The following is a 144,179-nucleotide window of genomic DNA, read 5'->3' as shown; positions in this document are numbered from 1 at the left end:
CTAACAGCTGACAAAAACGTCACAATAATCTACAAATAATCCACACCACTCCAGTCTATCAGTTGTAGACTGTGTAGAATTATTATTATTTTTTTTAATCATCGCTTTCAGCTAAAATACGAGTCTTCTAATGATACTGCTAACTCTAGTGAAAAAGTTGCCTTGTCTGAATCAGGAAAGAAACATGCACAGATCAAACACTGTTTACAAGCAAAAACAGATTAAAAACATTTCCGAACAAATATGTCACTGTATTTTGATGTGAGAGGACAACATGGGATGGACGTTTTCACTGGAGGAAATGTTATTATGGACTCATATTTTGGCTAGAAGTGACAGTTTAAATTTAAAATGCCTTTATGATAGATTTGTTTATTATACTCACACAGCTTTTCACTTCACAAGACGATAACTTATTGACTGGAGTGGTGTGGTTTACTTTTGGATTATTGTGATGTTTTTATCAGCTGTTTGGACTCTCATTCTGACGGCACCCATTCACTGCAGAGCATCCACTGGAGAGCAAGTGATGGAATGTGAAATTCCCACAAATCTGTTATGATGAAGAAACAAACTCATCTACATCTTAAGTGGCCAGAAGTGGAAGCAATTTTTCAGAAAATGTTTCATTTTTGGGTGAACTTATTCCATTACGGAAGCAAAATGGGTTGCAAAAGTTTGACTTTTTTAATCTGTCTAAACTACTTTCTAACTGGCCTCTTCTCAACAAGCATTGTTGTCTTTTGCCATAGGAAAAAGAAGCTTATGAAATGAAATTGTATTACATACAAAACTTCATCATGCTGCAATACTGTAATCAAAACAGTTTCTCCTTCTAAAAGTTCCCAGTGGACCATCGTTAAGCATATTCCTCCTTTCTGCCCATAGATGAAGCCCTAAGGAGGCATATTATAGCATAAACTGCAGACTCAGTCCTGGGAGCCCCATCACAGATAAATTACTCCACCCACACAGATCAGCATCAGTCTCTAATCATATGAGATAAGAAATAAAACAAGCAGCATCTTTAACTCCATCATCACTATGCAGTAAGTCTGTTATTTGTAATGATGCACTTATCTCATATTATAGGAACATGCAATTCACAGTAATATTATCAGTATAGAATTTTAGAAAAATATAGCATGCCCTTCCTGTGACCAAATACTCATTCATCAGTGTGCAGGTCTGGACTGACTGTACAGGGAAAGAATCGGCCAATCAGTGAAGAGCTGTAGACGACAAGCTCGCCCGCCCCATCTGGATGACGTTCAGAGCTCTGTGTGCCAGACTCTTATACAGATACACAATGACATTAAAAGGATTAAAGGAAATTCCAGAGGGATGCTAAATGACAAGGACAATAATCCCAAATGCCAGTTTAGGATGATCACCCTAACCGTAAAACACTCACGGTCGTTTTGGCTCTGCTGTTTCTCCAGTGAAGGCAGGGCTGTTCATAAATAACAGTTTGATAGGTTCATGTTCAGAGGTCACTGAGAAGGTTCTCACAAAGAATTGAGTGCAAGGATACTTTATGACTTCACTGATTTCATCTCGAGCGTGCCAGTCACGTCTCAAATGAGATTGTTTGATTTACTGACAGTCAATAAAGAGTATAGACTCTTATATAACTGCATAGACTTCAATGCAATGTTATAGGAATAGTTTACACAAAAATGAAAATTTGCAGAACATTCACTCACCCTCAGTCCATTCAAGATGTAGATGAGTTTGTTTCTTCATCAGAACAGATTTGGAGAAATGTCGCATTCCATCACTTGCTCACCAGTGGATCCTCTGCAGTGAACAGGTGCCGTCAGAATGAGAGGCCAAACAAAAACGTCACAGTAATCCACAAGTAATCCACAACACTTCAGTCCAGTCCATCCAATGCTATCTCACAACCAATTCGTAAGTATTTTACGAGGTGGCTAATTCGTACGAATTTGTACGACATCACTTGTATGATTTTATACGATTTGTCTAAACCCCGGTGTCGGTTAAGTTTAGGGGCAGGGTTAGGTGTAGATCATTCGTACAAATTCAAACGAATTGTGCAATTCGTAAAATACTTTGGTAAAAATCGTATGAATTTGTACGAGTGTGGTTGTACGAATTCGTACGAATTAGCCACCTCGTAAAATATGTACGAATTGCCGTGAGATCGGGCTGGTCCATCAATTAATTTGTTGTCATGCGAAAGGCTGTGTGTTCGCAATAAATATATCCATCGTTGGTAACCTATAATATAGCATCTGAATGAGGAGAGAGATATACTGTACTCGTCTGAATCAGTAGAAAAATATGCACAGATAAAGCATTGTTTACAAGTGAAAACAGTCCAAAACTATAGAAATATGTTGGTGTTATGATGTGTGAGAACAACAATTTCACAGGAGGAAGCATTTTTATGGATGATGGGCTCATATTTTGGCCACAAACGATGGCTTTAAGTTAAAATGTTTTGGATGGATTTGTATCTTTCAAACACAGAGCTTTTTTAACTGATTGACTGGAGTCGTGATATGTTTGGGTGAGCTATTCTTTTAATAATCCATTTTTAGAGATTTTTGTGTTAAAAAAAAGAGTTAGAGGAAGATAGTTCAACTTATAAATAACTGATTTCTGTTCAATGACTCATGCAATAGTAAAATCTGGGAATTGTATGTTTTTGATTGATTTATGAATGCGTTCCTTTCTTTGGATTTATTCTTTATCAATGACATAAAAACTTAAGGGCCCATTCTGACGGAAAATCTGGAAAGGGTTATGGGGCAGTTTATTGACTATAGGGGTAAACCACCAACAATAAATTCTGCCAGCTGAGAGCATCATTTATTTACACATAGTGTGTTGTTTTAGCAGTAGAAGAATTCAGCAAAATAGTTAAGGGTGTAAACATTCCCAAAAATGTGCTCAATGCAAAACACCATTCTGCAGGCTGGTTCTGATGTGCACTGCTCCACCACAGCAACACAGACTCCTTAATCAGATCTTTGAAATGCCAAAAGTGTGCTCGACTACACTGCGCATCTGGATATATGCCCGATCTTCTCAATGATCATGATTTGATAAATTACAGCTGCCATGATCATTAGAAAAATATACGTAAACATCTCTTTTAAATAAGATTACAATTAAATAGAAATTGAATTGAATAAATCTTAAGGCAAATATAATACAAGGCAAATATCACAGGGTTTTGTGAAAATAGTGCATTCTAAAATAAGCATAGAAAAGGCATGATTATGCAGAGAAATGACAATTTAAGTATTCAAACGTTTCAGCTTCCATTTACCATATTTGATGTGCATTAAACAATGTTTATATGTGAATAAAGCCAGTAACACTTTACAGACCGATTCTTACTATTAACCATGACTGTTGCCTCAATAAGGTAAGGTAGGGTAGATTAGGATAAAAGAATCTAAAATAGTGTCATGCAGAATAAGGCATTAATATGTGCTTTATAAGTACTAATAAACAGACAATTTGTAATAAGCATTTTAATAAACAACTAGTTAAAAGTAATAATTGGTCCCTAAACTAAATTGTTATACAAAGGGCTTCTAAAGCATTTATTAATCTTAGTTAATGTTATTTTCATCATTTACTAATGCATTACCTGTTCTGTGCCTGTTAATCTTATTTAATGAACCTGAGCTATGTTAGTTAATGCATTAATTAATGATAACTAATGTCACCTTATCGTAAAGTGCTAACTGGCCTAAATTAAATCTGCTCCTCATATTAAACGATAGTGTCTCTTCAGAAAACTTGGATTAAAAGTGCAGTAAGCGATTTCTGAGAAACGCTGTTGAAAGTCGATTGGACCGAGCACCAAAACACACCTGTAGCCAATCACAAGTTGGTGGAGCGGACATTCAGTTGCGAGACAGGTTTCATTAAAAATACTATCATGTGTTTCAAAGATAAACAAAAAAATGTACAACATGAGGGTGAGTAAATTAATTTTTGAGTAAACTATCCTTTTAAAACGAAGCATTTTTCCCTTTATAGTATTTAATACTTCAGAGCTGCATATTATGAGCGCAGAAACCTTATTTCATAGCACTTTTCCCATTTTTCTTTTATGATACATTCTTAGCAAACTTCTAAGCAATTGTAAATGCAACTAACTTAGAAAGTCTCGCACTAAAACTGCAGCAATATTAGCAAACAATGTGCCGACAGCATTGCGGTGCGAATTAAGCACTTATGTAAGTCAAATCTATGAGTGTACCATTAGGTCTGAAATTACATAGCGCTGAAAAACAGTGCTGACTATTACTGCAGCCATGAAAAAAAAATAACGTTAGTTACGGATGCAGGACTGGTCATGGAAACGAGATGTTGTTTTCCACAACGTTTAATGATCTGCTTTGATTAAGCTCATCTAATATAATAAAACCGGCCACAGCCTGAGAGACTTGATTTGAGAGCATGGCCTATTTAATAGCTTATCTGTGCTCCCCGACAAAAATCCTCTCCCCAAACCGTAATCTGCTCACATGCCCTGAGTACCGTCTTGGGAAAGAAAAAGATATTGAGGTAGCTAGCGTAGGACGCCCACGGAAAGCCACGTAATTGCTTGTGAGCAATGCCTATGTCTCCTTGCACGCATTTTTCCCTTTAAACAAACCTCACTAAGGCAAACATAGTGGCAGATTTTCCCCTCCACAGTTTAAAAACGCTGGCACAGCAACTTTGCCATATTACACGAAGTCATAACACTCATCTTCAAATCGCAGGACCTGTAAACGGCCTGGAATAGAAAGGAATCCAGCGCTTTAAACAGATGGACGTAATGCATTTTCATGTAAAGTGCAATCAAATGTAAAGTGCTGTACTTGTGATAAGGACAGGATGTAATGAGTCTCGCAGCTGCAAACCCATCCGGCAAGGCCGCAGTTTGGGAGGAGATGATTAGGCAGTTGTGCGACTCCTCAGCATGTTCTGGGAGCAGAGGATCCGGCTGAGTGAGGTGTAGCTTAATGTTCCATGCGCCTCATTTTCACCCGCAGCTGAATGGAAATTTCAAACAGTGCATCTGTGAGAGTGAACCTGTTAGCGCTGACAGAAAATTCAATCGGAGAAGCTCGACTATGCTTTTTCATTATTTCATTCAACACTTGCTGTAACATTTTCATAACGGAGAATTAAGGAAAAATATTTGGTTCTTGAAGCGCCGTGCTATTATCTGCAGACTTCCAAAGACACGCGCGTTTATTGATGTGAATTGCAGCAATTTGTTTTCGAGTTATGGCAACAAAACAAGGATAACATTTTCAGTAATTTGAAGGTCACATATCTCATGTGTCTTGTAAAGGTTTTTAGATCTGTCTTTATGAAGGATGCAGCTCGGATCAATATTAGCTTTTATTACTATCTAAGGTCTTATTGTGTGGCTTCGCTCTCTCAGTGGGTTTTACTGCGTCTCACCCAGAAACATAAGGTGAATTACAAATGACCTTAACATACAGAAGCTTTACCTTTCAACAACACCTCAGACTGCCGCAAACTCTCAAAGAAAAAAAAAAGATATTTATATTGGGATCAGTAAGACTTTCATGTTTTTTAAAGAAGTCTCTTATGCTTAACAAGGCTTCATTTATCTGATCAAAAATACAGAAAAACAGTAATATTGGGAAATATTGTTGCAATTTAAAATATTTTAATATACTTTAAAATATAATTTATTCCAGTGATGCAAAGCCGTTTGCATAAGCCAGATGCCAATGTCACATGCCACATTCTAATATGCTGAATACCAGAAAATGTAATGTGATCCTATAAATAATACATTTCCATATAAGGGAAACTATTGACTGTATTTTTCAGTATGCTGCAATATATATGCATGGACAATGTTTGGTTATATATTGATTTAATACATATAAAAATATAGCAATGAAGAAAAAACAACTATATTTTTAGATGTAATAGCTGTATTGAAAACTCAATTCATTTCTCTTGCATTTGTTAACAAAGGTTTACATAAAACTGAAAACTTAATGCACTTTATTGTTTGCATAGTTGCACATTTCAAATGTGAAAATATGTGTGATGGTATATAAGAAAAATGCTTGTTTGTTTGTTTTCATTTTAGATAATTGAATGTCTTGTTAAAAGCATGGCAATATAGGTGGAAAATATATTTATATCACAATATATATTTTGCTGATAATTATGCACATACTGTATATTGCATATATATGTTCTCATATAAATATGAATAGTACATATATATGCAGATATTTATATATACTGTACACAGAATTTTGTTTACTTGTTAATACAGTTATTAATCTGCTTATCTGTTTGAGTGTGCACATTTAATCATAAATAATGCAATATCTTTTAATAAAACCTTTGCAATGATTCCAAAGCCAAATGATATATAAAATGAGTTATTTCACTGAGCATAAGAGACGTTAATGGTAAAAAAAAAAAGCAACTGTAATTTGTCATGTCCTTTGATCAAAGCTTTATGCGAGAACTACAGTAATGACTTAAGAAGGTCATTGCTTTTCATTTGGTCTGCCACATGCCATTTCTCCCTCAAGGTAGCAGATTATATAAAGATGACTGATGGTCCCACCACAATATTACATAATGACGAATAAGCAGTCTTGTCACTAATCGCTCATCTTTAGATGTCACAACAACGCTGCTGAATATCAAGAATGCGTCTGAGCGCATACATTTGCATAGCTAATTTGCATGATAATCTAAATATTACGTGTCACATCAAGTCAGGTGAAAGTGTTTGGACCGGTTGGACTTCAGAACTAACTGACATAAGCAGAGGAATCTTCTTCTAGTAGACGTCGCAAGATTGTGCTTTTGAGAAAGGAAATGAATCATTGTGTGAGTCCTGGAGCACCAGCAGGGGAAATAAAAGAAGAAGGGAAAAAAGCCATCGCTCCAGGGTGTTGGTGAGAAGAGGAAAGTGCCACCACTGTCACCTCTAAACAGCTCCTGGAAGCTATTTCCCGGATTTGATTTGCCTCACTTTCAGGGAAGTCTTGGCCCCGCATTCACAAAGACATCACTTTACATCCTGTCAGCGCTGCGATTCATGGCAGCTCTCACTTCCCCCGCTGCTGCTGTTATGGATCTTATTACCTTCTCCATCCCACCGGAAAGAGATGCAGGGAGCTTAAGAACAATGATTTAATGATGCTACTGTATGCTTGCGCGCATTTGACCAGATTAATGCTGAAGTGTCATTTTTTTCACAACTATAGTGGCATCAAACCGAACTGCAAAAATAATGACTGTGTTCAAACAGGTCCTGAACATTGATGCCATCTGCCGTGAAATGCAACAGTCAGGTACCAGAAGTAAAAACGCTATTCATTTTCTCCATAGGGAAACTGACTTTTAACAAAAACTTATAAAGCTTTAAAGACAGACCTTTTGGGAACTCAGAGGTTGTTAATCAGTAGTATTTGCCATCTTTTCACATTATTTCAACATATTTTTAAAATAATTGTGGAATTCATGGTGAAAAATTACATTACAAATGATTCTGTACAGAAGATTCCAACAATCAGAGAGTTGCAGCTAGCAAAGCTCTTTAGCTCCGCCCACTTCCATGAAGCATTGTGACGTAATTGCATCCCTGTGCTCTTAAAATAATTAAATATGCTTATATATGTGCATATTTTGCAATAAACTTGAAATAGATTGTTTCAGCAGATGATCAACAACTTTAAACGAATAGTTTTATCTTTATTCATTGTTTTTAACTCAATGCTTCATGGGACTGTAGTTCTTTCCCTCATTAAAGCCATTAAGTACACAGTCTTGTCCGATTTTCAAATTCTTTTTTGCTTCAAATCAAAGTTTGTTGTGTTGTGGTTCACCATGTAGCAGGTTGGTTTGGTTCATGGCTTATAACTCTTAAACAAATACTTTTTTTTAAATACTATTGGAATCAAGGCTGTTGAAAAAGTCGAAAGGCATGTTGCACTTTTGTTTTAAAAATGGATAAACCTACCCCAAACTGACTGGCTAGTACACTTAAAAAATGTTTAATACTGCTACAAAGTTAAGACACTATAACATTGGCAAACCTACAGGCTAAGAAGGACAATTATCCATTATCAATAGTGTAGCAGTGCGTGAAACGCCACTTACTCAGAGGTCATTTCCAAACGAAACAGCTTTATAATGGTCAACGCAGTGAATTTGCATGTTCAATGTTTAACAAACTTCAATCACATGCAAAATCTGCTTCAAGAAATGGTAGATTGATATGGCAGTTGTCTTATATATTGACACCTAGTGGTGTGGATGCACCATCACGCAAAAATTTCAATCACTGATATTCACAGTCAGCCATTGTTCATTAATTCATGCTACACACATTTTTAATGTTTAATTTCTTCTTAAACGTATCCCCGACAGCTCTGAAAATAAATCTGTTGGCTTATCATAGTGAATCAACAAGAATGAGGTTTTGAACTACAACTGAAATTTCTGTAAAAGTGCAATTTGTTGGCAGACAAGTTGATTCTAAGGGTTCAGACTGCTTTAATCTGTGGCAGAAATCAGGCATAGATAACATGCTACAGCTGTAGATCTGTTAACAGGAAACTCCTAGTCGTGAGTTGTGAGCTTAGCCCAACTTTACTGACTTAAAGGCCAAGAAAGTGGAACAGAATAATAGAAGCATATATCACTGTCACCACTTCACGGTCTCGTGATTGATGACACCAAGCACTGGAGATCCTAACTTACAGCTCACTAATGTCCTGATTATGCCCGCTACTCCATGTGACTGAACTCTGCTTCACTTTAGATTATTCAAATATCAACAAGCCTGCTCTCAACCTCCAATAACCATTGAGTTCTCCTTAAGATGGTGTTAATGAAAGACCGGATGAGATTTTACCCATGCGGAGCCGGCTTTCATACAATCCATATGCTGTCACCACTAGCAGGAAATAAGAGCTGTCAAGTCCATTCACGTCCGTGTCAGAACTCTATCATTGCATACGGGTGCCATGCATTAATTCTGTGAGATTTAGCTCTCAGTGTGGGAGACAAATGGTTCAAGAAGGGCCTAATATCATCTGATGTCTTTGTAGGTCACTGAAAGGCAAGGAAGGAAGCCAATGAATGTTACTTAACAGTGTTTAGACTCGAGCTCAATGTGAATATCAGATAAGAGCTTCCTGTGACTTACTAAGCAATGTCTTCTAGTGGACAATTAATTATGTGAATTGTTTCCCACAATATTTTAAAGTGAACTGGACAAAATCAAAAACAGATTGGCGGAAAAGCAGCATAAATCATGTGGAAACATTACAAATGAAACTTAAGACATGCAACAGCGAACACTATGTGACGAGGTAATTTGGCAATAATGATCAGCTGGCTCTGCTTACCAATAAATAAATACCTGGATATGAAATATTGATTTGAGTTGATTACTTGATACTTGTAGATGATCTTATAACTTGTTTTACCAGGGTTGCATGTATGTGATCAAAAATACAGTAAAATAGAGTAATATTGTGAAATATTTTTACAATTTAAAGTAACTGCTTTCTATTTTAATATATTTCAAAATGTAATTTATTCCTGTGATGGTAAAGTTGATTTTTCAGCAACATTACTCCACTCTTCAGTGTCACATGATCTTTCAGAAATCATTCTAATATGCAGATTTGTGCTTATGCAGTTGTACTGCTTCATATTTTTGCTGAAACTGATACCCCCTACAGGATTCTTTGATGAATATGAAAGTTAAAAAGAACAGCATTTATTTGACACAAAAATATTTTTATAACATTATAAATTGTCATTTTTGATCAATTTAATGCATCCTCACTGAAAAGTATCAATTTCTTTCATAAACAAATCTTACTTAGTCCTTCTATTTTTAAGTTCCCTCCCATCCAGCATTTTTTGTGTATGTTTTTGTATACTGTACATATACAGTTTAAAGGTCAATTTACCAAAAATATTTGACTATACACCACATTTAATAACTAACATACCTTTATTGCAGTATGAAAAGTTTCTGGTGCCTTTTCAATCCTAATGACATTAAATTTTATTAGTATTCTGTATAACGACATTCATCTCTTTATGTGTGGGAAGACTTACAATTATGATTAATGACTGCACACTGATATTACTGTGTAAATTATAGAGCCAGGAAGATATTGAGTGGGAGAAAGAGAAGGAAGACAGTGCATAAAAATGACTCCTTACTCATAAGTCACAAAATCTGACCCCAATGAAAGAGAAGTCGGCCCATTGCTACAGACAGCTGGTTAAAATGCAGTCTGTGCTCCTCCTCTTGTTGTGCATCGCTGAATGGAGTATTATTAGTATTCAGACAAATAGTCTCAAAAACGCTTGGTAATATTCATGAAACATGTTAAACACAGATGCTGGTATTCATTCTAGTTCCATTCAAAAGCAGTGTGTGAAATTATAAAGCCTCCTCAGAGTAATCTTCAACGTTTGGGTAAAAAAAAAAAAAAAAAAAGTTACAATGATAAGGCAAATGAAGGGTTATTGAAGCATTTTCAGTCCAGACGAGTTAGTCCTGGAGGTAAAACTCATAGTTAATTTAACTGTACCCCACAGATAATGCATAATATAAGCTAATGGCATATTAATGATAATAGAAATGAAGCTGATTATAGATAAGACACACAGAAATCCAGTATAGAGAGGATTTGAAGCTATACAGCATACAGTTCTGGAGCTGAACTCAAAGTCTCATTGTCCAGGGTTAGGTGCAGATGTTTTTTTTGTTGTTGTTGTTTGTTTGTTTGTTTTTTTTGTTTATTTACTAAAATGCTCTGTATTCAATTCACATCCTCGGTTCCATTAGATGGTATAAACACTCATTAAATTCACTGAGCTGTAACTACAGTCAACTCACTTTTAAATTAATTCTCCCTCTGCATAAACATGTTTGCCCTTGACTTATCAGTTGCTCTTGAAATGAATGAGAATGGGCAGCTATCTGATGTATGGGGATGGAAGGACTAGATTTTAATTTAGGCATGGCCAAGGAAAGTGTCCCTAGAGGACTTTCACTGAATGCTATCAAAGAAATTGTGTTCAGAGCATGCCCGTGTTTCTCTCCCCCTCTGTGTGTGTGTGGACTGGTGGATGGTGGTCGATATGTATGTGTAATTGGGAATGTGTGAAAGGAGATGGAGTCTATTTGGATAAACTGGAATATGCTAATTTGTTTTTATTTTATTTTATCGAAAAATTCATGTACATTTGGCCTCATGTACGTAAACAGAAGTAATTGAGAAGGCTGAATATCATGGTATTTTACATTGTATTTGTGTATAGTTTGTATAGTGTATAGTTTGTGTATGTGTGTGTATAGTTTTGCATTTTCTTGGCATTCATTGTGAACAGCAAAGTAAGAATTTCATTGCTCAGGGAAACTTGTTTTCCTCACTGGGTATATGACAATAAATGCTTTGAATCCTTTGAATCCTTCATTGGCCGTTCTGGTAGACTGCTTTAACTGCATTTTTCTCCTTTTGAAATATGTGAAGTATGGGTGAATTCAAAATAAGTTTTTTTGTTTTGTTTTTTTGTTTTTGTTTTTAACACTATACAGTTATGGTTCAGGTAATGGGCTCAAAAACATTTGTTTCCAGAATTGAGCATCAGTGAGTTTTAAGAAGCCAAATTTCAAATTGCCTCTAGGAGTCCCATATGGACATTTTTTTTTTTTTTGTCCAAAATGCATTTCAAATATAGTCTAAATAGAAGTCGTAAATAGTGTAGCTTGAGATGCGAGTGTGTGTGTGTGTGTGTGTGTGTGTGTGTGTGTGCTATTTTCCTGCTGTGTGTGTGTGTGTGTGTGTGTGTGTGTGTGTGTGTGTGTGTGTTCTTTAGAACTTCAAATGGCAAAATATTTTACAAAATGTACATCTAGGGGCTAGAAGATACATTTACCATATTAAAATACATTTTAGGTAAATTAATAGAGAAATGCATAATAAATATATTTTAAAATCTATATTAGCAATATATTTTTGTAATGTATATTTTTTAAATATATTTTTAAAACAAGTATATAAAAATATTTTTCCATTTGGGGTCATGCACCATCTGAGTAAGTGCAACCGAGAATAATTACATGAACAGAAAACTTTTTTCTGCTTGAAAATATAAATAAATAAAAAACAGACACCTGATAAGGTGAGTTTGCTTAAACAAACATGTCTTCTCATCCCAGTGAAAACAGTGTTGATAAAATGTGTACTTTCACCAAAAAAAGGTCTAGAAACAATTTTCATTAATTATTTGTTACACTGAAAATAAAGGCGTAGAAACTTTCATTAATTATTTGTTACACTGAACAAATGTTGCAGAAAAACGGAAACAGTATTTTTGAAAATCATACTCCAATAATATATATATATATATATATATATGTATATATCTAATATATTTATTTATTTATATACACACAAAATCTAGCTGTAGCATATATTATTTGACATGCATTGTTACCATTTCAACATTCATGTTTGGATCAAGCGTTTAATGATTGTAAAACTTTGTTCTGCTCGGCTCAAAGCCAGAACCTCACAGATGGCTCACAGTCATCTCCTCTCACATCTTACCTTTTTCATGGATGGAGAGAACACTTATGGTTGGAATGTGATTTAATTTTAATGTCTCTTAACCCAAATCATCTGTTTGAAAGCAGGTCTTCTGAACTGGTTGCTAAAATCCTACTGTAAGTGCAGCATATGCAGCAATATCCATTTTAGTCCTTCACAAATACACCTTCCTGTCCATTTTCCTTTTACTCTCCATCCATAATTCACAAGAAACTGTAGTGAAACTTCAGCGGTTTCAGACTGACAGCATCATGAGAGGATATGATGTGTGGCATGGTGATCAGTGATGTGGTGAGTTCACCAGGGCAAACAGCAGGGGAGGCAGAGAGACAGAGCTGTCACATGAAGGAAAAATACTCTGCTTTAAAGAATGGATGGAGTTGTACTGGGACCTCGACTCATCCTTTTCAAACAGCTCCCACTATGAAAGCATATACGTTATGTGGGAGTGAGATGGTGGGAGAAAAACAAAACAGATACAAATAATTTCGCCTTGTGGTGCTGCAGACAAGAAAAATGAAGAAGGGAGCACTACATCGGCATATATGTCTTATCAGACAGCATCTTATTGCATATTTTCCACCTGTAAATGACACATTTATAAATGGTTGCATTGTGTTGTTTATCTTGTGGATGCTTGAACTGATAGAAGAGAGCCGTATTGGCTCTGTACCAAAACCTCGTGAGCTGTCTTGCTGTCTGCTGCCTACACGAGCAGCTGGGTGTTCACGACAACAAAGTGACCAGAAGCCATTAGTTTTCAATGACATTTAGTGTTTTCTGGAAACATCAGCAGCATTTTTTGTTGTAGTAGATAATCTTTTTGTGAATGTGAGGGTGTCATGTTATAGAACATGTTTTTGCAGTTGAGTAGTAGTGCTGCTGCAAACACAGGATTTGTAGTTTTACTGTAATTACTAGAAGGCAACCTAGACTTCTTATTGCCGTTTACATCCTCAGATTCAGAATTATACATTTCTGTGGCAAAGCTATTAACGCTAAAATGAATGTGTGTGCTTTGAGTAATCAATAGGCAAAGCCACAATACAAGAAGTAACAGTTGTTATGCAGATGCACTATTAAATCTATAAATATACACAGGCATCTAAATTATCAAAATAATATGTTGCTGAAAAACCTGTTTTACACTGCACTACATGCCTTGCCATCTGTTTGATAGTTAAGAAAGTTCTTTTGGTATGATTGCAAAAACATTCTTTTCAGGACATGTATTTTTGCTCTAAAATCTCTACTGATTGTTATAAGAATAACCTCTCTATTGTTAGTACAAATTGTTCAAGATGAACACTTACTGAAGCAGTTTTGCTTTACTTGATTATTCATACATCAGTGAGTATCAAATATGCAGGCTTTCGAAGGAACATTTATTTGTTCACCACTTAATCATCATCATAAAAAAACTACAGAGATTTGATAATAAAACTGAGAATTTTAATATCATCTTACTAAGACATTATATTGGGAAATACTGAGTGACAACTGTTATTTATATGCATCTTATGTAAGTAAGATGCAATACTGTAATAAAAATCTCATTAATATACATTATCAGAATGTCACTTTTTGGCCATATAAATATCAGCTACAGCACCAAATTTTATATTTTTGCACAGTTTGAGCCTCTGAATAAAACTGCAGCATTTTTCCTCCTCAATTATGGGCACCACATTCTCCTATATCATAGTTTATGAGGCATAGAGAGAGAGAGAGAGAGAGAGAGAGAGAGAGAGAGAGAGAGAGAGAGAGAGAGAGAGAGAGAGAGAGACTAAAATTATTAAATGTTTCAAATATATATGGTAGGATTAGGTATATATAATATGGTCATGCAGAATATGTGCTTTATAAGCACTAATAAACACCCAATATATATATATATATATAATAGGCATGCTAATAATCAACTAGTTGAATAGTTGGTCATTGTACTTAAGTGTTACCATATATATGGTACGAAAACATTTTGACAAGACCTGAAGACCCCAGGGGTATGACTTTTATGTTAGTATATTGCTAAGCTAACAATGTGATACACTTAAGCTTCTTTACACTGCACTGCCAGAAACTGACCAATGACAACAGAGACGATGTGGGGTTATTGTGTTATCATCGCCGTTGGTCGCCTTCTGTTGCAGTGTGAATTAGCACAATACACAGCACACATAAAGTAAGTTAAATAATCCTAATCACTTAACATCTCTCACTACAGCTGTGCCCACTGTTTTGAACAGAGCATGCTGCAGTGCATTCTGGGATTTGCTTCTGCAGGGTATATTTGAGTTTGACCCAAAAAGAGCATAATTATAAAGAAAGTGTTTTTTTAAATGCAGTTTAAGCAGTGTGTAAGCAACTATCTTGTACTGCCTAAGTAAGCAGTACACTAGGAACAAAGTGATTATGTCTAAAAGCAGAGGTGTGCATTAAAATGTAATATTATAAAGATAATTACGTGTTCTTTAACTGCACACTGAACAAGTCTAAAGACTGGATATCTCAAATAATGAAGGACACCCTGTCCAAGTTCACTCTGATAGGAAATATTATGAACTTCTTTCATAACTCCTTTAAGTTCTAGGCCTCTATAATTAGCTTTTACCTTTTTATCTTTCAATTTCCACTCTGCTGCCTCTTGGACGCGTTCCATATGCACCAAAGGTAGTGTGCATTCAGCGTGAAACAGTGAGAGAGATTCACACTCGAGTGAAGTGTTATCAGTGAATACAGTGAGACAGAGCTGGCTCTCATTAGTCTCTCGGACAGCCAGACACTCGCTACTGTATGTGAGCTCTTTAAATCATATTAGGGTTATTACAGTTTTGAAAAGTTCACTAGTTTTTATCTTTATCTCGTTTAATATTTTCCTTTTCAGTGTGTGGTTTTATAGCTATTTATATAATTGGATAGTTTATTTTTGACAGATGGTTACTGATAGGCTTTAGAGGTTAATTACTCATCATCCATTGATTATATAAAAACTATTTCCTTTAAATTGTTTCTGATTAAGGAGTTAATACTTGTGTTATAGTCATTATTAAAGTTTAAAATGAGCTTTTATTTTTATATTTCCATTTTAATTAAAGTTTTAGTTGTTTGTGTTGCGCTGCCCTTGTTTTTGAAATTAGCTTTTAAATAAGCTTTTATTTAAATTTAATTGTTTGCTTTATTTTTATTTCAGTTTTAGTAATTTTAGTAATTAAATTTTGTATTTTTACTACTTCGGCTTTAGTTTCATTTAAGTTTAAGCTCAAGTTTTTGATCTAATATTCATTATTTATACCTTTCTTACAATTTACGAATTGAAAACAATTTATAATAGCTTTAGATTTGTTAACAATAACAACACTGTACAATTTATAGTAAAAACTCACCAGCTGTGGTTGCCAGAACTTTCCCGTAAAATTACAATAGCAATGTTTTAGGTTTTACATTTTGAACAACAAATTTTATTTTTGCATTAACTGATATAATATTAATATACCTACCTCTTATAGTATACTAAAATCTGTTTCGTACCCCTATAATCCATTGCCAAGATAATTGATACTTTTATTTAGCAAGGACACATTATATTACAGTAAAAAAATACAGTAAAATGTAAACAAAATGTTTGTGGGTTTTTTTTTTTATTCATCAAAGAATTCAAAAAAATAAAATGTAACACAGTGTCCACAAAAATATTAAGCTGCACAACTGTTTTCAACACTGATAATAAGAAATATTTCTTGAGCAGCAAATCAACATTTTCTGAAGGATCATGTGACACTGAAGACTGGAGCAATGCTGCTGAAAATTCAGCTTTGATCACAGGAATAAATTACATTTTAAAATATATTACTGTTTTTACTATATTCTTGTCTTTTAGAGCCTAAGAGACTTCTTTGAAAAAGATTCTAAAGTCTTTGCTCCATATGCTGAACTTTATTACAACTACATAATTTAAATGTGTGTACAGTCAGACCATCCAGAAAAAAAGCATTGAAATAGACTGTTTTGAAAAAACTATTTCTCTGTCTGTATGCTTGAATGGCTCTCATGCCCTCTTTCACAGCTACACGATTCGCTGTGTTCAACACGCTGTACATCAAGCTGCACGACTCAAATCACTGGTGATCACAATGTCAAAACATTACAGGCACACACAGATATAGCACAGCACATAGCTTATGTTCCGGTGGCTGGTTCAGGGCTGTTTTTCAGCCATGTGCCGCCTGCGGCAGTACTGTCGTGTCAAAGAGACTGCAATCTGCTCTCCACGCAGGAGCTGAAGCGCTGATACAGACTGCAAATGCACCTGTATCACATCGCTCTCTCTGAAGGGGTAGAGGCAGGTCAGGATTCATGGATTTAACACAGCTGTGTGGAGCCAGCAAAGCCATCGGAGCCCTTCAGAGAACCGCAGGTCTGCTGTTGAGATGAAACCCTGGGTGGCTGTGCCACAGAGAACATTCATCTACAAGGGTATTGAAGGTCAGGTTGGGGTGCTTCATCTCCCACACTTCTTCATGAATGAGTGTACAATCATTCAGCAATTCTGCATGGCTCAACGCTTAGCATATTACACTTGTTGACTGCTACAGCATCTGCCATGACACGAATATGAAATATTCAAATGATACACAAACAAATTCTGCACTAATTTGGCATTTAACTTCACAACTGTGACACGAAAAGCGGCAAACAGTCCATTTAAGTCCATTTAACCCTTTCAAGAGTTCTCCACTGCCACTAACATACTGAAATATTTACAATGTGGCTTGGAATAAAATTATATTTCATTTGTTTAGAATAGATTTGTTTGTCATTTTTTTTGTGTTATTTTTTTGTTTTTATTGTTTTTTTTAATATATTTGAATTGCCTTTTCGATATTTATATTTATTTTGATTTTTCATGCATTATTTGTTTTTTTTTTATCTTTTTTTATTTAATTTAGTATTTTTTTAATTTCTTAAAATCTGCTTTTGTAGCTGTGGTTGCTTATGTAGCTGTGGTTGCCAGAACTTTACTGTTATAAGCTACAATTTAGCATTTACATGCTAAACTTAAATGTAAAGTAAAATAATAAATAAATAAATAGCTAAATAAAGTAAGTAAGTATAGGGAGTTCTGGGAATGTCAGTTCAGTTTTTCACTGTAAATGATGAGATGACTCATTCTTTTTTACTCTCAAAAATTGTAAATTTAAATCTAATGTTACTTTGGCAAACTGTGGCATTAGTTTTATTACAGTTTTTCACTGTAGGGAACTTAGCACTAACCAATTAACAGGTTTTTAATGTAGCTTTTTTTTATTGTTTTTTTTTTTAACAGTATAAATTACATATATACTTTTTATTACTATCTACCAGCAGAAGCTAACATGACCATGCTATTCTGCTAAACACTGATGTCTTGTGATGTGTTTGATAATATGGCATTGCATCTCAAACTTACACTGAACACTGACACCCAGTGGTGTGGATGTAGAATCATCCAAAGACAACAGTTTATGTTCACTGCTGCTATTGACGATCAAATACACTATTAGTAGTCAGCCTTAATTAATGCTTCCCATGAACCAAAATAATTTTCCAAAATATTTATTTCCTAAATAATTTTATTACATAAAATGAGAACTATTCGGTTAAGGCACCCTGCTTCTATTCGGTTATTAGGTTACTGAAGTGTACTGACTTCATGTATCAAAAATATAGCTTTACAGGTTACTGATATGACTGGAGTGTACATGACTTCAAAAATGTATCAAAAGTGCTATTTATTTCTTTACAGTACAGTAAAAGATGAACTCACGATTTGACTTTAGACGTGACTAATGAGTCATATTTTTATGATATGTCATTTGTGTGATGATATGTAATGTACTGAAGAACAAGACTGGTGATCTCCAGCCTTGTGATTAAGATCAGTGCAGACAGGAACGAATCATTTATTCAGCACTTGTTTCTTAAAAGATCCCCAAATGATATCATGTCATCGAGAGTCTCAGAATCTTTCCATCCTACTTTTGGGTTCTATTTTTGGCTCTCTTTCCGACAGTGGCATATTTTCAACAAAACAATGTAATTTCCCAACACAAAGAGCTGCAATCCATCAAAAACCCGAGAGAAGCAAGTAAGTTCTGTGCTCTCACTGGAGAGTTTCCTCCTCATTCTGACAATGAAATATGCGTTTAAAGGAATCGTTCACCCAAAAATGAGAATTCTGCCATTATTTACGCACACAAGTTGTTCCAAACTCCTATGAATTTCTTTCTTCTGTTGTGCACAAAAGAAGATATTTAGAAGAATGTCGGTATCCAATGAGTTGACTGTAGCCATTGCCTTTCATAGTGAGACTTCTATAATTTCTTATTTTGAAGTAATAATGTTTGGTTTGGATGTATATTCATAATTGGTTATTTTTTATTTTATAAATATATTATTTTTTATTCAGTTTTTTAACAATTTGAGGGTTTAGTAACTGATGAGAGAATTTTCATTTTTGGATGAACTATCGCTTTAATGGCCTATTGTACTTACATTTTAGTCTAGAATGACGAAATTGACACCTTCGCAACCACAGAAACATGTCAATACACATTGTTCAAATTCAAGTCAACCAACATTAAACCACTCTCCTGTCTGGTTTGTTGATTCTGCGTTATGATTGGTCAGAACACCTGTCAATCAAACTCCCAGCGAAGGTCAATTGATGACTACTCATCAAGAAGAAAAAACATCTTAAGAACAAAAAGGATGTCCCTACAGTGTCCCCACAAACATACATTTTGCTTGCATGGGGCAAATTCATTAAACAGTAGAAATAAATTATAATCATTTAAAGGTTTTTGCTGAAGACAAATATTAGACGATTCCCTTCACATATATTATCTGGTCATATTATGTTAGCGAGTGCACAGCGCATGAACAGAAAATGGAGGACATCTTTCAGAATCCCTCTGTATTCCGCCCAGAGATGGCGAGATAGAGAGAGAAAGAAAGGAATATCGGGACCGCAGCCAAGTGTGACAGTGGTGTTCACATTTCTCCAGAAGCCTCTGCGGGCTGAAGATCTGAGCTGAATGCTGAACACCTCTGTGCCGCACTGCCGCTCCACCCCGCCAAGATAATAAAAAGCAACCTCCAAGCTGAGGACAACGCAATGGCCTCCACCATGCAGAATTAACGGCACCCCTTTAAAACTGGGTGGAAGATGCTGGTGGATCCACAGCTGCGAGTTCTTCAGTGATTCTACACTCTAATTGCTGTCTTTACCCTCAGTGCCTATGAAAAATGATTTGTAAACAATATGACCTTTTCGGAAATCCCATCCTTCACTCTGAGCGTGGGCTCAGTCTAATAACAGTCATGTAAAGAGAGGTTTATGAACCGTAATGATAAATACATTGAATTATAAATTACCAAAAGTCAGTTTTTTTACGTACATGATAAAGTAGAGTAGGATCAATCGCATGACTGGATCTTCTACATGGTCCAAAAATACATCAAAATGCAATTTATACATTTAGTAACTTGAACACACATCTTGAAGATGTTTTTAATTTCACAGTAAACATAAATTTTGATCATCTATGATGATACATTTTGAAGTCAATAAATAAGGGCCACAGAACTGTCCTGATATTATAATGAAGAAAAAGAAAAAAAGAAAAGAAAAACTTAAATAGTTTTGAAATAAATAATATTGTTTTATAATAAGAAGAAAATGGCTTTACTTTTTCAATATAAAAAATAAATAAAGAAATAAATAAAAATAAAACCAAAGTTATGTGGTACAGGAAATAATGTTATATAGAGGACACCCGCAGTCCCTCATGACATTCAATAAGTCTCTTAAATATTAAAATATGGAAAATTGTATTTATTTAATTAAGGCTTGATCTATTTAAACTATATTATTTAAGGTTAAAAATTGCCCACATGTGGTGTGATTAACTAAAAGCTTTGATATATGATATGATATTTGTGCAAAAATAATTCTTTCTTTCTTTCTTTAATTGTATTTTTAGTATTTTTTATTATGTTTAAAATTAATTTAATAATTTAGTTTCATATAATTTCATAATTATTTAAATTAATTTTACCTTGAAAAATATATATTTTAAATATATTTAATAATGAAATTAATATATATTTAAAAAAAAAAAAAAAAAACAGAATAAAAGTTTTTTGCAACCAACATGAATACAAAGAAAATACTTCTGAAATCTCATCACATGTGTTTTAAATGACATTTCTACTTGTTTTTTAATCGTCATTGACTCAGTATGTCCTTAAGAAACCCCAAAAACATAACAGGGCTCCACCCACAAATGATGATGCCATGTTAGGTTACTCTGGACTCTCTCAAATATTTTTCCCTGTATAGTTATGTACTGAAATATTTTCTCCTCATCTTTCTGATTTCTGTCTTCATTTAGGGTGCATTGTGATACTGCACCTCTGTGTAGCATTAAAACACAATATTATTTTTCACTTTGATGCAGCTTTTATGCAGAGTAAAATCATTCTGGATAGGCTAATTTAACCATAACATAATTGGCTCATAACGCTGTGAGGGGACCTTGCTTATTGGCGGTGTGGGTGTCCCGTGTGCCTGTGCACAGCCTCATAAATACACTGTACATAATGCATGTATTATATTGTATGGTGCATACGTTTGGATATTAGTTCAGGACTCAGAGATGTAGCTCACAGGGGGAAGTGTTATCTAATATAGAGAGAAAGATTGGATTTTCCCCGAGCCTCAGGTGTCAGATTATAGCTTCAGTCAAATCTCACATGGTTTTCCCAGATCAGCAATGACTGAATAATTATCTTAACAATGGAACTGAGACACTGTACTGATAAATAACAGAAGACTATTTTCACCTCACAAAATACACAGAAATCTAAAGAAGCCCATCTCTGCCAATGAATACATTTTTTAAAAAAGGCAATTGTGAGTTTTTATCTCACAATTCTAAAGCTGCGAGTTTACATCTCACAATTCTGATTTTTTTCCCTTGCAATTGCAAGTTTATATCTCACAATTGTAAACTCACATTTGCAAGAAATAAATCAAATAAACTTGCAATTCTGACTTTTTTCCTCGCAATACTGACAATACTAATTGAGTTAGAAAGTCAGAATTGCAAAAAAAGTCAAACATAATGTTGCAATTGTGAGAAAAAAAGTCAGAATTGTGAGAAATAAATTTGCAATTCGGACTTTATTCACAATTTTTTTTCTCACAATTCAGACTTTTTTCCTTGCAATTGCGAGTTTATACCTCACAATTGCAATAAATACTATAAAGTTAAATAAACTTGCAATTCTGACTTTTTTCCTTGCAATTCTAAGTTCTTGAATTCCTATCTCAGAATTGCAAAAAAAGTCAGAATATAAACTTGCAATTGCAAGAAATAAAAGTCTGAATTGTGAGATAAATTATTTTTTTGAATTTCTATCTTTTTTTTGATTATTTTTTTCTTACAATTCTTTTTTTTTCTGCAACTGAAAGTTTAAATCATGCAATTCAGACTTTATAACTCACAATTATGAGTTTATACTTTATGTCATGCTATTCTGAGAAAAAAAAGAGTAAGAATTGTGAAATAAAAAGACTCAATTACCTTTTTTTTATTCAGTGGTGGAAATGGCTTCCATAGAAATCTTTTCTTTGTTCAGCTTAAAACTCTGAATGAAATTATTTCTCCTTCTCTGCTCTTGTAAATATTCAATGCAAATAATGATGTACGAGCAAATGGTGTTCGGTCCAGTTGTGATGTGCACCGTGTTTTATGATGTGTACCATTTTGCATATTTCATTAGATTCTCAGGCCATAACGGAATAGCTGGAGGCCAACTGCAGTCCTGACACAGACCATTAAAATGCAAATCAAGCCTCTTAATATAAAACTGAGATCTATATTGCCATAGACCCTTGGAGGTGAACATTCAACAAATCACCTCTAGGCTCATTTAGCCTTATGCTATTCAGTAATGTTATCCTATTCATTGCTTCACCCAGAAAACCTGTAGGGCCGTGAGTTCAGCTTTATCTACCTACAACTAAGACTGGACTGAGGTGTTTCACAACATCAGTGTGTGCTAACTGTGCTTAGTGCTGAGCTAATAAGATGTAGCATATTTTGCTAAGGCCTGATTCTGTTCTTTTGGGAAATCTGTCAGTTTATATACAGACTGCCGTTCTGAAGCAGGTGGAAGAGATTGTAGTGTGTGATGCACAAAGGCTCTTAATAGGTGACAATTTAAAAGAGGAGCAAAGTGACAGGAAGTGTTCATAGCAGGAAATTAGGCTAATGGGTTATCAGCTCTTGGTTCTCCTCCCAGTACAATACATGACTTGCTTCTACAAACACCCAGCCATGTTGGTTCAGTTTTTACACAGACCGCATGGATAGTTCACCCAAACGTCTTCACCCTCATGTTGTCCCACAGGTGAACTTTTTAAAGAATATATTCAATGTAAAAAAGTAAATGAGGTCTGGGCTTATAAGATAAGGCACATATTTTCCAGGATTTCTGAAACCACACAAGCTTTCTCCAAAAAAAAGAAAAGAAATAGTCATTATCCACTGAACATCTTGTCATCCACCCTTTGCATGTTCATCAGAGTTCAGGAGAGAATATGTATTTATTTATAGATATTTATAGAGGTATTTATTAATATTTTGAATATACTTTCAGTTATAATTTTTTTTTTTCAAGTTTAAGTTTTAGTCATCTTCTTCATGATTTTTATTAGTTCTTTTTTTCAGTTTTAATTTTAGGAATTTTAGTACTTAAAACTTATTTCAGTAACTTGCCATAGCAATATTTATTTTCTTTCTTTTTTTCAGTACAGTTCAGTTTTTCATCTAATATTTTTATTTTGTTTAATTTGTGCTTTAGGCTAGTTCAATGAATAAAAACTGTTATTTTTTTGTACATAACTGTATTAAATAGTTTGGTAACACTTTAGATAGGAAACATGTATGTTATTTTTTTGTACATAACTGTATTAAATAGTTTGGTAACACTTTAGATAGGAAACATATTTTAAAACACATATTCTTTATTCTACATGACCTGTTATTTTTTTGTACATAACTGTATTAAATAGTTTGGTAACACTTTAGATAGGAAACATATTTTAGATCTCTTGGAGCTTATTAAGGGGATACTCAGTTAGAATATGTGTTCTCTAATCTAAAGTGTTTTTAATAATATTAGTTAACAATATGACTCGATCATGAATTTGACTGATCTGATCGTTGAGTTCAACTCACTAATTCATTTATCCGGTCACTTCACAAGAACATCAGTGAATACTGACATTTGGTTCATTCTTAAAAAACTATATGACATCAGAAGACTTGTAATATAGTGAAGTAATTATGATCCTTTTATTTCCCATTGAATCTTCAAACTTTTTCATGGAAATTACACAGAAAAGTGCAACCAGTACATTACTTAAAATGTCTAAGTAAAGATCAAAAGACAGAAAGACATGCAAGTTCCGAAAGGCATGAGAGTAAGTAAGTGATGACAGAACTATCATTTTGTATAATCGATTCCTTTAAGATTGGCCTGTGTATGATTTTGTACTTCATACTTCTGTCAGCTACAGTACACCTCAGTAAAACTGCAGACAACAGATTTTAAAGTCCTTACATAAAGTTTTCAATTAAGATTAATACTGAGTGACGTTCGTTAGCTGGTCCAGACAGCTGGTCAGGCTGTGAATGGGTTTGTGAGGGGATATATGGTGTGTCTGCGTCCAATGAGACACTTCATAAATTAGTGAGGAATTAACTGGACATCATGAGCAGGTTTTGGTCAAGCCTCCAGACCTCTGTCTGTGGTTTATGAGGCCTGGGGTCATTACGGGTGCTAGAATGGCACACTCTCTCTGTGCAAATAAATAGAGGGCAGGACTGTGGAACTGCTGTTTGAGGCTAGATGTGCTGCATACATCATTGTGTGTCTTTTTATGAGCATGTATAAATCTGTAGAACTCTGTGGGGTGAATTCACTAAACACCACTTCTGCGCACAGTACTGTAATTCAGTGCAAAAAAACAAAACCTACAGTAGTACTGAGATCCAGCCTGAAACACGGGAAAATGAAAGTTACAAAAAACATGCATTTGTGGGGTATTTTTGCGATATAGTAAATGAATTACTATAGTAAGTAGAATTTGCTCACTTGGGTACTACCCCAAAAAAAATTTCTCATTACGCTATATTACCACAAATACTGGGTTCAATCTTTTTATCGACTTCTTTTCTTTTAATCAGCATGAGTTTTGTATTTATTTTTGGAACTGACTGATTGTAGGCCTCATTTATCTGAGCTTATGCACATCAGTGTTTGAGTGAACATTGCCAAAATTACCCACAAAAATACTTTTTCACTTAAAAACTGAGATGCATAAGCTCAGATCAATGAGGCATACGATCAATAAGTTCCAAAAATAAATACAAAGAAAATACAAAAATACAAAGCTGACAAAAAGATTGAATCCAAGATTTGATGCTAATATAGCATAATAAGAGATTTACAAGCAGTTTTTAAAAGACCAGTCACTTTTGGTCGGTAACACCGAAGTATTTTCAGCACAGCATGATATAGTTGACATTAGGCTTGCATAGTTCCAGTATTTCTTAATTTCTTAATTTAATACACACAAAAAATGTGAATATCATTTCAAAAGTCTTGTTAATAAAACAGTTTTTTATTAAGTTACAGGCAGTCAGATGTAATTATGGCATGAAAGATCATTAAAATTTAATTCAGGATGCATTGGGGAAATTCTTATTATTTTATGACTTTCTTTTGACTATTAGCTTACCACTGAAATATCAGAGACAGTTCCATTTTTACCCCAAAGCATCATGAGAGAGCTCTAATCCTGCTGTGCAACGGACTTTTGACATAAATGTATTATGAAGACCCTCGAACTGAGCTGGAGTTGGAACAAACAGGCTTTGGCCAACTCTCACTTAAAACATTTGAAAACACTATCATTTTTTTTTTTTTGTCACCTGTTCATGTCTTTAAAATTCTGTCTGATTTAATAGCACAGATGGGTCATCGATCAGGTGTTTTATTATTGGCTTCATTTAAACAGGACTCTAGTATGTTAAGTCTGTCCCATCATGTAAAATAAGCCATTCTTTTGTGTGAGAGGTGCAAACACAACTACAGGTGAAGTTGTAGTAATTTGGCTGTGTGAAGCTGTTTTCATTGATTAACTCGTTTGTGTAATGAATCCTGTCCGTGGTCTTCCGTCTGCTCTCCATCAGCAGTTGCCTTTGCATTATATTGACTCTCACACCACACAGACTGTTGAAAGTCAACCTGGACTACATTTCCCATGTTCCATTGCACTGATTAAGCACTCACCTGCAGCCAAACACACACACTTTAAATACGAGGCCCTAACCACTGATCAGGACTGAGTATTGTTTGCACTTATCTATCTGTCAGTGATGGCAACTTTACGGAGTCAATTCCCTGTCCTAGTTTTCTAGTTCCTAGTCCTAGTCTAGTTGTGTCTTGGTTTTGCCTGGTAGCCTGTTTCCTGATCACCTGCCTGTCTTGGATATCCTTTTGTCTTGCCAATTCAGACTCTGTTTGCCCCTCATCTGGACTATAGTCTGTCTATTGGATTACCCATTTGCCCCGCTCTTTGGATTTCATTCGCCGTCGACTGACCCACGCCTGTTTACCAGACTGCTCTTTTGTCTTGTCTTCAATATATCTGTTTGCCATTGTCTGACCCATTCCTGTTTTTGACCATGTTTGAGAATAAAGCTTTGCAGATGGATCCGCACGCCTCTCATCTCATTCGCTCCATGACAGCTTGTTTGCTCTAGAGTAATCTGTCATCTGGGTTAACACTGAAGTATTATTGTTATTTCTTGCTTTTACAGATGATGCACTTCATACAGCATATAGTGGTTTATTTCTGTACACTGTCTGCATTGCTTTATCACCTATGGAAGCCTGTTTCCACCTCTAAATAAAAAAAAAAAAAATCACAGTTCTAACTTTTTTCTTGCAATTGTGTGATATAAGCTCGCGACTGTGAGTTATAAAGTCAGAATTACAAGATATAAAGTCAGAATTGTGTGATATAAACTTTTTTCTTGCAATACTTATGTACTTGAGAGTTTATATCTCGCAATTCTGACTTTTCTCAGAATTATGAGATATAAACTTGTAATTGTGAGTTGTAAAATCCTATTTGGGTGGGAAAACAGACTATTTTCGTATGTTTTTAAGTTTATATCTCACAATTCTGACTTTATAACTTGCAATCTCTCGCAATTCTGACTGTATTTCTCAGAATTACATAAAGTCATTTTGTGATATAAACTTTTTTCTTGCAATACTTTTTTATGTACTTGAGAGTTTATATCTCACAATTCTGAAAAAAAAAGTAAGTTTTTTTATTATTTGTTTTATGAAAAAAAAATAAAAAAAAAATGAAACAAAAAATAAAAATAAAAAAATCCATGAAGTATTTTAAATAAAGCAGCAAGTTTGGAAGCAACTACCTGATGTTTTAACCACCAAACAAGCTAGAATCTGATGAACTGAATTGTCTGCCGACTTTCTCAAATGTTCACAAACGTCATTGCAAATTTACTGACAGATCAAAGTAAAAGACAAACAAGCAGGTTGTTTGATCTACCGTAGTGGGGAAACTGCATATACATGGTACAGATGTAAAATTCATGACATTATAGCTAGCATCAGTCGCTGTACAAATAATGTAGAGCAAACTGTGAGATTTATTGAAATGAGCAGGGGACATACGCTGTCCTTTCAACAGGCATATATTATGCATGCTCACACGTACATAGATAAAAATTAAGCCTGCTTAAAGGGATTCAAAAAGTAGTGTCAAAACTGATTTGATCAGAAAAAAATTAGCAAAATCCACCACCCATGGGCCAAATCAGGCAAATTTACTGTGGCAGGGAGTGTGGATTAGATGTGACTATAAATAATAAGGTATTGTTCTGCCCTCCTGGTCAGGGCAAACTGGCTGATGGCAAAGAGATGGACTTTAGGGTGGGCTGCAGGAGTCAATGCCAAAACACTCCTAACATCATGCATTAACTCTGACACACAGTTGCATATGCCAATGGCAGCAGTGGCCTTGTAATACGTTTCATAAACGATTAATGGAACCCGTGGTTGTGTCATTTATAATAAAAGTGACATATTGCTTTTTGTGTGTGGAAAGCAATGGTCACTGAGTTGGTCACTGAGTGTCTGTGTATGGGCTGCATAACAGGTCTGTGTGTTCTGCATCACATGAAAAATAAACTCAAACTGACTGTGACAGAGCAACCGTCAGCAGCTGTGTCCGAAACTGAAGACAGCTGCCTCGCTGTCCACTTATTCAGCGACTGAGACAGGATTTGTGTATGAAGATTCCTCTGAGAGAAGTGTCCGACAGGCTTTCAAGGCACCAAAACATCATGTCAACAAATTCAAGTAAGTGTTAGACATAACAGGGACAATCCATTTAACACTGTTACTGTTAACAGGAACCAAAACTATTAGAAATCTTTTTGGCAATATATCATATACTCAAAATATAAATAATATCAGCAGTAGATGAAAAATGTAAATTATGTTTTAACTCATGTATAACCTTACAGTACTAAAACCAGTAAATTTAAAATGAAAATTAAAGTTATATATTTTAGATATATATATTAGATATTTTAGATATATATACCAACAACTTAATGAAATAGAAATCAAATAAAATTACTATGACAAAAGAACATAAAAATGACAAAAATGTAAACTAAAATTAATTAGCTTGATATTGATAATAGCAATATTTATACCTAATGTTGATATATCTAATGTTGATTATTTCAATAAAATTAATATCAGTATTAATATCTAATATTGATATCTAATATTGTTTAATAATATAAGAATATATAGAATATAGAATTTAGAATAAGCTTAAGGTGAAGTGCTAAAATTTAAATTAAAGAACAAAAATGAAATAAAAAATATTTATAATATCAATATCTAATACTGACATTTCTAATAGTGATTAACAATATCATACAATATCAATATCAAATATAAAATTTTAAAAGAATCAGAAGTTTAACTCATTTAAATAAATTATCTTAAGATGAAGTACTTAAATTTACTCAAATTCAAAGCTTTACATAAATAGAAAAAGCCAAAAAACGAAATGAAATAAAACATCAAATCAAAAATAAAAATACTTAAATTAAAACTTAAATTAAAATGAAAACTGAATTATAAAATAAGTTAAAATATCAATACATTAAAAATATTAATAAATTCTATAATACCACATAATAATAGCAAAAGTAAAAATACTAAACAATTTAGTAAATAATACTAAAATAACACAATTTTTAATTTTCAACAGAAAACAATTTAAAAAAACTAATTAATTTAATCCTACTGTTCTATTCAATGTTATCTCTATTCTTCCCAACAACTAGATGAAAGCATCTTAATAGACAGGATGATATAATGTTGAATTGGCATGTGCTTTGATGCAGCAGCAGTCATGTGAGTAACTGAAGAGTGATGTCTACATCTGATGTTCATCAAGGACAAAAGGTACACGGCATCTCAGTCTGGTGGGACCTGCCATCCCTCGAGGGTTTTGTTCGCGAGACATCCCTGAGTTTTCTTTCTTTGGGGTCACAAGAGCCTCAGGAGTGAAAGAACATCCCACACTCCTCAGTAGTTGAGCGTTTATTTCACTCCACCTACTTCATGTCTGGATTCTCATTTAAGCAGTTTCTGCCGTTTTCTGGGCCAATACAGTGTGTCACTTATAGAAAGTGACCAAGTTACCAGGTCAGCTGAAGACTGCCAGTCAAGATTACAACAACAATCTCGTCAAAAAGGGCGCTGAATGCACTGAGGGGATTCACAGCAAAGGCTTCTCCTCGTAATCGAGTTCAGTTTTACCCTACAGGAATGGTATCAAATAAGGGACTCTAGCAACTGGCCAGTCTTAGAGATGTAATTTTGTGCTCGTATAACCATGGACCAATGGATAGTGAAAGATTATGACAGCAACCCAAAGGGAAAATGCTGGTTCCTTGCCTTCCAGGATCCTCACTTCATCGTGAAAGATTAGACAGCCAAGGGAAAAGCTGATAGGTTGTGTTAAATGCATCTCCACTGCTCTCTGTTGAGTGTTTTCCCACATAACTTTATACGTGTTTCCTTTGCACAAACAAAACCGCTTTGAATTTGAAGCGCATTACGTGTTATGCACTCACAAGTCCATTCATTTACATAATGTTCTTTTCCAATATAACTTGACCATGGGTTCAACAAAAGGATTTATTTCTGCATAGAATACCATTACTTACTCGAGCAGGTGCAAATCCTAAATTCAAAGCACATTCAGGACGGTGAACACTAGCAGGAGTCTAGGAGACAGAGGTCAGCAAATGTCCCAGCTGGTTACACACTTCACATTTAATTACTGGACATTTAAACCATTCCTGCTCAATTACTGTACATCTGTTTTGGCTCAGGAACTGAGCACAAGTGACCACTGCTATCACAATGTTAAAAGAGTCAAAAGAATCTGTGAATCTCTGACTCTTTTATTCTGTTTGTCAGCCTGATGGTGCTGCTTTACAAATGTAGTACACTTGAGATCATGGCCACAGTCCTTACTCAAGGAAATGTTTTCAACACCAGTGAACAGCAAGGCCTTAGTTGGCGTCATCTGTCTTGAAGAATACTGCAAAATACAATCAAAGTCAGCATCCGCATCTGCCAAAAAAGTAGGAAATATTGCTTCCAATCAGATTGGCAAAGCTTAACAACTGTGGATTGAATCACACACTGGATCCTACAGGAAAGAAAAACCACAAATGAGATTCTTTGATGTTTTCTTTCCTAGACTGAAATAATTTTATATAGGGAGTAAGTGGAGGCTTTTGAGCTGAATTATGTGAGCTTTGCTATCTACTTTACGTTAGTAGTTATTAACCAAGGGGCTTCAGAGTGACTTAAAATAATAATTTTTTATTTATTATTATTAAAAAAAAAAAACAAACTGTAATATAAAATGCTACAAAAGTGTATCAATATAAGTTTAAAAATACAGCAAAGAAACCATTGTATACTGCATGGGGGACGGGGATGTTTTGTTCAAAAATGTAGTATTTTTTTTCTTTTACTATATGCCAATGATTGAAGGGGGAAAAAAACTGAGAAAATGAATATTTTGAACAAAACTAAGACCTCCATTATGTCTCCCATGAAAGAGCATGATGTTCAACAATAATTTCCTTGGGTTGCAATACTGGTTTATGCTAGTCTAAAATAATAAGAGCCCAGCTAACAGGAAACATTTTCAGATCTTTGGTTAATGCTCTGGCGGGGTTTTCTCAAAGATAGGAAGTAAACAAACGTTCATCCAGTTCTGTCAGTAACATGCAGTCATAGTCATCTGGAGTCTCATTTATAAAACTCGGCGTAGGCTCAAAAGCTGCATTTTGTGTACACACAAAAGTTTTTAGATTTACAAAACCATGCGTACACCGGAACTTGTGCAAAAATCCCTTTATAAACCCCGTTCAGGGAAAGATCGTGCGTACGTGCATCTCCACGCCGATTCCTCCCCGAAATAACCATATATGGAGCTTACAACGCTATTTTTACTATGCATAACCTCATCTGCATATAATTTCTATGCATATTCCCATCCTCATTCTTTTCCACTGGCCAAATAGTATTTCAACTGTTTTAAACAATTCAAATAAAATTTAATTTATGCAGTTTTGCTGATAAGGTGAACATTTTTTTTAGCTATTTTTAGCCTATATTTATTGCAGTGTAAATAGAATTGTCTGACTCTGCGCTCCTCGCTGTCATTAAAACAGCATGCTACAGTTAAGAGCTAAGAGGATTTATGAAAATATTTACTAATTCTGAATGAACACATGAAAGTCCATTTGTTATTTCACATTGGGACTTCACAGACAATGATGGATGGTTTATTGATCAGAATCAGCATTTTTGAGCACTGATGTCATGCAAAGAGTGAAATATGCTTTGAAGTAGGTTTGCATATGACCCTATAGTGCACTCTGGGAGTGCTCTGGCCTAATGGAGGAGATTTACATTACATTTAAATGTATGTCTCTGTGCCTGTATGTGTTTGTGTTTAGAAGGAGCGTGGGGAGGGACACATCTCAGCTTTAAATAAATCTAATTAAATCTCTCTCTGGCATTTGTCTATTGAGTGTCGAGGCTTTTTTAAGCCACTGCCTCCCTCTCCTGATCTAATGAGGAGTTAGTTCCAGAGTCAACTGTAAAACATTGGACGGACTGAATCATCCATACATCCATCCATCCATTAGCCTCAAGTGAAATTCTGTAAATTAGTGTCCGTCGTACTGTTTAGTCAAAGGGTGTCCACAGTTTCAAGCTTCAGTCTTTTTCAAGGACAAATGGATAATATTAATGGATAATTAAGAAATTAAAAATAAAAATAGAAAAAAAAAAAAATTAAGCATATTACAAAACCTTTTATTTATGACATTTTTACTAATGATGACCATTTATAATAATAAATAGGCCTATAAGCCTAAGCAAATACACATTTTCAGAGTCTTTTTTTTTTCTTTTTTCTTTTTTAGAGAATAAGTCTATTTTTATTTATTGTGTATTGTTCTGAAACCACTCACAAAAGTTTTTCTTGTTTAAAGTCTAATTCGAACAAAACTCAACATTTAAAATTATGTGGCATTTATGCTTCTACTTCGGAAACAAAATAATGTTTTTTTATTTTTTTTTTTTTTTTTGGGGGGGGGGTAAACTTTTACATATTGTGACATTTTGCTTATCAAGTAAAACCTATCTTCTTGTACATATTTAGCTGTATATTGTTTTTTTTTTTACTGGAAAACAAGACAAAAATACTATTTTTAAGCCAGACTCTATGCCATATAGTTCCAATTGAGTAGAGGCTCTTCATGTAATATGATGATGATCCACTCTGTGTGCCACTTATATCGATCCTGAGAAATGTCAAGTCTGTGAGGATGCAGTGAGAGAAGTAAAGAGTATTAGAAGATCAGCTGACATTTTGCTAATGGAACATACAAGTCACTTTACACAAAGTGCTCTTCTCTGAGAAGAAAACAAGCGGATCCTTGTCAGCTTTAGACACTTCACTCAAGACTGCTCACTCATTATGCATTATGAAGAGTAGTAAGTTATTAGTATTCATGCCAGTCACCTTATAGCCATCTGTGTAGAGCCCAGAGCAGATAAGAACATTCCCCGGCACAATACAGATAAAGAAGTGGCTCCTGTCCCCGCTTATCAATAAAACTGCAATGTACTTCCTGTGACTGTGTGAGCAAATTAGATTTTAAGAAAGTGTCATTTTTCAATGCTGCTGAGATACTGTTTTATTATGGGACAGTCACCCTTAAAATGATTAATAAACTGGCATTTCAGGTTCTTTACATATTCATGACCTTAAAGTCAACATGAAATTTACTTTAAACTTTATTTTTGCATGTAAACAGTCTAATTATAAACAATTTATTAGTTCATGTTATTCAAGAATAAATATAACACAATTTAAAATCAAAATTTAGTGACGTGTATGCTTTCATTTTAAAAAAACTAAAACATTGCTAATGGGGTAAAATTTACGAGATGATGACATTTTCTTGGTTCTATGTGCATTTAGATCCTTTTAACTGGAAAACAAGACAAAAATAAGAAAATGTCCCATTCATTTTTCACTCAGTATTCTCCTTCATTCAATATTCTGCTTCACTCAGAAATATGTCAGATTAGTAAAGCAACAATGCTGTTTTATGTGGAATTTTAATGTGCACTTGCAGGACCATGCCACATCAGTTTTCATTATAAAAACCACTGGAGATGACAGCAAATGTTTATCTTGGGCAACTATTTTAATAGCTGGAGACATCAGGCATTAAAACAAGAATCCATTTTGACTAATATTCACAAGTATTGACTCAAGAAAAACTTCAAATGATCCCAACAAGGGCCTGTTATAAGAAAACATGCCTACAAATAATGTTGCAGACACTTCATCTTACAGACTCGAGATCAGCCCAAAAGCTCTGTTGTGGTTCATTAATGGTTTTAGGACATTAAACTAAATCAATGGCTAAGAACAACCTCAATTTCAGCACACAGCAGCGTGCCATGAACCCATGTGAGACTGCTGCAACAGTTTTATGCCTTTAACTGACCTTGGAGTGGGAGCTTTGTTAAATTACGAAGAGATTGATTTTATTAATGCATTCTGCTTGTGCATCTCATTAACGTCCCATTAAAGTTAATTTATGTGACGGTAAAAACCACTTTGCAATCAAAACTTTTTTTGTGGGGTTCTGTCTTCGCCTCATGCTCAGGTGCATTATGCTGTATTTTTGTTCGACCTGATTGCATTTTTATTCTTTTTAAGCTTGCACATTAAAGGTGAAGTGTGTAATTTTTCAGTATTAAAACACCTCCCATCCCAGCTTAATGAGCAGAGAAAACTATAAGCACAATTTGTAGGCTAATTTCACAGTAGTTTGTAAACACTGGGGCTATAACATTGATATCATTGGGTGGTCCACAAACATATTCTTGTACTGTACAACCAGGACTTGTTATTAATCATCATGTCTCAATAGCGCATTGCTAGTAATATAGCATTGCATTAGTGTAGAGTTAAGCAACATGGTGTCCAAAATGAGTGCAATATGAGGAACATAAACAAATTCATATGCACTTTTGAAAATGTCACCATATTGCTAATATGTTTACTGTACGTGCTGCATTCATCTTCTTGATCCATCAGTCAAATCTACTGAACAGTTGAGCTCTGATCATTTGATGATAAACGAGAAAACCTCACCAGTTACTCAGGAACAGCTGCTACAAGGCCAGTCCAACTCGCAAATAAATCATTCAATCTTTGCCAGCCGGTGTCCTGACATTTTATCCTAGCCATCAGATTGTGCTACCAGGGTTTACTGCACATGTGCACATCAATATTATGCCCCTTTTCTCACGCTGATGTACCTGTAAGGGTAGGTTTAGGGTTGGGGTAGGTGTAGACTTTAATAAAACACAATCTAATAGGTAGAAAAAAAAAATTATTGTTGGTTTCCTGTAGCTGTATCCCTTCTAGCCACAACTGCAAATATAACACATAATTACTATATTTGCATTATTGTAATTGTAGGTTTAGGTTTGGGGCAGCACTGATAGCACAAATACATCATCTGTAGCCAATACTGTAGTTATATTCATGCTTTACAATAGAATTCAAGACAATGTAAAAATGTTGCACCCAAAGTCACTGGACTTGAACTTTGGTGTGGTTTGGTCTTTGACTTTTGTACTTGAAGGGGTCATGGTGAAAAATTTGCACATCTGAAGTGAGCTATCTTTTTTTTTTTACTTTGAGGTGAGGTATTTCTGCACAGAAATATTGAGGGGAGACTGACAGTAAAATGCCACCACATGGGCAATGCACCTGAGAATGGGTGATTTATTGCTCCGTTCTGCTAAAGCCTGCACTGCCTTTAATTAGAAAATACTGAGGAGGCAGCCGAGTGCTTAAGCATCACTTAGATCTCCACCGCCGTTGATGTGCACTGCAGCATCTTCTCTATAATATGTGAACATAAAGATGTAGCGTCAGCCTCCAGCATAAATTTCCATGTGTTAATCAGTCACGCTCCTGGTGAGTGAACAGCGTCTCTCATTCACGTGACGGTGTCATAATCAATGAGCCGTGCTGTTTGCAGGTTTATCTTCTGCCACCTCATCGGCAGTTTGTGCCTCTCAACTATCAAATATCCTCAAAGCAATATAGAAACCATTTTAGAATGAAAGGGGAATGGGTTACAAACAGTGTTTTGTGACACATATATTTGTGTGGCTTCAGGCCTCAGAGAGAGTTTCATTGTAAATAAAGTCAACATAAAATATTGAAAAGGGAGAAATAAAAAGTCCATGTGATATAATGCAAGAATTGAGCTAAAAATAAATCAAACTTTTTTTTTCTTTTTTTTTTTGGATGGGAAACAAACTAAAGAGGGGGAAAAACAGAAAGAAACTAGTTAATTTAACGAAAGACTGTGTTTTTCTGCTGTTTGTTCTGCTGCATATAATAATAATATTAAAGTCTAATTTGTAATCATATAACGAAACAACGAAACAGCATTGCTAGAAATTATTCTGTAAGGTTATATTGTATTACATTTGCCCTGATAAATTACTTTTTACTGAACCATTGTAATGCATCACTATTAGATTTCATTTCCCCAGTGTATATCATGGAATTTGTTTATGCATCATGATAGGGAATTGTACATGTAAAAAATCCTGTACTACTTAGCAACGATATTTTATTTACATATCTGAGTGTATATTATGCAAATGCTTGCAAAACATTTCATGAAAAAGAGCAAAATAAATGAATCCATGAATAAATAATTCAGAAGCGTCACATGAAACGTCGGTGGCACAGAGACATGGCTTAGATATAAGCAAAATATGTAACGTGTTTACATGATGTGCAGACATTCAGAATCATCTTACAGCATATATGATGTTTTATTTATGCCAGCAGCCAGAAGATATATATGAGGAGAGTGAAATTGTTGCATAACTTTTGTTTACTGTCAGATTAAGTAAAGATATTCTGCAATAAAAGGATAATCTGGACCTGCATGATGCATGGTGTGTATGACAGTTTATTGTGTTTGTGTATGCAGTACAGTGTGTGAGGGCAAAAGTGAGCTCAGTGTGTGTAAAAAAGTCTGGCTAGAGGGTAAATGTTTAAATTCTCAAATAAATCTAGATGACTTTAGTGGGGATATTTTATTTTGTCTTGCAATACTACTGTTATATTTAGCTTCCCCAGGAAAGAAATGCTCTTGAGGTCACACGTATTTGCACATCCTCATAAAACTGACTTACTTTACCCAATAAAAGCGAGGCATTTTTGTGATTCAAGTTTAATACACCAAGAAGAAGAAAAACTTTCAGTGCAGACCGCTTTAAAAGGCTTGTTTCTTTTCGTGATTGAATGGGGAATTGAGTTAGGGAATTGAACACAGGGCTGAAATTGTTCTTTGATCAAAAAGGAATCCACTGGACTAGCTGTACTACAAATATTTGATTGATATAAACATAATTACTTAAACCATCGACCTCTGCTGGATGAAGACTAAGCTGTGCAAATAACTAATTGTTATTCTCTGACCCAAATGCTTTAGAAATGTTCCTGCACAATTAGATTTAGCAGCTTTGCTTATTCATTAATGTTTTAAATACACGTCCTGTCCAGTATGGTAAGTGTTTTTTTTTTCCATACTTCAACCCAAGGGCATTGGTTTTATTTTTTACACTGGACATTTTAAAGTTAAAGTACATATTTTGCATGCACAGTGAAACTGTCTGTTTCAGATGATGTTTAAATCTATAAATAATACACCAGACTGGAGTTTAATGGTTTTATTTAAAAACCCATCAGGTTCCTGTACGGCTCTTGCTTATTTTTATATACAGTAGTGTCATAAAATGTTACAATTACAGTTTGATTAAAAATGATTTTAAATAAAGCTCTAAAATATAAACTGTTGAAAACAAATGCAGTTTAGTAGTTTTCAGAAGCCTCTTAAAGGAATAGTTCACACAATAATGAAAATCTGTTGAAAATGTACTCACCCTCAAGCCATCCAAGATGAAGATGAGTTTGTTTCTTCATAAGAACAGATTTGGAGAAATGTAGTATTACATCACTTGCTCAGCAATGGATCCTCTGCAGTGAATGGGTGCCGTCAGAATGAGAGTCCAAACAGCTGATAAAAGCATCACAATAATCCACAAGTAATCCACACCACTCCAGTCCATCGATTAATATCTTATGATGTGAAAAGCTGCATGTTTGTAATAAAATTTTAGCTTCAAACTGTTACTAATCCTATTTCAATAATATTGCTTTCTCTAGTGAAAAAAAAGTCATTTGGTCTGAATCAGAAGAGAAATATGCATGGAATAAGTGCCATTTAGAAGTAGTTAGTTTTATAATTTATATGGTTTTTACGGCACCCATTCACTGCAGAGGATCCATTGGTGAGCAAGTGATGGAATGCTACATTTCTCCAAATCTGATCTGATGAAGAAACAAACTCATCTTCATCTTGAGGGTGATCTCTCTGCCATTTTTGGCAGTTTGAGGGTACAGTACATTTCTGAAAAGTCTCATCCCAATTTTGTGTTTGGTATAAATATTTATTTACAGTACTCTTTTTCAAAAACACTGAATCAAAGTTTCCTCCCAAGGCACGTAAAAGTTTGTACAGTACATTCAAAAACACTGAAAGTTTCATTGTCACATGCCGCCATTTGAGAATATTTGTGGTAGTGCAGGTCAGTTTTTTTGTATTTGTGCACAGGAGTTTGGCATCATTTACAGCAAATTACAGAGCAGATAGAATAAGGTGGCAGAAGTCTAAGGTAGCTGGTTGCCATGGTTCCAGTATTTTGAGTTGTTTAGTACTTCTGAAGCAAAATGCAAAACAACTCTGACGACTCTTTAGCGGACAACATGAGACTTTGACATCATTTAGCATACACAAGGCATCCCAGCCAGCTTCACAAGTGGCTCGGCAGCCTTTAAAACAGAATTTCCCTCCAAAATAAACACCCATTAAATGTCAGTTGGGTTTATTCCTATTAGCTGCCTCAGTGGTAGGCCAACACTGGCACTGTAGATGTTTGTGCCCATGGCAGTTTATAGTCGAGGTCTGCAGTGGGGATTTCTCTTTTAGATCTCCGTTTCGATTTATCTCTATTAAAACTGTGCTTTGATGTGCTCTAAGAAATATTACAGTCTCGATGATCTTAGCCGAGGTACTAAACAACCATTTGTCATATTCAGAGAATCAATTTGAATTACAGCTCCGTGGCATTCGCACAAATGTGTGATGCCACGTTGAAAGAGAGACCTAGAGACCAGGACTTTGATTGAGTGGCATGACACTGAAGGCACCATTAGCTCTGAGTGAACCAAATGAGCAAGCGTGTGTTGAGCAAATGCAGCTCTAGACTAATGATGATGAGCTTTTTTCAAGGGCACAATGTGACTTGGAATTAAATGCTGAGAAACAACAGACTGGGCAGCCGTGGAAACATTAGGTTTAGTGCAAAGAAAGCACAAGATGTGACTTCCTTTCTATTGAAATTTGCTATTGTTAACTTATGAAGAACGCTTTTTATTTTAGCATTCAAATGAATCTTCCATGCCCTCTTTCTGTTGCGAAGGTTATTATCTAGATTCATTATATTAGACAGAATAACGATTAGGAAAGAGCTAAGTGAGAGTTGGCCTCGTAGGAGAAAGGGAAGAGAGAAAAATGGGAATCGGAGAGATAAAATAGCAGGGGAGCGGGTTTTGCACGAGTTCTTTTCACAATCGTGGAAAGATGCTTAGCACACACTGAGTTTAACTGAAAGGAACTACATTTACACAGATAAAGTTAGTAGACAATGAAGGCTGGATCAAAAATAAGGCAACTTAAGCAACTTTATATTGATCAAAAAATTAGGAAACATTGTACATTGCAGAGAATGCACTATATAATAGGGTGACCAAACGTGTCATTTTCCCAGGACACGTTCTGGCCAGGATTTCTATATTGCCTAAAATATCCAGGTTTTGGCTTTGGTTTCCTGTTTTCATACTTAATGAGGGTAATGATCGTTTGACCAATAACATGCAGACATTGTACTTAATCGACCAATCGTGGTGTGTGAGAAGGTGGGATCTACAGAGAACACTCAAATCGATGCAAATATGTGTATATATTAGTGTTGGACTTGAAGCAGCACTGAGCATAACGATCGGTGTATGACATCACAGTACCATGAGAACGATTCAAAAGCACAAGAAGCCGTCTGCTCTCTAGAGCTCTCACGGGACTTTGTCATACAACAATTTGTCTGCGCAGCGCAAACAAAGCCAAAACGTGGATATTTTAGGCAATATAGAAATCTTGGCCAGGACGTGTCCTGGGAAAAATGGCACGTTTGGTCACCCTATTATATAATGCACTGCAACAAGTGGGATAAATAAAATTGTATTTATTTATTTATTTTTTTTAAAAAAAAGGTACACTACTGTTTGAAACTTTGGGATAAATAAGATATTTATTTATTTGTTTGTTTATTCAGCAAGGAAGCATTCAATCTTTGAACTTTCTATTCATCAAAGAATCCTGAAAAAATATATATATATTCATGATAATAGGAAGTGATTGGCAAATCAGCATATTAGACTGATTTCTGAAGGATCATGTGACACTGACGACTGGAATTTTAATTAATAATCTAATTAAAAACATAATATTTTACCCAGCATTTGTGTGTGCCATGTATATTTATGCTTATTGAAGTATTGTGTCATTCCTCTTGTCATATGCAGAGCGCTGTTTATTTGACACATGGAGGACTTGCATACTTTATGTAGTATGTAGTCACTTCAGTCCGGATGCTGTCGTAGTAGACAGCAGGCAGCCCACTGGGCTCAAGGTTAGACATATGTAGAGAGGACTGCTTTTTAAAAATGGGATTCATTTAGAGGTTTCATCTTTGCATATCATGTCAGCTGCAACATAAATCTCATCTGTAATACTGTACTTCCTACTATAAAAATGATAATAAGCGACATCTAAGCCTTCTGGCCTTCCAATCCACTTCCCCTTCTCAGTCCTCCTCACAGTCTGTGGCTGTTGAAGCATCCAAAGAGCACAATGGCATGAATATCTACAGGCGACATTGTGCAAACAGCTGAATCATGCAGAATGCCGTGCTTTGATTGTACAGTGTGCCGAGGGCTTCCAGTGGCTTTGCTGTGAGCTGCAAAGCTAGTAATTTACTGGAGTCGTCTCCACTGTAAGACCTCTTTCCCACTGCTGTGATGACATTGCGCAGACTCTTTTTTTTTTACCATAGGACAGTCCTCGTTCTCCACGGGGCAGTTTTGGTTGTGCAGGACTGCAGCTGGTCACATGAGTGGTCAACTGACAGATGCAGTGCATGACTGGAAGAGATGGCCAACCCTTAGCACAAATTAGCCAGTCTAGTCTCATGGCAGGCGACGTATAAGACGATCTGTCGCTTGTTCATTAGTGGAGTAATTAACTGTTGCTCCTCCCTGGCACATGCACAGCAGCAGCTGTATGGACAGCCCCCCTCCACTCTCATTTGTTTAGCATTAGATGGATCGTGAAATCGGCACGTAATGGTACTGGTGACGGAGCAAATGCCGGTGTAGTGCAAGATTCGATCTTCTTGTGGAATGTGATGGCATTTGGACCTGAAAGGGTAGCGGTCTGTAATGTCTTATCAGAAATATCATCAGCACTTTCTGTCTGCTTATGTAAATACTGTCATAATTAGTCAGTACCAAACAATATAAAAGGGTGTTTAAAAAAAAAACTGTTAAAAGGGATTTAATGGGATTTAGCTAAGGTTTAGCGGTTCTCTCAAGTTCTCCAAACCCTTTAAAAAGCAGAAAGCCAGACCAGCCTAGGAAACCAGCATAACAGTCTGGGCTGGTTTGTGCTGTTTGTTGTTGTAGCAGGAATAGTAAGTTTATATTTTTGCCATATTTTTTGGATAATATATTATTATTATTATTATTATTATTATTATTATTAAAACAACATTAGTGCTTGTGCAAGCTGTATGTGTGTGCATCTGTAATGTACATAATAAAATGTTATTTTGTAGCAAAACATGGAAATGATCTGTTGTTTTTATCCTATTGATTACTATATTTATTTGTTTGGCAAGTGGCACTGTGGGTTTTGGTTATGTTGCTGTTGTAAGACCTTTGAAATAACTGAAATTATTTGGCGAAGTGATATGGACATGTAATGTGGTCAAGAGCTGAATGGAACTACGTTCACTGTGTGTTTTCCTGAAAATAATTGCACACCTTAAAACGTTTGTCAACCAATCAGATTCAAGCATTCGACGGCCCCGTAGTATAAAAAGCAATATATACTGGTTCGCTTAGTATGCTAAATGATAACATGCTAACCGTAGCAAATGAATGATAGAATGTTTAGCAATAACATGCTAACTTATAAATATCTGACCATGTGTTGCTTCAGTAATATGTCTCATATATGATCTTGATGTATTTTCACTTAAGACTGTGTTTATCATCAAGTGAGGTTGTCGGCTTTCCGAACAGGCATGAATAGAATACCCAAAAACCTCAACCAATGGTATTGCTTTGGGGTCCTGTGGGGGGCCTGAATCTCGCTCGGCAGCAACAGAGGGGTGAATTTTTCTGTGTTCAGCTCTGGCGAGGAAAAAGTAGAGCAGCGCTAGAGGCAATAAATCATTCCCCATCTCTGAGTTTGTGCTTTGTTGTGCTTTTCCCTCTCAGCAGGGCCCGTGATAAATAACTGTCCTCAGAGAGAGAAGCATATAAAAACAGGAAAATGAAAGTGATAAAATAAAACAATCCTGGCGTTCCGGCACAACGAGAGCTTTGGCCGAATGCTGGCAGGACGAGATATCGCTCTTCAGCGTCATAGAACAAAGCCAATGGGAAATTCAGCCGGCCTGCAAGTTTATGAGCCATTAAGTGTTTTAATGCAGCTAAAGTAGTGCTGACTCAAGTCGTATTGGGGAGACCTGAGCCATCTCATTCATTCATCACTCACCCTCAGGGCTTTCCAGGGCACATTCCAATTAAAAGCCCTCGGCTTAATGCTGGGAATAGCCGTATCGCTCCCCTCCTTATATACTCTCTCTCTCTTTATCTGTATCATGTGTCTGAGCGTGCTGTCACACTGAACCGAACTCGCCTCCAGGAGCGCTCCAGCAAGAGTAATGTATTCCTGTGCTGTCACCGACAGATTCAGAGGAAAAATCGCCAATGTTAACGACTGGCTTGTTGCATCTAAATGTATGCCCAGTCACTCTGAAACAAATGAATCAGGGATATCACCACCCTGGCCAGATGGTGCATCGTATTTGCGTCCGTATTTGTATTTGTGCTCTTTGCTTGAAGCTTTTTTTTTTTTTCATGGCCTGGCACTAGAGGCTGAGACTGCACACATGACACGCTGGATAAACATTCGGATATGTAAACACTCGGATATGTAAAGCCTGTGAACGGGATGCTGACTAAATAGAGTTATGACTAATAGCACACAGTCTTTCTCTCTTTAAGGGCTGCAATGACGGTCAGAGTTATAATGCACGGGGCAAAGTCGTATACATGGTGGTCATGAAAAATGACTTTTCCTGGTTTTACCTGGCCTTTACGATTAGCATAATGACATGCGGCGTGAGTTATCACCGGTTTGTTTTATGGCGAGTGGAGCGGCTCCGCCGTCGGAGCTTCTGCAGCTGAAACATTCCCATTCTATGATGAAGTCATTAAAAATGCTCGGCTGCTGCCAGATGGTTTGTTATTGAGCAGGACGGGGAGGGAAGCCTGCTGCAGCTGAGACCTTGGTGCCGTGGTAGTTTAGTGGCTTCTATGAAAGCAATGCTAGGGAGATTAGAAACACCAGATCAAGGAAACCTGATGTATCTGGAAGCTCCTCTTTGCTCCATTTTCTTCATTAGTTCATTCATATGGGAGAGCACAGCAAGCCGCTTCTGGGCCAGAAGCAAGATATCACAAAATGCACATGGGAAAACCATGCATGCTCCTGAATGCGCATAGACAGGCTTTTGTCTTTCCAATTTTTTATATTATTGTGGTATGTGTGAGAAAACAGGGTTTTTATTGGTCATTTGAAAAAAAAAAAATCTTTATGTATTTCATTCACTTCCAGGCATGCGCATACAAATGCTGCAAATGGGAAACACAAACTCATCTTACGTTTCGCAGCATTGTAAAGTTCATGTTTGGTGAACTTTGAGCTTTAGATTCATATCAGATTGATGCATCTTAACGTGACCCTTTATAGCTGAATTAAATGAACACAATCTTTAAAGTTGCAGGTTTGCAACATTGGTAGATTTTTTTAAATCTTAAATTGTTAAGTAAATTAATGTATAGGCGTGAAAATAACTGCAATGCACGCAAACAAAAGTCCATTTCTCAGACAACATGTGATTATGAATTCAGTTTTCTTCATGGCTTATTGTGATTGAATGGTCAGACACACAAAATTTTTTTTGATTGAAAGTGTCATAAAAATTGGGAAAAATGTGTATCAAAAAATTATGTCATAAATTGTGAATGTTCTGAATGATTGTTATCATGAAATAAAATGACTCCTATTGTGAAATAAGATTTTGGTTACATTGCCTACAACTATTCTGTCATCATTTACTTTCACTCACGTCGTTCCAAATTCACGTCTTCTGTGGAACACAAAAGAACATATCTTGAAAAAATGTCTCAGTGTTTGGAACAATTAAAGTCAGTGGGGTTCACAGCTGTTTTAGTTGAACTATCCCTTTAATTCTGAGGATCATAGAGTGAAAAACTGTCATGTAAAACTAAATGACTGTTTCTTATGTTAAAAATGGCTGCAAAAATGCTACAAAACTGTAGAAATTATTGCTTTGAGATATGAAAAGCGAACTCAGACCTACATTCCTGCATTAAGTCAAGAAGACAAGCAGAACAGTTGGTTATGACATGTGGTGTATCTCCTGAGATGCTGGGAAACTCGCCTTAATAAATGTCAGTTAAATGTCAACCCGTTTGACCAGACTTCACCAGCTATTATCAAGTGAGCTCTACTTTGTACCAAATCACTGCGCAGCCATTAGCGGCACCATTAGTAACGCTTGAATGGCCCACTGTAAAATGAAAATAATGGAGTGCTGTAACCTGTTAGTAAAAAATCTATTTTTTATATTTAATTTGCAATCTCAGATCAAGGCTGGTTAGTGAAGTCAAATGACGAATGGAAAGATTTAAGGGGTCTATATCAAAAATGTCTCAATAGATGCCCAATTTCAGATTTAAATGCACAGATGAATGGAAGCGAACTGTAATCCCTTCTCCAAACAGCTCTGAATGTGTCTATGATGCTTCTCTTCTTTATCTATTCTGCTGAGTTTGCTACGCTGACTCTTTTCTGACTGAATGCCTGTCGAGACTTTCACTTTCCTTTATTTATCTCCATTTGAGGCCTAAATCTCCCATTCAGCATTGTATTCCCACATATTTATACATGTAAAGCAAGGTGTAAATCCTACAAATCCTAAGGTCTGTGAAATTCAAATCTCAAGCAATTCCCATTCTGGCACAGAGCAGAAAAATCAGCACTTTTGTCCAACGCTAAAAGAGGGATTCTGCCACTATCGAATTCTGATACATTATCCTGGCCTGAGCTTGAGGGAGAAACGGTGATTTCATCTGGATTAGAGCTACTACATTTAGCACCTTGTACTGAGCTTGTTTGATTGTAGCACTCGGAGACTAATGCTACGCTCTGTTCTCGATGTTTCTCACCCGATTGCTGGTATGCAAGGTTAAACAAGGCCGCTTAGTTCCTGTAAATGGAGCTGCACTAAGGTGTCTACAGCTGAGATCTTCTCTTTATGTCAGATCTGCTCTGACCTTTTGACTCGTGAGCGTTCCAGTGAAGCGTGCTGATTGGACAATGACTGCGGGAAAGCAAGTGAGCCCAGGATAAGCCGAGCTCTGCTACAGTGAAAGAATAAAAATAAAGCAATGGAAACTAGAGCAAACGGTTCAGGTCTTCTGGGAGGGACAACCAGTACTTAACCTTCACTTAATTTGACCCCTATCTGTGCAAAAGCAGCGGTTTGTCTACTTTCCTAAATACCTGTTTTTCACTGTGGACTCATGAGGTCATCACATGCAATGATAGTCGATTTGAGGTCATTAATCATTTTTACAATGTTGAATCATCTAAAACTGTTTTTTTTTTTAAGGGTCAAAATTGGTTATTTTAATGTTTATATATATATATATATATATATATATATATATATATATATATATATATATATATACTTTTTTATGTTTTTGGTCAAATAAATGTCAAACAGTAAAACTGTGAAATACGGTTAAAGTTTAAAATAACTATTCTATTTGAATGTATTTTAAAATGCCGTTTATTTCTGTAAAAGCAAATATGAATTTTCAGCAGCCATATTTAATTTGCTGATTTGCTACTCAATGCATTATAATCAATGTTAAAAACAGTTGTGCTACTATTTACTTTATTGATTTATTTATTTTGTGGAAACCGTGGTACATTGTTTTATTTATCTGATAATTGGATTTTGAATTTCCTTAGAAAGAAAGTTTAAAAAAACAGCATGTGTCTTGCCTTTATATATTTTATATGACTTTTGATAATCTTCAAAAATTGTGTTGCTCAATCCATATTCATAAAAACAAAGTATAGTTTTGATCTTTATTCACTCTGGAACTAGAAATAGGTGCACGTTACATTAAGGGCGCCATAAGGTCCCCATCAAATTGTGTAATATATGCATTTATTAACATTGCCAGTACAAAATCACTCTATTATACGAACAAATCAAATAAGTTGCCATATACTATTCTCCATTATTTCTGGATAGAAAAATGTTTTTGAATTGCTGTACAAGTGTGTGTCTGACAAATGCTCTCAAAATATGGATTAAAATTGAATTCCTTTCAATTTCAAAGGTTTCAAGGTCTATTCCCCCTGAGGAATAACATCTCAGTAGCCCAGCGTCATAATGAGAGACATTCTTCAAGTCAAATACGACCTACAATGTGACAACACCCTGGTCTGCATGTCCTATACACTGGAATGACAGCTACCGAATGAAGCTGTCACCGAAACCTCACACTTATGCCAGGACAAATTAAAAATGTGTGCCGGCTTCGCTCCCTTCTTGGAGCCTGTACAGCAGCGTTACGCAGAAGCATTGTGCAGCTGAAGGTTTCATAACCCTAAGTGCGTGTATATATGTGAAATAGAAAGAAAATGACGAAAAGAGATGGGACAGTGAGAGAGGGAGGGAGGGAGGGAGAGAGATTGGCCAGCAGAGCGACTGAATTAGCAACTTACTCCAGGCGCATTGTCAAAACTGCTGCATGAGGACATGACCTCCATCGCCACCAGAATCTGTGGCTGCCATGCTGGGCGGAGAAGGTAATTCCTCATGCACTGCCAGAGTACAGAGGCCTCTGAGCGCACATGCCACACAAAATCCAGCGCCATTCCCCTTGAGACTGCTTTGAATGTATATAATTACACCCAGCGCTGAGCTTTGGCCAGTATCTATTGTGCACGGCCAGTGCGGTGCTGTGTCTGAGCCAGCAATCCCTGCTGTAGATATGCCTTTAAAATGCACATGCAGTGAATAACAAGCCTGGCTTTTGACAGAATGATTAATTACCTGCAAAGGTGCTGCAAAATCTTGCCATCGATGGAATGATTAATAAACCGCGGTGTTCTGAATCCGACGGAAATGTACGAATTTGGCTCAATCTTGAAGCCAATTGTGCATCTTTCTGTTTTGAGCGTGGCTGTATTTGGGGTTTATGAATGTGTGGGGTGTTTATGTAAGTGACGGACAGAAAGAGAGAGAGAGAGAGAGCAGAGGTGCATGTGTGTAAAGGGAGAAGAGAGTGGTTGTGTTGTGGAGGTTTGTGGTGGGAAGAGTGAAAGAGCGCTAAATGAGACCACAGAGAGTCCAGAAAAAGACCTGGTATGAAAGCTCTTCTTACAAGGAACACCACCATGCAGAGCTTAAAGACCCCCTGTGGAGGAAATCAGGTTTTTATTGTTGTTTACATGTCTGTCTGGTGTTTTTCATATGCTTTCAGACAAAGCATGTGCAGATTCATCAGTCAACACCATTGCTGAGCATTTTCTCTTTAAAACTGCAGTGAACCAAAGACAGTCTCAATAATGTGGTTTGAAACAGCCTGTTTAAACTATCAGCCAATCCTGTCAGTTTAAGGGGCAGGGCTTTTCATATCATTAGCAAAGCGTTTCTACCTAAAGCCGTGGTCACACTAGACTTTTTGTTCCACTGACTTCAGTTAATACACATGCTCAAAGTCTAGTGTGACCACGGCTTTAAAGGGATACTACACCCCAAAATGAAAATTTTGTCATTAATCACTCACCCCCATGTCATTCCAAACCCGTGAAAGTTCTGTTCATCTTCGGAAAACAATTGAAGATATTTTGGATAAAAACCTGGAGGCTTGAGACTGTCCTATAGACTGCTGAATAAATAACAGTGTCAAGGTGTCAGTGTCAGAATACTCCATCTGCCATCAGACGTGCAATCTGGGTTATATGAAGTGACAGGAACACTTTTTGTAAGCGGTGAAAACTAAAATAATGACTTTTTTCAACAATTCCTTTCTCAACAGTCTCCTCTGTGTCTCTCCATATCACCCTTATGCTGCATATGCTCTTCTGTATCATCCACGCCACAAGGATGTGCTGTTTCTATGTGTATTTAGCTTTGATTTGAAATAAAACAGCGCATCCTTGTGGCGCGGATGATACAGAAGAGCATACACAGCATCTTAGGTTTCTTGCCCTTTTTAATCTTCTGATATTATGTCTCTTTGTGGGTAAATGAGAGCTGGAGTTGAAGCTGCTTCATCGAGGCCCTCATCAGTGGACAGCAAGCCAAATAAGTTTAAACATAATTTCCAAACGATTATATGGGTAAATGAACTTGTTAATTCAAGGAAATAAACTTTAAAGGAAGTGACTTTGATCATTATTAAAGATGAGTTTTAAGGAAAAAATGAGTGACTGCAGGGAGACTTGGATGAACATGCAGGATTATTGATGTTTTTTGCTTGACCTGTCTGTTTTTATGGACAAATTCCAAATGATTTTTTTCCTCGTCCTTGAAGGTCACTGCCAGAAAGGGATGTTTTTTGTTTTTGTTTTTTTGTTTTTTTGGCTTGATCCAAACATAAATGAGCTGAATTGCTTCATTAAGGGCCCTGAGGTAATTTAAGCCTAATAAAGCTCTTACCTTAGATTTTTGTCTTTTATTGTGATAGGACAGTAAAAGCATTGACAAGAAAGGAGAGAAGGGAATGTGATTTGGCTGGAAGTCACCTGAGATTTTAAAACCAAAAACTCAATTGTTCTCTTGCACTTAAAGATTTTCATTGGATCGTATTCTTTAAACCAAAAGTATACATCACTTTTGACGCAAACACTTAGTGTAGCCTACTAGCCTTTCACAGGTCCTCAACATATGGACACTAGAAAGTTTCTTCCTTGTCTGCCGTATTCAGAACTTGTGTACAAAAAAAAAAAAAAAAAAAAAATATTGTACTCATTTACACTAGAATTGCAGGTGTCTCTTAACCCCTTACACAAGAGTTTATTGTTGTTGCTTTATTGATCTGGCTCATCCATTTCTATTTGAAAAAAAAAAAAAAAAATGAAAAATTGGGCTGCATGTGTGTGTACTACACTGATAATGATATTTACTCCACATACACTATATGTATAGCTTAGCATTAATATAAAAACTTAAGTATACTTTCAGCTTTAGATATTTACATCATTTTATGTTTATTTGTTTTACTAAAGGCTACATGGAGAGAAATTGTGCTGGTTGAACATTCTTAATTAAATGCACAAATGTATTCTCTAATATATTTTTTCTCATCAAAATAAAAAAATCACTTTAATTTCATTTAAAAGTCTTATCTCTAGCTGTTTTTTACACATCTAAGCTTTAATGCAGGATATATGAATATTTGATTATTACCTTTCCATGCCTTATAAATGTGTTTTCCACCTTTCATTAAACAGACTCTCGTTCTATTTAGATATTACCAAGATCTAATGGCAGCCAGTACCAATTTACTTTATTGATTTTAAAGGGTTTTAGCCACCCAACTGAAGTCAGCACTAAAGCAAGTTCATCTGCATACTAATTAAAGTCCTTAATCAGACATTTTTGGAAAAGATGGGGAATTCATTTCTGCACCCTCAGATTTCTAACTCCCACTAAATTGCTGTGCATTTTACTGTACTATTTACACATTGTAGAGAGCTGTTAGCTTGAGAGAGGTCCACTCTTATGACAAATACACATGATGAATTTGATTATGCCACATCTAACTGAAAAATAAAGTGAGTTACACAGTCCCAGGTGGCGGTCTAATTAAGTTATCAGGCACCTTTAGGGCATGTGGTCTGGTTGTGAGCCAACAGATGCATCTAGTCTAAATGACGACTGTTTGTCGCTTTCCTGGACATCAACAGACTGTCAGACTTGTGATGAAAACTGAATGGCATTATGGCTTATATCTGCTCTGTATTGTGCATTTTAAGATCTTTTATGCAGTTATACTTGTAACAATGTTTTTACCTTTATTAAATAATCATACAAAGGGAATGAGTAGTATGATTTATGTGCAAATGACTCTTATAAGCTGATTCTGTTTAGCTAAAAGAGTCAAAATAAGAGTATGTGAATCAGAAACGAGTGCAAGTGAAATATTGTATTGACTGCAGTTATACAACAAGACTGGACTAGTAAAGTTGACAAGTGTCTCTTATGAGCGTGAATCAGATTTCAGTGAATTTCAAAACAATGGAGTCAATACAATGGAGACTTGGGTGGTATAATTCACAAACAAGTGACTCTTTTTAGTGAATTAGATTTTAGTGCATTTTACAATCAAATCAAATGATGTTGAGATGAAAGCATTTGGATCAGATACAGATTAATTAGGAAGCTTGTCTGTGTTCATCCAGGTAGTTGTATAATGGCAAATTGATTTGGTAACTGGACATATTGTTGAGGATATTTAGCCAGTCATACTTGTTGCCGAATCATAATATATACTGTATGTATGTATGTATGTGTATATATATATATATATATATATATATATATATATATATATATATATATATATATATCTATATATATATATATATATATATATATATATACATATATATATACTTGCTTACACAAATTATTAATGAAAGTGACTTGTTAACACATGACTTTTATTAATAACATCCATTGGTTTTCATGTAAACATTGAACTATATTGATTGTTTGTTAACCTAGCTAGTGTCCATGACACTGAATTATTTAATAGGGCTGCACTACATGAATGCATTTGCCACAGTGCTCAGTGTCAGTCCTGCTCTATTATTTTGGAAATCACAGCTTCAGCCGTAAACACTGTGAGATGCCAGTGTGAGTCTGAAAAACAAGCGAGCCCAGAGGAAAGGCCAGGCAGTACCTGCAAAACCCCTTACAGACATTCATGGAATCTGTCTCTGTAGCAAATAATTCAAAATGCTGTTTTGTCTGTTTGTCTCAAGGCTTCATGTTTTCATGCTCACAGTATGTCCTCAGACAGGCACTCCCCTACTTCAGCAAACAGACCGTCCATGAACATCTGCCATATTATGTTCAGACAGCCTTAAACTGGCAATGTAATGTTCAAAGCGTGACTAAAGACTACTGAAGCTGCTACACACTCATATTGTGTAAAACAAATGGCTGAAACATTCCTGAAATGAGCAAACAATCTTCATGTGTCTGTGTGTAGTTATCAGAACTGCAGGTGGGAAGATTAAAGTATGTTTTACCTGTTTCTGTGAGGCATGCGTGATCAGTATTCAAGAAGTATATTCATCGGTAACTACAGGTTTCAAAGCCTTAGAAACAAAAGAGCAGCTCTTTACAAAGGTTCATTTTTTCAGAGGCTGTTCTTTGTTCCCAAACAAGATCCAAACAGAAAAAGTGAAAGCTATTTTTTATTCTCTTTCTTTAAAAAAAAAAAAAAAAAAGACTTTTGGAAACTTGTTCTGTTCGAACAAACCTACATTTGGAAAAGAAGGACACTCAAGTGCTTACTTGCTTTGCTTTAAAAAATTAAATATCACTCTAGTATATATCAACTAGCCTCACGGTATTTTCTATAATTAACTAGATGAATCACAACATTCACCAAAAATGAGTTGTCACTTATTTGCACATACTGTCTGTGTTGTTTAAGTACCCAATTCACTAAAGGAATTATGCAAATAATCTAACTGTGCAAATATTCCCCCCCAAAAAACCCTCTGTTCAATACAATTTACATGCCGCAATTCCCCCAGCTTACAAACTCGTTCTGAGTGCTCAGTTGTGGAGGATGAAGCAGACTAAAATGCATGCAATATCTTCTAAATAAAATACTGTTTACCAGCAGTCTAGCTAACACAACATATTATTTTTCCAACATTACATTTTGGTTGCAGTGCAATGTTTCAAAAGTGTTCAAGAAACCAGTTTTGTGATTAAAAAAAAAGTGTGATGATACGCAGAATTACCAGAAATATACAGTATTACACTTCAATTTTGTAACATTATAGCCACAAATATAAAATGTAGCATTACTACACTAGCATTACTAACAACGGACCTCTGGAATGAATGAGTGCCATCAGAATGAAAGTCCAAACATCTGATAAAAGCACTACAGTAATCTATCATTAAGGCATTTTAACTTTAAAGCATTGCTTCTAAGTCCATAACAAATAATAATGCTTCCTGCAGTGAAAAAGTTCATCTCCTGTTGTCCTCTCACCCACCCACATATTTGTTTAGAACTGTTTTCACTTGTACATAGTGCTTGATCTGTGCTTATTTCTCTCCAGATTCAGACCAGATGCATTTTTCACTAGAGAAACTAATTTTATGGATAGAGAACTTATTTTTTAGTTGAAAACAATGGTTAAAGTTAAAAACAGGTTGATTGGATTTATTACAAACACGCAGATTTTTTCATTCTTAAATGATGGACTGGAGTGTTGTGGATTACTTGTGGATTATTGTGATGTTTTTATCAGCTGATTGGACTCTCATTCTGACGGCACCCATTCACTGCAGAGCATCCATTGTTGAGCAAGTGATGGAATGGCCTGAGGGTGAGTAAATGTTCTGCAAATTGTAATTTTTGTGATGAACTATTCCTTTAATTAGACTCAAAATGTCAGTATAAAATTTAACTACAGCAATAAAGCTAGACCAAGCTACAATATTTGTGTGAAGTTTTAAAATGATTTAACTGAGACATTTAAAAAATGTAGTGAAAAAGCTTTTACATTATTAAAGAAAAATGCATGTTGAGAAAAGGTTGAGGTAACATTTTGTCCTAGGCACCAAATACAACAAATATCTGGGCTATTTTAACATGATAAATATGTATTTTCACAATGTTGCAGAAACATTGTTATGAGGCATGCATGTCCCCCTGGTCTTATTAGTCCTGGGCAAAAGTAACACAAATAGTGAATTCGCCCCACAGTCTTGTAGGAAGAATGGGTGAGCTGAATGTGGCCGACTCAGGCAGTATTTCCAGAATGTGCATTTGGGGAATAGGGAACACGCTGACAGATTGACATCAAGTAAAAAAGTTTCCAAATGAAGTATATTCGTGCAGCAGCATGTTCAGCAGTGAATCTGATGGCAATAAACCTGAATGGAGGCAGGAGCCTGTGACAGTCACAGCACATAGAATGTAAATTTAGCTGCAGTACAGACCTACATAGATTGAATGCAGCAGTGCAGCGATCGGGACGGGCGGGGGAATAGGGGCGGGGGGCAGCTCGCTCTCCAATATGTCCTCAGACCTTTATTTACAACATCTCTGTAGTTAGCGCTCAGAATTTGCAGTCTCTCACTCCGACAGCCTTGGCCACCAAACTAATGTGAGCAAAGATGTTGAATAATTTGGAGTGAGTCCTTGGTATCGATAACAGGGTCACCAGAAAAGCTGTTCGGTGAATTGCATTCATCTTGGCCTGCCGTATACCACAATTCATCATGATGCGAGGCAGGATATGGCTTGCAACTGAAGCCTGTCCCAGACCAAATGAAGTCATAAAATACACACCTCGGTGTTGAGGAAGCACCCTCCATTTTTCTTCTTCCTGGAAGCACTGCCTTGTGAGGAAACACGTTCTTTCCTCCCCCATTCTGTCTCCTTCCGTTCTCAATAGAGCACAGCAAGACCTACAGTATCAGCATGGTTTTTATGAGTTCACAATGTGGTCATACATCCAGAAATATAAATTCATAAAAGATACATGGGAGAATTTACTCGAAATGACTAGTGTTGTGTGTGTGTTGTTGTTGTTGTTTTAACTCCCAATTCACTAAAGGAATTATGCAAATCAGGCAAACATGCACGTAGAATTAGTGCTGAATGTAATTTGAAAGGTGTAGTTCTCCATCTTTTTGGTCTGTTCTGAGTACTGGAGTAGGAGGTGAAGAATGCAGTAGACTTGCATGATCTGCCTTGCTTTTCTAGGACTGTACAGCATTGCTCCGCAGCAATTCAGACACCTGAATCAGCTGTTTGAAATGCCAAAAGTTCATGTATTTATATGACTGTTACAGTGCTTTTCTCCATCATTTGATTTCTTTAAATGCAATACTTTGTATACAACAGTTAGTTACAGTTAGTTATAATTCCAGTCCTCAAATTTGATTGGCTTATTTGATATTGGGACTTTTAGGTCTGTGAATTAGTGATGGGAATATTTATTTATTTTTATTTTTTTTATTATTATCTTTTTTTTTTTTTTTTTACAGAATTAAGCCAGTAGGTGGCGACAGCTGATTGTCTTTTATGAATGAATCATTGACTCAATTAATTAGTTCAAAAACAGACTAGATTCAGAAACAAATGATGAGTTTTTGAGACAGTCACTGAATTATTCACTCAATCCATTTGTTCAAAAATACTGATTCATTCACAAACACCTGTGTATTGCTTGATTGGACTATACTTTAGCGTTCTAAGTACATTATTTGTTATACTGTGTTTATTTATTTACTTATTTAGAATCAAATTAATACTTTAACTGGTCATGGACAAAATGTGACAGTAAAGACATTTATATTTACTGTACATTGTTACAAAATATTTATATTTCAAATAAACACTGTTCCTTCAAATTTTCAATTCATCAGAATCCTGAAAAAAATAAAAATTAACACTGTTTCCACAAAAAATATTAAATTGCACAACTGTTTTCAACAGTGATAATGTTTCTTAAGCAGCATTTAAGCATTTTTGATCAAATAAATGCAGCCTTAGTGAAAATAGAATTTTAAAACATAAAAAAAATCTTACAGACACCAAACTTTTAATAATAATCAGCGTTGTTTATGTTTAGGGGGCAAAGCGTGCGTATGCATTGTGATATTCTCCAAAATGGCAGAAGACAGTAACTCAGAGGAGAAGAATTGTTGAATAAAGTCATTATTTTTGTTTTCTTTGCACACAAAAATGATTTTTGTAGCATCGCAAAATTGAAGTTGAGCCACTGATGTCACATGGACTGTTTTACCAATGTCCTTACTACATGTCTGGACCTGGGCACATTACAGTCGCGTTCCTGTTTATGGGAGGGTCAGAGAGCTCTAAGATTCCATCAAAATTCCGGCTGAAGATGTACAAAGGTCTTACGGGTTTGGAGCGACATGAGTAATTATGACAGAATTTTATTTTGGGCTGAACTAACCCTTTAAGATGCATTTGTTTGCCACAAACCCCACACTTTTTGGGGAAATTCTCAGCAAACATTTTTATTTGCCACTGTGTAAGTCACGGGAAATGTCTCAAAGGGAATTCTCCACTAAACTAACTAGGACATCATCTTACTTGTGCAGGATTACTCATTATGACTGCATGCCTGTGAGTATTATAGCTCTGACATGTTGGGGGATACTAGTGATTCCTTCTGAGCGAGTAACACAGAGTCACGAACAGACTTTGCATCCCAGATTCAACTGTATTACGCTTCCTATGTCTGACCTTCCACATGCATCTCGTGACCAAAAGACATGCAGAATTTCTAATCAAGAGGCAGCTTGTATTCATCCATCATTCTCAAACTGCTATTGATGTGTATGTCAAGACCAGTGAGAGACCATCACAGAGAGCAGAACTGCAGATCGCACAACAAAGCACTCAGTGTAATTAGAAGCAGGGCCCTTGCCTCCATCCTATGAAATCACGCTGACGAAACCAGGAGTGACGGTGCAGTGAATCTGAAGCACGACCGAGCTGAGACTCGTTTCATGTTGTAATAGTACCGCAGTCCGAACACTGATCAAACACAAACTGGGTTATAATCTCAACAAGGGAACTTGTTAGTAATGTTTACTGTTTGGCCATCTGGGAAGATTTTTTCACTGAAGTCCACTAATTTCATTATTCTTTTATATACGCGAAGCAATAGATCTTAGTCAGAGTAGATGCCATATGTAATTTCATGTGAATAAGAACAAGGCTGCAGAGATTTGCAGTCTTTTCAGTAGCTTGTATTGTAGAAGCAAGTTTGATTTTCACAACCCATGAGGTTTACTTGAGAGTTTTTTTATTTTTGCTTATTAAGACAGAATGATATGTAGAGAATGAAAATAAAAGGTAATTGTATTTAATTAAGCTTAAGGCAAGGCAGTTTTTTTCATGCATTTGTTTGGACTATTTGGCTCTTCATAAGTTGTTTCAGACTAGTGGAAAGAAAACATCCAAAGTATACTTTTAAGTGTTCATTTTATTGCACTTTATCTGTTTGCATCTGTTCAAATATAATTTCCCTGATTTTATACGACATTTTATTCCTAAAAACATAAAACGAAATGGCAAAATCCCCTGTATTAGACATCTTATATGTCAACAAAATGAAAAAAGGGTTTTGAACTTGGCTTTATCCAATGTTCTGATTTCTGTTTTAAAAATGTATAAAAAATGAGTGCATATCTAATGCATCATTTGCATATCCACACATAATATTTATGAAAACTTTTAATGCCAAAAATCTGTGCAATTCATAAATGTAACAAAACAAAAAGGAAGGATGGTGATATCTAAGTTCCCTTTTGTCCGCTATTCACCTGTGGTGTCTCAACTTAAAATGAGAAACGTCACATTGCAGGCATTTGCAAAATATAATGCCATAATTGTTAAATATGAAGTCACAATTATGAGAAAATGGAACATCAGGCATATCGTGCATATGTGTGTGTGTGTATATGAGGTTATACATGTATATGAAAACTTGAGGCGATACGTTTTTTTAAAACTTTAGATGCAAAACGTCTAAGTCTGTTCACAAGCTGCACATGCGATAAACAGCTGCTTTGTCATTGATTAACTAGACGATTTGCAAGTTTTGTTTCCCACAATGGATAGTAGGTTAATATCCGCCTCATCCAGCACTCTTTTTGTTTCCATTCTTAGAAAATATCTCGTTACTATTCCAGTGTGAAAAACCACTGCAAATGATTCAGTGCGTGAGTGAACTGTACAAATGAATCAAACTGAATTGCGAACAATTTCTGACCTTTTTCAAACCCGTTTGACCGATTGAATCAAAAGAGTGAATGATTCACAAATCTGGCATCGCTAGTTCTCATTCTAAACAGCTTATAGAAAATGTGCATGACTTGAATATTATCAGAGAAATTGATTTTCAGGTCAGTATATTGTACGTAAATCCCATTGACACACAAGGATTTATCAGTGAAATGACTGGGACTCATGCCCCAAAAAGGGTCTCACGATGCCCATGCGTTTAGCTAGTCTATTTAAGCAGCTTCAAGTCAATCAGAAATGTTATACTTCAGCTCTCCGTCAAACAAAACCCACTGCTAATCGCTTGTTCATATATGCCTTTAATTAAAAGCTCAAGTATACAGGACTGCGTTTGCACAGAGAACTCTACATGTTGCCTATCCTGTCATATGACTCATCAAGTGCTGTTTGATGCTTCCGACTTGATTTTGCGGCACACAGCTTTTGCTCATTCCGACTTCCTGCGTGCTGCATCTGCTTGTAATGCCCTCTGGGAATACAGCTGGGCTGTGGCCTACATGAAACAATACTATTAAAAGCAGCAAGGAAATATTCTAAACGCCTGGCTAGTTGTATTCTTCTATTTATTTTGGGAGCCAGTTGCAATTTCATGTTTGCTTCCATTCTATTTAGACTAATTGTATAATCACCAATCATGCACAACATGTAATCGGTGTGCTTTCGTAAACAGCACTCGGTAGGTAAATGAGAGGCTCGTCGTCTAAGCAATCAGAGCCCTCAGAAATACTCATTTGTTTCTTATGTATGAGACACCTGGGATGTCGAATGCAGTTGTTGTACTGCAAATTCGTTCTCCACAGGAAGATGTGGACAAGACAGTCGATGATTCAGAGTTGTCTCGGCTCCCCAGATCCCTTGGCTGGCTGACTCTTCTCTCTCGGGCAAGTCAGATCTGTTTGATAGCATTTAGCAGGACAAGCAGATGTCAACCGCTGCTGACCTTGCCAATTATTACCCCAACAGAAAGCTAATGACAGCATTTCTATTCACTGCTGGGGAACCTGAAAGCTGCCATTATGCTCCTTTAATCTATGAAGAAATTTGCATGTATTCTAATGTCTAAAGACCTGATAAAAAAGGCCGTATTTATTGCATGAATGACTCGGTTTCTGACGGATTCTTCAGACTGACAACTGGATTATGCAAACTGTCTTTCTTTGAAGCATCTAGGGAGACTGATTTCAACAGCCTCTTTGGCAGTGGTCAGCACAGGGGCGTTTGCTGATCAATGATGTTAATGCAGAAGATGCACAATGCTTGATCTCAGCAGACGGTCAGGTTCATCGATCGGTAGATCGCTCACATGCTCGGTGTCCTGAATCACTGAATCTCTTCACGTAGCAAGAGAGCTATCGAGAGCCGGTGAAATCAAAACCGGACTTTTCTGGCTTTTGGTTCATGCAGGCTTTGAGGTTATCCATAAAATATATGCTTTCGGCTAATGGGCCAATGGCTTTTGATAGGGTTTAAACAACAGGGGAAAAACAATATTAAATGCAGATAATAAAATAATTGAAATGAATACTGTAGTTAGGATATGAATAAATAGTCTTATCTTTTAAAAAAAAAAGGAGTAGAAGACATTATCCTTCAAAGGATGGGCTTTAAATCAAACGATGTGGTGCAAATTTGTCTGTCATTTGATAGTAGCAGTCAAACGAGGTAGATGCCAACATGGACAGCCTTGATCCTCTAAGATGAAGAACAAAGCTAAAACGCAAAAGATAATACAAACCAAACTAGATTAAATATAGGTTCACTTGCAGAGAATGTAAACAAGATTTGTGCCAACCAAAATGTTTTGTGCTGCTGAGAGCATGAAACCATCAGAATCAGAAAGAGCTTTATTGCGCATACAAGGAATTTGTTTTAGTGACATAAGCTTCCAGTACACAGAGACAACAATTAGAATGAGAAAGAGATATACAAAACATAAAAGAAAATTTATGTAATATTTTATTTTTATAGACAAATATTGAAAAATAAATTGAAAAATAAATAAACTGTATGAATAGCTGTGCTATAGATGATAATGGAATAGAATAGATTACATACAGGGATGTACTGTGATGGAGGTGGTAACAAATAAATATAAGGTTATTGCATCATTTCAAGACATTAACAAAAACAATTTTATAATATTGAATATATGCAATTCATGAAAATAAACACATTTTTAAAAAAAATTATACTGTTTTAAGTCATCACTTGATTTCAGGTTGATAAAACCTTCATGATATCTTTCAACTGGATATGCAACACTTCCAATGTCAATGCTTGGCAGGTCAATCCTGAAGTATAATTTTGATTTTAGGCTTACGCTAGTATTAGTATAGTGTGCTTGGTGTAAAGGCACACAGTATTTCTATGTGCATACTGTTTGATGTTTTTTTGGTTTTTATTGGTGTCTGTGGAGGTTTGAGAGTATTTTAAAGTGTAGTTGAGTGTGTATGGGTGTGTTTGGAATGGTTAGTAATGATGCTTTTTTTATACTCTACCAGACATCAGAAGGATGTAGGGCTGGGCAACAATGTTTCACGTTTTCATGTTAAATTTCACGTAAACAAAACTCTGGCTCTTAATCACTGTTTTCTTTATTCAAAGTTGATTTATACAAGTACATGGAAATTATCCAATGCTTTGTTAATCCTCTGAAGTCCCCATCTGAATCAAATGATTCGCAATACACGCTCCGAAGTCCCAATTTGAATCAAATGATGCATGATACATGCTCCGAAGTCCCGATCTGAATCAAACGATTTGTGATACGTGCTCCGAAGTCCTGATCTGAAAAAAAATTATTCATAATACACGCTCTGAACTCCCAATCTGAATCAAATGATTTGCGATACGCGATCTGAAGTCTCGCTCTAAATCAAATGATTAATGATACGCACTCTGACGTCCCGATCTGAATAAAATGATTCATAATACGCAGTCTGAAGTCCCGGTCTGAATCAAAAGATTTGTGAAACCCTTTCTGAGATCTACTATAAATAAGATTATTTGCAATCCGCTTTCCAAAGTCCTGATTTGGATCAAATGTTTTGTGATACGTGCTCTGTCTAAATCAAATGATTCATGAACTCACTCTGAAATCTCGATCTGAATCAAATGATTCGTACGACACTGTCAATTCTACTATTGGCTTAGCTCACTAGTTTTATGACATTAACTTAAATAAGCGAAATAAGTATAATGTTTAGGTTACAAATGACTTGTGTTTAATTATTTTTTTAGTGGTTAGAGAGTTTGACTCCTAACCCTAAGGTTGTGGGATTGAGTCTCGGGCCGGCAATACCATGACTATGGTGCCCTTGAGCAAGGCACCGAACCCCCAACTGCTCCCCGGGCGCCGCAGCATAAATGGCTGCCTAATTTTATTTTTGTGTGTTCACGGTGTGTGTTCACTGCTGTGTTTGTGCACTTTGGATGGGTTAAATGCAGAGCACGAATTCTGAGTATGGGTCACCATACTTGGCAGTATGTCACTTCACTTCACTTTTAATAAAATATCCATATTTCTATTACAAAAATAACATATAACACAAATCAACGAACATATTCAGGTGAGGTAACCAGTTTACTGCTAACTAGTAAAACACTACTTTAATTTGACAAGCTGCACCTTAAAATGCATGTTAGATAGAAACATTATGTGCATTATGATCGAGTTTCTAGCTTAATACACTATATTTATAGTTGGACCACTGCAATTCAATTGATAACAGTCAATAAGAAATAAGCTGCAAGCATCTAGTCATCTCATACCACCGAAGGGATTGTTCAATTTTTCAGTATACATTGTAACAGATGTTTGAGAAATTACTGTTGTTATACAATTGTATCTGATGTCTATATAGAGTGATAGTCAATGTAAAAAAGCATGGTTTTCTAGCATATTTACCTGAACTTCTCAGGTAATGTCAATGGTATGACCTATTTCAGATGTGCCTGAAATTACAACAACATTGTTTACATACACATATTAAATCAATTGTTTGATCAAAATTATTGCTAGGGACAATTTAGTCATTGGATATTGTATGTACATCAACTAGTCAGTAAAGTCAGTGTTTTTCTGTGTTGTCATGATGTGCTGCTAGCAATGCAAAGCCCATTTGAAAGGCCTGCATAGCAATGCAAACCAGTCTTTTACAACCATGATTTCATTAGCTTTGGATTTATGCACTAAAAATCCACCATATATATATATATATACATATATATATATATATATATATATATATATATATATATATATATATATATATATATATATATATATATATATATATATATATATATATATATATATATATACATATATATATATAGTCTTTTAAAACAACTTTCTGATCTCAGCTGAACAGTTACAGTATGTCTCTTTTTCACTCAGGACACTTCACTCTTCACACATGAACCCTTCCTTTACACTAACTTTAGTTTAGTTCCCGAGGGACGTGTAATTGCATTCGTCTCAGACCAACAGTACAAGCAGACAAGACTTATGCATTATTCATCTGCATTCCCTTTGCTGTAGTTCAAATTAGAGGTCATCGTCTAGCAGTGGACGGGGTGATATTACACTAGCCCACTGGAAATAAACTCCTACTGTGGTGGGAAGGAGAACCATAAAACTTTCATTGTATTTACAAGTACCACCATGTGGTTTAGGTATACCTTACAAGGTGTTTTCTGTCCAGCTCTCTCTCTCTCTTAACTGTCATAATCTCCCCACCTTGGCACTCTGCAGGAGCTCTCCCTAATCACTGATTCTGCTGAAGAGGTAGAGTGCTCAATAACTCAGCAGGCTCACCCTAACACCTTAAGAGCGCAATTAACGACAGAGACACTCTCATTTCTCTTCTCTAGAATAAAATTGATCATTGACATTCATACGCTGGGTAGTGAAGGCACGGGTATTATCAGTACAAACACATAGTGGTGTATTACAAATCTGTTGGGCTCTTCATAAACGCACCAAAAAGAAGTGTTGTTATTTGGCCTTTTCAGTGTTTTGCTATATATATATATGTATGTGTGTGTGTGTGTGTGTGTGTGTGTGTGTATATATATATAATATATATATATATATATATATATATATATATATATATATATATATATATATATATATATATATATATATATATATATTTCCAGATCCTTATCATTTAGAGAAGGGGGTTTCAAACTTTTGGGTCATAAAGGGATGCAAGCCATATATGCAATATTTATTATATTTTTAAAACTTTTGGGTCATAAAAGTTTGGGGTCAGTAAATTCAGGATTGATTTTTTTTTTTATTACGTTTGTTTTAAAGAAAGCGTTTATGCTCACAAAGGCTGCATTTATTTGATCAGAATCACAAAACAGTAATATTGTGAAATATTATTACAATTTAAAATGACTGTTTTCTGCTTGAATATGTTTTAAAATGTATTTCATTCCTTCATTCCTTCAGCATTATTACTTCAGAGTCACATGATCCCGTGAATTATGTTGACCTTAATATCAATGTTGAAAACTTAATAATTAAATAAAATAATAATTAAGTAAATTAGCAATTTACTTTGGTGCTATGCCAATTATTTAATTTTGTTGTCAATGTAATATCACACTTTATATCTTAGCTGCCTTTATAATTTAAGAAAGGGATCTTTTGCAAACAGATCATCATATCTGGGGGTCACAACATCATTTATTACAATTAATTCATTCTAAAGCCTTTGCATCACAGGAAAACAGTTAATGCAGCAAATCTAACCGGAAATATCATTGACTATTAATGACATCAGTTGGGTCCTCATGATAAAGGTGCCCCACGCGGCCCCTGCCTCAGATTTTCAGATTCCAATGATCACCCCAAGCGATCCTATTCATAGGTCTTTGCAACCTCAAGACATGCATCACTTGTATTATTTCTGAAATAGGACAGTGCTCATTTCAAGGGCAGTCAATGCTGGGATGTAACACGCTGTGGCAGTAAAGCCCTAGCCCTGTGATTTATCAGTCTGGCTAAATTAAGGAGAAAATGTGGTTCCCTGTGTGAATATGAACAAATGCGGCTTTTAATGTGATTGCTGGAGGCGGTTGTGCCATCAGTCAAGGTTAGGGCTGGTTGTGGTCAAGGGAACGGTTTCATAGCCGTCTTAAGCGTGGGACAACAGTACATGTGGATGCTTTGAAATAGCACCTGTTAAAATTAATGAGCCAGCTCTCCTCCCTTCATATGCATGAGATACTTCTGAAGACATGATGGCACCGCTGCTTCGGATTACATGACGCACGCTCTCACGTCCGATACAGAAAGCGGTAATTTACTCTGGCAAGTTGGTAGAATCATTCATAAGCCACTCGGTTAACACATAAACGAATTTGTCAGAACAGACAAATAATCTCGCATCGGCTTCTCTCGATTTGTCACACGGCATCAGCGACACGCGCTCCCTCTGATCATTTTGAGCCTGGATGAGAACCAGAGGATGTGCTCTTTCACTCCAGAGACAGGTGGATTTATCATCCCCATAACAAATGCTAGACACATAATTCCCCTAAAACTGAAGCCAGATGGAGGAAGGAATCATAACTAGCAAATCGACTCGGCTCCATTTCTGCAGCAAGGTGTTCCTTCTAAAGATGCAGCAGCAAGGGTTGAAAAATCGCTGACAGTTTTCAGAATTGGCATGTGTGATCTGCGAACATTGGCTCTCTAGTGTGTCCTTGCTCCTGGACGCACGATCCCGAGCACAGGTGTGCCCATTCAGCATGAATGATCAACGTTATGTGCCATGCTGTTGTATACAGAGATGGAATGTGTTTCCCAGTTGCTAAAATGGGTGTGTTTTAATGTGATCAGGATAGACAGAAAGCAAGGCAACCTCAGTCACACTTGAGCAAAATGACATCTCCGTTTCCCTGATGGATAGATATTTCCTGCTCATTTTCAATTGATATAAATATGTACACTTAAAAATAAAGGTTGTTATTGGTATTGATAGTTCCATGAAGAACATTTAACATTCATGGAACCGTTCCACTGAATAAAAGTTTCTTTATAGTGGAAGGCTATTTTGGAAGTTTTATTTTTATAGGAATAATTCACCCAGAAATTAACATTTGCTTGTACTTATTGGTATGTATATAAAAATCTTGCAAAAAAGTTCCCAGAGGTACGTTTTTGTCATGAGACCAGGTAGTGATTACTTGTGGATTATTGTGATGTTTTTATCAGCTATTTGGACTCTCATTCTGATGGCACCCATCCACTGCATAGGATCCATTGGTGAGCAAGTGATGTAATACTACATTTCTCCAAATCTGTTCTGATAAAGAAACAAGCTCATCTACATCTTGGATTGCCTGAGAGTGAGTACATTTTCAGCAAATATTTATTGGGTTAACTGTTCCTTTAAGAGTCAATATGTCCGTCTGACACCAGCTGTAAAGAATAGCACACCGCCAAAGGTCAGCAAGTCACATTACTCTCTTCATATTATTTACCAGTTTAATTTATCAGCTGTAAATGCAAGCAGAAGATGTTTTATTGTGCATTTCTATTGCTGCTGAACCACATGTATAGAGATGATTACCAGCAAGCTGTTTCATCAAGAGAGAGATAATATGAGCACGCTACATTGAACTTATGAGTTTGTGCAGCCTTTGTGTCTCCTACTGAAAAAGCTTTTAGTTTATGATGAAGCATACAACACATTTTCATCTTTTAATTTCATGGCCTTTCCAGAGGAAACACATCCTTGATTACACTGAGAATATTCCCCATGTTCGCTACGTAAATCTGTATTGGGCTGTGTAAGGCTCAGGACCGTCGTAAGTCATTTTGATTAAGTCATAGTGATGTGCTGGCTGCTACAGAAGCCCACTTTTCATTTAGGTAGAGAGGTGGGCTTGGGCTTATGGAAATGCCTTTCACAAAAACAATATTCACAAAACAGCAGCCTGACTAATTCATCAGCAATAGTAGATACTATATCTGCATTGATACATGCATACAGAATTTTTAATAATAAATAAATAAATAAATAAATAATTCAATAAGACCATCTATCTATTTACATGGCTGATAATGAAGATATATTTAAATTAAAAAATTAATTTTTTGCAAATTATGCATTTAGCAGACGCTTTTATCCAAAGCAACTTATTCAGGCTATCAATTTTTACCACTTGAGCTACAGGAACACTATTTATATTGAGATGTAGAGAATATGTATTCAGATTTGCATTTAAATATTTAGGATATATTCAGAATTATAACTTTACTCAAGATTTATAAATATACATTTTATCTCTATATTCCAAGAGTTATAACTATACTCATGTTTTACATTTACTATTCACTGTATATATTCATAATTAGAACTACATACTCACTATACTACATATATATTATATATTAAGATTTATACATCAGACTTATGAGTTCTAACAATATATTCTGATTTACTTCTATATTCAGACTTATAACTACATATTCAGATTAGCTTCTGGATATTCAGATTTTACATTTATATTTTAAGATTTGTATTTATAAATTCAGACTTATCTATATTCCAGTTTTCATTTATATATTCAGGCATTTTATATATACATTCAGATTTACATATATGCATACGTCTGTGGGTGTATTTAAAAATTATACAGGCTTATGATCACTACTGACGCAGGTAGCGTTGTTGAAAGTTCATTTCTAGTGTAAAGTAATCTCATACTGTATGCCTACCCAGTTACATTACATAAGAGAGACATTCAAAAGAAATACAGTATGTGTTGGGGTAATTGGGAAATACTGATCTAGATGATTCAGTCAGCTCATTCACCTCCCACTGATGGAGATATGAGATGAAAGTACGAGCTCTCTGTGCCTGAACAATAAGGGACGGTGTTTGCATAGCACCATTGAAAATCAACATTTGTCACACTGATTATATGAAACCAACTGGATAAAATTAGAAGCATTTTCTCATTAGATAACAATTAGATATGTTAATTCAGTGCTTAGTTACAGTATATTTTAGACATTTAGTCACTGGTCTCCGACTAATGTGTTTTTATGATTTCTTTTACTGATAGATCAATGCGGGAAAGGGGAAAAAAAGTGCAAGAATCTGTTTTATTATTATATATAAAATGATCTGGCTCTCCGGTGCTGCACAACACAGACATGTGAATGGAAATAAACATTTAAAGCTGTGGTTTTTTTTTTTTGTTTGTTTGTTTTGTTTTTTGATTAATTCTGTCATTCTGTCAGCTTGTTCAGCATGTAATGCTTGCGTTAGCAATTTTACATGGTAGTAAATAAGTAAACAACTTTTTAATCTCAACCTCCTATTCAAAGTTTTTAATATAGTACATATATTCAAAGCAGCCTGAACTGGCATTATTCAATTCTGTCAGTGTTTTGGCCCACTTACAACAATGGCAGTGGGAACAATGCAGAACGGGCGAATCTACCTCCACTCTCAGCCGCTGAGTTGTTGATGTCTTTAATCACTTCTTTCTGTTTTGTTTGTGTTGTCACGGATAACAAAATTTAACTGAATTTCTAGGCTCTTTATTCATCATGAAATATTACAGCTGTCAAGGTGTTATAGAGTTTGACAAGAGATATACAGAGCATATATGAGTAAAAACAAACACAAGTCTGTAATTGATCACAGATCCAAACTGATCCAGTGAACACTTGCTTAAACAACACTTAGATATTATATATATATATATATATATATATATATATATATATATATATATATATATATATATATATATATACATATATATATATATATATATATACAGTACAGGTCAAAAGTTTGGAAACTTTACTATTTTTAATGTTTTTTGAAAGAAGTTTCTTCTGCTCATTAAGCCTGCATTTATTTGATCAAAAATACAGAAAAAAAATGTAATATTGTGATATATTATTACAATTTAAAATAATTGTTTTTAAATTTATTATACTTTAAATTATCATTTATTTCTGTGATGCAAAGCTGAATTTTTAGGATCATTATCACATGATCCTTTAGAAATCATTCTAATATGATGATTCATTATCAAAGTTGGAAACAGATCTGCTGCTTAATATTTTTTCAGAACATGTGATACTTTTTTAGGATACTTTTGATGAATAAAAAGTAAAAAAAAGAAGAAAAAAAAAAGCTATGTTTTTAAAATATAAATATTTTGTAATAACAATATACACTACTGGTCAGTAATTTGGGGTCAGTAATTTTTTTTTCTTTCTTTTTTTTTAAATAAAATCAATACTTTTATTCAGCAAGGATGTGTTAAATTGATAAAAAGTGATAGTAAATTGGGGTCAGTAATTAGAATATATATTATTAGAAATTTTTTTTTTTTTTTTTTTTGAATAAATGCAGTTCTTTTTAAACCTTTTTATTCATCAAATATATTAGACAGCAGAACTGTTTCCAACACTCATAATAAATCAGAATATTAGAATGATTTCTAAATGATCATGTGATAGACTGGATGTTACATGTGACACTGAAGGCTGGAGTAATGATGCTGAAAATTCAGCTTTGCATCACAGGAATAAATTTTTTTTTAAAAGTATATTCAAATAGAAAACTATTATTTTAAGTTGTAATAATATTTCACAATATTACTGTTTTTTCTGTATTTTTGATCAAATAAATGCAGGCTTGATGAGCAGAAGAGACTTCTTTCAAAAACATTAAAAATAGTAATGTTTCCAAACTTTTGACCTGTACTGTATATATATATATATATATAAATATATAACAGATATATAATATTCAGCATTTAATAAACCAAGTCCAACTATACTTTTTATTAAAATAAGAGGCTATGGCTTTTTCAGGTATCGTATTCATTAGTAGAAAGACAGTGATGTTGACTGTATTACACTGTGACAGTGTTTATTCGAAACACGTTTGATATGATTACGTCATGTTTGTTTTTACAGCAGCTTTGTGCTGGCAAACATCATGCTTGTTATTATGCCTGCAGTGACGTGACATTGAGCTGCAGTGAACTTCACTCCTGATGTGTGTTCAGCGGAGGCTGGGGCTAATTGTCACATGGGATATATCTCAGTAACTACAATTTTGACTCATGTCCAATTACACCAATGTATGTTTTTTCAAGTGAAGGGTTTGTGATTTTGTTATAAATGTCTAGTTCAAAACACTTTGAAATTAGATTTTTGTGAATTCTGTCTTTTAGATTAGAATTATGAAGCATTTGTATGCTTCGTTTGTCAAGTTATAATTCATTTTAATCATAAATACGGAATCTATGTTGTCTTTTTTTTTATTTTTTTATTTTTTACGTGATATATGTCATTATTCAGTGTATTGAAAATGGGCAGTTTCATACACTGCTTCCAGATAACCTACCTGTTCAAATTCACATGCAATTTTTAAACTCTTGGAATGTTCTGTTAACATTCTGTTAACATTTTAATGTTTTTGGAACATTCCATGATCCTAGAATGATGTGACGTAATAGATTTAGCTGGAAAGAACATTGCAGGAACATCACACTAACATAACGTTCTACCAACATAACTGATTTTTGGCTTTAGTTATCGAGTTAACTGGCGAACTTAAACACACAATATCAGACTATAGTTGAAAGCATAAGTTTGTTCAGAGCAAGTTATTACACGTGTTTATTTTATCCCTCAGTTTTATTAGGCCTACTTGTTTTTGTTTCAGAATTGCTGTAATGTTTATATTTTGCTGAAAAGGATATGGATGATTTCAGTGTACCCTGTTGACATGCCATAAGAAAAGGTGCATGAATAAAAATGGTTAAAAAATTGTTGTTGATTATACTTTTGTTGCCAAGGTTTTTGTGTTGAGTAAAAATAAACAAACAAAAACTCCTTCATCGTAACTGGTGGGTCAGAAATGCCCCAGTGGCGCGTGCGAACAGAGTTATAGGCACTGCATCTCTCTGTCATCCGATGTGTTTTTGTATTATGTTTCCCAAAACTGCCATATTTAAATACATACACTGCCCCAAAACAGCGTAGCCCTCGAAGTGCAACATATGGCAGTGCGCATCTCCAATCCGAGGAGGAGGCATTTGTCTGGAGTGCCATTCAGACCAATGACAGCAGCATGTGGGCGTGTGTTGAGAGTGTGTGAGGTGCTTCTGGAGTTTAGTAAATGACTGCAGCAAGAAACACTGTGCGGCTGAGGGGCTTACGAGCGATGGAACAGGCTCCGTGTGCCGAAATATCAACGTTTGGGCTTTTCTGACGAGGATTCGAGAAAAACGTTAAAACCCAAAATGAGCAGCGTCTCCTAACTGGACCAGACAATGGAAGTAGCTTCCTGCAGCACTAACAATTCACCCCTGGGAAACAAGTACGTACTAAATCAGACTACCTCAGCCAGAGGTAGCTAAACTCACGCGCGGCTCGAAAGCGGCACATTTCTTTATTGGGATGCGCGTAAAGAGGAGCGCGGAGGAAAAGAGCAGACGCGTATGTATAGATGCCACTGAATGACTTTGGAGGCATTCCGAGGAGATACAGTGCATAGTTTCGGTTGTCTTAAATATTTGCGATGGAGCGTCTTTGAATATTCTTGCATCTAATACTGCTATGGATCGTCCGGAATGAACGTCTGAATATACCTCATCGAGTTTTTTTTTTTTCGCAGCGCTGTTTCTTCCACCTGCGATTCCGCAACCCTCGTGAAACAGGAGCTCCGCTTCACCTAACGTTACACAGCCTCTATCGGGAAGATGACCAGCTCGTCTGCATGCTCGTGAGATCTGTTTGGCCTTTTTTTGGGAATCCGAAACGAGCAAAGGACGAATCGTTCACCTCGGAAGTGAGAGAAGAAGGAATTGTAGCGTGCACTGAGCTGTAGCGAACTACATCCACTCACCTCCAACCTGACACAATGTTCGCACTCGGGATTTATTTGTGGGAAACTATTGTATTCTTCAGGTACGTTTTGATGCGAGAGTGTTTGCTTCTTTTTTACTCTAGCATGCTATTTGTTCTCTTGTTTAGTGTGGATATACTTTTGCTGAGAATGTTGTATTTAGGGAAATAGGTACGATCGTTTAAAGTAGTAACGTTAGTAATGATTGCCTAGTTGGCCTGCTAATTCATCTACTGTAATCTCATGTCTGCTAATTAAATACAAAGTCATAATTCTGTGTCATTCTGCTATCCGAGTCAGAAATGGCAAGGATTCCCTTTAAAACAGGCTAAACAGCGAGCACTTGTGGCGATTCGACGAATAGCAAGTTATCAACAGGCTTATAAAGGCGACTGTAATGAATGGAGCGGTGTTATTAAAAAGTTTAATTCAGCGGAATTATGTACAGATTTATTTTTAATAAATATTAATTTCTGTCAATGATGCTCTGATTGTAATCGTTTAGGATTCGCCTTGCGCTGCTCGAATGGTGTTTTTGTCAACACTATCGCAACTGTCTCGACGACAAAACAGAACACTAACATTATTTATGTTTTGCCTTTTTTTGTTCGTTTGGTTTTTTTTTTTACAATTTATAATATTTTTTGTTATCGTAAAATTGTATTTATTTATTTGTAAGTGTTGGCATCTTTTAATCTTACATCATGTTTGTGCAGATTTATTCATTATTACAGTTTTAATTAAAAAGGAACACTTGATTTGATAGATGCTATTTCAGGCTCTAGGTTAATGGTCCACATATGGATTATTCTATCATAATGCTGATTATCTCACATGTATGAATCCTTTAACAATAACTGTATCACAAAAGGACTCGCCTTATCTAGCCGGTGGTTTGCAGTAATTATTTTGCGTTCTATGGCCAGGGTTTAGTTAATGAACTAGAATCAGGATATTGCAGGCTCAGCTCTTGCTGCTGAACTTTGCAGAGCCTGTTAATTGATATCTCTTTCCCCGTCTCAGCCTACACCCCAAGCTCATTTCACATGCAGACTTATTATAGACATTGATCACTCTGTCAGTGCTAATGCCACTGACGAATACAAATTGTACACAAACATAATTTGCTCTATGAATTGCATCTCTCTAATTGATTTCCATATTAGCCTGCACATTTTCCATGCAGGAATTGTCACGTGAGAGGCTGACGTGTGCATGTCACTGAGGCATAGCTATTAAAATACAGCACATGAATAAAGCAGACAGGATGTTATGTCATCAGGCTAAAATATGCAGGTAAAGCCATGAATGGCTAATCCAATTAACGGCAGAGGCAGCGGTGTGCATGTAGTTTATATATGCACCTCTTGTGGTAACATCTATATTAATTGGTTTAAGACAAAAACATTATTTAACATGACTAAATAATCCCCAATTTAGCCTAACGAAAGCAACATATCACAAAATAGTTTCATAAAATATTACAAGATATTAGTACGTTTTCTCAAATCTTCTTATAACACAAAATACTCTAAAATATTTAGTTTTATTTAATTTTATAATTTAATAATATATAATAATATTATATTTAGTAACAAAATATAATCTTAAAAATATTCTAAAATATAATAGTTAAATATTTACAATTAAAAATATATTACAATATTTAATATTCTAAAATGACTAAAGAAACTGTAATTTCAGGACAAAATAAACAGTAAGTAAAAGATGTATGTTATCAGATTCCATTAAAATAAAGAATTAATAAATAAATAAATGCTTGGTTTGTAGGTTATGTTCAAGCTGAGTCAGAAAAAATATAAAATGAACCCAAGCAAGGACTTGTCTTTGTAGTGTTGTGCCAATGACGCTCTGTTCCCTGTGTCATTTTTTATTTATTTATTTTTTATTTATTTTTACAGTGTCATCTCCTCTGGTTTGCATGAAGACCCAGATGTGCCCTGCACTCACTTTGAAAGTGTAGTTGCATTGTTTTGGGGCAATACTGCATATTCTTTTTCTGTTAAATTGCTGCTAAAAGCTCAGCGATTAAAAATTGCACTTGCCTCAAGGGTTAATATCTGCTAATAGAGATTAGTATCAGAGTTTAGTTTTGGTCTCTCTGGTAATTATATATGCACAGGTAGTGACAGCATTGAAACAAGCAGATTCATATATGCTCTCAATTTTATGCTCTTCTTTACAGCTTTTTACAGATTTTCCCATTAAAAGTAAATGAGGGGAACGATGACTAACTCAGTATCTGAAGATAAAGCCTACAAGCAGTCATCTTTGTAAACATTATTTTTACTCATAATGCATCATTGATAATCAAAGACAAGATCGTGCCATAAATAGCACTGACATGCCACTAGTCATATGCATTTTTGGTTTTGAATCCACCACCTTTAATTTTTGTATTTTTTTTGTATTTTTGTCTGTTGTATACGTGCAAAATATTTGAAGATCAGGTACTTTTGGGCTTATTGTGATATGTTCTCTTCTGTCTTTCAGTTCTGTAACCACACTGACAAATTTAGAGCGGCTTGAAGAAATGGCATTTTGGTGCCAGAGAGGCCTTTGATATCTTGAGTGTTACAAGATCAATACGGATTGTGTTCATCAGTGGTCCTAAGAACATAATGAGCTACACTTAGAGCTAATGATTGGATGCTCACATTAAAGTATGCAGGTCTCTGGGTTGTTTGCATATATTATCTGGCAGGATGCTCTGCTTTGGTTCCTGCTGCATCAGCAGAAGGATCAGGCTCTCCACTGCCATGACCAGCATCGATCAAGGTTCATTTGCTCAGCGCTGCCTTGATTAGTGAAACCATTAATTACTAAAGACGCAGACTAAAACCCACATTACGTATCCAGCTTACTCCGTCCTTTGGCAGCTATGGTTGCGATGAGTTGGATATGCAGGGAAGCAAAACTAATAGAGACTGTATCCTCAGATTTCACACTGTCACAAAGATTTTTTCAATGGCGCGTTCATGTAAAGAGTCTATAGTGACAGAGAATGGCTCTGGGAGAGACTCTATAATCTGGCACGCTGTGACTAATCTTATTATGTTTGCATTGCAACATTTTACAGTAAACACAAAAGAATGTGTTTCTCACAATGAGCAAATTCACATTTTATTTATATTATATATATATATGTAAACATTTGACTTCAGTACAAAAAGTACATTGGGTCTGCTGTCTCCTTTTTTGTTTTGGGTAAAATAGCTTTGGATTTTAAAAACAGAAATACTGTAAAATATTATTACAATTTAAAATAACTTTTCTATTAGACTGTATTTTAAAATGTAATTTATTCCTGTGATACAAAGCCTTTACTCTAGTATTCAGTGTCACATGAGCCTTCAGAAATCATTCTAATATGCTGATTTGCTGCTCAAGAAGCATTTATTATTGACCCCCCTATTGCAGGGTTTCTAAATAGGCGGCCTGTGAGTGAAAAAATGTTTGGCCCACGCTAATTTCAAACAATGTTGCATGAAAATTCAAATGCAGCATCAGAAAGTGACATTAAAGTATTGTGTCTACACCGGACGTGAGTGGCGCGGCGCGACGCAACAAAATACAATAGAACCCATTGTAATCAGTGATGCTGTTTACACTGGATGCAGTGCGGCGTGAGTCGCGCGACACGAGAAATCATAGACTGCTGACTCGTTCTATTTAAAACATACTGACACAAAGTTCACATGATTTGCAATGCTTTGTCGCATCCAGTGTAGATACGATGTGACAGCAAAAACATTGCGGAAAATAGATGATTCAAATGTGAATGGACTGAACCGGTTTGAGCGAGTAAGTGACTGATACCATCTTTGTTATGGAGTACACGTGTTGGTTCGCAGTGAGTTCACAGTTTTACCGTAAAAGTTTGCTTTAATTTCTTTTCGAGATCTGAGGTTAAATATCTATTGTTGCTTTCACTATGGCTATAAAGATCACGTAAAATAATATTCATACTCACATTAGGCACTTTTAACATTAAATAAAGCATATAATCATTACCTGAGATTATTACTTTCATATTTTGTACGTTGTTCCTGCTGCGACATCACAAATAAACATTTCTAAAATAGAATCTCGTTTCGCTTCTCACAGGTGGTTAAAACAAAAACTACATGGAAAAGATACTTTTTATCATGTCGCGTCGATATTTGAGGAACCCTGCCTTATTGTAATTGTTAGGATTTTTATTATTATTATTATTATTATTATAAAACCGAGAGCTGAAACTTGGTCAGATCGTAGTAGTCTGGCCCTTTTCTCATATCCAAAGACTCGATTTTTCGCTAGATTGGAACCAGACCAGTGCAGAAATATTCTCTGGACAGTGATTATCAATAATTATCAAAAAAAAAAAAGTAAAAATTTCGACTCACCATCGCAAAGGGGCATCAAAACGTTCGAAAGAGGTAGAACAACTTTTACTAAAATGGGTATAACTCTTGAACGCAATGAGATATCTTCACCAAACTTGGTACACATGTGTACGAGCTCAGTCTTTGGTCAAATAAAAATATTGAACAGCTTAGCCACTTGGTGGCGCTATAAGAAGGTAAAAAAAAAAACATAAAAATAGTTATAACTACGCAACCGTTAGTCCAATCGACTTGAAACTTGGTATGCAGTGTCCATGTGCCACAAGTGTCTATAAGGACATTTGCGTATCTCAAAAAACAATGAATTTTAAGCACCTATTAGACAAGGTTAACAGAGGCTGATCAGAACGAAACTTGGTGGGCATGTTTGACCCATGGGCCTAAAGGTCTGTAACAATTTTGAAACATCCACACAATATGCATACTGTATCATTCGATAGATCTCCTCATAATGTGCAACTTTGCCTCAAGAACCACTGCTGTCAATCATTAAATATTCTCAATTATGTTAAAAACTTTCTTTTGCACACTAGTCTTAGGTTCTCAATCTCTATCAAACTACTACAGCGCAAAAACTTTACGAAACTTGTGTCCGATGACTTTTAATAAGCATACAAAGTTTCATGGTGATCGGACCTTCGGTGGCGCTATAACAGTTAAAAAGCCCTCAAAAACACAATATTTCTATAATAAATGACCTCAAAATTGCAAAAAAATAAAATAAAATTCAAATGTTTACACAAACACTAAATCTTCATATCATAGGATATATCTCCTCATTCTGAACAACTTTGCCTCTAGGACCACTGCTGTCAAACAAAATGTTCTTTTCATATTTGAGATTATTTGAAAAATCTACTTTTGTGAACTATTCCTAGGTTTTGAACACAAAATCAAAGTTAAAAAGTTGAAAACACTACATATCCATGCTGTATTCCCTGGAAGTGTAAATACAACCACTAGATGGCAGCAAAGGGTCACTCATTGACTCATTCTATCACTTATATAGTTATTTTCTCAGGTTTTACTTGGGTACTGACATTCAGATAAAATCATTATTATTACATTTAAAACCACATTTATTCAGACTTTACCACTTCATTTATACACACATATCAGTTTGACAATTGACAAAACCTGATGCTGAAATATTATAAACAGGACACTTCCAGTAAACATTTTATAACATGTAAGTTATTTCAAATATTTATATCTACAATGTAATGTGTGTCTGTCTCTGTGTGAGGATGCTAAGTCTGTATTAAGTGATAGAATGTGTGTTAAGTAATATAGTACAACCTTTTCATTACTGTGTGTGAGTTGAGCTGATGGATTTTTTCTGTTGGCGGGTTATTATAGTTAACTAAAACTAAAACCATAAAAAAATAGTTACTTGAAAAAAAAAAATAATAATAATTAAAAAAAATTAAATATCATTAATTTGCTTCATTGCAGCTAGTTGACAAGGCAACATTTCTCGTTTTCTTTTAGTTCAACTCAATGTACTAAAATAAGTGAAAAAAGATTGAATAAAAACAAAATGGTCATTTTAAACACAAAAACTAATAAAAATGACAAAAAACAAAACATTATTGAACATTTACCTCGAAATATCATGAAAGCAAAAGAATATATAAAAATATCTATTTCTAAATAATAAAAACTGTAATAGTTTCTCATTGATACTAAAATGGCACTGCTTTATTGCCGCTTTTATTTGATAAACAGCATAAGAAAAAACAGTATGTGTTAAAATGAAAGAGTTTGATTAAAATTTTGATTAACGTGTTTATTGTTTAGGTGTTGTAAGGACAAATCACACATTTTTACCTCTAAAAGAGAAATGTGGAGCAGGACTTCCCAGATAAATTTTTCCTGTGATGTATCCGCATTTAAATGCCAAACACTTCTCCAATTTAATAGTTACCCGGCACCAGTAAATGTTAATGAGCAGAAAGAGTAATGATGTGCAAGAACAGAAAAAGCCTGACTATTGGTTACTTCGAAAACAAAGGATAGCTGGTGACGCAGAATGTCAATGGCTATGAAAGAATAATGGATATGCTGCCAAAACAGTTAGACGGGATTCAGTGGCTGGTTAAGAAAATCGAGCAATTCCCCACAAAGAAGGACCCATGAAATTGGCAAGAAGAGGACCATGTCTCAAGGACTTAGATGAAATCAATATACCACAGGCTATTTTATGATTATTATACTCCTTTTTTGTCAGACGCACTGATGCTGTAGATTACAAAAAATGTCCATTGTTCCTGCGAGTCTTCAGCCGTGTGTGGGAGGACCTGAATAAGTCGATACATATTAAAGTCCATCATGTAGGGCAGATAAAGAGCCCTATGGAAGCACTTAAAAATGCAACTAATCTGCACTAAAAGTGCTCATAGGCTAAAAAGCCCGTGGGATATGTTATCATGTGATTCACAGGCCGGTTAGTGACCTGACATTTAGTGTGAACTCAGGTTACACTGCAACAGACATGCACCCTATTATCACTAATTAAGTTCTAATAGCTTCCAATGCTAATGAAGACTAGTGTATGATGAGGTCTTGATTAATTTCCATTTTCACATAGCTCTTTCATGGATTCTTCTTTGCACCAGAGTGAATGAACTTTAAATCCAAAGCTAATTTTTTTATCAATTCTTTGGTATTGAAAATGACAGCATATATTTACATAACTTTTACATTTAATCACATAGCAGACGCATTTATCCAAAGCGACTTACAAATGAGGACAATAGAAGCAATCAAACCAACAAAAGAGCAATAATATGTAAGTCCCAGTTAGTCTAATGCAGTACACATAGCAAGGTTATTTATTAAATAAAAATAATGAAAAGTAGATAGGATAGAATAGAAATAGAATAGAGCTAGTGTTTGAAGGGGGTTTGGGGCCCTGGAGAAGTTTCGACATGCCCTGACATTTGTGCTTTTTTCAGTTTCTTAAAAAAGTGGCAAAAGTCTAATTACACTGTAATCAGCACAAACTAGGCTACAATAATATTTAAGCAAACATGTATGTACAAATTTGTATTTCTGAGAAAATAAAGTTTATGCATGGTTAGTGAAAATAAAATAAAACAGGAGAAATAAAACAGAGAGTGCAGGTGTTAGAGGGTCAAGGTTTTTAAATATATAATAAATAAAACAAAACAAAAAAGTAGATATAGAATAGAGTGCACATTTTAGAGGGTCATTTTTTATAATAAAGAAAACAAGCAGATTGAATAGAAATAGAATTAAGAGTGCAAGTATTAGAAGGTCAAGTTGTTTAATAAATTAAAAAAACAAGTATATAGAACTGAAACATAATAGATAGTGCAAGTGTTAGAGGATCAAGTTTTTAATAAAATAAAATTAGATAATATAAATAGAACAGAGAGTGCAAGTGTTAGAGGGTCAGACTTTTTATATACAATAAATAAAAGAAAACAAGTAGATATCATAGAAATAGAATTGAGTGCCTGTGTTAGAGGGTCAAGTTTCTTAATAAAAAGAAAAGTGGATAGAATAGAGATAGAGTGCAAGTGTTAGAGGGTCAATTTTTAATAAATAAAAAGAAAAGTAGATAGAATAGAAATAGAATAGAGAGCCTGTATTAGAGGGTCATTTTTTAAATTTAATTTAAATTAATTTATGCATTTAGCATAAATTATTTTTATAAAATAAAAGTAGATAGAATAGAAATAAAATAGAGAGTGCAACTGTTAGAGGGTCAAGCATTTTTATACACAATAAATAAAAGAAAACAAGTAGATATAATTGAAATAGAATAGAGTCCCACTGATAGAGGGTCATGTTTTTTAATTAAGGAAAAGTAGATAGAATAGAAATAGAATAGATTGCAAGTGGTAGATGGTCAATTTTTAATAAATAAAAAGAAAAGTAGATAGAATAGAAATGGAATAAAGTGCAAGTGTTAGAGGGTCAATTATCTTAATAAATAAAAAGAAATGTAGATAGAATAGAAATAGAATAGAGAGTGCAAGTGTTAGAGGGTCAGGTGTAGATGGAAGAGATGTCACCACCGATTAAATTGGTAGTTTTAGAGAAATGTAGATAGAATAGAAATTGTGAATAGAAACATTTTGTTTCCCAAAATGTACACAACTTTTAAAAAAAATCTGTAAATAAATTGTCACAGAATAAGAATAATTTTGACAAAAATGTCGGACAGAACCTTATAATTCCTTATGATTCTTGAAGATGGCTAAAGTCTCGGCTGCTTGGATTGAGCTGGGCAGGTCATTCCACCAGCAGGGAACAGTTGAGGTATGATGATGAGCATATAATGTAACGTCAGCTTGAAATGAAAAAGTGACTTGAGACAGAGATATCCGTTTGCCTCAGGGCAGAGAATGTAATAATTAAAAAAAATCTCATAATGCATAAAGCTTGTCTTCCTCTGTTCTTTAACGCACCTGTCTTTGTCCCAATCCACAGCTTGGCAGCGTCCCAACAAGCAGCAGCTCGGAAAGCTGCCACCCCAATGCCTCCGTCAGAATTCCTGGACAAGCTTATGGGAAAAGTGTCCGGTTATGATGCAAGAATCAGACCTAATTTCAAAGGTAGGTGCATCCACCAAGACACTGCTGGAATATCACAGGAATGTAACCAAGCACTAGAAGCAATTTCAGCACAAAAATATATACAATAAGTACATATATATAGATGATTGATTATTTGTCAATAAAAAGAAACAAGTGATATATTGTTATAATAATCCAACATGTTTCTACTAACATTTTAAAATTCTGATTCCAAATAACATGCAATTCAAAGCTGCTCCCAAAATGTAATTATTAACTTCAAAGGTTATAGTTATTAAAGAACAGCAGCCTGCTGGATACCTCAGTGCATAACACACAATAATACAGTTTTCCTGATTTACTAAGGATAAATTGTACAGTCGTTATATTAAGAAACCTGTTCCCAAGCTGGCTACATTCCTGTTTAAGGTCCATGATCTTGAATCATTATACTGAGTGAATGTCTATGGTGGTACTCGGTATCTTATATATTATAGTGTGTGATGTGTGCTGACAATGTTAGAAATAGCCACTGCAATATATTAAAGGCAATCATTGCACATTATAGTCTGCCTGTTCTTGTTGTTGTTGGAAATTTTTTTTTTTTTTGGAAGGTAATTTTTTTTTGAATGATTTGTTTTTTTTTAATATAGATATTAATTTGTATGTAAACATTAATAATATAATAATAATAAATTTTAAAAACACTATTTTGGAGATTGTGTACATAATATAAATGCCTTGCAAAATTAAATAGTAGTTTTTTTCTCTCTTTTTTTCAGTGTTGTGTCAAAAATTGTATATGTTCACTGCTAATGTATTATGTTTGTGTATATTGTATATATTCAATTCAGTTTGAATATTGACCCCCCTCCAAAAATAATGTTTGAATCTGTATTGTTTATTAGAGCCGAATGTTTTAGATGTTTGATATATCGCATGCCAGTTGACCCGTAACACTTTATAATAAACTTAGCAAGCAACATTATATTATATTATATAGTGCTTAACAAATCATTATTGTGCATTGAAATATGAACTACTGATTTGTCAAGCTTTATATAAAGGTTGAATTATTGATTCATGAAAATTATTATAAAGTGTTCCCTTTGACCAAGATATGTTTAATGTAATGCAGACGCTTACACTAAGTAAAAAATCTGAAAATGTGTACAGTTTATATGTGTACAGTCTCACTCTTCCTTTGAAACTGTAGGTAGGTAAAAGCATTACTGAATGATAGAAATATTACAGTAATGTATCCTGAGACTTTGTCCAGACTGTTAAACCTGCTTGAATGCTTAAATGGCAGAGGGCCCCTGTCTGATTTTGTGGCCTTGCATCTTAACCTTGCTCGTGGCAACGGATTTATTTCTTTTCTTTATTTATTTCTGTTGATAGTCAGTGCTGCGATATGGTGAATGAATTCTGACATCTGAATTTTTGCTGTTTGCTGAGTTTTGCTGCAACCTTGTTTATGGTGAATGGCGTTATATTGCAGAGTTGGCTGATTGTTTTCTCACTTAAATTTACCCTGAAGTAGCAGATATTCTCAACATCACAAACTCCGCATTGCCTTTATGCTTTCGATATGTAATTCAGTCCCTAGTTACCAGAAATCTAAATGATTCATTCTTATATTAACATATATAAACAAACAAAAGGAATCAATAGCCGCTATCTGAATAAACACTGGCCCCCCTGTGAACTCATTATGTAATCCATTCAGTTCATTTCATGAAGGCACATGGGTCCTGTGGTCACATGACCAGACCAGACATTATGAAATACAAAAGTTCGTCACGGCTGTCAGGTCAAGCGTGTAACTGCACTCTGAGCCGGAAGCCCACGCGTCATCGGACAGCTTTCTCTGCTCCGCTATAGACAGCATCCCTAAAAATCATGCAGCAAGCGGCCTGACAGCATCTTTCCATAAATTCCGGAGGAAAAAGCAGAAAGAGAACATTTATAGGATCCTACGCTCCTGCATAAATGGCATTTTTTCCAGCTCATTATGAAGAGGAGTTCACCTCCTCTGATTACTCGGCCTCTCCTGCAAATTTGGTCGTACAGTGAAAAAAGGGAGTGAAAAAGATAAGAATTGCCTGAAGCAACGAATGTGCTGGCACGAGAAGAAATTACACTGATCATGACTGGGGCTCACTGTGGGAAATCCTTCCAGCTGATTTAGTTGGGACCATTTGAAATTGAAAGCCCATATCCTGGCATATTTGGGGCACCCCATGCAGCAAGAGCCGGGAGAGATATATTTTCAGATCTTTCACGTGTATCTTTTCAGTCAATGAATTATGCAAGATTGTATTTTAAGGCTAAAGTGTGTAATTTCTACATTTGGTAACACTTAACAGTAAGGTTTAATTCATTAATATTATTTAACGCATTAGTTATCATGAACTAACAATAAACAAAACAGGATTTATTAATCCAGGTTTATGTTGATTTCTATATACATGTTTAAGAAGTTGTATAAATGAACATTATTATGAATAAATATGAATTAACAATGATTGTTAGTACAGTATATTTGCACATACAAAACATGTAAAAGTAGTTGTTTTTATTTTTTTTGAAAGAATTCACTTATGCTCACCAAGACTGCCCTAAAAATACAGTAAAACTGTAATATTGTGAACTATTATTATAATTAAAGTTATCTATTTACATATATTGTAAAATGTAATTTATTCCTGTGATCAAAGCTGAATTTTCAGCATTATTACTCCAGTCTTCAGTGTCACATGATCCTTCAGAAATCATTTTAATATGCTGATTTGCTGCTCAAGAAACATTTCTGATTATTAATGTTGAAAACATTTGTGCTTCCTAATACTGGATGGAAATAGTCAGGAGAAATATTTACTTTGTAACACGGATTTACTGTCACTTTTTCTAAATGTAATATTCCCTTGCTAAATATAAGTATTTATTTTATTATAACTACTAATTTAAAAGTAAATAAATAAAATTTACATAATAATAATAAATCTTACTGAACCCATACTTTTAAATGGTAGTGCATATTTCAGTTATTATATTTTTAAAAAAGTTTGCTATAGTTGTTTCATTACACCTGATACAATAACAATGTTTACAAATTTAACCTTGCTGATAAGTATTACCATACTTTCTCCTATACCAGTTTCATATGCATTTCCCCCTAAAATATCAGTATTGTATGCATATATAAAATATGCATCCTGACCAGCTCAACATAGGGCTGTGAATTGGTGGTTTGGACTATCTGTCTGTTCGATTGATAGCGAACTGGAGGGAAACCTGTTTGAAAACAGATTTATTTTTTCAGATTCCATTTGGTACCACAGATATTACACATTTTAGCTTTAACCATAAGTTTTTAAAATCATCTTCCCTTGAACAGACCATTTGGTAGTGCACGCTGACAGATCAAAGTGCTGCGTTAAACAAATTGGGGACGTGTGAACCTGAGAGGAGCGGGACTGTTCGTCCGCAGACAGGCCGCTAGCTTGAGCTGTAATGAATGGTTTGGAGCGCAGCTGCGCCTCCCGTACCCACGTTAACCTTGTCCCTTCTCATCAGTCACAGCGAGGAGCTATGAGGCCGACAGCCACGAGGTGCTACAGATTCTGCCCAAATCACATAATCATCGCTGCTTGCGGTTTCTCATAGACCGGCCGTCTCCCTCCCGCCCCATTTCCAATGAGCTGCCACCACGCATTACAGTCGTGATCAGTGTAATGCTTTCTGATTACTATGTCACTTTGCTTCTGAATGGGTTCGATGAGACAAGTGTACATTTGTAAATATACAATCTGCTGCCGTATATTTACTGATTGCTTTTTTCTTTTCTTTTTGGATGTCCTGTATGTCTGTTACCTCTTTGCATCTCCTCCTCATTCATGTAAAGTGCAGAAGCGAAGCCTTATTAGCTGGTGGAGCTTGACGTTAATTCGGTGCTATCAGCACATGCTTAATGGGACTTTAATATAGGATTAATGGGAATTCTCTAATGAGTCGGGATGCAGCGTTCACATACAAACGGCAATGGTGAACCTACTGATGCTTCTCACTTGGTTTAAATGATGACAGATGACTGAAATCCTGATCAGGAGTGTTTCTTATGCCATGTCTGGATAACTTATCTGCCGTCTTCAGAGAGCAGCAGAATATATGTTCCTGCCACAATCTGCTTTAAGAGGCCGCTATAAACGATTTTGTAAGCTTTCAGAGATGCTATGAACTGTATTTCCACCATGGGGGTAACGAAGCATCTCAGGATTGCGCTAGATAATTGCGTTTTTATCTCATGGGTAGAGAGAGAAGGCAGTGTGTCGATGTGAGTCTCGAGAAACATCACAACAGAACAATCAAATGACACCGAGATGAAGCAAGGTTAGATGTGATTTTAATTTTTCATACACGTTTTAGCTCATCGCCTACAAATTGTTCCAATTCTCACAGGGCCGCAGAGACGATCATCCATGGAAATGTAATTTTAAAACTTCTGTTATTCGCATTTGAACTTGAGGGTGCAACTCCAGAGTGATTTGTCACTGTCTGCACACTGAAAAAAAAAAAAAAGCATTTACTTTGAAACAATTTTCACTCAGAAATTGCTTATACATTTGACAAATAATTGCAAAGCAACAGCAAGTTGCACAGTGAATTAAATGTGGAGTTTTAAAGCCTAAAATAGTACTTTGGTATAAAACATACTGACATAACAGTTTTGTTTTATATACAATTTTTACAGGATTCAATTGAGATTGGCTTTAGATGATTGTAAATATTTAGTTATCAGTGCGCTTAATCGATTTATTGTTTCATTTCCAAATTGGTTTTCAATTAAAAGTGTGAATAGAAGACTGAAATAGTATTTTCTTTTAAAACATACTCCAATAATCTTTTTTTTTTATATACAGTTTTTACAGTGCAAGAGGTTTCATTTGAGATTGGCTTTAGATAATCATTAGTAATCAGTGCACTTGTTTCATTTCCAGATTGCATTTCAGTGAAAAGGAAAAAATGTGTTGTTGTTGTTTTTCAAGCCATTTAATATGCCTTTTTCTTCTCTGACCTCTCTCAATATTAGCTGTGTATGACTGGTGATGGAAATGCACCGACAGAAGTGTGATTCTCTAAAATATTTGCCGCTATTGTCATTTATCTAAGAGCTTTAGATGGGATAATCAATGCCGGGTCATGGGGACTGAGAACTGAATGGTTAACGTAGCTTTTTTCCACAAAGGATAAGTCTCTTGGGAAGTTCTGGATTATGCGTAATTGGTGAACATGCAGTTGGGCTGAAGAAGAACGGCCTGATTTTGAACTCTACTTTCATGTTTGTGTATGTTAAATAGGATCTATTGGATGAGTGATTTCTGTTTAGGGTAACACACAAATGACAGCCACCCGCAGCGCTGTTGCCTCATCAGAATAGACTGAAATGCATTCGCTGTGGTGCATTACTGTACACAATATCTGTGGTCACATTTGTGCATGGTAGTGTTTTATAAGGAGCATCTTTATCCTTGTGATTACCATGCAGAGCTGCACAAGAGATGCACTGTTGCTGTAGCTTCTGTATGGTTATGATGAACATCACAAGAGAAAACTGACTGGAATATAGTGCACTGTGACCTGCCGTATGTTTTCTAGATTGGACATTAGGGAAAATGCCCCAAATTGGTTCTCTTTGTAAAAGCGGGAGCTGTTTTGTGGTTCCCAAAGTAAGTTCCCATTCCTTTTGTATTGCACAATCCTGCAACCCAATGCCAGGCAAATCAATTCGATCTACTAAATTACAAAAAAGATGTTTTTACAGTTTGTGCAAAACTCAAAGTGAAGCCAGTTTGACATGTAGTCTTTGCATTTTCCCTCTTTCTAGTGTATTGCATCTATTAGTGCATTTTGCCTCCCGTGACCAGATATGCATTGCAACCCCCATCCTTTCTTTCATTTCAGTGCTTTGCCTCTTGTCCTGCCCGCTCTGAAGTTTTGGACGAATAAGTGCATCCCTCCTTACCTGCTCTTGCCCTTAGTATGCCCTTAGCACCCAGTATTCCCTGCCACACACTTCAAGTGTTGGCAAGTGTAAAATAGAATAAGTGAGCCATGCTGCTTATGTTTTTTTTTCTGTTGTTGGTTCCGCAAAGAAAAAAAAAAAAAAAAAAGGCTAAACATCTTGCTGTTAGAATATCATGTTATTAATCCTGATCTTTTTTTCATTAGACCCACAAGGCTCCAAATCGGATGGTACTCACAAGAAAGGTACTTTCTTTTTATTTATCCGGGTGATTTCTCATCTGAGAAACGACTAAATGATATAATGAGTTAAACATGTCTGTGTGTTTTGTTAATAATTGAGAGAAACCTAACTAATGCAAATGACATCAGTCATGCATCTGTTCTTTTTTTATAAATGGCATGCTAATTACGCCAAATATTTATATGGGCATAGTGGTTTTAGTTTACTTTGTGGTATAATTGGATATCATTGCTTGACCTTTATTTAGCGGTGGGAGGATCAGAGTAATAGGGCTTCAAGCGGGACATTTGCAAAAAAAAGCATGCATTTAATTATTAATTAGCTTCTTTTTGATTTCGCTGTGGAAATGAGTATTTATTCAATTTCGGATGTAGCCTCCAGTTGTTGGTTTAGGTTTGGAGCTTGTTGACTGCCACCATTTAGTGCCAATGTATCCCTTTGTGAAGCCAGGCATGGTTTTTATCTGTGCACTATTGATCTTGGCTTAAATTATAATGAAACTGTGAGAGCAAATGAATTTTTACACCTGACTGAGCAAAAAAAAAAAACCTGTTGACACGTCTAATCTCTAATCTAAAATTGTGTTGCTTTAGATAACAATCCATGCTTTCAGATATTGCATTTAAATAATATCAGATTTGATTCTGATGTACAATCGCTCCCATACTGCATGTAATGTTGTTTTTGTGAGTTTTGAGGCTGCAGAGATGCAGTTTTAGTCCTGTGGGCCGCACGCTGCTGCTGGATTCTTATTACAGCCCTGTTATTTAGCTTTATTAAAGGCATTATATACACAGCTCCCTCCCTTTATTTAGACTAATGTGACGTCTCCTGGATGTTTGTCATGGCTCCTGTGTTCTCAAATGAATGATCATAGGAGGAGTATCCACAAATCATATTATTACAGTATTATATTGCATTTATCACACAATGTTTAATCATCGTGCATCCCAGCTGAGATTACTTCTAGCTATTGGTTGTCTGTAAAATGTTTGAAGTGTGTTTAATGTGTATTGTATGCATATATTAACAGTGCATTAAGAGCCATGTTCGTAACGTCATGTAATTAATCATGTTTCTTTTTGTTTACCTTGAACATAACTCGGTATGACCCATGCAAAGGTTGCTGCTTGAAGCATCGGGTTGTAAACGTCTTTAAATATGATTTTTAATTTGTTGGGATGCAATGGTTCTAGGTTTGTTTTTATTGCACACATTTTATTTCTACGTTATTTACACAGCCAATATATAGCTCAAAAGGAAATATGACTTTGCAACATTTAGTTTCCATATAGTTTTTACTTTGCTTAGGTTTTTTTTTTTTTTTTTCGTAATAACCATGCATGACTTTGTTAGAGAACCCATTTCTAGCTAATAACTTATTATTACTATTATTATTTTAACAAGATAATCACAATTGAATGTTAAAATCAAGCTATATTCTTTAGGAAGAAGATGCAAACAAAAAGAGTTAAAAGAGCAGTATTAACAATTAGTGACAGCATTAAACCGTATCAAATATATATATCAACAATGTATAAACTGAAACGAAAATGGTTAAATATGTTTTCAGTATTTAGCCTTTTTTTTACTACAAAGAGGATATAAAATGCCTGGAAAATGAATGATGATTGAAATAAACTATTTTTTCCCAGGTTTATTGAAATAAATAGTCCAAACAGACTTGCTAAAAAGATTTAACTTTATTAGAAAGCGAAAGATATTTCTAGCAGCGCATATTTGTTCATAAAAACAGACATAGGTAGCATTTTGTCAACTACACAGTTTGAAGAAGTGCTTGTTAATGGAAAATGACACGGTTTTAACAATGAAATGTTAAATATTAAAAAAAGTGCTTAAGTTAGTATTGTCGCTACTTCTGGGTAGTTATTCCCAACACTTGTAGGACTGTAGTGTGAGTACTAAATGATGATTTAGTTATGAATCTACACAGACAGATTACTAAATATCTGGATATCTAAAATATTTAAATAACCCTACCAGCATTTCAATATAATGACCAATGAAATCTGAATTGGATGGTGAAGAAGTAGCCCAGCCGAGATTTTGGGCAGTTTAATAGAAACTCGTCACATAATCTAATTTTCTTCTTATCTCTAATCGTATTATTTCATACGCATAGCTGCTCTGCATAATGAAACAACTGACACAGTCTCTCATATCATTAAAACCATCAGTTAACCTCAGTGTGAATCAATTTTGCTGCGATATTGACCGTTTTATCTCATGACTTGTGCGGCCGCAGCTACCAGGTAATCCAGTGTAATCAAACTGTAGTCGACTCATTCTCTATTCTGGACTCGGAGACTCAGCCCTCCTATTGATTTATGTCTCTCTCCAGCCTCTCTCCTCCAAGGCTGTCATGTTTCCCCTATCAGTGATGCTAGCCTCAGGGGCAGGAAGAGATCCTGGTAATTTAGCAGTGTGTCATTACTTATAGGCATGTGACAATGCTATCTCAGACACTCTCTCTGAAACTAGCTGTCACTGCACGGGCATCTCTTCCCGTCTGAGCCGCTGCTGTCCGACTCTTATGAATTTTAATACAATCCCCTTAATGGTTAGGGTCGCCTCTAGCTGAACCGAACCTGGAGTGATGGATGGCTGTGACTCCTGCTCAATCTGGATTTGGTTTTGTTGGAATGTGTTGTTTTAAGTAGAGAACACATAGAATATAGAATGTTTCAGGCTGGGATCCATATAGCTGCTCTGTATATTCATTAGCCAGACTATAAAATGCTGTTTTGTTCGTTTAATGTTTTGTTTCAGTGCTTTGCTAGCACATTTCAGGGCCTGTTGGGCTAAATTGCATTTTTTCCCCCAATGCATGGAATATTTTGTTTGTTTTTGAATATAGTAATCTAGTAGAGTGTTCAGATTTTTTTTTACTACTCTATATTATATTGTTTTTGTTCTTTGTTTTGTTGGTTTGGAATTCTAAAAAAAGAAGATTTTCTTTTTTGTTCTATTTTATACTATATTCTCTTTTAGTAGCATTTCTAGTTTAGCATTCTGTTTTTTTGTGTACTATTTTATACCATATTCTGGTTTTAGCTTTCTTTTTTTACTATTCTGTACTATAATTCCACTTTTAATGGTTGTGTATTATAGTGTTCTTTTTTTCTGTACTATATTATGTTTTTGTAGTATTCTACTCTAGCATTGTTATTGTATTTTATTGTAGCGTTTGTAGTATTCTAGTGTAGTAATGTTTTTGTACTATTATACTATATTCTGATTTGTAGTGTTTTAGTGTAGTAATGTTTTGTACTGTTGTACTATATTATGTTTTTGTAGTATTCTAATATTGTAGTATTCTGCTTTACTATTCTATATTATGTTCTATTTTTTGTAGTATTCTAAAGTAGCATTTTGTTTTTGTAATATTCTACACCACACTGTTGTTTGTTTAACTGTAGTCTTGTATATTATTCTGTTTTTGCTATTCTATATTATATTCACTTTTTTGTAGTATTCTAAAATAGTATTTTGTATTATTTTATACTATATTGTTGTTTTTGTTTAATAATTATAGTTTAATGTAGAATTTTGTTTTTGTGTATTATTCAATAACCATATTCTTTTTTAGTATTCTGTTTCATTTACTATTCTGTGCTAGATTCTATTTTTATGTTGTTGTTTTTGTAGTATTTTGTTTTTCTGTATTATTCAATAACTATATTTTTACTATTTGTAGTATTATTCTATTGTAGTTTTTACTATTGTGTCCATTCTGTTGTTCTATTGTTAATAATTCTTTTTGTACTATCAAATTAGTATTTTGTTGGTTATTTTGTTTTTACTATAATCTTTTTTTTTTTTTTTTTTTTTTTTTTTTTTTTTTTTTTTTTGTTTTTTTTTTTTTTTTTTTTTTTTTTAGTTTTTAGTAGAGGTATAAAATTGTTCTATATTACTATTGTTTTTGTTTTGTAGTATTCTAGTATAGTATTGTATTTTTGGTTTTTTTTTTAAATTTTTTACACATTTATAATCTTTTTTTTTTTTTTTTTTTTTTTTTTTGAAGTTGCAATGTTTTACACAATTTTCAAATATATATATATATATATATATTCGCTTTTTGTATTATTCTATACTTCAGTTATACTATATACTTCCATGTACTATAAATCTACTCTATTATATTCTTTATACTATAAATGCTTTTGTGTGTGTTATTTTTGTTGTAGGTAAATCTCTTTACACATGAAGATATAAACCGCTGATGCCATCATCACTTCAAACAACAAAATCTCAACAGAAATGGATTTTGGATTATGTAGCTACATGATGTATTTGTTTTTCCCCGTTTCACTCTTTCTAAAGAAGCTCAGCTCCTTCACTGAAGCTTAACACCTTTTTTTACCATGTCAGTGTAACTAGAGCAGTGCAAATTGAAAATTGCCCCGTGCTAATAGATTTACTCAGCATCAGCCTGTATGTCAGCGTATGAGGAGTAAGAGGAAGCCCTTGACTTTGCCCCAGCGTTGATTCAGTGAGGTGTGATGAAAATGGTGTGCTAACATGGAAAAGCCGGTAGGGCACTTTGCTGTCCCTTTGTTACCAGTAGATCTCACACTGCCTTGCCAAGACCTTATAGGTACTGCCGAAGCCATATAAATATTTAATGCCTCTGTGCCATTGTATTTCTGCTGAGAGCAGCTCGATTTTTAACATGAGCAATATCATTAAGCTTTCTTTATTTATATCAGACACTTTCATTTGTGGTGGTCCACTTACCTGGGAGGCATCTTAAGTGCCCATTGTTAGTAATAAATCTGTTTTGCTTCCGCATTCAGAGTGTCCTCCGGGTACAACATCTCGTACGCCATTTTCCCACCAGCTAACCGGCGTAAAACAGACTAATGGCTTTATCGTTCTCCAGTCACTGCTAGGAAAAGAGATGGAATCTGCTATTGATCAGTTCAGACATGGACCTTGTTAATGAATGACTATAAACCGGTAACTGTAAAAATGAGTTGTTGTTGTTGGTTTATGAAGAAGTAATTGGTCTCTCGGCTCACTGATTTTTTGTGTTCTGTGTAATTTATGGGTGTTCTAAAGAGGTTATACTTACCCAAGGGACTTTTGATTGATGATTGTTCTGTTTATGCATGAAAATTCATCACTGTGATTGTTTTTTTTTTGTTTGTATGTGTTTAATTGTTTAATGTCAATACAGTAACGAAAAACGCTCGTCCCTCACTTTCTCTCTGGGAAAGACCAGGCTGATCTTTGCAACTCACATGTCCTATTTGTGTCTGTGTAATAAAGAGAAGCGCAGTGAAACGTGTGAGGCTTCTGGGTGGAGGCATGGCTCAGAAATTAAGGTCTGATTCGCTGGGAAAGACAGCCGAGTAAAAATGAATAAATAACCCGAACGTCCCTTCACTGGCGGTTGCTTCATTCTGCAGTGAGCGGCTCTTAGGAGAGCAAAAACATGGCAAAGCGAATCATTCTTGGCGATGACTCACGCTTTCCTGACAGTTAACGAGCTCTGACTTTCTCTCTCTTCTCTCCTTATTGGAGGCTGGGCTCGCAAATGAACTGCAGTGGGGGTGAGGACATTAGATTTCCTCTGCGCTGCGTCACACACGGCAAGGAAAGCCACGAACAGACAAATGATAACAGCCGGTGTAATACCCAGTGGAAGAAATAAGCCAAGAGCAAGAAACTATGGGGCCTGACACTGTAGAGAGGCTCAAACAGGAACTTCCCGATGATGTGCTACAATTTGAGCCAGTTCCAAAACTAGTTAGTTGCCTGCAAAGGCTGGTTCAGTTGGCGCTGTCTTTAAAATAAAGGTTCTTTTTCGGAATCTTCTGTTCCGTGAAGAACCTTTAACATCCATAGAACTGTTCCAGGTTCTTTATAGTAGAAAAAGGCTCTTTTAAGAACTGGTTGCTGAAACGTTCTTTGGGAAAAACCAAAAGTGTTCTTCTTAAAAACACTTTATTTAAAATAAAATCTTTATTTTAATAGATTAGTTGTTGTACGTTTCTGAGAAGCGAGAATGGAAGTGTTATTATTGTAATATTATGCGCTTTGTACTGTAAGGTTTTCTCCCTGGAGAATGCGACATGAGGTAATCTGGCAGTGTTGCATTCAATCTTCCACCAACGCCATTTCTCATCGTGTCACTGGTTAGCCTCTGCTCTGCCTGTGTGCAGTCATGTGTTTTGGAGGAGGCGTGGCTTTGGAGAGTGATTTGCAGGGAGGGCGGGATCTTATGCTTTCAAAGCTAGCTTGCTATTGCAGCCTCTCCAAAATCGCCTACCCTACCTACCCTACCCTTAGAATCACATGTGACCTTCAACGTAAATGCACTACAGTGAGTGAAAAAGTCATCCAAGATGTCTGACAAAGCAATGTTTATTTATAAATAATACTATATTAGTACTGAAAAAATATTAAAAATAAACTGGCATATTACATTGCATAAAACCTTTAATACTACTGAACTACTTGTTTGTTAGAGAATTGTTGTTAGCTTAACAAAATCAATTGCGAGTTGAGTCTTCATGAAGAATGCTAATCATATGGTACCTATATTGGTACAAAATTGGTTTGATTATGTATAGGATGCTCCCTTAGAAGGTAGCTGCCTTTGTAGTTAGTAGGCAATGAAGCTGCTCACTAGGTTTTGAAACAGAACTGTTTTAAACATTAAGCCCTTATGAAAATTAACCATGGATTTACTACAGATAAAACCAAAAAGCATGGTTATTGTAGTTACACTATAGTAACCACAAATTAAACGTTATCTGTAGTAAAACTGTGGCCATACAAATGGTACTCAATCTGCCAAAAAAAAACAAAAAAAAAAACATGGGTACTACACTTTTAACTATAATAAAACCATGGCTAATTTTCCTAAGGGAGATTTAACTCTTAGTCAGGCTATGCGCCATATTGAATTTAACTCAGATGAAAACGATGCTGTGAAGGGTTGGATTACAGTCTTCGCAATTTCACGCACTGTCTTAGATCACTGCTTCACAACTCACAATTTTCTAAACTGTTTTATAAAGGTTTTTTTTTTCAGAAGGACGTTTCATCAACAACAATCTATAAACAACCATACAATCCATTGAATGCACTGTACTTCTACCCCTCACAGACTCATTTTCACTCTTGTCAAAAAGTAAATATGCCACTACCCCAAGGACTATTCCTCAATTAAAACATGTCTTATGGCACAATGCTATGCACTGTAAAATTGTCAAATCATGCAAGGTGGATTTATTTCCAGGTAATAGTTTTCTTGTGGATTACACTTCAGGAAGAAATTGCAGCCTTTATAGAATGACTAATGAATTTTGTCAGACTTTGCAGATTGCAATATGTTTCTTTGCAGTAATCTACTCATTCAGCACCTTAGGATGCTGCATGTGGCTCGTCAGCAAGCAGAGAAATGGGGTTCAGGGTTTCTCCATGCTGTTCTGCAGCTCTGTATCTAACTTAATCAGAAGTCTGGAGAAGCCTGACAGGGTCTTTACGAGGCCATGAGTGCCGTGTCATTCAGAATATCCCTCTTTCTGTGTTTACAGAGCCATATGTGATGAAACAGCAGAAGTATGGTTTCTAGCATCTCTATGACTGCAGGTTTTCATTTGTGTGCAAGCATAAGAGATTTACATATAATATTTCTAAAACAGAAATGGTTGGAACAATGGCTTGCCTTTGAGGGTTTGTTCTGTCCTGATAATAAAACTACTGTCTATTGTCTATTTTATTTTGTCTATTGTCCTTGTCTATTTTAATATCTTTGTTTTGTGAGATGATGCATATCTTAAAAATCTTATTTACATGCTTTGTCAATGACAATGTGCATATTTAGCAGTAAGCAGGTAAGTTTTGGTTAGTATTGGTAGTTGTTTCTTAATAAAGAATATGTTTTGGTAAGTTTAAAATTTAGAGGATAACTTGCTTAATTTTCTCAGTAGCCGTTAACTTATTTGTTGTTGTTTTTTGTTGTTTTTCTTTTTCCACAGGTCCACCTGTGAACGTAACATGCAACATTTTTATTAACAGTTTTGGATCCATTGCTGAAACAACAATGGTGAGTATATTAATTAAAGTGATGCACATGATATGTAACCCTATATTTTCTTTGTGAAAAAAAATATGATAAATGGGCTCCAAATTTATGAGAAATATTATTCTATTGTGCATTTTTCATTTTTTCAGTACAAATGATTAAGTTGATGTGTTTGAGAAGTTGAACTGAACAAATTACATAAATTTAAATATGCTTCTTTGTTTTTTATAACTTTTTTTTTCATCTGTTCTGTTTATTTCAAGGTTTAAATATTTTGAATCCAGATTTTAATTGAGTTATCAATGCATTCCCATAGCATATTCCCATATACTTCCCTAGTGAAAAAGAAATATACTAAAATAAATTTGACATACATTTCATGCTAAGCATACTACAAATACTTTTACATATTTATGTGCTTAATAAAAATCCTCTGCAGTTGTGCTTTTGCTTTACTAAACTGGTAAACTTAAAGTCTGCAAAATTGGAATAACTAATTTTGTGCTTAATGCACTTAAATTGTGCAAAAGTAGTGCTGAGGTCCAACTAAAGGCATACTTAAGTATATTTGATTGTGCTAAAGTGAAACTATTGCAAGTATACTTCAGGTACGATTTTAAATACCTTGCATTTGAAGTCTGATATTATTCAAAGATCATACAATCCTCATCAATAGGACACATTTTTGGCATAATATTAAGAAATGTGCATTGTGCAATAAAGAAACACTCCAAATAAAATTTCATTATAATTTTATATCAGTAAGTCTTGAGTGATATGTCAATAGATGTATTAATGGATTTGAAGAATGCTTAGCATGAATTAAATGCATTTTAAATAAATGGTAGCATAGTTTTTTTTTTTTTTTTTTTTTTTTTTTTTTTTTTAGTAGGGTAACTGAAGTGATAATGACGCAGAGGAACATTATTGTTGAAATCACTTTCAAAATGTTTTTTTTTTAACTGATGAAACATTTTGATTGATTGATTGATTGATTGATTGATTGATTGATTGATTGATTGATTGATTGAAAGAGCTCAAGCATTTAAAGCGGCAGACGACAGAACTGCAGCAAAAGCTTATAATAAACAGACCATTATCATTTGATGGTGTGGAGGCTAATAAAAATATAATTCTTAATATAAATATATATATATCATTCTTGGGGGGAAATGGTGAATTGAAGATGTGAACCCATTGATCATATATCGATTACATGCCCATAAGTACCTCTTGGGCCATGTTATTTTTAAAGTGCTTTCAATGTCAGTGCATTTCTAGAAACATTGATCTGGTGAAGGTCATACTTTTTCTGGAGCCTTTATGAGCACAAAAATAAGTAACGCCAAGATTTCCTGTTTGGCACCAGCTGAGCAGCTCCAAAACTTCAGCGGCTTGCAGAAGCCCCTCAAGCAGAACAAATGCAGTGCTTTCTACTTTTTTTTTTTTCTTTTTTTTTTTCCTTGTTTTTTTTTTTCTTTCTCCATATCCAGCGGAATCGATCTGAGTTGCTCATGCTCGTGTTCACACTGCGAGGTAGCAGGGCAGGAGCAGGTAATGCCAGCCGTATCGATAAATCTTTGGTGCTTATAGGGCAGCCGAGAACAATGTTTCATCCAGTAATGATCTGAGCGACTCCGGCCACTACTGAGACCACCGTTCCCCCCAGCCTTTCACTGTCCTAATTGTTTACCCTTTTTGTAAGGCACGGGCCCACAGGAGAGGCAAGTGGCTATTTAATTAGCTCGCTGGCTCTTTCATTTTCTTGAAGAAGCACGAACGTGTAAATTTCAACGTCCGTCATTTGTTAGCAGAGTTGGGCGCGTGAGAGTCGTGCAAACTTTTTCTAATATGTCACCGTCAGGATAGGATCTGGCCTTGGGCTTGAATCGCATTATGAGTGGGTTGTTGCCATAAATCACTCTCCTTAGCCTAGAGAAATCAAATCAGAAAAAAAGCTGATGAATGTGCGCCCACTCCTCGCTTGTATGCAAAATCATTCTGTCGGAAACTAGCTGTAAGTTTGACTGCGGGCGTCCTGTTGGGTTGTAGTAACGGATGTCGGATAATCGCAGTAGACAAAAGCGAAAGGTTTTACTAATTTTGTTATATACATATATTCGTGGCGTTAAATGTTTGTCATTTGCGTTTGCTGAGAAGAACAGATGTGTTTACATAACACCTGAGAAAATGCTACCGGTAATGAAGTATCGCTCTCGCTCTGTTGTTTTTGCAGGGTTCATTTTGCGTCCGTGGGCTGTTTATCATAAAGGAGAAATATTGACAAAGTAAAATCGATGGGACTTGTTCTTTTCCCATGCTATGGTGGCTGCGCTCTCCGAGAGGCAAATCTAATAACCTGAGACAGATGATTCTCCTCCATCAAAATATTTCGCAATTCTTGGGATGAACCGGTCACCTTACATTAGAATAATTGCCCTGAAATGTCCTTGCATGTTGAAGCTGATTGCCATTGCAAAGGTCATCCACTATATTTTGTGCCATGCCGATCACCCCAAGTCACCCCAAGGTACATTAGTGCCCAGACAGTTTAATGGTCTCCCTGAAATGATATAACTGCATGCCTGTTTTGGAGAAGAATTGACAATTATGGCAGTGTGTTGGGGCCAAATGCCACTGCTTTACGGTGTCTGCTTTTACGGTGTCCATCTCACCACTCTGCCTGCACGGATAACAATTATCTCAGGCAAAATATATACTGAGACGACACCAAATTTACCTAGTCTAAGATTAGACATACTAGCAAAAAAAAAAAAAACCTGATAAAAATGTGCTGGTCTCGCTTCCTCACCTCTGATCTGTTGACATGGCTGTCTTTGTGCGCCCAACAGGATTACAGAGTGAACATTTTCCTGAGACAGCAGTGGAACGACCCTCGGCTGGCCTACAGCGAGTATCCCGATGACTCCCTTGACCTTGATCCCTCCATGTTGGACTCCATTTGGAAACCCGATCTGTTCTTTGCCAATGAAAAGGGAGCCAATTTCCACGAGGTTACTACTGACAACAAGCTTTTGAGGATCTCCAAAAACGGGAATGTTTTGTACAGTATAAGGTGAGAGGACAATATATAAGCTAATTCTGACAATATATAATCTAAATACTGTGTGTTCGCACACTTGTAAGGGAGAGTGGGGCTTGTTGTCACAGCAGTGTTTACTGCTGTCTGTATTTTTCAGGGTGGGTTTATTTCTGTGCCCTTTTTATTTCTGTGCCCATTAAACACACGTTGACCTTTTGGATAACATGGCTTGGTAGAGGGTCATGTTGTCACACTATATGGTGTAAGTTGTTGCAGTGGAGCATGCCATTAAACACATATTACCGAATTTTCAGCAAAAAAAAATAAAATAAAATTATTATTAATCAGCAAAAATGTAAAAGGTAAAATTGAAAATCTAACAAATATTGTAGTTAATAATTTATATAAAATTATAAAACATAACAATTTGCTTGTCTCTTTTAATGTAAAAGATTGTGCTACAATTTTAGTACTTTACATTATGTTAAGAATTTTTTTTAATTGTTACATTTATTCAGCAAGGATGCATTAAATTAATTAATCCGCCGGTTACATAATCAGAAATCCTTCTTGAGGAGCAAATCAGCATATTAAAATGATTCCCGAAAGATCACGTGACATTGAAGATTGAAGGAGTAATGATGCTGAAAATTCAGCTTTGCACCACAAAAATAAATAACATTTTACAATGTATTCAAACCAAAAAAATGTTATTTGAAATTGTAATAATATTTCACAATTTTACTCTTTTTACTGAATTTTTGATCAAATAAATGCAGTCTTGGTGAGCATAAGAGACTTCTTGCAAACCCCAGACTTTGGAATGGTTCTGAATCTTGTTGAAATCTTAAACTGTTTAAACTGCACAGCATGTTTGCTTAACTGTGCAGTGTATTTTAAAATTATTGTATTATTATAAAAATGAAATGGCTTAAAGCCTAAAAGGTATGAGTATCCTTCTAAGCATGTTTCCAATTTCTAAATTCACTTTATGTCTTCTCGTTGTATCATTAAAGAGGACTGGGGATGTAGTGAATAGCCGTGTGGATTGGGAAACCTCATCTCTTAACTTGACACTATCAAATGAACCTTTCAGATCACTTTGGTCTTAGCTGTGAACTCCCTCTAAATTGCAGCAGCCACAGCACACAGTTAAATTGAAGATTGCAGGTAAATAACCACTATCCTGTGATAGTGACGTGATTACAGCCTTGAGTGAGTTTCAGATCAGAGCTCGGCACTGGGCTATTTATTTATCTAGCTTTCGAATCGTATGAGACAGAGTTAATAAGCATAGATTTCATACATTTTGGTTGCATTTCTTAAATGTATAGCCACCTAAATATGACAAATTTCTCATTATTTGCATATCTTCATGTTGGTCCAGTCTTATATGCTGTTATTTCCATGATAGTAATTCATAGTGACTACAAGCTGACAAAAGGCACCACAGAAATGGTCTGTATAGCTTCAGCACTATATTTTTATCCATCTGAAGTGAAGAACAGAATGATGTTTAAGCTATTCACTAATAATCCTACACTCCTCTGCAGCTCTCAAATCAAATTTGGCATCTATTTTCCAGGTTGGACATCAATAATATCAAAAATTATTGGTTCTCCAGTGTCTCATAACCAGGTGTCTCATAAAGCCAATACGGCTTTCGCCATATTTGATTCAAGAGCTGTAGTGGAAGTGGAAATTATTAGTGAAAAACAACTGATGACTGAATTGTAAGTATAGTTGCAGTGCTGATATTTTTAATCAAAACTAAAACCATTAAAAGATTTTGTAGTTATTTGAAGTAAAGTTGAAATCTAATAAAATAAAAGTAATATTCAGCTGCATCCTAACCAGATGTAGCGGTAAAAGGTATTCTTTCCTTGTTAATTTGAGTTTTTATTTAGTTTTTGTCCTAACTAGCGGCAATGGCAAAATGTGACGAATGACTGCTGATTCAATTTTAGAAACTATTTCTATTTCTGTAACATCACAGTAGGAACAACAACAACACACAGACTTTGACAGTAATAATCTCAGGTTCTGATTATGTGCTTATTTAATGTTAAAATGGTCAAATGATAGTTTGTGTGACCTTTATAGCCATACTGCAAGCAACAATGGATAATTCAACTCAGATCTTGACAATAAATAAAAGGAAACATAAACATTAAAACTGAACTCAGATGCATATGTTAAATAATATGATCATCAAGCCTTAAACGGCATATAATTCAAAACTACCAAACGTGATAGCGATTGAAATGTCAATCCAGAAAGTGGTTTAGGACTGTGAAGCTTTGAAAGGGGTTGATAAAAGCGATGTACTCTGTGTTTTGATCATCATTCTCAATCTGGTCCAGAACAAAAACATGGTTCTCTCAGCTTTTTGAACAAAATGTTGCTTTTTTTTTCTTTTACGAAACTCCCTCACTTTCAAGTGTTTACAAAATGCATGCATGAATAAAACAGGTTTGTTTGTTGATTTAAAAGCAGAAGCTCTGTTCTTTCTTGTAACATATTACATGTTCAGATATTAATACAACAAATATTCTGGGCGCCATTAATATTTTGTGAAAATGATTAAAAATGTTGTTGGTGGCTGGCAACTTAATAAAAAATGCTGGTGAGGAAAGAGTTAAGTATTAAAATCACTAAAACAAATTATTAATAACATTAATACAAATTATAAATGCAATTACTAAAATCACAAAGAAAACTAAAAAATGATGGCTAATTCAAAAGCTTAGTAAATACCATAATGTTATATAATAATACTAAAACTAAAATACTGATTGGGTGAAGTTTTCCTTTAAATTTGAACGGTTTAACCAGTGAAAAAGGAGGAAAGTAAGAGCTGTCTAATTTGATCTGTGGTGGAGTTTGTTGCTGACGGCGGTTCTGTTGTTGTTCTCAGAATAACACTGATTCTGGCCTGCCCCATGGACCTGAAGAATTTCCCTATGGATGTGCAGACCTGTATAATGCAGCTGGAGAGCTGTAAGTATGCCCTGATCCTTTCAGCCAGATGGAGAGGATTTATTCAGTGGTGCAGTGATGGATGTTGTACTGGCTGGCACCAGCAGATGAAGAGCGTAGTGATTTAAGACCGCCTTCAAGTAGATTCAGCAGTCAGCAGAGAGACGCTTCCAGCACAAGCCAGCGCTGGCCCTTCCTGCCTTTACAGTTCTCTGTTATTTACTATTGATTCTCAAATTTGCCAAATTATAGCGTGTTTCTGGAGGGGAAACTTTGTTTGATTGAAGCTTTTAGAAAATTGTGATTACCAGGAGTGACATGACAGATGTGGCAGGGTTTTTTGTTGAGAGGGAAAGAATTTTGGAGTGGGTTATGTAATATTTCAACAAATTTCTCCCATTAAAATGTTTTCTACATGTCAAGCTGGCAAATGCACTAGATTTGATTATGGTCTGTGCGATTTATTTTTCACATTTTGCTGTTAAATGTTGATTTTTCATCATTGCTGGGTAGTGTAATCTGGATTAGGTAGTCAGATTTCAAAAATGAACAACTTGTAATTAGTGTATATGCGACCCTGGACCACAAAACCAGTTTTGTTTTTAAATTTTTCGAAATTGAGATTTATACATCATCTGAAAGCTGAATAAATAAGCCTTCTATTGATGTATGGTTTGTTAGGATAGGACAATATTTGGCCGAGATGCAATTATTTGAAAATCTGGAATCTGAGGAAACAAAAAAATCAAAATACTGAGAAAATCACCTTTAAAGTTGTCCAAATGAAGTTCTTAGCAATGCATATTACTAATCAGAAATTAAGTTGTAATATATTTACGGTAGGAAATTTACGAAAATATCTTCATGGAACATGATCTTTACTTAATATCCTAATGATTTTTGGCATAAAAGAAAAATCGATAATTTTGACCCATCCAATGTTTTTTTGGCTATTGCTACAAATATATCCCAGCGACTTAAAACTGGTTTTGTGCTCCAGGGTCACATATTACATTTTAAAATGCTCATAATCAAATTACAGTTGCTTCTTTATAGATTACATGCCTACATATTCACACAATGGTCATAAATTATTTCTAATTTATAGATTCTACCTATTTCTTGTTTTTATATAAAAATTTTCCTTTATAAAATTCTTACTGTCATCTACTCTTATGTACATGTACACCTGCTGTTATGTACTGTAAATAAATATGCGAACCAAGCTTCTGAATTAGAGGGAAAAGCACCTCTTAAGCAATTAGGCCATGTATGAAACAAATATTTATGCAAGTCACTAAACACTGATTATGTATAGATTAGACTTGTGCCGGTATTCAGTAATGCCATATATCGCGGTAATGAATATGCACGATATTGTTATCGTGGGCACTTCTAAATACCGAGAATAATTATATATTACAAATTATTCAGAATTTGGGATGCATTTTAAGAATACTTTTCCCATCAACTGGTCAAAATGCACAACACCGCTGTATGCTGCTTTAAAGAGCGTGTGAGCTCTGATGTAAACAAGCACGCATGAGAAGCACATGGAGGAACACGTGATAGGGGATATTTTTTTTTTCACATTAAGTGTTTGAAATGAGATGGCGCTAAACTGCAGAAAATGCAGCCCTTACCCTGGAAACCCCCATAAATAAAAGCCGCTGCTACTTTCTAAACGTTTAAATAATATAAAATAATATTTATATATTTCCATAAAGTTTTTCCATTTTAATCTGTACTACAACATGCCCTAGATATTGTCTGAAAGTGTTTTGATTCTTTATTGTTCATTAACACTTTACATTAGGGCTTCATTAGTTAACAAAGTGCCAGTGAAAAATTCTTCTGAACATTCATTAATCTTAGGTATTCCAATATTTAATAACACATTGTTAAAATCGAAAGTTGCAACTGTGTTATTTAATGAGCTAACATGAGCTAAGACTTGTATTTTTTAACAAAGATTAGTAACTTCTGTAGCAAATGTAGCTGTTGCTCTTTGTGAATGTTAATGCATTAACTAAGGTTAACTAATGAGATTTTATTGTAAAATGATACCTATGGGTCTTTAAAGTTCTTTTGCACTTTAATCGGTGTAAAACTTTTAACTTTAAATATATTTTTTGTATTGCTTTATTGTATTAAAATACAGTTATTTTTGTTATAAGAAAAAAGTTATTCAACCTGTTATACTGTATTATGACCACTTTTTTTAAACTTAATTTCAATACCGTGATAATACATTATCAATTAATCGCAACAGGAAAATTTGATACCGGCATATCCCTAGTATAGATCTATGCATAGAACTTGGAAGGCTTTGTGCGTGTAATGTTTTCAAGTGTGTTAATGTTTGTTCATATAATGCAGGGATTCCCAAATGTTTTTTAGCCAAACCCCTTAAAATAAAATATTTACTTGTATTTTAATTTTTTTATTTATTTAATTTAATATTTGATTTTTTTGTTTTCATTTTTTTGGTTGTTGGTTAATTTTAAATTTAGGTAAACAAATAAAATATTAATATTTTTAGTGTTCAAATGTTTAAATGATTTTTATTGTACATTTTTTTTTTTTTTTTTTAATTATTAGCTTTTATCAATTCTCAAAAAATAGAATTCATTGTCTTTATTTTTTTATATCAATATGGTAGGTTTAGTGAGACATTTATAATAAATTAGATAAGTAGTTGATAGAGTAGTTAGTAAGAACATTTTGATATTGTTGTATGTTGTAATTAGTGGAGTACTACAATTTGTAAGTAATCTACCCAGCTGTCTGTGTGTTTAGATCATTTCTCTCAATGTTTGGGGATCCACTAAAATAGATGCAGAATCCATTTTTAGACCTGCACAAATGAAGCTCTTGTTTTACTTATCCATTGTTTCATTGTTCCTCCACTAGTTGGCTACACGATGAACGATCTTATATTCGAGTGGGACGAGAAGGGAGCCGTGCAGGTAGCAGACGGACTGACTTTACCTCAGTTTATATTGAAGGAAGAGAAGGATCTGCGCTACTGCACCAAGCACTACAACACAGGTGAGTGTGATTCATCTGCATGTGAAGCTGTAGTGTTTGTTCAGTTAAATGTGGCCGGACACAAATGCTAATCACTGTTGTTGGATGTATTGTTACAAAGCACTTGGTACCCAAGCAGGTTCAATGAAAGGTTGTGGACCACAGCTCTGCTTCGAATCTTCTTCATGAACTTTCATTTGGGTTAAATACCATCTGTTCAGCCAGTGTTGACTGTCAGGATTTGTTACACTCCAGATAAACTGGAAAATTGCTGAAGGCTGGACTAGTTCAGATCGAAAATAGAAGCAAGCCAAAACAGCAGGGACAGTAAGAGCAGACTGCCAGACTGTCTTTTTATCTTGAATTATTATCATTGGGATAATGAGAGATTGTGTTTTTGTTTGTTCGATAAAGTTTCATTGAATATACTTTCGTCTTATAACATTAGGCTATTTTTAAAGTAGGTCACATTTATCTGAAATCATGATAAACGGGCTTACGAAGCAACAGAACTTGTAAGGGTTAAAAAGGTTACTGTATTATGTTACAATTACATTAAGCATTATTAGATTAATGTTGCATTTAGTAAAAAGTATGTATAGATAAAAAATAATTGTACTATCCCAAATATTCATAGCATTGATGCTCAGTCATAAAACACAAGCAGAATGAAATTTAAATATTTAAATATAAATGACCTCTTTAAATTGAATTCTCTCAAGAACTAAACAATTACATATTTTACGACGTGTATAGCAAGCAATTACAGACAACCTGAGATATTAAATAAATCATGAAAGATATTTCATAATGGAGGAAAATATATGTTAATATAGATTTCATCTCCCTATTTTTTGGGTTTGTATGTTTGTTTATTTTTCATCCTTTTTGTTTTTGTTTCTTTAAAAATATGTATGGGAAAAAATTATAAACTTGAATATCAATTTGAATAGGAACTTCCTAATGAAACAATTAAAATAAAAAAAAATTGATTAAAATTTTAAAGAGTTACTTGAAATCATTTGAATAGACTCTTGCTAATTAAAAATGTTAACACTTTACAATTTGCATTTATTAATCTTAACTGTTAATTTTATCATTACTAATACATTATTAAAATCAAACGTTGTATCTGTTAATATTATTGAATGGACCTGAGCTGACATGAAAAAATTATGAATAGTTGTATTTTTATTAACTAACATTAACAAAGATTCATAAATATTGTAACAAATGTATTGCTCATTGTTTGCTAATGTTAGTTAATGCATTTTCTAATGTTCATGAATAGGACCTTATTGTAAAGCATTACCATACATTTAAAGTTTAAAAATGAAATGTAAAAACGATTTATTTATAAAAAGAAAATGATTTGAAATTGTTTGAGGTTCTTGCTAATAAACAAAATTTTTAAAAATTCTGCTATAAATCACTTTGCTCTTGTCTGTATTTGTATATATGACCATGAGGTAATCCAGAACAAAGGAATACCAGTCAGAATTCATTACTTTAATAAGGCTCAATATTTGCACAATTTTTTCTCTCTCTCTTTCTCTCACTCTTGTCTGAGCTGCATCTCATATGCAGAAACAGGTCATATTTCTTTGGTTTGCACTTCACCTATCACCTTGGTGTTTGTGCTCATCAAAGTCCATGGAAGACCCTGAAGATGCCCTGATGCTCTGATCATCCCTCACTGTCTCCATCTCTCTCTCTCTCTCTCTCTCTCTCTCTCTCTCTCTCTGAATAGTCGTGGCTCTGGACAGTCGGCCTGTGCTGTACATGTGCTCTGCTGCTCCCCAGTCAAGCATTAACCAGAAATTAAAGTGTCGTTTTTCTCAGATTTATTAATGGCAATCTATTTTGATTTGCAGAGCAGGCCTAAGCTCTGCAGTCCAGCCTCCTCTCAGTTTGTCTTCCTCATTCGATTGCATCCTCCAAGCCCCTTGGGAGAAATAGATACTGATGTGCTTTTAATTTTAGAGCTGCTCAGTTGCATCTCTCCTGTTTCTCACTTGGCTGTTAACGATCAACAAAGATCGCAGTCCAAATGAAGTGTTTGCTCTCTGTGTTTGAGCTTCTGTTTGAGTCAATACCTCTGTTTGCTTTTTATACTAGCATTTTTCTTTGTCTTTATTTATATTCATAAATGCAACAGTGTAGTCAATACATAATATTCCCAGGGGTAAGGGAATGATCTAGAGGTTTATGCTGCATCAGCTCAATAACAACTGTGAAAGCTCAACAATCCCAGTTCAGCTGAGTAAATGCTGGAAGTTAAATGAACCTTGGCCTTGACATTTTCAGCTCAGCTGTCTAGTTATAATGTGGGAACATGGAAGCGTCATGGTCCTTCGAAACTAAGAAAGGGATTTGACAATTTTGGTTACAGTTCCTGTTCCTTATAGCAGTTCTGGATCCTTAATGGATCCATTTTTGAGGACTTTGACAATTCTGGTTCCATTTCCGATTCTTGGTTAGCAGATCCTAAATAGTTCCTACTTTTTTGTAAATTGGAATTGCATTGCAATTGTAATCATATTTTGCATTTGTAAATTTCAGTTCTATTGCTGCATGGTTAGATAATTCTAATAATAAATACATTTTTAACTGTTCTTCCAAAATTTGTTTACATAGACTTTTTTTTACTGATTTTTGCAGGTTTGTTTATTTATTGGTTTATTTTTTAGGTGGCATAAATACTAAAGCAATACTAAACAAACCAAAATGTCATGTTTAATTTATTTATTTTTATGTTTCCAATTCCTGGTTAGCAGTTCCTGTTCCTTAATAGTTCATGTTCTTGAATATTAAAGGAAGAAATACAATTCTAATTCCAAATAATTAGATCATTTTAGTAATAAATATTTTAAACAATTCTTCCAAAATGAGTTTACAAAGACTTTTAATGACTTTGATGATTTTTAATGACTTTTTAATGATTGATTAATGTGGCATAAATGCTAAACATCCAATACTAATCCAAAATGTAAAAACATTTAATTAATTTATTTTTACGTGTTGTTTTTGTTATGTAAATTTGATGTTTATTTGAATGTTTTTTGTGTCTTTAGATGCTTTTAATGTGTGAGCTGGGCCATGTCTGTAAGCTGTATATATTTGATTCACAAAATACTTGATTCACAAGAGTCATTTGTTTAGGAATAAGACTGCTCTAGTTGCCAAGTATACATTCAATTTTCTAAGTCATTCGTTCTGTAATTGGACTTTACTAGTCTTGCTCTCTGATTTGCTTTATAGATTCAGTATCTGTATTTTAGTTTGGGAAACAGTTAATAGAATCAAACATCATTTGATTTTCATCATTTGGTATTTGGGAATCATTTCTGAAAAAGAACCACTTCTCGCTTCCCAGTCCTATTTAAAGCCTGTTTTAAACCTGCAGTGACAAAACTCTAGAGGATCAAATGAAACATGAGTTGACAATAAAATCTGCATGCTGTTTGTGTTTCAGGGAAGTTCACCTGCATAGAGGCTCGTTTCCACCTGGAGAGACAGATGGGCTATTATCTGATCCAGATGTACATTCCCAGTCTCCTGATCGTCATTTTGTCTTGGGTGTCCTTCTGGATCAACATGGACGCTGCCCCTGCCCGTGTAGGCTTGGGCATCACTACTGTGCTGACCATGACCACCCAGAGCTCAGGATCTAGAGCTTCTCTTCCCAAGGTCAGTTGGGTATCTGTCATGCTCATCCCAACAATAAAAATCCCTGATGGTGTAGCATTCACTCAACATGTTACGAAACATATTATTGATTATATTACTGCAGTGTGTCAAGGGCTTTACTAGACTTAGTCACTGTCTACATAAACATCATCCTGACCATGCTGGAACCTCAGATAGTTTTAAGACATGAGATGCTCTTAATTTGTAGCAGCTTTGTTAACAGTCACACATGTGCTAGAAAGTGGCAGTGTCACAAGCATCTTTGTATCTGCCCACACGGATCTGGATAAGTAGGGCTGCACTATTAATTGAAATAAAACTGAACATGGCTTAGTGCGATTATCAAATCATGAAGGCTAGTTAAATAAATATATGCACTGCAGAGTCTGTTTTTTTTTCAGTAAATGCTGCTCCACACAAACTCCATCTCTGTATCTGCTCTGCGTTAGGGTCATTTTAATGTGCATTTGCAACATGTGCCAAGCGTCTTCACTTGTAATAAGAAGCACTAATCTAGAGACCTGCGCAGGACGGATTTTTCAGTCCGACATTTATGTTTTGTCCCACTCCGGCCAGCAAAAGCCGCATAAAAGTAATCTATATAGATTTTTTTAAATATATCGAATAAATTTACATTAAGTGGTTCTGTAGAATCTCCTAAGCACCACACCACATCCCAGCATAAACGCTTCCGATAAAATATTTGTTATAACATCAACGTTCACAAACCACTGTTAACAGAAAAGCAAGCATGGGCTGCTGCATGCATTGTTTGGAATGGCAGACTGCCAGCAAACAGCACTCCCTTTTTTATCACTAAAAGCTCACATGTCAGTTCATCACGATCTTATAAAACTGTTATAACACAACGAACATATGCACAATGAATCTTTCACAATGTCTACACTTTGTGTGTTAAAATGAGAGGATTCGTGACCACGCTAATTTCCACACTGCTGTGAGTGGATTCTAACTTAATCACCTGTGATTGGCCATTGTGTTCCAGAAATCAATAGCTATGCCTGTGATTGGCTACATTGTGCAACACTTTAAATACATGTTATAAATAGAAACTCTGCCTAGCTTGCGCATATTAATCATTTTAATGTTAATATTATTTGTTCTTTTTGCTTTACCGCAACAGCTAAATTACAATTTGTGCAATGTACAAACAAGCACAGAAAATCTAGATAAAAAAAAAAACAAAAAAAAAAACAGGCATTTTAAATCGATCACATTTTTTATCAGGGGAAAAAAAACACAATTTGTTTTTTTTTTGTTTTTTTTTTGGTCCTTATTTTATGTTTTATGTCATGACCTTGATGCTCAAATATGATGTCGAGGTGAACTTGGTTTTGATAGACAGCCATTCAATTTATAATTTATAAACATATTTTGTTATACATTTTTTTTTTTTACAAGGCTACTGCAGAATTCCCACTGTAGGATTGAATTTGTTGTAAATAATGTTTATTACAAGATGTGCAGTACCAAAGGGCTGTTTGTTAGAGACATGCCTCTAAAAATAAAAAATCCTTGCCATTCATGAAGAATAATCAAGTCCGTTTTGTACCTATTTAGCCTGCGGCACTGGGATGGCCAGCACGTGGCTGTACAGCTGATTGTTTATTCATTAATGCTTTGCACTGATAGCTGTTTGTGTTGATGATTTTTCAATGACCTGCTATTATTGGCCATTTATTTATTTAAATACAGCTTATTTCATAATTTAATTCTGAAAGGGTTCTGTGTTTGGTGTGGCTGTTGACAAATAATTACTTTCTAACAGAATAGAAATTGTCCATCATTTCCAAATCTCTCTTTGTGACCTTGAATGCACTTCTTCAGCCTGCTGTAGTACATTGTACACAAGGATTTTCAGATCCTACATGCTGCGTTATGATGAGACAGGATAGTGCTGTAGTTTGACATGTTGATCATCATTTACAAACATCATGATTTGGCACATACACTGTTCAGGTTAAAATAGGTTGTCATGCCTTACATAAAATTTTCTAGCATGGATTTATTAAAATAAAAGAGGATTGTATAAGTATGTCCTGCAATATTATTCCCAGTTTTGATATTCGGCAGGTGGTTTTTGAGTCAGACATGCTTCTTGTTGCAACAGGGGTGGACGATATTGTGATCGATCTTTAAGATGTCCATGATCTACTTTTCAAGCAACTTGTGGAGTTTGTGATCTTTTATATCCTGTAATAATGTTTAAAATTGTGGAGTTTGTGATCTTTTATATCCTGTAATAATGTTAAAAAAAGCTTCACCTAGTAGCAGAGAGTAAATTTAAGGGTGATGCATTTGAAAAACAAAATCAGCATAAGCTAGCAGTATGGCTGTGCGATGGATCAGAATTTAGTTTGTTTCGATTTTGATAGAACAATTATTCTGCTGCAACCAATTCCTTTCATTAAAACCAGTGCTCCTCTTCTTAAAAGCCTAAACGTAACGTCAAAATCGGTCAAATCATATAACGTGACTGTTATTAAAAGCACGTTATTATTACTTTCCTACAATGCCTGTGATTAAAGCGCCGTTTGTGTACAGGTGTTAACGGGGAACCAATATATTTCTGCCATTCCACAAGCTTCACCTAGTAGCAGAGAATATTTTTGCATTTTCAAAAGCTTCACCTAGTAGCAGAGAGTAAATTTAAGTGATGTTTTTACGCAGCAAATACACAGAGTTGTAAATGTGAAAGAAGCTAATGTGCCTTCTAAAAATCGAAACAATTAAAGGGATAGTTCACCTGCCAAAAATGAAAATTACCCCATAATTTACTCACCCTCAAGGGTGTATATGACTTTCTTCTTTCAGAGAAATCCAATCGGAGTCATATTTTAAAATGTCCTGGCTCTTCCATGCTTTATAATAGGAATAAAGGCCTCCTGTAGTGAATTGATGCATTTTTATAAGAAAAATATACACGTGTTCACAATAAAATGCTGTTTCGGTGGATGACATAAGACGTCGACGTACCACCTCTTGGAATATTTTTTTCTATTTTTGTTTTGAAAATATTTTTGATTGACATTTTGACTCCTATCTAATCTTCTGTTTTTATTTTTTTAGGTAGTTAAATTAATTTTGGGATACCAAAATCTGAAGACTGCCTGTCCGAAGGACTACCTGGGATTTTGAAATATTTTGCGCCCTGGTTTTAAAGTTTTTTTTTCATTACAATTTTGACAACTTATTGTTTAATGCAATACTGTGTTGTGTGTAAATTGTACAAACAGATACTTCCATATCCCATCTGGATATTCCCAATAGATCTCAAAATTGGGAAGATCGCGATTCAGATCGTGATTTTGTGTTGTAAGATTGTGATATGATATTTTTGGCAGATCGTCTACCGCTATGTTGCAGTAATGATTATGCATGTTTTTAATGTCAACACTCAACCCATGTCATTGTATTTCTGTACCTGCCCTATATCCAGCTACATTTATCTACACAGCTTTGTCTTTTGGCTAAGACTCAAAAGACTATTAGGTTTTGATAGTAGGTGTTATTGATGGAAATATTTCCAAAGGTTTCAATTAAGGCAGGAGAAATGTTTCAGTAGGAGCATCTGAGATTAGCGGTGAGGATCAGAGTGGAGTATTTCATCAGCGCTGTCTCAGCCCAGCGCGCCCCCAACAATGCTTTGTGAACCATGCGCTCTGTAATGCCACCTAAACTCCACAACCTCTTTGGTCACTGGCTTGTCAAATAAAGCGAGTCTCAGCCAAGCAGTCGGGCCGGCAGCCGAGCTCTTTTCCAGGCCAAAGCAGCAGCTCTCAGCGCGCACTTCAATCGGGCCACATTCTGACGCCGATCACACTCTGAAAAAAACCTGCATAGAGACTCAGCTGCTGTGCTGCTGAGCCAAAATTATTAAAATTGACATATTTTATTCATTAACACTTTGATCCCCAGTCTCAGACTGGGTAGAATAGTCCTTTTAGCTCTCTGGATTTCAGATGAAAGGTATTCTTCCCTATAATGGGCATATTTTACGACTTTCTCAACTGGAAAGTTTTGAGCACTTGAGCTAAGCGAGTGAGCTTTCAGCCAGGCGGTGATTCAGAGTTGTTCTTCGTTGCTCGTCGCCAATCCTGTTGCTTTCGTCTCGCTGCAGGTCTCGTATGTGAAAGCCATTGACATTTGGATGGCAGTGTGCCTTCTTTTTGTCTTCTCTGCTCTGCTGGAGTATGCGGCCGTCAACTTCATTGCACGCCAACACAAGGAGCTGCTGCGCTTCCAGAGGAGGAGAAGGCATCTTAAGGTGAGCCCTACAGTCCAAACACACTTCATCTATAAGCCCTGACCCACTGTGATGAATATTCACCGTGCTGGGGATTCAAACCTTCAATGTTCTCATGGTTGCATTCGGAGGTACAGAATACAGTAAATATTTCATCAGGGCATCGAAGAGCAGAGTCTGATGAAAAATAGCATGGTGCCACATTCAGGGCTTTCAAAACTTGGCCTTCAACAATGCGTTATTGCAGACAAAAATAAAAATCACACCCTGGATTTACTAGTGTACCAATCAAACTAGTGTCCTTAAGAGGGATGCTTCGGAGTCTGCAGAAAAGTATGGAGAATAAAACAAATATGACAAATATTATTCCTAACCTATTTATTAAATATGTTTAACACATTTAATGAATTTGATAAATATTGCTGAAAATAAATATGAAAATGTTTTTTTTTATATCATTTAATGAATTTGATAAATATTGCTGAAAATAAATATGAAAATGTTTTTTTTTATATAATTTGCCTTAATAAAAATAATAATATAAAGTACTATTTATTTTCAGAAAAACATTGTCTTTTTAATGCTTATTTAGTGATTAAAATTTTTGTAAATAGTGGTTATATTGTGAAATATTATTACTGTTTAAAATAAATGTTTTCCTTTTGAATATTACAAAATGTCATTTTTTTCCTATGATGCAAAGCTGAATCTTCAGTGTCACATGATCCGTCAGAAATCATTCAGATATGCTGATTTGCTGCTCAAGAAACATTTCTTATTATTATTAATGCTAAAAACTTGCTAAATAGAAAGTTACAGGATTTTTTGTAACATTATAAATGCATTTACTGTCACTTTTGATCGGTTTATGCATCTTTTTTTCATTTATATAAAATGAAATCTTACTAAGCCCAAACTTTTGAATGGTAGTATATAGCCATTATGTTTTAATAAACCGCTCTTCCATAAGAGTGTCATCATATTTGGAGGTTCTGGTTTGATCTTCTCTCCTGACTTTAGCATGCTAAGACTGAAACCAGTAATGCGAGTTGAAACATCAGTGCTCCTTCCATTCATAGAGTAATGTGAGTTGGCATGGAGAAATCTTTCAAGTGGCTGAGAAAGCTCAGAATAAATCCCGAATCCCACTGTTGTAATCCTCACTTTGCCTCTGGGCTGCATGTAATAGGTACAGTGAGATTAGTCTCTGGTTCTCTTAGCCCCATACAGGTAAATCCACAGAGACAGTCTACACAGCCCTCACTGATAGCAGTCCTTCCACCATCCAGACGCCAAGGGCAAATAGTGTAAACTGCAAATCCAGCTGTTCAGTATAAATACCACAGATTCCCATCCAACAGATGCCCAACCCAAGCAGCTAGTGTTTGGATGGTTAGTGTGGTGCATTTAGCTTCTGCTGATGGGGACAAAAATCATCTTTGTCCATTGACATAATTGTGAAATAGCTGTTTATTCAGGCAAAATATACATTCCTAAACCGCATATACTAGCGTTAAAAAGTTTGAGGTCAAAATACTTAACAGTAATATTGTGAAATATTATAACCATTTAAAATAAATGATTTCTATTTGAATATATTGTAAAATGTAATTTATTCCTGTGATGCAAAGCTGAATTTTTGAATTGAATGGCAGTGTATATTGCAACAATTTTATTGTTATATATTTATTCTCCATTTCAAGCTCTTGAGAACAAAAATAATGACAGACTATTTCTCCATTTTGTGTTTGACATCATGGCTTTGGATAGTCGCTAAAGGGAACGCTCGCATGACCATGACTGCATGCTTAAATATTAGTGTGTATATGCAGTGTTTTCATTTGAGCAGGCGCAGCACAGCAGTAGGTTTGCTGCATTATCATTATCACCCCCTGGTTAATGAAACTCCCCGGCCACAGTGATCCACGGCTGGGGTTCAGCCCTTCATTCTGCCTCACTGGGGCTATCAGTCAGTGCCTGCTCTCTGCACTGCAGCCCGGAGCTGTCACCTCCCTGCACTACACAATAAAACAACTCCCCGGCATTACCACAGGAGCTTATCGACCTCCCCCTCCTCCTCCTCCTGCATGTGCCTCTGAGAGGCGGCAGCTGGCATCCCCCTGCTGGACAGCACAGAGATGTGTGCTCTTCAGTGAAGGGACTGGTCCCAGAGGAAGCTTGTGTTAAACATACCTGAATATTTATATATATATATATATATATATATATATATATATATATATATATATATATATATATATATATATATATTTGTGTTAAACATACCTGTTGTTGAAACTGATATAGAAATGAAATATAGAGTCCGTGAAGGTAGTGCACATTGGGCATAGTAAAGTGTCCGTAGAGTGCAATAGTTGGGTTCTGGATATAAAAAATCCCATTCATTTTCTCTATAGAGGAATTGATTTTAACGTTAACTTGTAAACCATCAAAGACAGACCTACTGTGAGCTACAAGCTTTTTAATCAATGGTATATGCTTTTGTTGAAGCCATCAGTCTGCATTATTTCAACGTTTTTTAAATAATAATGTTCAACCATAGAATTTTTGGTAAAAAAATTTAATTATCCGTGATAATTTCACCAAACAGAGAATAGCAAAACAAGCAAAAAAAAAAAACACCCGCCGACTTCTGGCACTCAAAATGCTTAAATATTTGTGTACATGCATATTTTGCAATAAATGTAAAATATGTTGTTTCTTTATATATAGCCAACATCTTAAAATACATTTTTAAAAATCAATTTATATTCATCCATTGTTTTTAACTCAATTATTCACAGTGATTCATGGGATTGTAGTTCTTTCCCTCATTGTATTTTTGTCCGATTTTCAAATGCAGTTTTACTTCAAATCAAATGTTTCTCTTCGTAGCTAGTTTGTTGATTCATGGCTTATAACTCTATTTTTTATTATTTTTTTAATCCTAATGTAAAAAATGGATGTGAAAGAAATTTCCGAAACCAAAGCCACTGAAAAATTGGACGGACACTGTTACACTTTATTGGATGTGCAGTTCAGAGTCTTTCTGGGAGCAGAAGGTCATTTGAGTAGTTTTAGCCTACCGTTTTATGTGAATTTGAAATTATTACTTTTTTCAGTTATTCATTTTCACCTGCTATATTGAAGAGAAGTATATATATTTGTATGGAGCCTTAGTGTGACTGGAAAATAAACCCTGGGTGCTCTTACTCCCAGAAGTCAGCTAATCAGGTTTTACCTCTGAATAACTTCAGCCAATCAGAGCGAATTATGCTAGATCAAGAATAAATAATTCAGAATAATAGCATAGTAGCACATAAAGAAATGACAGAAATAGGAATGGTGTGCTTCTACAAATTTAACTGATGTTCCAGTTTTGTGTGCGAAATGCATCAGTCAATGAACAAAGCCAAAACTGAATTAAAAATGCAAATATAATTTATTATTCTTGCATGCAGAACCTTTAGGGTTCAAATGAAAAAGCAAGCTCACTTCCCAGTGTTTAATCTTAAAAATGTATTACTCAGGAACAAGTTCATTTGCATAAATAGACTGTAATTTAGCTCTCATTCTTTAATAAAAATGTACTTTTATGCTGTTTGACTAATAGATTATTTGCTGGAACCTGTCCAGTTTATTGCTTCACCGCGTGGCACTGTACCAGACTGCATGGCCTGGCAGAGCTGTGTTAATAACTGGGTGAAGCAATGCGACCTCTGGACTGCAGATGTCTTTGCTTTGCCTAACAATGACAAGAGCGTATTAGTGAGCAGCCTATTGATGGAGAGTAATCACCTCGTTAGGGCTGATTGTGATGCAGGGTGGATCACTAAGAGAACTGAACGCTGCAGCTGCTGTTCATACGAGGGGAGATTGTCTATGCAAATAAGCACGAGCAGAAGTAAACCACTGTCACTCGTCTGGCTGGGATGTTAAAGGTGCAGAGTGAGGCTGATTTGTCTTGTGTTATTCGGTTTGGTGCAGCCTGAATTATAGTGCAGCTCAGTGTGCTGGAGTGTTTAATAGAGCCAGAGGTGTTGAGTGGACTTGGCACTGGACTGTAGTGTGCTGCAAAGTACTGCAGTCTTCTGTTGTTGCTTATTACGCCACTCTCTGGAATACTTGATTACTATTGGTCAGTCAGATAATACAAAAGTCAGGCTTTTTTGAATAATGTTTGTTGACCAGGGCAACTTTGTAAAACTGATTGCTCTTTGTATAACTAAATTGTAGTCTGTTACTGATTACAAGTTCCAAGATGAGGGTTGTGGTCTGTAATATAATCTAGATTACTAATTCTAGGGAATGCACTCTGACTACTTTTTGGATTTACTTTTAGATTACTTTTTCACATTGCATTACTCCAGGGTTTCCCAGACTGGGGTAAATGCAAGAACTGCAGGGGTTTTATGTGGTGATGAGCTATGAATTAATTTAAAATGTCGAATTAAATGTAATTTTTACATTGGAAATATTTTATTACCATTAACCAGACTAAATCAGAGTTTAGTAGTGTTTGTCTCAATTATACATGTAGAATTGACTGAGAGGTGCTTTCATTCCCAAATTCAGGAGTATGGATCGTAAATTAATTTATAATTACAATTGCATGGCCTTTCTATATTGTGAATATTCAAAGCTAAATATGACACAAAGTAGAATTTTTTTTAGAAAGGAAAATTTAAAAGGGGGAAAAGGAATAAGGAAGCTTAAAATTATGAATAATTTACTGCCATTTTGTGAATCACTTGTAATGATGTAATCCATAAAAAAGTAACTGTCATCTGATTATGAGAATTTTAAAATGTAACAATCTAATAACAAGTGCTACATTTTTGGAATCTGATTACATAAACCAGAATACATATAATCGGTTACTATCCAACACTGTTTGCTAAAAACAGTAGCTGTGCTTTTGTTCTTTCCCTCAACAGTCGCAATATTAAATATCAATATTTCATGTTTATTTATAGTGATACTGATTGTTAGCCTTGAAAACAGTATTCAAATTAAGTGTAGCATGTCCCATTCTGCTTGTGCTGCAGACATGAGTGACATCTCAATTCATGTGGGCTGTTCAGGAGAGGATTACTTTTCTAAAACGGGTTGAAAAAAATCCCATAGTTACATTAAAGGAGAGACCTGAATCATTTATAAAGACAAAAATAGCACTTTTGGATGATATCTTTTGACTTGTCAGAAAGCAACCGCTCAGAAGAGCCTAAAAACTGTGCAGTCCCATTTAGCCAACTGCTGACAACCATCTTATTGCATTTTTGTAAGAACTCTCTTATCATGTCCGAAATAATTGATGTATTTTATGTGGTAGAATAAAACATGAAAATATCTTGAGCTTGTGTTAACCTCTTATTTGAGGCATTTAACCAAAAACCCATTCAGTAAGATCCATTGATTTTGGATTTTGGGCTCATTCCTGTAGCAACCTCTGATGGGGTAGTAACTTTTGCATGGGCAAGCATCTGCATTTTTTGTTTTGCTTTGTGATAATAAAATGCACAAGGCTAAATGCATAGCTCTATTAATACAAAAGGAAAGTGTTAATTTAGTAAGCATATTTAGAATCAGTGCTTGGCCTGAAATGTCGCTCTTGAGCCAGCAGTTCTCATTATACTCTGGACGTCACTGCACAGGGCGACAGGAATAGAGATTTTCAGATGCGGTTGGACCGATCCAGCTGATGTCAGTGACTTTTTCGAAACAGGCTTGAAATGATGGCCATTAAAGAAACCTGAAAGGCATAATATGTTGCATGATATACACCAAGCAAATGCTATTTGTCGGCTTCTCATTTAAATTCCCAGCATTTATGAGGGCGCAGATGTTTATTGGAGAAAAATCACATTTTTGTAAACATATATTCATTCAAGATTCATAACCATTGGGCAGATCAGCATAATGCCTGAATCTGTTTCACACGCAGCTCGTAAAATATTCATTCCAACTCACCCATAGGTGATAAAACAACAGACATATGTAAATGCAATGCATTGTAATGTCCTACACAGATAAATGCAGTACACCATCCCACTCTCAACGTGTATGATAGAGGTGACTTTCACTTTAATATATGCTTTATATAAAATCATCAATGTCCAGGACATCTGATGCTGAATATTTTGAATATATGTGTGTATATATATATGATAAAGGCATGAGGCTGCTACCTTACAGCTATTTCGGTTTCTGTGGTTTATCGCAACATCCCAATAAAAGAAATCAAAACATCCGTCACATCTACGGGCTTTGATTGATGAAGGAGCCGAGAGGTCTTGTATATAGCGGTGGAAGCCACACCCCTGATTTGCAAACGCTGGCGTGAGCTGCACTTTGACGTGCGGCCGTAATTTCGCACTCCTCTGTAAACCTCGAGGATGCGGGTGAGCATTCTGCTTATTGTTTTTTTCCCTCCCCTCTAACAGTCGGACTGGGAACGCGGCTGGCACGTCTAATGCAGTAATGGCGGCGTTTTAATTAGGAAGGGAGGGTAATGAATCTGGCAGGGGCCGGGCCGGGAGGGAAAGTGACGCAGGACACAGCGGTGCTGCAGCCCGGCTCCTCTTTACAGCTCCACGTCACGTCTCAGAGCCACCACATTAATCATATGGCAGCAGAAATAAAGCCAAGCATCCGTAATACTTACAAATGGTGAGCCAGTGCAACTGAAGGACAAGGAAAGGTTGTAGCACCCCGGCATCAAAGATAGCGTTGTATACAAAAACAAAGGGGCAGTGGAATAACATCACCCCTCACACACACACATCATGGTGTGATCTTCCATTTACCCCGGCACACATTAACAGTTATAAATGGGATGGCTGAAAGACAAGGACAGAAAGAGGACGAAGTGTCTAAAAATGGAGTCCTGCCTAGAAAATGGCTGATCTTTCAGTAAAAGTGAGAAGGAGAGTTCCCAGCGCTAGATGTTTGCACCTGCAAATTGAAAACATGCATTACGAACATAATGATCCTATTTCCCATCCACGCTTTGTGTTTAAACAGGCGCAATCACAGTGAAATATCTGTGCGCGCGCTGAAATGTAATTAACTGGGTGGTTATTTTGGTTCTGTTTTCATTAACGTTACGATGGAGTCCATCTGCTGAATCTCAAATAAGAGCGTGTGGAGGTGGAGAGCAGGGCAAGGTCAGTCCATTAACTTTTGTGAGATATTGTGCCTTCTGAATACACCTTGTGCCATCTAGCTGACATATGTCCATAGTTAATACTCATAAAAATATGTAATCCACCCAAGAGGACTGGTGGATTTAAAGGGATAAGGAATTCTCTCACCCTCATGCCATCCCAGATGAATATGAGTTTCTTTCATCAGATGGACACAAATGTTTTTTTTTTTTTTTTTCATGGACAGTAACCCAAAAGTTGATGCCTCGAAGATCACACAAAATGAGTGTGAGGGTGACGTGACATACAGCCAAGTATGGTGACCCATACTCAGAATTCGTGCTCTGCATTTAACCCATCCAAAGTGCACACACATTTTGTTAAACACACACCCAAATATGGTGATATTTGTGTGGGGAAAAATAATAGTATTTTAAACCTCTTTAGCTATAAACAATGTGCTTATGTCAAGTTTCACAGTGCGGATGTTTTTGGTGAGTTTAAACTAATGAACCCATGTATGACAGTTGGCCTGAAGAGAGCGCCAACCCAAATTAAATACACATGAGCTAAAGTTATCAAGGTCTTCAGACTCATGAGAAACTTCCAGGCCTTTGTGTTGGAACTAGAGGTCTGAACAGGCTTTAAACTGAAGCCCAAACCTGGCCTGTACCCGAGATCGTTTGACCCGACTTAAGGCCCGTTCACACCAAGCACGATAACTATGAAGATAACGATAAAGATATAGTTCTAAAAATCGTTCTCAATATTAAAGAATAGCAGAGTCCACACTAAAACTATAACAGTAAAGGCACAGAGAAACGATATCATTGGAATCATTTTCAAAACTATTTTTTTTCCAGCCGATGAACAATACAAACATTGACAGCCAGTCAGAATCCATCCTGCTGTACCGAGCTCAAGAATTTAAAGGGATACTCCACCTCAAAATGAAAATTTTGTCATTAATCACTTACCCCCATGTCGTTCCAAACCCATAAAAGCTTTGTTCGTCTTCGGAACACAATTTAAGGTATTTTGGATGAAAACCGGGAGGTCTGTGACTGTCCCATAGACTGCCAAATAAATAATAGTGTCAAGGTCCATAAAAGGTATGAAAGTCATTGTCAGAATACTCCATCTGCCATCAGACGTGCAATCTGGGTTATATAAAGCAACGGAAACACTTTTTGTAAGCGAAGAAAACAAAAATAATGACTTTAACAATTTCTTTGTCAGCAGTCTCCTCTGTGTCTCTCCATATCACCGTATGCTGCGTATGCTCTTCTGTATCATCCGTGCCACAAGGATGCGCTGTTTTCTTTTAAGTTGTATCTTATTTTTTTTTGAATATGAGCATCCTTGTGGCACGGATGATACAGAAGAGCATACGCAGCATACGGTGAAATGGAGAGACAAAATTTTCATTTTGGGGTGGAGTATCCCTTTAAAGCGGCAGACGCACAGCTTGGAATAAACAGACGATATCATTTGCTGGTGTGCACGCTAATATTGTTATTTTTATAGTTATCGTTCTTGGTGTGAACAGGGCTTTAACCTGAATGGTACTGTTAAATTTAGAGCCCAAACCCACCAGGAACCCGAAATCAGTTGCTCACAACAAAGAGACAATTTTTTTAAATATACTGTATTTCTGGATTACATGCAACAGTCAATAAACAAATATGTGTAAGGAAACAGAAATGGAAAAAGTGCGAGTTAAGGACAGCAAGTGCAAAAAAAGTTTCATTTTAAATACATACAGCAAACGGCATACACACATTATATCCGGGGGGGGGGGGATTGAGACTTCAAAATTGAGGGTTACATCCACTTGTTTTTCTACAAATCTGAATTTGTGTTTATCTGAGGAAAGAAAACCATATACATCTGGGATGACATGAGGGTGAGCAAATGATTTTTCACTTTAAAGCCACTGTGTGTAGTTGTATATTTTTGCGATTTTAGAGCCCTCTACGGTTAAGTGAGTGGAATTTGTAAAAATGTTGCTGTCATATTTACAGTGGATTGCACTGTGGTTTTGTTATCATCATAAACCAATCAGCCCTTTTCGCTGAATTTCATAATCAATAAATCATAAGCTCAATAAATGTACTCCCAGGTTGGGAGTATCACCAAGTCAGTGCATCACCAGAATGATTTTGAAACTGATATTTTTAGGTGAAAAAAAACCTTTAATAAAAGGTGCATTAAGTTAGACGCAGGGCAAGCAATTTTGGAGAGGCAAGCTAGCTTTGAAAGCATAAGATCCCGCCCTCCCTGCAAATCACTCTCCAAAGCCACGCCTCCTCCAAAACACATGACTGCATACAGGCAGAGCAGAGGCTAACCAGCGACACGATGAGAGACTGCGTCAACACTGTCAGATCACCTCATGTCACATTCACCAGTGAGAAAACATTACAGCACAAAGTACATAATATTACAATAATAATGACTTCCATCCTCGCTCGGTCTGCAATAGCATAACGTAACTCAGTGATGATGTGTTCTGCCTCAACAGGGTGCACACATACATTGACAGGCAAGCAGGACAGCCTATCATAATCCTCGGACCGAAGGATATGATTGGACAAACATTTTTAAAAATGTCTCTGAACCAAATCACCTACGCTGACTTTAAGACTGAAGCGTAATAGTTAATTGATAGTATATTTTATTTAATGTTTTTTTATAAATTGTTGATTCATTTGATTCAAGGGCTATTTTTTATTACTAATGTCAAATTCAGTGCTCACATATGTGCTCTGTAAACTGGTTTACTCCTCACCAATGAAGACACTGGGTTACACTGTATATTACTCGTTTAAGGGTTAGTGTTTGACTAATGGGTTTCCTGACCGGTTGACAGGAGGACGAGGCGGGAGACGGCCGGTTCAGCTTCGCCGCCTACGGCATGGGTCCGGCGTGCCTCCAGGCCAAAGACGGCATGGCCATCAAGGGCAACAACAACAACGCACCCACCTCCGCCAACCCCCCTGAGAAGAGTGTGGAAGAAATGCGCAAGCTCTTCATCAGCCGCGCCAAACGGATCGACACGGTGTCGCGCGTGGCCTTTCCGCTGGTCTTCCTCATTTTTAACATTTTCTACTGGATCATTTACAAGATCATACGCAGCGAGGATGTTCACAGTATGAAGTAAAGAGATGCGAATCCATCCGCCTCCACGTCCCACCGTGCCCGCCTTCCTCTCACTGCAGCGCTCTCACTCGCTTACGGTGATGACGAGTCCCCGGCAGAGGTATTTATTCCTTTTTTCATCTCTTTCTCTCCTGTCCTCCTGAATAATCCGGACCTGTGCAATAGCAATGCAGTAAAATGCATGATATATGAATGTGGCAATATATTTACTAAAAAAATGAAAATGACTAAAAGTAAATATTCAACTTAAGAACTTCTGAACGGATGACTGGCAATCCAAGAGGAAAACTTGTAAAACTTTTTTTTGCAACTTGAAGACGTACTGTATTGCGAGAATACGGAAAAACATTACTGCTGTAATATATCCTATATTTAAATGATAATACTTCAGTCATTGAAAAGGAACCATTTTTGGTCATCTCGAGGCAGTTTGGGGCTTCCATGAATACACAATGAAAATGTTGCCGGTCCCAGAGACCGAGATTTGCTTTGGGACACGTGTCCTGGGGTCTCACGATGTTTCATTCTGATATCGATTATTAATGGGTCTTGATGAGTGCTAGTGAAAAATATATATTTATTCAAGCTATGATCAATGTGTTCCTCTATCTGTGCTCATTTTCCGGTTTCGTTTTGTTTAAAACATCAGATTATGTTCTGCTCATGTGCCAAACATCATCCTTTAGGTTGACCAAAAAAATGACTCCACGATTTCATTTATTTATTCATGTGTTCACCTTTTGGATATATAAGCTGAATGAACGAACTCTAAAATAAATTAAATAGTAGTATATGTAAAATAAAATATACTTTTAACTAGGGCTGTCAAATGATTAATCATGATTAATCACATCCAAAATAAAAGTTTTGTTTACATAATATATGTATGTGTACAGGGTATATTTATTATGTATATATAAATACACACACATAAATTATATATTTAGAAAATATTTACATGTGTATATACATTTATATATTTATATTCTTATATTTTTTATATTATATATAAATATATTTAATATATAAACATAACATATTCTTCTTAAATATATACATGCATGTGTGTGTATTTATATATACATAATAAATATACACAGTATGCACACATATATTATGTAAACAAAACTTTTATTTTGGATGTGATTAATCGTGATTAATCATTTGACAGCCCTACTTTTAACTCTTTGCATTCCTTGGTTTTGGCATTTTCATCATTTCAGAATATGTCAGAAACGAGCAGAAAGAAAAGCAAAGGGATCTTTCATAACTCATGTTTCATACAGTGTTAGTTTTCGTACAGCCAGGGCCATGATAATAGATCTATATTTCCAACCAAATGTATATTACAGTGATTTTTCAGTCTATATGTATAAACACTGCATTGTGCAACAGAATAAACAATGCACAAAGGTTTAGTTTATGATATTTAGGATGCATCTTCATCTGGCTTCTCTATGCAATAATCGGATATGCAATTATTTTCAGTGTTCATCATGTTGAATATGGCCATTTTATTCTGAAGGCCCGCCCCCCAAAAAATGCTAATTCATACATGTAAAATGTTCTCTTCCAGTCATGCTCATTTGCTGTCGATGCATGGCTAGGGTTTTTTGTGGTGCAGATGATATAGATGTCATTTTTCACTTTTGTAATGTTTTGTTTGACTGCCGAACTGAAGAGAAACAGCATTATATAAAGTGAGCATGTGTCAGGCTGTGTGATAGATGCTCTGTGCAAGATTTTGCCATGCGTTACATACTTTGTGTGTGTGTGTAACACTTTGTTTGTTTAAAACCAAAGAGCAGTTTTGTTACTATGTTTTCATTGCCTTTCAGGTTTTCATATTTGACCTCGTTTTTTTGTTTTCATTTCATCCTGTTTGATGTGACATTGACCAATTTTGTAAGGCCTGTAACATTTGTAATTTATTCTGTTTTTCACACACGTATTCAAGAAAACCTACAAGCGTATGTCTTTATACACTGCAACTAGTTAGACATTTTGTGATGGTAAAATATTACCAAGAAATACAAACTTCCATTTTGGTCTAAATAATGGTATCATAATGTTTTGATGTATATGTAGAATTTTGGTTAAGAGTGAAGCTTGAAGTTAATAGTTAATTAATGGCACATTTTATTTATTTAAGAATTATTTGTTACATTTTTATTTGAAAATTTGAAAATTAAAAAAAAAAAAAAATTAATATAAATGATTTATTAATTTAAGAATTTAAATGACCAGGCACCATGGTAAATTTGAAGGGCTATTTTTGATTATTAATGTCAAATCTTCTCCCTCAAATGAATTGGCTTGTGATGCAGTGCTCTGAAAACTGGTTTACACCTCACCAATGAAGACACTGGGTTTTCCACAATATATTAGACCTCGCTGTATGATGCATTAAGCAGAAACTGAATTCTACTCCAGTTGCTCACCAGAAATTCAAGGAGGAAAACATTGTAATGTGAAACGCTCTCCACACGCTTACCTCCACGGGCAGCCCAATGTAGCAGGAAGGCATTTCGCACATCATTTGAATGTTCACACATGATGAATTGTGCTGAAAGGAGTGTTCACGAGTGGATCTGTAACACTGCAAACAATATTAATCATTGTTATTTCAAACGAGTCAATCTTCCGGCGGTTACACTTCATCTGTGAGACAGATAATATACATCACAGTGTACAGTGTGGAAAGTGATAAAGTTGCGTTATACACTCGATGTGCTCATTCTCGACTCAAATATGTAGTCAAAAACGCATTTGTAGAAATATGTTGCTGTTAATGACCGATTTCTTTATTAATGAACCCTGCTTAAGGCTACTCACGACGTCGCTGGACTGTCCCGTGTGTAAATGACAGCAGTGATGCCCCGGGCCCTCACACACTCCACATGCTAAACACAATATACAAGACAACTTATAACAAATAATAATACTGGCTCGGGAACACAAGGACAGTGTGATGTAAAAATATGTGCTTTATGAAAATACGATTTGTTCTTTGGCTTAATAATCATGAAAATATCAATTCAATGTCCTGATGGTTTTAATTCACTTGTTGTTTTATTTAATGATTTAAGAGCAACTGCCCAGGAAAGGTTGATCTCTGAGCGACGACAGATATGGTGATCATGTGTAACCTGTATGCAAAACTGTGGGTACATTTTTATTTTTGCACAAGTTGGTATGGCCTTAATTTTGGGGGTTTTTTGCTTCTATTGTGTATTGGCACAAAGTGCATCTCTTCATTCGCTTCTCGTCATAATCCGAATGCACTTCCAAGCAGTGAAAAGAACAGCAAATTATTATTTTTATGTTCCAATACTAAAACATGGAATTTTGCATGAATAGAATTAAATGGCAGATATTTTTGGCTTGTACAGAAATGTGAGCAATTTGAAGAAAAAAGGAATGTACCATTTCTGCTATATCTGTATATAACACGATATTTATTGAAATATGTCATAATGCTAAATCTAATTCTACTATTAAAGGTTTTCTGAACTAAAACATCTGAAGAGTTTGTGAGGATTGTGATGTTTGTATGAATCACCGTGTCCTGTGGGTAAATGACGTGTGTGTGTGTGTGTGTGTGTGTGTTTGTGTGTGTGTGTGTGTGTGTTTCTTGAATTTCATTTATTCCAAGAAAAACATTCCATACCAATGACTTGAATACACCTCTTCTATGAGGAACATGTTTTCAACTTCTGAATTAAAATTATTTTTTATACTTTTGTGGGGAATACATTTAAAAAATGACAGGGTTGCTGTAATGACGAAGAAGTGTGGTGAAATTCTTCCCAATATTTTATTTTTTTCTAAAGAGCAGTATGTGAAGCAGTGATGTTACTGCTTCTGCTGTTACTCATAATATATGACAAAAAATATGGTCATAAAATGGACTGCCAAGTCTAAGTCAGTATGATATTACATATGTATATTACATGCAGGAAGCTATAGTTCATGTCAAAGTCATAGTTGTAACAAAAATCATATATAAACAAAGTGATATCAGAGAAGATACAAGGTCTGTTTGCATTATTGGTCACTAAAGTGCTCAGTAATATTACTGTTAAACAGGAATAACTCTTGTATTACAGTTCTCCCTCTTTCAGAATTGAAAAGTCAAAAGTCATGTTGAATGTTTGAATTATTTTTAATATTCTTATTTTGAAGCATTTGTTTGTTCGGAGCTTTATATACCCCAACCAATTTTTAGAGGAAACTCAATTATTCAGATTCAGGCAGTGGAAAGTACACTTTGCACAAATTTCCCAGAGGCCCCGTATGGCTGCATTTGAATCCATCCGTACTCGGCCTTATGGTCATCCTCGCTTAGGCTTTTAAATTATGCGAGTGGATTATGAACCACAAAAGCTCAGTCAATTTTTCCCCTCGCCTGAGTAATCTCCAGACCACCCGGCCCCTCTGACTGCCCGGCTCACGCTTTACAGTGGGACTGGAATTACATTACAGCTGACACTGAAAACCGCCGCGGGGCCTGAAGCCAGTGAAACATGAAGGCTTTGACAGGACGTTTCTTCCCCTCAATATATGAGAAATGAATATTTTCAGTCAGAGCTGGGAATTTTCAGCATTTTGTTTTATTTACAACTTTGCAATAAAATAAAAACTCTGGAGGTGAAAGGTTTTGAAAGGGATAGTTCACTCAAAAATGGAATGAAATCTGTCATTATTTACTCACCATTATGTTGATCCAAGTTTGCATAAATTTATTTTGTGGAACACAAATGGATACATAATGAAGAATGTGCAGGTCACTCTTTTCCATGCAAATATTATAAATTAAGCTCTTAAAAGTACCAGATACGATAGTTTTGTAAAACTTTGTAAAAGTGAAATCTTTTGAATGAAATGGTTTAGACACTTTAAGGACTTAATTATTCAAAAAATGATGAATTTTTTGTGAATGTGTTCTCATTTATAGGCCATCACCAATGGATGCTCTGCAGTGAATGGGTGCCGTCAGTGTGAGTCCAAACAGCTGATAAAAACATCACAATAATCCACAAGTAATCCACAGCACTCCAGTCCATCAATTAGTAAATTTAATTACAATTTATAATTGTGTTGATTCATATTTATATTGTTAGGAAAATACTTTTCAAAAAAAATTGAAAGTACACAAACTCTACAATAATTTTGTTGTGCAATAGCTTGCACGCAGCTCAGGAAACTGATTTCAAATTATGAAATGAATTTATTTTAATTAAAAAAGACAAGTAAACAGTCCAGTCATAAAATAAGAACAAATATATTAATTACAAGCAATAGCACAAATAAATACAATAATAAGATTGTTTTAGGTTTTTCAGGTCTAGGTCTAACAGTAGGCTAATATCCAGACACTGAATTACTACAAATATTGAATAACTTATTCAACTGTATAATAACACTTGATAGTAACTGTATGGGCACTTCACTGTATGAATATTGATAACACAGCAGCAGGTTTATTTAGGCAGCTGTCTCTTTAAGATCTCACGCAATCTACATGGGTTTTGTTTTTCAGTTGTTTACATTCATTTAATAGCCAGTATATGGACTGTTTATATAAACCGACTGTGTTTATCTGAATACTTGCCAAGATGGTCATTTTGGCATAACTTTGTATGTATCAGGAAACAAACACATCTACATCTTGGATCATCTTGGATGCCCTGAAGGTGAGTACATTTTCAACAAATTTTCATTTTTGAAATTAAATGAACTATTAACTATTAAACTATTTTATAACCGTGGCATGCACAGATATCCGGAAGGGCTGGGATAAAAATGAAAGATTTGCTAATTTCTGTCTGTTACTCACACAAATGATGCATAAGACTTGTATAATGTAGTATAAGTCATTCTTTTTTTTGGCATAAAAGTAACGGCAACCATGAGGACTAATTGCAAGTACAAAGCAACCAATACAGTTCTTCAAAATGTCATTTTAAGTTAGAAAATTTGGAACAACTTGAGGGTGAGTAAATAACGACAGTTTTTATTTTGGGTGAACTAACCCAAAAAAAATAGCTGTGCGGAGCCCAAGGCTTTGTGAGGGTCCAGCTGGGGGGCCGTATGTTTGCTGGGTTTGGCCAGCTGTATGAGGACATCTTGAGCTCATGTGGGTCATGGGGGGTGTAGGGCTTCAGAAGCTGCACTTTCTCTCTCATGAATACTAATGCTGGGCCACCCGCTGGTCAACACACCCAACATCACAGCTACAGCTAATCATACTCACTGTTAATCCAGTTTAGAAGGTGCTACAGTTGTGAGTTTTAGTCTGATGCAAGCACATGAATTCATAATAAGGCCCAGTCATCTCAGTAATGCAATCACACTGAGAAAACAGGAATATGATTGGCCGGCGTGTGCCTCAGGATGAGGTATCTGTAAAGAACACTGCTGGGGCAATATAACATATTGATATTTGTTGAGAGTGGCAGCACAATATTGCAAAATCTCATCATTTTGGTGGCGGGGTGATGGATGTCTATAGGTGCAAAATTGACTTTTCTGTTATGACCAGCACTACCCGGCAGTAATGGAAGAAAGATTGAGCCGATGCTATGAGGATCTTCAGGTGCTGGAGCCTTTAGAAATTAGATTTGCATATATTCTCTCACACACAAACATTATATATATATATATATAGATATAGATATAGATATATATATATATATATATATATATATATATATATATATACACACACACACATATATATATATATATATATATATATATATATATATATATATATATATATATATAAGATTTGCATATATTCTCTCACACACAAACATTATAGATGTAGATAGATATATAGATATAGATAGATATACTATTTATCCCAGGGTTCCCACAACTTTTTGCCCAATTAAAGATGCATTCAGTAGTTCTTCGGCTATTGTTTAAGTACTGAAACCACAAAGGTGTTCGGCGCTGCACTGCCATCTATCATCGTGGACCAGCAATATAAGTTTTTATAATTTTATGTAAATGACATTAAAACCTGTGCTGGGTGGTAGTAATAGTAGTCCACTGGTCTTGATTACGTAGTCAGATTCCAAAATTAAGTACTTGTAATTAGAGTTAATCTAATTTCAAAATACTCAATCAGATTACAGTTCATTTTTATGGATTACATGACTTCATGTTATTCACACAGTGGCAGTAAACTAATCATAATTTTTTATTTCTACCTTATTCTTAACCTTTCAAGCAATTAGACCATGTATGAAACAAATAATTATTCAAATTACTAAACACTGGTGAGGTATAGCTGTGAAACACTATTTCATGTTAATTAACGTTTGTTCATGTAAAACAAATTTTGTTAGCCAAACTACTTAAAATGAAAGTTAATATTTATATAATATTTAAATAATTTAATACATTTTCAAGTTTACAGTACTTTTATTTAAATAATGGTCACACTGACATGCAGTTAAATAAAATAGCCTATTTCGTTTTTGTGTGTGTTCAAGTGTTATTGTTATTATTTGTTACATTTTTCTAATATAATTACATTTTTATCAATTTACAAACCCACTGCAATTCTAAATACAGTTTGGGAAACCCTGGTGTAATGTAATGTTTAATGCATTTCATAATGTTGATATAAAACAGCTGAAAATATATTCCTCTTTTTATATGTATGGTGTGGTGTTTAAATGGTAAGTTTAAAACAACATTAGATTAAAGTAATCTAAAAAGTGGTCCGAATACGAACATCTTCTGGCTACAGACCTTTTCTGCTGCTTCGACTGCACAGGTTATTGATTCTCCTGTTGTTTACGCTAATAAAAGTGCAACGATTTTTTTTTTTTTTTTTGCTCTTCGCATTACTTAGTAACGTTATGCTTCTAGTATGTCTTATGAAGCACAAGCCAATGAGTGCAAGGATTCTCTCCATCATTCAGTGAAACTACGTGGGTCACATGATTTCAATACCACACTATTCACATGGCTCTTGACAAAAACAATTTATTTCTTAAATTAGCACTGAAATATTGAAAGCACCTGTAATTTCCATGACTTTCTCATTCATCACTGCTGCATAAGCATCTTAAAATAAACCATTCTAAAATCAAGTCATTTTAACCAAAAAAAAAGCACTTAGTTCTAAGAAATGTTCTGGATTTTTTCCCCCATTTCAAATTTTTAAATGACCGCCCTTTAAAATTTCTTGTCCAGTATAGTTCAAAATGAATTGTACATTAAAAGGTATTTTGACAGTTTTACATTAATCAAATTATACAAATAAAAACCAGATGAACAATTTAATTATAGAAAACTACACAAAATTCACACCAGAATAGAAAATGCAATGTTAAATCATCTACACTTGCCCAATAAGCCCCACCCACTGATTAATACAATTTGCATACAGGTTGACTGAAAATGAAAACGGTAAAAAACACAAAAATCAGCCTTTACATTTTAATTGTCTCTATTTTCTTGTTTTTTTGTTAGCCTTAATAAAAAAGCTTCATTATAAAAAAAAAAAAAATGTATTTTCATTCTTTCACATTCACCTTTTCACTTTAATATCGTAGTCTTGCCTCAAGATTGCAGTGAAAAAAGTGTCAAATCACCAACCGCATTTTTTCCAATTTGACGTACATTTTGTGTAGTTTTCTAATAAAATTGTTAATCTGGTTTTCATTTGAATAATTTGATTTAAAACGAGCAGAAAACACCTTCCATAGTCTATAAGCTACAAGAACACTACATTCATTTGTAGTTCCATGCCTGGAAGTCCAATTCTTGTATTTCCACATTTTCCAATGGCTATAGGAAACCCTGTCCATATTTCTTAATTTCCCAGACAAGACACACCCATGCTTCAAAATAGTACATAGAGTTTATTTTGTTCTCTCAACAGTGGAGTTGTTAAAATATGTTGTCATTCTTGATGAAGTGCAACAGTAGAAGGCAAACAGGATTCTTTACATGCTAGATAGTCACTCACACACAACCATGATTTGACTTGGCAACAAATCCAAATAAAACCATACTTGAACTTGACCTGAAAGCGGGTGCTAGCAATACACAGGATTGCCCAAGCAGTAAAAACACGTTCCTTTAAGAAACAGGGAGAGAACGCTAAAACCAAATGCTAGGTTTCTCCTTTCCCCAATTCAAGTAGTTTTGTTTTTCTACAACAAATTCAAGTTCAATCTCAGAAATAAAAGGAAGAGTCCAGATAAAGAAGAACAATCGCACTCCCGGTCCTGGAGTGAGGGATGGAGACAGGGAACAGGGGAGCCATCGGTGTTATCCAGGGTGACTTGCATCAGCAGTGAATGACGTGGGAGCTGCCTCACTGACGTGGTCCTGCGTAGCGGCCCTCGCTGGGTCCTATGCCTCGACCGGCTCCAAAACTGGGTTTCTGAGCCATGCCACCGCGGGTGGGCGGTCCCCTTGACCCGCCTACCCTGTCGCGTGGTCCCCCCGGGCCTCTGGGGCGGATGTCCCGCCTGTCACCTTCACGGGCCGAGCGGGTCTTCTTCTCCTCTACATTCAGCCGAACGTCTCCTCGCAGTTTAATGGGCTACGGCATAAAGAAAAGGTCATTCTGATGATCCCGCATTAGTCAAAACATCCTGTACCACACAACGTCTGAAAAAGTCACACGTACCCGATTGCTGAGGATCTTTTGCACGGGCTCAGCGTCATCAAACACCACGAATCCAAAGTTAGGCAGCTTTCCGCCGCTGTTGATTCTCAGCTCAAGGACAGTGCCGTACTCTGAAATGAGTCAATGCAGGCAAGTCAATGCAGGAGGAGCTGATCTACATTTTAAAATCAGTTCAAGTCGAAAAATAATGCTTGCATCACTTACGTTCAAAGAACTCCTTGAGCTCGTTCTTATCCACGTCGTGAGGTACGTTTCCGACAAAGAGTTGTTGGCTGTCAGGATACCGGACCGTTCGCCGCACCTCTGACTCCCCGCTCTCACCCTCGCGCACTGCTAATCAGAGATTAAACAAATAAAATGACACATTCAGGTTGATAGTGGACCAGCCATGATGTGTGCTTTTAAAATATAACTTGCAATTTTGTGTTAGATGCTATTTATATGCAGACATGAGGTTTATTACAATGCTCAGGTCGCCTTAAAGGTGGGGTAAGCGATTTTTCAAAACGCTTCAGAAAACCGATTCAGGCCGAGTAGCAAAAACTTGTAGCCAATCAGCAGTAAGGGGCGTGTCTACTCATGATGTGGAGAAGAGAGCATGTAAATATGCCCATGTAAATATCAGATCAGCTTTCCAGCGCAGGAGAGAACTCAAGGAGCAGAAGGCCTGTGATCAGACGCAGAGGTTGTGGTTTCTTCTCAATAGGTGAGTAACACTGTGTCTGTCCTGCAACAGCTAAAGTCTGTCTAGTACACTGGACGTGACAAAGCAACCGTTGAAAATCATTTGAAATCTGTGTCAATACGTCAAGCATAACACAGCGGCGGTGTAGACCATAATATATAACACTATGGTGTAGACAGCATCACTGATAATAATGAGTTTTGATGTATTTTGTCACGCCGCACCACTCACGTCCGGTGTAGACACAGTGTAACATTGGTTTTGCTTTGATTAATTGGTTTCACAGAATTAATCATTGCCTGGGTTGCATACGCATGTGTGGGGCAGAGCTATCAAAATAGGGGCGAGACCCTTTTAGGCTAGGGGCGTGTTTGTTTTGATTTCAATTGTCAACATCGGCTACCAGAAATCACTTACCCGACCTTTAAGCAGTTTTGCCAGAGCCAATAAGATTTTGATAGATTGCAAAATCAGCTAACCAAGTCTTTTGTAAAAAAAAATGCATCAAAACCTTCATTTGCACCCATACTAGATTGATTACACTTTTGCACACCTCCTGGCCTTGCTGTTCTGTTGGCTGGAGAGGGTCCTGGTCTTTGATCGCGTGGTCTCTGGTCTCTCTGGGGTCTCTGTGCTGTGGTCTGTGTTTCTGGTTTCACCTCCACACGGGACTATGGATCACAGAAATATGTTTAATCACCTAGTGCAAAAAAAACGATTCCATGCGAAATTAAAATAATCTACAACCTGCTATAGTTGTTAAAAGAAATCCAACTTACAGCAAGTTATAAAATGTAACAGCATTAATAGGTTTACAGTAAAGAACTATAAGCCTATAGGTATGTAGTAGAAATTTGGGATCGGATCCCATCGATTGAAAGACTTTTACCCACAGCAGAGTTAATTTCATACAGTTTGTTCAGACACTGATCCCTCTGATTTTTCCCTTTGTTGATGACTTAAGATATTTGCAGTATTAAGACGTCACAGGAGTTGTACAAGTGAAATAAAATAAAACCCAAACAATATAAAACAAATAATATTATATTAAGAGGTTTTAAATTGACAATTATTATTGAGAGATCTTAAAATTGTCATCTCCTTGCATTAAAAGCAGAGCAGTCCGTAAGGATACCTAATTTAATAAATGAAAAAGCAACTAATAGCCAGGATAACCCTAAAACAAAATTCCTTGAGTGAACAGGTTGGTTGTGAACGTCTACCTGCGCAGATGGGACTCGGACAACATGTGGAGGGACTCCCGTGACGGGGACCACTCCTCCTGGTGGGAGATGCTTGCTAGTGACTGAAGCCCACGAAGACGGCTGAAACAAAAAATGCATTTGACTTCACAGGTGAGCTCACTTATCCGGTTTGTGATGACTGCACATCTTCACAAATACAGAGAGAGGGAGACCCAACAGACAGTGGTCTTACCCTGTTGTCCTCTGGCATGGCAGGTGCCGTGTCAGCAGGTGTGGGTGAAGGGGGAGATCTCTGGATCTTTTCCTCAATGTGAACCTCAGGCTCGCTGACAGGCTCCGGTTTCAGCTGCACATCTGCTGGCTCAGGCTCCACCTCTGCTTCTGGCTCAGGCTGGGGCTCTGGGGTTACAGACACCTCTTCTTGCGGCCCCTCGGGCTCCACGCTGTAAACGCACAAACTTGTATAAAATTTGCAAACCCTCACCCCTCTTTCTTGAGGGAATAATATCAAATAAAGATTTTGATTTCTAACAGACACTGAAGAGTTATGTAATGACAGATCAAAAGTGAAGTGTGAATGGTTTGTTTTGACCCACAACACCTGTATAGTTTGCATCCTGCCTTACTCAAATGACTACCAACAACTAGATTAAATGAGCCGCAAAAACGAATGCTAGTTACCAAGGCGGCTGTTCGTAGTACCCAGCAGACTCCTCCTGGACCACTTCAGGTGAGTGCACCCGCTCCAGCTCCTCCACATCCTCCTCAGACTCTGTGAACAACAGGAGATAAATGAAGTCATCTGCTCACAGCAAGAGCGATTTGGAGACATTACTCCGAAATACACCAATAATATCAGCTGCTCACCCTCAGGAGGTTCTGAGTCAGAGTCCCCAAACACCTCATCCTGGTACCGGAAGATATCATTGTGTACGTAGAACTTGTTTGCAACTGATCCCTAAAAGATTACAGCAATGTAAAAATTAATGAGTAACAGAACATTGTCTAAAAAGAAATATTTTTTTGTGCCTCAGAAATTACTTTTCAGCCACTGAACGTCTATGACCTTTTTAGTCATGTAAGAATACTGGACAGGGACTTTTATTTTAATTCAAACAGATGCTAATAAATCATCCAGATCAATGTGAACAAGCTCAATTGAGTCAATGAACGGAGAAAACTCAATGTGGAAATAGGGAGTGTACAAACTGGACACCACAGCTTGCAAACAAGCTTTACTCCACTCAGGATCAATATCTAGCTAATGATTTCTGAAAGTCCACGTGAAGTCACGATTGATCCCATTTACTTTCTTATCACAAATTACTGGTCTCGTGGTGAACAATTCATCTGTGTGACAGTTTGGGCAAGACATCTTTAACTAAGTCTAGAGCTATAGGCGATGAAGGGGTGCCTAGATTTTATATATATATTTATATATATATATATATATATATATATATATATATATATATATATATATATATATATATTTATATATATTTCTCATTCACTATTCAATTTCTCTCTGAAATACAGCACTATACTTAAACTGACTGTGACTTAAATTTAAAATTCTTTGACTGAGTATTGTTTCCATTAAAACATTAAATGATGCCTATCTGCTCATGTACTTTTTCCACTTTACAGGTCTTTGGAATTTAGGCTTTGCTCTATGCAACCTAATATTTAAAATGATTTACGCCTGCATTGGCATATGTTGAGAGACCAGTTTAATTCACATGGTCAATTTAACATTTTAAACTGATAACATTTGACAAAATGTTCATACCTCAGGTGCCAGAACAAATGTCTGCATGAACTTCCTCATGGGCTGCATGTTATTGGACAGCTCGCCCAACACTTGCACCACCACTCCCTCGTTCAGGGTGGCATGAGCATCCACATGCCTGATCTTAGTGTGACAATCACGGAAGCTCAGATCCATCACCTTCTTATGGATTTCCTGTTCAGAGAGAAAAATATTATTTTGTTGTGCTGATGTGATTAATAATAAGCATTATTAAAAATAAACAACACTTGTATTAAAACTCACAGACTGCCCATAGACCGCTTCAGCCGGTTTGCCATTATTGTCCAGACCACCGTGTACATAAGAAGAGTTCTTGCCGTAAAACCTGAAAGACAAAGGAAACATTTAGCTGCATTGCAATATGTACCACCACATTTTAAACAAGTAAAACATTTCTGATCTGACTTTCCGCAAACCTCACTTGCATCTAACAAAGGATATCTGAATATACAAGCAGTAAATTGTGACCTGTGCAGGTAGTCAGGAGCCTGGTTGAGCAGGGTGTAGTACTGTCGGACAAACTCTCGCCCGACAAGCTGGGCACTTGGCTTCTCCATCACCATTTCTTTGGTCAACAGGTTTCAACTGAAACAAAATGACTCATTAAAATAACCTCTAACGAAGAAATCATTTGTTATCAACCTCATGTGGTCCCAAACCTATAAGACTTACTCCTGAGGAACACAAAGGGAACTGTCAGGGACCTCTCCCCTTGGTGTTCCTCAAGTCAAAGTATGGGTTTGAACATGATTGGTATGACAATTAACTTATTATTTATTTTTACTTCAGCTGATATAGAGGTAAACTAGATTATGGCGAGGGAAAACCAGGACAGAGTGAAACTGAAACAGATCCCTTTGTTAAGCCCATCGTGATCGAGACGCAACGAGGCCGTCAAAGTCGATACCGTTTCTATAAATGGGAAATGAAGTCACACCCGATTAGAACAGCATTATAGTTCTCGCAGATCGGCTGGTTTAGCTGCTCATCATGTAGTTAGGGTGGGACATTACTGCCAATGGAAACCCGCGTCTTAATCAGATGGACGCGTTGTGAAGTGGACTCAAGTAGGCCTCAACACCACACGCTGCGTTACTATCTTAAGCCCGGCTCCTTTGTGATCACGCCGAGACATACGTCGACATTAAAAACCAAACATTTATTCACATACGTTCGCAATTTCAGTCAAACGCTTGATTTTCTGCAGCCGTCGTTAATGAATCAGACACGTGCCCGGCGCTTTGTCGCATAATCTCAGACGAGATTATAGATATCGACAGTAAATTACCACATTGTACACTGAAAATGAGTTTAGGTGATCTTACGTGAATATACGGTGTAAAATACGGCGTAATGAACCGTGATAGCTCGGTAAACGCGGGATCTCTCTTTGACGGAAATGTCGGCTGATGGTGAGGGAAACGCAGCTAAAGCTAATCCTCAAAACGTCGAGCGACCAAAACCCCACCCAGCGGCCTAACGACGCGTTTTACCGCTTCAGTCCGCGATTACAGCGTAATATTTATCATCCGAAAGGTTTTATTATGAAAAACCGGTGAAATCGTGCTTTTATAGAAAACAGAGCCGTCACATAAAGCACATGGCTATTAGCTGCGCACAAGCTAACAGAGTCAGTACGCTAACCGCACTAGAACACGAAAAGGCTGGAAAAAAATAAACGCTTTATATGTTTTAATACAACAGATTGAATCCAAAAATACACTTACCAAGAGAGAATCAGTAATATGTGTTTGTATTGAATTTGAAGTGATTTTATTGAGCGCCGGTAGCTGTGAGGCTTTTAGCTCAGACACTGGCAGCAGCGCGTGTGGTGGCGGCGAAGTGCCGGTTTCACATTAGCTCCTGCGAAATCAACGGTCCGCCTCATCGCAGAACCCGACAGCCAATCAGATCGACGCAGTGGATTCGCACATCCAATCAGCATTCGCTCTCTCGCAAAGCCTCCCAGATCAACCAATTGACGTCGACTATACAGACTGTTCTCAAAAACGACAGTGAAAGGAAGACTCAAAAAGGTTGTTAGGCGCGTGGACCTGAACAATGTGCAGAATAACAGTTGCGCAGCAGCTGCTCGTGTCGTTGCTTTAATTAAGCGTTTTTGTTTGCGAAACTAACGAGTTGCCAGGTGATGTCTGTGCACAGCAGAAACTGTACACTACAAACATTACACTATCGTTCTTAGTCACGTGAGAAAACATTAAAATGAAGAAAGAGCATATCAAGGTGCTTCTTAAGAATGCGTGTGTGGAAAATGTGCAATACAGATTTTTCACTTTAGAAATTAAAATACTTAGAGCAAGGCAGTTTTAAGACCATTAACGTTTGCATTGTGAATGGGATAATTTATGGGATATTGATTTATTAAAACTAAACATTTACCTCTTTCTTGTTATTAAAATATTAGATGATAATGTTTAAAATAATACTTTTGAAAAGGGTTCTAATGACAGCAATTTGAGAATAATTTCAATTTAAGTATAGCACTATATAGGTAGGCCTGTTTATGCATCATGGTAATACTTTAAATTATGCTGATTAACAAATATGCTATATGCATTTAGTTTACTATGTCACAGTACAACGATATTGGTTCACTGAAGTAGCCTATAGTAAAAAATGGGTAGATGGGTAAAATTATTGTTTGGACAGGAGGATATTTGGATAGTAATGACATTGGGTTAATTCATTTCCTGAAAACAACGTAGCCTGATGTTTCTGAATATCTTAATTGCCCTACACATGTACATAATTTTCATTTTGAAACATATTGTTTATATATTTTTTTATTTAATTTATTTTGCTTTTATTTTTTTTATTTTTTTTTTTGTCTTTTTTTTTATTTTTTTTATTTTTTTTAGTGTTTATTGTGTTTATTCTTGTGATTTTCCCTTTTGGTTGAGGGGTGACATTGTGGAGAAAGTTTGTAGCAGTGATTTTTATAGTGTTTACACACGTAATTCCGCAGAACTGCACTAGATTTTTTCTAAATTATGATTTGTAAATGTGAATATCTTGAGATAATATAGTGTCCATTAGGGGGCGACACGCTTCCCATAGATGCAACAATTTTCAGTTGAAAACTATACAGATCATGTGTTTGCATTTTCAAAGGAATATCTACCAACAATCCATGACTATTAAATCACACCAGATTATCGACAGCTCTCATTAGTTGAATTTAACTAAACATTTTTATTTTGAAATGGTTTAGCCTGACAATAGACGTGAACCTCATCATCTGTTTGTATCGGATCGGGAGAATAAAAGGTTTAACAGACTGAACTGGGGACACTGAGAGAGGGACTTCAGATAATCTATCAAAAAAAGTGTTTATTATTACAATCAGCTGGGATGAAAAAAAGGATTTTTGCAAGCTAAATAAAAGAATAATTTTGTAATAATTTGTTCAACATGTATTCAATGTTTGAGTGCTTCTTCCTGTCACTCAATATGCATCAGTTCTGTCTGATATAAAAAAAAAAAAAAAAAAAAAAAAAAAAAAAAAAATCTTTATTATAAACCGACAAATTCAAGTGGAAAAATATTTTTTATAAATCTCTAATGTGGTTTAAAAAATTTATGCATGCAGCTGTGAAATCTTATTTTATATATTTTAAAGAAAACACTTTTATCCGTAGTATTTCTTTAAAAAGCATGCTTATATTTAAAGTTTACGTCAAGTGTATAACTGGTTGAAAAAAATTGGCAAAAAGCATCCTCTTAGTTAAACCACCATCCCCTTTAGATTAATAATGTGCATTATGTAAAACTTATCATGCAAATGAAATGTTAAAATTCTCTAGCCTCTATGATATTTCACAAACAAAAAACGGCGAATGGCAAATCAGAACTCAGTACTGTACTCAGTAGGGTGAATTCGGGTAATCTGGGACACCTAAGCTCCAGTGTGTTTATCTCCTGTTCTAACAAAAAGAATATCAAAATCAGGCAGAATTTTATTTTTTATTTTTTTATTTTGGCACAAAAACACTAATAGGTATGGCATGTCTCCTCTGGGTATAATATCTACATTCTTTCTTCTGGTGTGGTTTGAAAACATCTCAGGGTTTTCAGAAAAGTCTGATGTGTTGATCTAATGTATTAGATAGATATTGACATAAACCAGAAGTCAAAAAAGGAACAAAAAAAAGGCCCAGATTACCTGAATTCACCTTACTACAAGCTCCGCACAAGCAGAAGCAAGTTTTCTTAATTTTTCCCCCAAAATGGTTCAAGCTCAAAATTTGAAGTTCTTTAAAAAGAAGACAAAGAAAATGTATGATTTTTCCTTGATTAAAATGTAAAGACATTCCCTTAACATAATGTTATTGTGCTGTATGTGTGACTGTGAGGGATTGAGAGACGTCTGGAGAGTCCACTGAAATCATTCACTGCGTGATGAAGCCTGTTAGAATGCAGTTAGAATGCCCTTATAATTCATGAATGAATTATGAATAAAGGATGCCTTACAGCACCCATGTATGAGTTTTTATGTTTTTATAGCCTATTCACTGCACAAGCAATGTACTTTTCTGAATATCAGCACATGTGCACGAGCACAAATTTGCTATTCATTTTATACAACAGTGCATAGCAACACAGTTTCGTTTCTTGATCAGTTTTTGAACGAATTGAGTAAGCCAGTGATTCAATGGCCCATTCAGATGGACTCGTTTCTAATTGAATCAGCCGTTTTGAACAAATCGTTTGATTTGATTGATTCAATAAATCATTTATTAAAACAGGGACTTGCTGACATCTACTGGCAGTTTTATAATCATCATTATTTATCCATCCAGGTGCCAGCACAAAAACACATTCTGCAAAAGAACCTTTTATTCCAGGTCTATATTGGTTTTCTGTATTTAAACCTGTTCTTACAGGCGAGTGATGTTGAGTGTGTAGCTATAATATCAAACGTTCCTTGGATGAAAACACTCAAATCAACTCTAAAACATGAAGAAATCATTCTCAATAATATCTGACACTGCTAGTGAGTGATAACGTATGTTATAATTTTGATCAAATAAAGAGAAAATCAGCTGAAATACTAGTTGATTTGTGTCTAGTGATTCCTGTTGGGGTTTCAGGTCTTGTGTTAGTAATGTTCCATTTTTTGTGATCTGTTTTCAGGGATAAGAAGCAGTGGAGAAGAGTGTTTTTCCCCCTCCCCGGTGCAGAAGTGGGCTGGACTGCAGCACAGTGTTCTGGCTGGAGCTCTGCCATTGTTTGAGATTCCTGACGCGAGTGTCTGGCTGGAAGGGTAAGCGTGGTGACTGGGTAAATCCTGCTCTCTCTAGCTCTGCTTTCACATGACTGTCTATTCCCACTGAAACCATACACTATTTTTCCAACTGCTTCATACAATACAGCACATGCAACATACTTCAGTAAACATAAATCTGCTTAAGTATGAACTATAGTAGAGCCTGAATTAGTAACTGTTTAGAAATATGAACATAGCATATGAATTAATAGTATGAACAATTACAGCACACAAAAACAAACATTAAAACTATTAAAATTGTCCTGCTTTTAGGATGTGGAATAATCTAAAATGTTTAAGAAAATATTCTTAGCCTAAACGATTAATAATTATTACAGATCTATAAATACATGCTTTTAAAGGATCGGTTCAGTTTGATTTCTTGACATTTTTAGCATTTACTGTAACTGTTCAGTTCAACCAGCATTACACAGTTAAACACTGGCCTAATACAGGGTCCTAAAATATATTTTTTAAATGCAAAGGCAAGAAGGAAATTACGTAAACATCCACTCCACCCTCGAGGAAACTACTAACATATGTTCTCCAGATTTTTAGCCTCATTGACCATGCAGCATTGTTTTCTTTGCACATTTACAGTGTTTATGTAGTCATATTCATATTTACTTCAATGCTAAAATGATCCTGGGTGCCTGAATAAAACAAATGCTCTGCAAACATCATGTTTGACAGTGTTTTTCATTTTGCCCATAGCAAACATTAAAGTATAAATGGGTTATGCAATTATATACCTGGGGGGAACAGATCAAGATAAATGGAGAAATGCATGCAAAGATTGAGTTTGGAAATTTCAGTAGCTTTTATTCATGTAAAGAGATTCATAGTGCTCACATTGTGGCAAATACTGCAAATGTATGTGAACATGTTAGAGGGAGAAAAAAAAATCATCTCATCCTGCGAGATTCTGTCCTCTTGAATTCAAATAATATTTCCTTTTATTAATCAACTTTCAAAACACTCAACATTTGGCCCTGATTTCTGACAGGAAACAATATGCAAATAAAAACATCAGCCTGCAGATATATTCAGGGCTCAAATTAAAAGACGTTATCAGATTTAATAAAGACATCAAAACAATTAATCCACCACCAAAGAGTGCAACAAACAAAACTAAAAGTTTATAAAGCAAGCAAAAAGAAAATTTATTTGGGAACTTTATTGTGTTTTTGTACATTTCCACCATCAAAACTGCAAACTTACAATTCAAGCCCTGATTCTGAGTGTAAAAAGCATTTGTGGATCCATTTCCAAAACTAAAAAAGTGTTGCAACGTACATAGTTCATCTTATTTAACTCGTCCCATTTAAAATGGGCAGTGTTCAATCACTCATTGTGATAGTTACTGTGTGGATTGTTTTTTTATTTTTAAACATTATGAATGTTTAGTGGTATATGCAGGTTGTTAGAAATCGCAATTAGCACCTTTACTTTGATTTTAACTTAAGGGTTAGCACCTCGTCCCAATAGTAACTAGGAAGCATCAATGGTAGACATGCTTAGATGACAAGGTCCTTGTCGATGTCCTCTGAAAGCAGAAAACAGCTAAAGTTAGCAAATCAAATGAACCAAACGTAAAAAAAAATTTAAACGGCATGGTCAAAAACTCACGCTCTTTGATTCCAAAGCAGTTGGCCCACTCCTCGAGAGCAATGTACTTGTCTTGGTCAGCATCGCACTGCTCAAAGAAGCTGGTGGTGCAGTGCTCCATTGGGATGAGAGGAGCACGCAGAGGAGCCAGCTCAGTGTGGGACAGGAAGCTGAAATAACACAGAAACACATGCACATTTAAATCAATAACTGCCTCTGGTACTATAACACTTAATTGAACCATCACGGTAATTTCTAAACTGCTTTTTCAGAAATATGTTAGCTGTGAAAATAAGTTAAACATACCCATCAACAGGGTGCTGGTCAAGCTGGCCAAACTGCCAGTGAACGGGGAAGATGTACATGTTGTAGTTCTTCTCGAAGTCCAGGGCCAGAAGGTCCAGAGAATGATCACCAGCCTGCAGCCTCTTCTCATTCTCGTAAATCTTCTTTATCTACAAACACAGCATGAAGTTTGCAGACAATTCAGAAGTTTTGCCATCTGGACTTGACTATATTGTTCAATTATACATGAAGTCTTTTTCTTTTTCCTTCCCTAAGACAAGGCTGCTGTCGAACTTGTCTTCAGTTCAAATTTAGTCATGAAAAAAGGAAAGTTCTGGAGGCTAAAAAAAAGTATTTTGCAACCCAGGTTCATTGGGAAAACGTGCCTGTGGTTGCATTTCTGCAAAATTATATTATGTTGCTTCTTGCATGTTTTTGCAATGAACGTAAATCTGGCAAAGTTTTATTACGTTGGTTATTGTAAACATCGCAGCAGTTCAGAAACAAAATGTCTGGTGAGTAAATGCTAAAGGTTAATCGTGTTAGGAAATAACAAACCACATGGGCGTCGCTAGACCATTTTTAGAAGGGCTATTTTTGTAAGGTTTATATTTGTTATGTTTATGTTTGATGTGTTAATTGGGGTCCTTCCCGTCTTGCAGCGCATGCCATTCTTAGAGGTTTTTCAGACTATAAAGAGCAAAGAGTTGAACTGACCCTGAGTTTCTGCTTCTCGGTGAGCAGGTTATTGTCTTCATCGCGCTCGTATAGGGTCACCAGCACGTTCTTCAGCCAGTCCCTCATGCGCAGGGGAAACTCCTTCAGCTCGTTGTCAATGCAGGGGGTGATGTCTTAAGGAAAAAATCAAATATTAAATCCATCGATTTGAAATAAATAATAAACCCAAACAGCATGCCTATGGCACATATAATAGCATTATACTCTAAAAGGAACCAAATTACAGCCCTCTGGCTAATATTAGTGTCATAGCTGTTAGGATCTAATTCGTTTATGCCAGAAACACATTTTCTGAGTCTCTGACTGAGACACCCTGCTTAGCGATGAGACTACACCACAGCGGGAGCTCCATTTGAGCCCTTCAGTCCTGACTCATCTCAACAGGCGTACAGCAGCGGTGGATGAGGAAGATTTAGGGGGATTGGGTCTGCTTTATGAAGCAGCACTGGCAAGCTCAGACTCGTCCTGTGCTCAGTGTTTAAAGGGGCAACAGGGACGCCTCAAAGCTACAAGACATCAATCACTCCAGAGCACTCAATTCCACTTACGTTCACGGCTGAGTTTGTGAGTGGTCTAGATTTTACTTTCAAAATCTGCCTTGTTTTATTTCACTGTTACGTGCTCACATTTGCAGGGTCCGATGTAGTCCAGGTGCAGCTTGTGGCCCTTCTTGGTGCCCTCCAGGGCGCATTTGGTGGCAAAGAAGTGGCAGGAGGACTCGTAGGTCTTGTTGTCAGTGCCACAGACCTGTGAAATAAAAGCCATAAATATGAGCAGCCATAAATGCCTCAGGTGTCAGCTTGACAGGTTTGATTTCCCTACGCTATCATGCTAATGTTTGCTGACATTATTTGCCCAATGCATAAAACAACATTTCAATCATTCTGCTCAAATGGTGCACATGTACTTCTAGGCATTGCTGTCACCACACATGTGGAGAAACGAGACAGATGTGTAAAGAAGGAAATGACTAAACACACGCACATGCTCGAAATCTCCGATTGGGGCGGGGCAGGTCAGAGGGTCCTGGCAAACACACATGGGCTGGTTGCTGTCATCAACCTCACACACTTTGCCTTTCTTGCAGTGATGGTTTAGGCAGGGGTCTATAAGGAAAAAGCATTAAAGACAAAAATGATTTGCTTATGTACTTAGTGATTAATTGATTGTCATTTGGGATATATAGTTAATATATTTAATTTAAATAATGTAGTATTTTTATTTTATATTCAGTATGTATTTTATTAATATGTTTCATATTGTACTTTATTTTTAATTTATTTTGTTATTAATATATATATTATATTATTTTTATTTTATTCCTTTCCTATAAAGGTAATATATTCTTATTTTTTTATTGTATTTTGTTATTAATTTATATTTTATTTATATATGTATATATATGTGTATGTATGTGTGTGTGTGTATATATATATATATATATATATATATATATATATAAATATTATATATATATATATATATATATATATAATTCCTTTGTTTATATTCTAAAATTTTGATCTTGATCAGATTTCTTTCGCCTTCCTAGATATTTTGTGGTGGGCATGTGGCTGAAAGACTGGCACTGGAATCAAGTCCTGTATAACCATAGTCTGTCTGAACACATAATTACAGCTGTCTACTTTTGACTTATTTGCAGCCTGTTATTACCCATAGTCTCGTGTACTTCTACAATGTAATGTATGAACATTTTATTAAATTTGTTTATTTTTGGGTTATTTGGAGATTGTTCAAACAGCAGATAAATCTCTCGAGAGGAAATAAATCTGTAACTTTGGAGTATGAACACAGCCTCAAAACAATGGCAAATAGTTGGAGGTGTGGAAAAGACATTAAACTCACTCTCAGCAATAACATCCTCCACGACTTCAATGGCCTCATCAAACTCTCCGGTCTCCACCTGGACTGGGTTGGCTCCCACTTCCAGCTCCTGAATTATGACAGAAAAGTATTATGGGTATGGCCTGCCCAACCAAGCCCAATTTTAAACACTGTTTTCCTCTTTTATGTGAGGGAAATATGTACAAGTTAAACTTTAATTGGATCAAATGGGAGCGCATGACCCATATTACTGCACAGCCACTACAAGAGTTTTGCTTTTGTGTCCGACACAACTGGCATCTGTGTGCACATGTGGGGAAGCAGTGAATTGTAATTAGTCCCTTTCAGATATATTTTCAAACTTTATGGATTTCAGTCCCCTGGGGGAATGTAACAGGCAGCTGCATATGTAAACACATCTGGTCCCACAATGGGGGCGAGTTGTCTATTTT

General features: G+C 35.6%; 3 protein-coding genes across 8 annotated transcripts in view; 1 reads left to right on the top strand and 2 right to left on the bottom strand.

The window, feature by feature from the left end:
• Window positions 1–69,180: 69,180 nt before the first annotated feature.
• On the top strand, window positions 69,181–121,444 carry glra1 (glycine receptor, alpha 1). 4 transcript variants are annotated; one of them, XM_042738592.1, is made up of 11 exons: window positions 69,181–69,473; window positions 69,771–70,063; window positions 78,872–78,996; window positions 85,189–85,227; window positions 93,238–93,305; window positions 96,137–96,360; window positions 99,245–99,327; window positions 102,220–102,357; window positions 105,812–106,026; window positions 110,168–110,314; window positions 120,311–121,444. In XM_042738592.1, the coding sequence occupies exons 2-11, from the start codon at window positions 70,017–70,019 to the stop codon at window positions 120,599–120,601; spliced, it is 1,377 nt and encodes a 458-aa protein (XP_042594526.1). In that variant the 5' UTR covers window positions 69,181–69,473; window positions 69,771–70,016; the 3' UTR covers window positions 120,602–121,444. The 4 variants fall into 4 exon arrangements, with proteins under 4 accessions (XP_042594526.1, XP_042594527.1, XP_042594525.1 ...); XM_042738593.1 differs by having other exon boundaries at window positions 69,181–69,592; XM_042738591.1 differs by having other exon boundaries at window positions 69,181–70,063.
• Window positions 121,445–129,465: 8,021 nt separating this feature from the next.
• Window positions 129,466–135,848, bottom strand: LOC109057026 (ras GTPase-activating protein-binding protein 1-like). 3 transcript variants are annotated; one of them, XM_042738588.1, is made up of 12 exons: window positions 135,692–135,848; window positions 134,433–134,549; window positions 134,208–134,289; window positions 133,944–134,117; window positions 133,019–133,109; window positions 132,833–132,923; window positions 132,384–132,594; window positions 132,170–132,271; window positions 131,500–131,617; window positions 130,466–130,594; window positions 130,262–130,371; window positions 129,466–130,174 (listed from the first exon to the last, which is right to left on the bottom strand). In XM_042738588.1, the coding sequence occupies exons 2-12, from the start codon at window positions 134,525–134,527 to the stop codon at window positions 129,944–129,946; spliced, it is 1,434 nt and encodes a 477-aa protein (XP_042594522.1). In that variant the 5' UTR covers window positions 134,528–134,549; window positions 135,692–135,848; the 3' UTR covers window positions 129,466–129,943. The 3 variants fall into 3 exon arrangements, with proteins under 3 accessions (XP_042594522.1, XP_042594524.1, XP_042594523.1); XM_042738590.1 differs by having other exon boundaries at window positions 130,466–130,591; XM_042738589.1 differs by lacking the exon at window positions 135,692–135,848 and adding an exon at window positions 135,290–135,446.
• A 4,199-nt stretch (window positions 135,849–140,047) lies between these two features.
• Window positions 140,048–144,179, bottom strand: part of LOC109057000 (SPARC-like) — a 9,003-nt gene continuing 4,871 nt past the window's right edge. Inside the window, exons 4-10 of the mRNA XM_019074200.2 lie at window positions 143,749–143,836; window positions 142,867–142,988; window positions 142,509–142,629; window positions 141,862–141,995; window positions 141,166–141,314; window positions 140,881–141,029; window positions 140,048–140,797 (exon numbers count right to left, since the gene is read on the bottom strand). Of these exons, the coding sequence (XP_018929745.1) occupies window positions 140,769–140,797; window positions 140,881–141,029; window positions 141,166–141,314; window positions 141,862–141,995; window positions 142,509–142,629; window positions 142,867–142,988; window positions 143,749–143,836 (792 nt within the window). The 3' untranslated portion in view covers window positions 140,048–140,768. The remainder of the gene's footprint in view (window positions 140,798–140,880; window positions 141,030–141,165; window positions 141,315–141,861; window positions 141,996–142,508; window positions 142,630–142,866; window positions 142,989–143,748; window positions 143,837–144,179) is intronic.

Source organism: Cyprinus carpio, chromosome B14, assembly GCF_018340385.1.
Source record: "Cyprinus carpio isolate SPL01 chromosome B14, ASM1834038v1, whole genome shotgun sequence".
In the NCBI taxonomy this organism is placed as follows: Eukaryota; Metazoa; Chordata; class Actinopteri; order Cypriniformes; family Cyprinidae; genus Cyprinus; species Cyprinus carpio.
Note: the sequence above shows the minus strand (reverse complement) of the source record. Positions and strands in the feature narration are given on the sequence as shown.

Coding starts and splice junctions, on each gene's coding strand:
- glra1 (XM_042738592.1), top strand. CDS start 70,017: ATGTTCGCACTCGGGATTTATTTGTGGGAAACTATTGTATTCTTCAG. Junction 78,997..85,188: donor AATCAGACCTAATTTCAAAG/GTAGGTGCATCC, acceptor TTTTTTCATTAG/ACCCACAAGGCTCCAAATCG. Junction 99,328..102,219: donor TATAATGCAGCTGGAGAGCT/GTAAGTATGCCC, acceptor TTCCTCCACTAG/TTGGCTACACGATGAACGAT.
- LOC109057026 (XM_042738588.1), bottom strand. CDS start 134,527: ATGGTGATGGAGAAGCCAAGTGCCCAGCTTGTCGGGCGAGAGTTTGTC. Junction 133,110..133,943: donor CATTTGTTCTGGCACCTGAG/GTATGAACATTT, acceptor GTAATCTTTTAG/GGATCAGTTGCAAACAAGTT. Junction 132,272..132,383: donor CCATGCCAGAGGACAACAGG/GTAAGACCACTG, acceptor TTTTTGTTTCAG/CCGTCTTCGTGGGCTTCAGT.